The sequence below is a fragment of the Megascapheus bottae genome, chromosome X, assembly GCF_031878675.1.
Source record: "Megascapheus bottae isolate mThoBot1 chromosome X, mThoBot2.hap1, whole genome shotgun sequence".
In the NCBI taxonomy this organism is placed as follows: Eukaryota; Metazoa; Chordata; class Mammalia; order Rodentia; family Geomyidae; genus Megascapheus; species Megascapheus bottae.
In genome coordinates this window covers 47,206,649-47,349,395 of record NC_143547.1, presented here as the reverse complement: position 1 = coordinate 47,349,395, position 142,747 = coordinate 47,206,649, and the positions used below count along the sequence as shown (strand labels likewise).

Genomic DNA, 142,747 nt, shown 5'->3' with positions numbered 1-142,747 from the left:
TAGCCTAGGCAAAAGTGTGAGGCTGTACTTGCCAAGAAACTAAATCAGGTTTCTTGACCTCTTAGGGCCAGCAAGTCAGAACAGAAACTCCTGGAAGTGCCACATCCAAAAGATGTTACCAGATATCTCTTCATGGTAACTGTGCCGGAAAATCATGCAGAAGACAGAGACATCCACAGATCAGAACAAAGTTTACTCATTCCTGCAGAGGAACTCAGTGTTAACACTGAGAAGGGTCAGAGAAACTGGGAGCAGGAAAGTGGGGTTTTAGGGTTTTTAAGTGTAATAGGGAAATGAGAGTTTTTTGGAATGTCCTTGCATCTGGTGCACGTTCAGATAAGGTCAAGGGGTGATTTTTTGCTGAGAATAACTTAAGGACAAGGATTAGCTATTCCTAGTTACTGAGGAGGCTGAAATCTGAGGATTGTCATTCAAAGGTACCCTAAGAAGAAAGTCTGTGAAATTCTAATCTCCAGTGAATCACCAGAAAACCAGAAGTGGAACTGTGGTTCAAAGTGGTACAGTGTTAGCTTTGGGCAAAAGAGCTCAGGGGCAGCATTCAGGCCCTGAAACCCTATGACAGATTTAAAAAAAAAAAAGATTCTGGAGAGGAGATTTTTCAGGAGGTCCTCAGGGGAGCGTGTTCATTGGGCCATAGGAGCAAAACTGAGTTAAGAGAACAAAGCAGAGTCCCATCATTAACCAGCTTGTTATCAGAGCCTCTGACCACAAAATTTGATTCTCAGTTCAAAATCTTACCTAAAATAAAAAAAATGTCAGAACATACAGGAAAGAGAAAAAATAAATTTATGTCTGGATTTGGCCCACACTGAGGAGAGAAAATTTGGGGTCTTTGTATTTCCTAGCAGTAGCACAACTGATGAACAAGACGAAGCAAAAAGCAGGAAATAGCAGGTAGCTCATCTCCATACCCAGCATGGAATTTTTCGCAGAGTAATGCTAATTCCTGGTTGCCCGACTTACATAAATTTTTAAAATAACTTCCACCTAAAGTTAATAGAATCTGTAGATGCGGAACCTGCAGATAGAGTGAACTAACACCAATTGTTAGAATGCAGGAATGCCTGTATAACATATTGGTAAATGAAGATGTGATTTCAAAATACCACTCAGAGCCAGGTAAAAAATTATTTTTCTGGACAAAAAAAAACCCCTATGTGCTATTTTTGATTCATCCATACTGCCATCATATTCAGATGAGGGTCTGTGAAGTTTCTCAGTAAAAGTAGGGACTCTACTTAGCAAAATAAGAACTTCTGGTCAAGTCACAATGATAAGAAAACTTAGCAGAGACTTATTGAATAAATAAGCAAGCCGGTAAGTAGGAAAGTAGACAAAAAGCAAGCAGAAAAGCAGAGCTACCCGCTAACAGAGTATGGGAACTCAAAAGTGGTATTTATTGGGCTGGGAGCATGCCCTAGTGGTAAGAGTGCTCAGCTAGCATGCACAAGCCCTGGGTTTGATTCCTCAGTACAATATACTAACAAAAAGACAGAAATGGCGCTGTGGCTCAAGTGGCACAGGACTAGCCTTGAGCAAAAAGTGTCCAAGGACAGTGCCCAGGCTCTGAGTTCAAGCCCCAGGACTGGCAAAACAAAGTGGTATTTATAGGACAAAGGCAGGTTGTATATCTTTGCTTTTTTGTTTCCAGTCTTGGGGCTTGAACTCAGAGCCTGGGGTGCTGTCCCTGACTTTGTGCTCAGGACTACCATTTGAGTCACAGCCCCATTTCCATCTTTCTAGGAATAGCTCATTGGAGATGAGAGTCTCACAGATTTTTTATACCTGAGCGGGCTTTGAACTTCAATCCTCAGATCTCAGCCTCCTGAGTAGCTAGGATTGCAGGCATGATCCACCAGAGCCTGGCTTATCTTTGTTCTTAATCACTCTTGGTACTACATTTTTATCACTTGGGCTCAGGGGCTCTGAGACTAAATAGTACTTTAAATATATAACCATTATGTTTGGGCATGCCTTTTAGAAAAGAACGCATTCTGTCACAGATTGTAAATGTGGTGCTTATCCTTATACGAGTTTTATGGACTTTGCTGCTTGTGTTGAATTCAAACCAAGATCCTGAGCTGGGAATGTGGCTTAGTGGTAGAGTGCTTACTTAGCATGCATGAAGCCCTGTCTTTGATTTCTCAGTAAACAGAAAAAGCAGGAAGTGGTGCTGTGTGGTTCAATGGAGTTGTAGCCTTGAGCAAAAGAAGCTCAGAGATAGTGCGTAGGCCCAGAGTTCAAGCCCCAATACTGGCAAAAAAAGGATATATCCTGTCTCAAGTATTTATTCTTTAAGACAAGCACTTTGTGTCAGGAGGAGCCATTTTTCCAAGTATTTGTTTCTTCAGAATACATATCTTTTTCTGATGTTTGTAGAGCATACTAATTAGAGCCAGCAGGCAAGGTTAGACGGAGAATGCTGTTCATGCTGGTTTTTTTCTCTTGTGTTCATACAGCAGCTTATGAAGGAGAGCAAGAGTTAATACAAAAAAGATAGTGCTTCTATGTTTCTAAATACATTGCTTCTAAATTCCTAGATGCTGTTCAACATGTCTAATTTTCCCCTAAAATGACTGCAATCCTTTAAGGAAAGTTAATGGGTGAAAAATCAATCTTCTATATTTGCTTTAAGCTGAGTTTTTGTATTCCTGACTGATATTTACCATTTCTCATATTTCCTAATCTAACCTGCCTCAAGAATAATTTCTAATTTTCTGATAACCTCTTAGACTCACGAGTTACTTAAAAATATCTTGCTTAATTTTTACCTACATGATGATATCTAAGTGTTACTTCAGTTTATGACTTCCCATTCCATTCAAATATGGTACAATAATATATTCTGTAAGATATCAATCTTTCTATATCCATTGGGTTTTGTTGTTGTTGTTAAGGCCTATTATATGTCTTTATATTTTTGCCTTTCTTGGGGTTTTGAAGTCAGGGCCTAGGCACTGTCCTTGAGCTTTCTCTAGAATGCTCTACCACTTGAACCACAGCACCACTTCTGGCTTTTTCTGTGTAGGTGGTACTTGAACCCAGGGCTTCATGCCTGCTAGGCAAGCACTCTACCACTAGGCCACACTCCCAGAAGGCCCGCTATGTCTTATGGAAACTACTCTATACTTGCTCCTGTATAGGGAAGGGTTCTATAGTATTTGCTGCCTAGTTGCTTGAACTGTTCAAATAATCTTGATGATTTTCTATCATAGGGCTTGAACTCTGGGCCTAGGTGTTGTCCCTGAACTCTTCAGCTCAAGGCTATATTACCCTACTCTTGGAGCCACAGCCCCACTTCCCATTTTCTAGAGATTAATTGGAGATAAGAGTCTCATGTTCTTTAGTGCCTGGGCTGTCTTTGAACCTCAATGCTCAGATCTCAGCTTCCTGAGCAGCTAGAATTATGGGCCCCCTGATAGTATATTTCTATCACTGTAAATATTTCTGTCTTGCTGGAAAATTTTGTGTCCTAAGTTCAATCCTTATCATTTTAGAATTGTCATTTAAGCACTCCATCGACCCTATTATTTCCTTAGTATATCTCATTTTCTTTAAAAAATTTTAAAATACCTTATGAGTGTCGATTAGTTGTATAAGGGTTTTATTTGTTTCTTTGTTTGTTCAAGGCCTGAGCACTGTCTCTGATCTTATTTTGCTCAAGGCTAGTACTCTATCAACTCAAGTCATAGTGCCACTTCTGGCTTTTTCTGAGCCGTAGATTACTAGCTTCAGACATGCTAGGCAAACACTCTGCTAGTAAGCCACATTCCCAGCCCAAAGGGTGCTCATTTTTACATTTATTATATGAATATAATAAACCCTGATCAAACGTACCCTTTTTATCCACGCTCCCCAAGGCCTCCCCTTTCCAAACCAATCTCACCAAGTTTCATTGCTTCATTTTCACACATATACCTAAAGTATCTTGACCATAACCACCCCTACCTTTTCCTTTCATCCTTACTCTCCCACTAATACCCACCCTTTGGACACAGCCTGTTTTCCAATCTTGTCATTCATGATCTAGTTAAGTACATACTAATTTGTTCAAAAAGGTTTCAACGTATTTTACACATGTACATACAGTAGCTTTCCTCCCCATGACCCTTTCACAAACTCTCATCTCCCCATTTCCAAGTGTATCATTTTCTGCCATTTTACATTCTACCTTTTGGTGTCTATGAAACTAGAGTATATCTCCTATAAACCTCAACTGTTTTATATTTTGAGCCAGTCTGTCAATTTCTATCTTTTCTATTAGAGTATTTTAGTCATCCTTAACTAATTCTACTGACTTCATTGCTTCTAAATGCTATATATTGTATCATTTTTGTGTGTGCCAGTCTTGGATGCTGAATTCAGGGCCTGGGCACTGTCTCTGAGCTTCTTTTGCTTAGGGCTAGCAGTGTACCACTTGAGCCACAGCACTACTTCTGGCTTTTTCTGTGTATGTAGTACTGAGGAACTGAACCCAGGGCTTCATGCATGCTAGGCAAGCACTCTCCAACTAAGCCACATTCCAAGCCCCAGTACTGTATTATTTTGAGAACAAGAGTAAGAATGTAGATAGGCAATCAGAGCAAAGGCATCCTTCCCATAGAGCTTCTTCATCCTTCTCCATACCTTGAGCAATCTCATATGCATCATATTAGTCATCATATTACCCTGGCCTCGAGAAGTCTGGCATGAGGGCCCCTGGGCATCATGTCCTGGCCCTTGCCCATCCCCCCAAAGACTTGCATGTGAACAGTGTACTGAGCATACCCTAAAGGTGCGTTCCGGAACAGGCACCCAGTCAGAGAAGCTAAAGCAAGTATGAAGAGCTGGTGCAAACAGTGTGAAGTCTCTAATTGAGTCTAAGGACTGGTATGGCCACAGGCTGTTCAGTGATCTCGAGAGTTGTCACGTAGCTCTCTCCAAAAGACATCTAATTCATATCTGTACAGTGCAACCCAGGATGTGCCTTCTCTTGGAACCCCTCTGGGCCAGAAGGAGCTTTGCTTATCTTTTCTTCAATAACTATTTGCCTTTTTTCCCTCCTCCTTTCCTGTGGACTTATTCTTTTGTGCTAAGGAGACAAAGAATCCAATTCAAATGTTTCTATTTTCTAGTCTGTTTCATTCCAAGGTTTCCACATTTAAAATTTCAGGGCCAGCTGGGCACAGTGGCTCACGTTTGTAGTCCTACCTACTCAGGAGGCTGAAATCTGAGGATCAAGGTTCAAAGCTAGCCCGGACACAAAAGGACCTGAGACTCTTATCTCCAGTTAACCTCTAGAAAATGGGAAGTAGGGCTTGACTCAAGGGTAGGGCAGTAGCCTTGAGCTGAAGAGCTCAGGGACAGCGTCCATGCCTAGTTCAAGCCCCATGGCCCACAAAAATCAATCAAACAAAACACAAACAACAAAAAAAAAACAACCAATATGAAGCTGGCTGTCTGGGGCCCGCAATTTATTTTTGTCGGTTGTGGGTCTTGTACTCTGTTCCTGGGCACTCTCCCTGAGCTCTTTAGCTCAAGGCTACTGCTCTACCACTTGAGCCACTGTGTCTCTTCCAAAGGGACTCACAGTTTTAATCCTAGTGCAGGGACAGTGCCTGGGCCCTGAGTTCAAACTCCAGGACAGGCAGACATACACAAAAATGTTATATCTTTACTGAACACATGAAATCATTTTTCTAGCCACTATGCTCTACACAATACAGTATAACAACTGCTTACATCTAGTACCTAGTAATATTAGCTATCATAAGTAATGAGATGCAATATTAGGTATCCTAATTAAAGAGATGATTTAGTTGATGGGAGGAGGATGTAGATTGTAACCAGTACTGCAGTATTCTACCTAAAAGACCCAAGCATCCAAGCCAGGTGCTGGTGGCTCACATCTGCAATCCTAGCTACCCAGGAGGCTGACATCTGAGGATCAAGGTTCAAAGTTAGCATGGGTCAGAAAGTCTGTGAGACTTATCTCCAATTAACCACCAGAAAACCGTGTTACTGTAGCTCAAACAGGTAGAGCACTAGCCTTGAGCATATAGAGGCTCAGAGACAGCAGGCAGGCTCTGAGTTCAAGCCCCATGACCAACCAAAAACAAAACCCCAAAAAGACCCAAGCATCTCTAGATTTTGGTTCTGTGAGAAGGAGTAGTAATCCACGTGGATTCTAAGGCAGACTATATTTGGTATTTCATATTGCATTAATATAACAATGTAATGTAACAATTAATACTTGGGCTATTTTCAATTTAATTTCAGCTTCTATTTTTCTTTTTTTTTCTATTGTCACATGTTAATTATACAAAGAACTTTCTTTGTAATATGTCTGCACAGATCTTTAAGGTTTTTCTATGAAGATTTTCGTAAAGATTACTTTTTTTTCTCACGCTTTTAATGATTTCCTATATATTCTACTTCATAAAGGGCCCGATAGTTTACATATAAGGAAAACAGAGCGTAGTTCGCAGAAAAGTACATCCTAATGACTAAATAACTTGCTTACATTACTATATAAACAATGTGATTACTCCAGGTGCTGGTGGTTCATATTTGTAACTTTGTATTGTAGATATAGTCATGAGAACACAGAAGCCACCACTTAAAAGGCTGAAGTTGGAGTGTTTATTGATTGGAGTGCTAGTGGGTGCAGCAGAGGAGCTCCTGTCACAAAGTTCTACTGCCCTAAATGCAGTCAACAAATGGCTTATACAGCCCCAAGCCCACATACAGTATATGGAATTAGTCTTAATAAAGTAGCAAAAGAAATCAAGTATGAACATAAACAAAGCAAACAAAAAAAACAGTGAACACTCAAACCTAACAATGATGTTAAACATAAGCCAAAAGAAATCAAATATGGATACAACACAAAAGGAAATCAAGAACCGATCATCTAAAGAGAGTAAGACTTCAGGACTTACCAACTCAAAACACGTTTGTGAATCAAAGAATAACCTCTGCTATTAAGGCCTATTGTTTAGACCCAGTCTCCTTATTTCAATAATCCTAGTTCTTCAAGAGGCTGAGATCTGGGAATCTAGGTTAGAAGCCATCCAGGAATTGACTCAGTTGTCTTAGATCACCCAATTTTCTATGGTTGTTCACATTAGTTTCTTATATTCCTTTGTGTTTGGCTGGAATATATTCTAAAGTATCTTCTGTTATTGTGAACTTATCTATTGGAAGCTTCTGTTTTTCTACTTAGGCCATTGAAGAGTGTATCTTTTCAAAAACAAGTCTTAATCTGTACTCGAAGCTTACATCTGTAATCCTAGGTAGTCAAGAGGCTGAGATCTGAGGATCATGGTTCAAAGCCAGCCTGGGCAGCCAAGTTCATGAGACTTTATCTCCAATAAACTACTCAGAAACAGCTGGAAGTGGTGATGTGGCTCAAGTGGTAGAGTGCTAGTCTTGATCACAAAGAGTCTCAGGGACAGCATCCAGGCCCAGAATTCAAGTCCCAGGACTAGCAAAAAGAAAAAAAAGTGTGGTGAGTCATTAAGTTAAGCTTATATAGCTTAAGCTTTTCTTGGTTTATCACACATCTTTCCCCTTCTTAAGTGCCTACTTCTTGTGCCATATGTTATGATTTTTGCAGATTAGATCTACTAATCAAGAATTAGCAACTACTTCAGACTTACTGAAACAACAAATTTGCATAGCATTGTGACAAATAAGTACAGAATTTCTGGGGCCTTATGTTACAATGAAATTTCTAGGGGGTGAGGTGGGAGTGTGGCCTTGTAGTAGGGTGCTTGCCTAGCATGCATGAAGCCCTGGGTTCCATTTCTTGGTACCACATCCACAGAAAAAAACTAGTAAGTGATGCTGTGGCTCAACTGGTAGAGCACTAGCCTTGAGAAATCCCAAGGACAGTGCCCAGGCCCTGAGTTCAAGCCCCAAGGTTGGCAAAAAATGGAATTTTTAGGGGCCATGGGACATAAAAAAATATCTCTTCTATGGGGGGGGGTTAAGATATGTCATCAGGCCTTTCCTACAGTCAGTAAATATCATGATTCATAGTTAATTGTGATTGCTAAATTTTGAAAGTAATGAATTCCTCATTTGTAGGCACGGAATGGTGGTTTCGTGGTAGAGTGCTTGCCTAGCATGCATGAAGACCTACCTTTGATTACTCAGTACCACAAAAAGCCAGAATTAGCACTGTAGCTCAAGTGGTAGAGCATTAGCCTTGAGCAAAAGAGGCTTAGGGACAGTTCCCAGGCTGTAAGTTCAAGCCCTAGGACTGGTAAACAACAGCAACAACAACAACAAAACTCATTTGCATGTGTTTTTCCAGCCCCCCTCAAAGCTGTGACTTTTGAACAGAGGTAAGAATAAGAAAAGGCTCTGAAATAGATCCAGGTTATGATGCAAGCTACTTTAAGCTGCTTTTCCATATGATTAGGTAAATCCTATGGTAATTGAAATTTCAAGTGGGGATCAGAGCCTTTGGCAGGTCCCTATAGTAAATCACAGTGCAGGCTCTTAGGATTTTGAAGAAAAGTTTGTTATCTTCTGTAATTATTGTCCCTTTGAGAAATAGTTCTTGGCCTACTCTTAGGCCCCGGTGAAGACTGAAAGTCATCCACTAGTTTCGACGTGACCCGAGCTTCTATTATAAGCTAAATATTGTATGACTCAGAAAGTCAGAAAGACTTTATGCCCAATAATATTTCATTATCAAATGGAAGTGCTATATATGTGATTTATTCCCAGCAGTTCCTGAAGGCACATGGACCGATGACCCAACTACATAGTGAACCCCATTCCTGCTACACAAATCCTCACTCAGCTCACTGCCATGTCCTCAGGGAAGAATTGGCTCTCCATTCACAGAAGATCAGAGAACTCAGGCCTGGTTTTCAGATGGTTCTGTGCAATACAGGAAATAACAGTTGTAAGCAGACAGATACAGCACTTTAATTCCTATTTTTGAGACACTCTCAAAGAACAGTAGCAAAGGAAGCTCATCTGATTGGTCAAAATATTGAACAATGTGCCTGACAATTCTCTTTTCTTGTGGTTAATAATTTGGTTAGGTGGTCAAAAACTTGATGTGAATGTGATTGAAAAAAAATGAGTGTTGGACTCTGGTGGATCATACCTGTAATCCTAGCTACTCAAGAGGCTGAGATCTGAGGATTGTGGTTCAACGCCAGCCCAGGCATGAAAGTCTGTGAGACTCTTATCTCCAAATAAAGAATTTAACATCAAAAGGGAAAATCTGTTCTTGCTACCTGCCTAATGTTACAGTTGGAATATAGCTGCTGGTTTCATACTGTCCCTTGCACTTTGGACACTGAGTGCAATTTAGGCCTTTAGATTTGGATTGAAAGTACATTAGTTTTCTGAGTCTGTGGCTTACATATGTCATCAGACTTCTAGACCTGTATGAGCCAATCACTTATACTAAATAAATCAAATTATTTGTATTTGTCTGGGGAATCCTAACTAATACAAATGGGCGTTACTATGTTAAATAAGTTTGTATGTATATGTTTGCCTATTTTGAGGCCTAAACTCAGGGCTTGAACACTGTCCCTTTGAATTTTTGCTCAAGGTTAGTGCTCTATTATTTTGAGCCATAGTTCATTCATTTGTGTGTTTGTGTGTGTGTGTGTGTGTGTGTGTGTGCGCGCGTGCGCACCGCACGTGTGTGTGTGTGTGTGTGCGTGTGTGTGCATGGGTACATGCTGGTATGTTGGTAATGGGGCTTGCACTCACACTTGGCATTTTCCCCTCAAGGCTAGCATGTCATCACTGTCTTCCTTCTAGTTATTTGGAGATAAGAGTCTCTCAGACTTTTCTGCATGAGCTGACTTTGAACCTCTGTCTTTAAATCTCAGCTTTCTGAGTAGCTAGGATTACAGACATGAGACATCAATGGCTTGACCCAAACAAGCCCTTTAAGCAGAGACTAAACAAGAAAGCAACCAGATGGATTACCAAATCATCAGTGACTCTGTTTTTTTTTTCCCTTTCATAGTTTAAGAGGGTAGCCTTTATGTGTCAAAAGTGCAGAAATCTCTCTGGACTTTTTTTAAAATTATTTTTACCAAACTTGAGTGACTTACCTCTTTTTCTGATCTGAGATTGCCCCTCTGACAGAGCGCGGTTCTCATTGTTCGCAGGGAATTTCCCAATAACCGGTGGGTGAATCAGAGTTCAAAAACGAAATCAAGAGGAGAAATGTGACATCAGCAGGGAAAGGCTGGGTGGCAGGTGGTCTATCTGGTGAGCAGTGGCCATATGCTTGATGGCTGTGTTTCCTCTGCATGGAGATGAAGACAACCCCCAAATACTTGGCAGTCTTCTTATCCCATTTGAGGACCTAAAAGCAAGTAACAATGCACATCAACATAAGAAGTTAGAAACAGTACAAGTGCTTTCGGCTTATGTTGGTAAACAAGCTACTCAGGAGGCTGACATCTGAGGATCAAAGTTCAAAGGCAGCCCAAGCAGGTAAGTTTCTGAGATTTTAATCTCAAGTTAACCAGCAAAAGTCTGAAGTGAAGATGTGGCTCCAGTGAAAGTTAGCCTTGAGCAAAAAGAAAAAAACAAAAAGATCAAAGTCAGGGCCCAGGTTCTCAGGACCCAGGACTGGAAAACACACACACACACACACACACACACACACACACACACACACACACACACACCCATGCACAGAGACACACAGACAAGAAATTTGAAACTTAGAAATGGAAGAATGCTAACTAAAGGGACAGAAACCTATATATCCAGCAGAGGCAATGATATTTATATGTTGATTCCATATCCAGCAAATTCCTGAAATTGTTAATCGGATTGAAAGACCTTACAGTGATAAACACTTTCAGAAAACTAGGTGGAGACAGATTATTATATAAAAATGATGCAACTTCCCATAACTATACATAAGATAAATCACCACGGGGGGAGGGAAATGGGCACCAAGACATGTGAAAGGATATCAATGTATATGAATTAATGCACCTTCTATCTGGCAAATATCATGTAACCCTTTTACTAATTACAATAAAAAATATTGGAAAAAAAAGATAAATCATCACGACAGGGATGGAGTTCAGTAGCAAAGCACTTGCCTAGTGAGTACAAGGTCTCAGGTTCGAAGTTCAATATGAACAAAGAAAACACATTCAAAAAAAAAATCTCGGCTGGGAATTTTGGCTTAGCATGCATGAAGACCTGGGTTCGGTTTCTTGGTACCACATACATAGAAAAGCCAGAAGTGGTTCTGTGGCTCAAGGGGTAGAGCCTTGAGGAAAGCCCAAGGTCAGTGCTCAGGCCCTGAGTTCAAGCCCTAGGACTGGCAAAGAAAAGAAAAAGATCAACTCTCAGACCAGAATACTCCAAGACACAATGGACTTCGGAGCTCTTTGACAGCTCTTTTCTTTCTTTCTTTCTTTCTTTCTTTCTTTCTTTCTTTCTTTCTTTCTTTCTTTCTTTCTTTCTTTCTCTCTTTCTTTCTTTCTTTCTTTCCTTGTTTCTTTCAAGTCAATTGTGGGGGCTTGAACTCTGGGCCTCCGTGTTGTCCCTGAGCTCTTCAGCTCAAGGTTAGTGTTCTATCACTTGAGCTACAGCACCACTTCTGGTTTTCTGGTGGTTAATTGGAGATAAGAATATCACAGATTTGGGCCAGGAATTTGGCCTAATGGTTAAGGTGCTTGCCTAGCATGCACGAAGACCCTGGTTCGATTCCTTGGTACCACATATATAGAAAAAGCCGGAAGTGGTGCTGAGGCTCAAGTGGTAGAGGTCTAGTCTTGAGAAAGTCCAAGGACAGTGCTCAGGCCCTGAGCTCAAGCCCAGGACTGGCAAAAAAAAAAGAAAGGAGAAAGAATCTCACAGATTTGCATGCTCAGGCTGCTTTATTTTCTTATATTTTTATTGTAACTATTAGAAGGGTTACATTATATTCACCAGATAAAAGGTGCATTACTTCACAAACATTGATACCCTTTCTCATGTCTTGGTCCCCATTTCCCTCCCCCACCTCCGCCTTCAGGCTGCTTTTGAACCGTGATCCTCAGATCTCAGCCTCTTCAGTAGCTAGGACTACAGGTGTGAGTCACTGGCCCCTGTCCTGTCATGCTTTTTCTGTAATGTTCTTGGGATGGCTCTGAACTGTGATTCTCAGATCTCAGCTTCCAGGTATGCCACCAGCAAGCTCCCTAAGCTCTTGATTTTTTGCCAGTCCTGGGACTTGAACTCAGGACCTGAGCACTGTCCTTGGGCTTTCTCAAGGCTAAAACTCTACCACTTGAACCAAAGCACCACTTCCAGCTTTTTCTACATATGTGATTCTGAGGAATCGAACCCAGGTCTTTGTGCATGCTAGGCAAGCACTCTACCACTAGGCCAAACTCCTGGCCCCCTTGGCATCAATTTTGCAGTCAGGTTCTATGCTATACTGCACTTTTCATTTTTGGACTCTCCTTTTGTGTCTCATAAATCTGTAAGGGATAAGACCAGATTTAAGCAGGCATTTCAAGACTTGTGGGCCTAAATAGAGAGGGAGGGAAACATCATGTCTCTGAACGGAGGGTACATTACCCTCTGACCTCCTAATGGGCTGTGATGATTGGAATTCCCTTTAGTGGACAAAATATTGGGGTACTGTCAAAGAATAAGATACTATATTCATGGTTGCTTACTTTTTTACTTAAACATTTTCTAGTTATTCTGCTTGTAAATTGGATTATTTTCCCAATTTTTCTGCCAGTATAGTTTGATTTTAGTATATAGAAATGAAATATTGCTGGGCCGGGAGTTTGGCCTAGTGGTTAAAGTGCTTGCCTAGCATGCACGAAGACCCGGGTTCGATTCCTTGGTACCACATACATAGACAAATGCCGGAAATAGTGCTGAGGCTCAAGTGGTAGAGTGCTAGCCTTGAGAAAGTCCAAGGACAGTGCTCAGGCCCTGAGCTCAAGCCCAGGACTGGCAAAAAAAAAAAGAAATGAAATATTGCTAGTGGGTTTCTCTCTGTCTCTCTCTGTGAGTGAGCGAGCGAGTGTGTGTGTGTGTGTGTGTGTGTGTGTGTGTGTGTGTGTGTGTGTGTGTTTGTGTGTGAGTTCTGGGTCTCGAGCTCAGGGCCTAGACCCAGGCTCCTCTGTTTTTGTGTGTGTGTTTCATCACCTGAGGCATACTTCTATGTGTTTAGTATTTAATTGGAAATAAAGCTCTTATAGACACTCTTGACTGCATTGGTATTTAACCACAATCTTCAGATTCCAGTCTCTTCAATTGCTGGGATTATGGGGATGAACCAAAAGGACTTTCACGGGTACTGTGGATTCATGTTTGTCATCTGAGCTAATGAGGAAGCTGAGATCTGGGGGTTACACTTAAAAAACAGCAAGGAATTGATTCCTTTCTCCTAGATCACTTAGGTTTATACGATTGTTTAGAGTAGTATCATTTATTCCTTTGTGTATTTCTGGCATACTTTCTAAAGTATCTTCTGTCATTGGGAGTTTATCTATTGGAAAGCTCTGTGCTTCTATATATAAGCTCTTTAAATGTTTATCTTTTCAAAAAATCCAAGTGTTAAATCGGGCTCTTGGCTCATGCTTTTAGTGACAGTTACTCAGAAGGCTGAGATCCAAGGATCATGGTAAAAAATCCAGCTCATGCAGGAAAGACCATTTCACACTTGTCTTCAATTAAACAGCAGGTAGCCACAAGAGCAACTTTAGCCAAATGCAGAGTACTTAGCCTTGAGCAAAAACATGACAGTGCTCAGGCCCTAATTTCAAGTGTCAATATAGGCACAACCAGAAACACACAAACATGCACACACACATGCACACACAGACATACAGGCACACCAACACGCACACACTCTGACTCACGTAAGAAAATTGAAACCTGGATTTATAAGAGAGAAAGTATATGTCTAGCAACATTATGAATTGTTATTTTAATTTTTTTCCTAGTCCTAGATATTGAAATCTGGGGCTTGTTGCTGTCTCTGGGCTTCTGTGGCCGAGGGCTAGATCTCTACCAATTGAATGACAGCATCAATTCTGGTGGTTTCTGTAGTCAATTGTATGTGAGTCTCCTGGAATTTACAATGTGGATTTTGAATTGTGATCCTCTGATCTCAGCTTCCCGAGAAGCAAGGATTCCAGATGTGTGCCACCATTGGCTTGCTAAGCTTTTGAATTTTTTTTTTTTACCAGTCCTGGGGTTGTGTTCAGGGCCTGAGCACTGTCCTTGGAATTTTCTCAAGGCTGGAGCTCTACCACTTGAGCCAAAGCACCACTTTCGGCTTTTTTCTATGTATGTGGTCCCGAGGAATCAAACCCGGGTCTTTGTGCATGCTAGGCAAGCACTCTACCACTAGGCCAAACTCCCAGCCAGCTTTTGTAGTTTTTTTGTTTTGTTTTGTTTTGTTTTTGTGGGTCATAGAGCTTGAACTCAGACTGGGTGCTGTTCCTGAGCTCTTCAGCTCAAGGCTACCACCCTACCCTTGAGCCAAGCTCCACTTCCCATTTTCCAGAGGTTAATTAGAGATAAGAGTCTCAAGTCCTTTTGTGCCCGGGCTGGCTTTGAACCTTGATTCTCAAATCTCAGTCTCCTCAGCAGGTAGGATTACAGGCCTGAGCCAGCGTCTGGCCCAGCTTCTGAAGTTTTTATGTTGATTTGGTAGCCAGTTACTTTCTTGAAAATGTTGATCAGATCTAAAGACTCAACACATTTAGGGAAGCGAATGGAATGTGAACATCCTATGAAATGGCATAAAACAACTGCTAGCCATAAATGAGATAAATCCTCAGATGAGAAAACCCCAAATTACCATTGCCCTTCAGAGCTCTTTGACCCCAAATTTGTCTGTCATGCTTCTAAATCTTCTCTACTCAGATGAGTCCTCTCTCTCATTATCTTGTCTGCCTGGAGTTCCTTTACCCTCTTTTTTTCTACTTGGCTCCATTCACTTTTTATAATCATAGTTCCCGGATGGTCTCATGCTATGAGACAGTTCTTCTCCTGGCCCTTGCAGTCTGTCCACTCCTGAGTAAAATATGTCAATGTTGGTTAAATACAGCTCATTCGTGAGACTGCCACCTTGTGGCACGTTTTCCCTCCTTCAATTAGCTCTGAACTAGTTGCAACAATGAAGAGGAAAAAGAGGCTTGGGGATGGATACAGGATATATTTACCCAGCCAGCAGGAAAACCACTAGGCCCAAAGATCCTGGCAGGCCTCACATGATTGGACCCAACATTTGTTCCTGGAGTCTTAGCTGGTCAGGAGGCTGAGATCTAAGTGGAAGAGTTAATTACTAGCTGGGGCCCAACAGCCAGGGAGACTCTTAGCTACAATGAATCATGAAGAAGTCACAATTGGGCCATAACTCAAAGGGGAAGGACACCAGCCTTGAGTGAAGAAGCTCAAGAGCAGCAGCCATTCCCTGAGTTCAAGCCTCAAGACAAAACCTTTTGGAATAGCTTGGCATCAGTTTGACAATCAGGTTCTAGGCTGTAGTGCCGTATATGTTTTTGAAGTCTCCTGTTGTGTCTCAAGTTAACCTGAAAGGGGTTACACCAGATTCAAGCAGGCCTTGTGAGACTTGCGGGCCTATATAGAAAGGACACAAAGATCATGCCTCTGAACCGACGGTAAGTTACCCTCTAACCTCATAATGGGCTATGATGATTGGAATTTCCTGCAATGGGCCAAATATTGGGGTACCATCAAAAAACAGGATATTCTATTTCAGTTTTGTTTAATTTCACACTTAAACTAAAATCAAACTATATTGGCACTAAAATTCAGAAAAAAAATGCTTAAGTGTGAAATTCTAAACTTAAGCATTCTGAAGGTATTCTTCTTGTAAACTGGATGGTTTTCTTCATTTCAGTACCAGTATAGTTTGATTTTAGTATATAGAAATGTTGCTAGTGAGTTTCAGTGTGTGTGTGTGTGTGTGTGTGTGTGTGTGTGTGTGCACCCTGGGTCTTGAACTCTCAGGGTCTGGCTCCAGTCTCAGTCATTTTTTTTGTGCTAGGCAGTATTCCATAGCTTCAGACACATTTCTATCTATTTAGTACCTAATTGCAAAGAAGAATTTCACAGACAGGGGCCAGAAGTTTGGCCTAGTGGTAGAGTGCTTGCCTAGCATGCACGAAGACCCAGGTTTAATTCCTCGGTACCACATACATAGAAAAGCTGGAAGTGGTGCTGTGGCTCAAGTGGTAGAGCTCTGCCTTGAGAAAGTCCAAGGACAGTGCCCAGACCCTGAGTTCAAACCCTAGCACTGGCAAAAAAAAGAGGAAGAAAGCCATGCATTGTTTCCATTTCCCTAGATCACCAAATTATCTGATTGTTCTCAGTTGTTTTGTATATTCCTTTGTGTATATCTGGCAAACTTTCTAAAGTATCTTCTTTCCTTGGGAACTTATCTATTGGAAACCTCTGTGCTTCTATATAGGCTCTTTAAATGTTTATTTTATATTTTCAAAACCCCAGGAGGCTGAGATCTAAGGATTATGGTAAAAAAAAGCCAGCCCAAGCAGGAAAGACCATTTGACACTTGTCTTTAATTAAACAGCAAGTAGCCAGAAGAGGAACTTTAGCTAAGTGCAGAGTACTTAAGCAAAAAGATTACACTTCTAGGCCCTAATTTCAGGGTCCAAGATGGGCATAAACAGGAACACACACACACACACACACACACACACACACACACAGCACACTCAGACTCACACAAGAAAGTTAAAACTTGGACCTGTAAGTATATTAAGTAAAGGAAAGAGATAGTATATTTCCAGCAACATAATGAATTTTTAATTTTTTTTCCTGGTCTTAGGTATTGAAATCTGGGGGCTGGAGCTGTCCCTGAGGTTCTGTTGCTGAGTGATGAAACTCTACCAGTTGAACAACAGTGCTAATTCTGGTGGCTTTTGCAATCAAATGTAGAGAAGAATTGCCTGGACTTTATAGTCCGGGCTAGCTGTGAACTGTGATTCTCAGATCTCAGATTCCTGAGTAGCTTGGATTCTAGGTGTGTGCCAAAAATAGACTAGTAAGCTAAAGATTTTTGCGGGGCAGGGGGGAGGGGAGGAGGCAGTCATGGGGCTTGAACTCTGGGCCTGGGCACTGTCCCTGAGCTCTTCAACTCAAGGCTAGTGCTCTATCACTCGAGTCACAGTGCAACTTCCAGTTTTCTGGCAGTTAATTAAGAGATAAGAGTATCATAGACTTTTTGTGCCTGGGCTGGCTTTGAACCTCGACCCTCAGATCTCAGACTCCTTGAGTAGCCAGAATTACAGGCATGAGCCATGGGTACATGGTTAAGCTAAGTATTTTTATATGGAGATTTTGTAGCCTGCTACTTTCCTGAAATCGTTGATCAGATCTAAATCCTCTTGGAATCTGATTAACACTTTCAAGGAAATAGGTGTTGTTTTTATATCCTGTGAAATGGCATGGAACACTTTCTAGTCATGAATGAGATATATCCTCAGACTAAAAGACCGCAAGCTACCTCAAACTCTTTGCCCTCAAGCTTTTTTTTTTTTTTTTTTGGCCATGCTTCTAAATATTCCGTACTCAGATGAGTTCCCCCCCCCACCTCTCTCATTGTCATCTTTGCCTGGAGTTCCTTCGCCCTCTTCTGTTTGTACTAGGTTCCTGTCACTCCGTACATTCATGCTCCCTGGATGGTATCATGCTATGAGACAATTTCTCTGTTGGTCCTACAATGTGCCAACTCCTCAGTGAAACCTGACAGTGTTGGCTAATACCACTCATTCTGTGAGACTGCCACCTGGTGGTCATTTGATTTCCTTACGTACCTCTGAACTTAAACTCAACCAAGGAAAAAGAAAGATGTTTTGGGTACTGATAAAGGGCCAACCATCCCGTCAGCAGGACAACATTAGGTCCAAAGATGCTGGGAAGCCTCACAGGGTTAGGGACCATTAACATTTTTTCCTGGAATCCTAGCTACTCAGGAGGCTGAGATCTCAGTGAAACAGTTAATAACCAGCTGGGGGCAGGACAGCCCTGGATATTCTTAGCTCCAATAATCATGAAAAAGTCACAACTGGGTTCTTAGCTCAAAAGGAAAAGACACTAGCCTTGAGTAAAGAAGCTCAGGGACAGTAGCCACTCCCTGAGTTCAAGCCCCAAGACTAACACTCACACAAAACCTTTTGGAATGTGTTGGGGACCGACTGTGGGGTCAGTGACCGTGACTGTGGGGTCAGTGACCTTGGACCCACACAACTGTGTACACAAAGAAGTAGCTCTTATCATGATAACTTTAAGCAATGTCAATCACTTCTTATCATGATAACTTTAAGCAATGTCAATCAGTTCTTATCAAGATGATTTTGGGCAATGTTAATCGTTTCTCATTTATTCTATTTGTGACTTGATTACTATTTTGTATGAATGTAGTCTCTGGCAGTTCCCTAGTTTTAAGAAGAGTATTTAAGGTCGGAACTTGAAATAAACTGGGCTGCAGTCTTTACCTGGGCTGCAGACCTCCCGGACCCCATCTGTTTGTCTCTCCTATTTTTTCCTAGTCCCTGACCCCTATTTCAGGAATCCCAATTTGCTGGCGGCTGGCTCCGGCAGAAATGCATTAGCATCAGTTTTGCAGTCAGGTTCTATGCTATAGGGCACTTTATGTTTTTTGGAATCTTCTTTTGTGCTTCATTAATCTGCAAGGGATAATGCCAGATATGAAAATATTGTAAGACCTGTGGGCATACTAGAAAGGGAAGGAAAAAGCATGCCTCTGAATGGAAGGTCAGTTACCCCCTGACCTCATAATGAGCCACAATGAGAGGAATTCCCCACATTGGGGTGAATATTGGAATACTCTTAAATGATTGGACATTTTGTCTCATGGTTAGTTGTTCTTACTAATAGGATTGTTTTCTTAATTTTAGTATATACATATTGTTTTCTTGATTTTAGTATATACATATGGTTTGTGTGTGTGGGCACGCCAGACCTGGGTCTTGAGCTCAGGGCCTGGTCCAGTATCTGATCTTTTTGTACCAGGCTTTAGGCACTGTTCCATCTACTTGGTGCTTAATTGTAAATATGACTCTTACATTCCTGACTGGGCTGTTTTCTAAAAAATGATCCTCAGATCTCAGTCTCCTCAGCTGCTGGGATTACAGGCATGAGCCAAAAGCAGTCTTTCAGGGTATTAGGGGCTCATGCCTGTCATCGGTTAGGGACTCAAAATTTGCACTTCAAATCCTAGCTACTCAGGGGCTGAGGTCTGAGCAGAATGATTAAAGCCAGCGGAGGCAGGACAGCCTGTGACACTCTTAGCTCCAACTAATTAATGGCTCAGTGGGGACAAATGCCAGCCTTCAGTGAAGAAGCTCCCGGGCAGCAGCCACTCCTTGAGTTCAGGCCAACAGGAAATTCTTGCTTTGAGCTGAAAATTGTAGTGCTGTGAGTTGATTTGCCATTCTATTTTGTGCTTATTTAATTCTACATCCAAGTATCTTTGTTGTGATTGTTCTGGCAAATGGGACTTTTTCTTAATTTTCTTTGGGTTTAGTTTGGTTTTAATATATGGACTAGTTACTGATTTTTTGAGTGTGTTATCCAGTCCTGTGGCTTTTACTCAGGGCCTGGACCTTATCATTCAACTTTTTCACTCAAGGCTGGTGCTCTACCTCTTTGTCAATAGCTCTACTCCAGCTTTTATTTTTGGTGGTCCATTGGATATAAGATTCTCGTAGTGTTTTCTGCCCCAGCTGTCTCTGAACTGGTATCCTCAGTACCAAGATTACAGGTGTGAGATCTCATCCCCTGGCAGTTTTTTCCCCCTCAGTCATGGGGCTCGAACTCTGGACCTGGGCACTGTCCCTGAGCTATTCATCTCAAGGCTACCGCCCTACCACTTAAGCCACAGCACCACTTCTGGTTTTCTGGTGGTTAATTGCAGATAAGAGTCTCACGGACTTTAGTGCTGAGTTTGGCTTTGAACCTCGATCCTCAGATCTCAGCCTCCTGAATAGCAGGATTACAGGCCCGAGCCACTGGTGCCTGGTCCCTGTTTTTTTTTTTTAATGTACACAATCTCCCTGAGTATCTTGTAACTTTACTAAATGTTAGGAGAAAGGTTTTCTATTTATTTATTTATTTATTTATTTTTTTTTGCCAGTCCTGTGCTTGAGCTCAGGGCCCGAGCACTGTCCTTAGACTTTCTCAAGGCTAGAGCTCTACCACTTGAGCCTCAGCACCACTTCCAGCTTTTTTCTATGTATGTGGTACCTAGGAATCGAACCCGGGTCTTTGTGCATGCTAGGCAAGCACTTTAACCGCTACCCAGGTTTTTTTTTAATAGAAATTTATTTTGTCACTAAAAAACAATCATTTTACTTCTTGCTTTCCTATTATAGTACTTTTCTTTCCTAATTTATCTGACTAGGACTTTTAGTGATATATTTAGTAGATCAGACTTCTTCAGTTTGCTTCTGATTGTAGAGAAGCTTTTACTTTTTCACAGTTTAGTATGATAGTTGCCATGAATTTATTCATACATAGTTTTTCTTTCATTGAAATATATTCCCCCTATTCCTTATCGGCTGAGAATTTTTATCTTGAAAGAGGGTTGAACTTTGTCAAATTGTTTTTCTTTCTTTCTTTCCTTCTTTCTTTCTTTCTTTCTTTCTTTCTTTCTTTCTCTCTCTCTCTCTCTCTCTCTCTCTCTCTCTCTCTTTCTTCCTTCCTTCCTTTCTTTCTTTCTTTCTTTCTCCCTTTCTTTCCTTTTTGGTAGTCCTGGGGCATGAACTCAGGGCCTGAGCACTGTCCTTGGGCTTTTCCCTCAAGGTTAGTTCTCTACCACTTGAGCCATGTCACCACTTCCAGCTTTTTTCTGTGTATGTGGTACTGAGGAATTGAACCCCAGTCTCATGCATGCTAGGCAAGCACTCTACCACTAGGCCAAACTCCCAGCCCTCAAATTGCTTTTCTACAACTACGGAGCTAATATAATTTTTATCCTTTATTTTGTTTTGTCTTGTTCCATATTTGCTGATTTGAGTATGTTGAATTGACCTTTTACACCAGGATAAATCTTACTTGATCAGGGTGAATGATTTATTCATGGGATATTAAAATTTTCTTCATGAAAATATTCTTTTTTTAATCTGTGTTCATCAAGTATATTGGCACACAATTTTCTCTCTCTCTCTCTCTCTCTTTCTCTCTCTCTCTCTCTTTCTCTCTCTCTTTCTTGGTGGGGGGGTTGAACTTAGGGCACTGTCCTTGAACTCTTTTGCTCAATGCTAGCACTCTAACACTTTGAGCCACAGCGACACTTTCATTTTTTGAGTGTTTAATTGGAGATAAGAATCTCTCAGACTTTTCCTGCCTGGGCTAGGTTTTAACCGGGATCTTCAGATCTCAGCCTTCTCAGAAGGTAGGATAATGGGCATGAGCAAAAAGCAGTCATACCAAGTACCAGTGACTCATGTCTGTATTTATTGCTATAAATATATTTCTTAGAACTGCTTCTGTTCAATGCTGTACGTTTTGATATGTTGGGATTCCATTTTCATTTATCTCAAAGCATTTTTATTTCCTTTCTGATGTTCTTAGTTGTTCAACTGATTGTTTAGAAGTATGCTATTGAATTTCTATACCTTTCTGTGATTTTCAAGTTTTTTCTATTACTAATTTCTCACTTTATTCTTTTGTGATTTGAATACATATTTAATATGACTTCATTCTTAAAATTTAAGATGTTTTTTATGGTCTAATTTACTCATCTATCCATTTCTGTGTGTGCTTAACAAGAATGTTCATTATCATCCTGCAGGTTGGAATATTTTGTGTAGGTCTGTCAGGTTTATTAAAGTTCAATTTTCCTCCTAATATCTGTCTGGATAGTCTGTCCATGAGTAAAACTATATTGAAATTCTATATACTTATTATATTGTAGTTTATTCTCCCACCAGAACATTTAGCATTTGCTGTATGTATTTACATATTCCAAAGTTGAGTGTATAATACACATGTGAGCTCATATGTGCACGTGTGTTTGTGTGTGTTTACAATTGTTATGTATTCTTGTGAAGTGACCATCTTATCACTATATAATGACCTTATTTGTCTCTTTCATAGTTTTTTTTGTTGCTCAAAGTCTGCTTTGTCTGACGTATTAATTGCCTCTGTTCCCTTTGGTTTCAATTTATAGGGAAAATCCTTTTGCATCTCTTTGCTTTTAAAATAGATGTGCTCTGACTAGTAAAGCATTAGAGGCAATATATGGTTGAATCTCATGCTTTTATCCATCCACCATTTACATTCAATTTTACTATTAATATGTATGGGTTTAAGTATTATGCAAATTATTTTCTGAGCCAGGTACCAGTGGCTCATACCTATAATCCTAGCTACTCAGGAGGCTGACATATGAGGATCATGGTTCAAAGTCAGCCAGGGCGGGAAAGTCCTTCAGACTCTTATTTTGGGGGTAGGGATGCTGTCAGGGGGCTTAGAACTCAGGGCTTGAACACTGTCCGGAAGCTTTTGTTCTCCATGCCAGTGCTCTACCGCTTTGAACCACAGCTTCCCTTTCGGTTGGGGGTGGTTAATTGGTGATTAAGTGGAGGTGGCTAATTGAGCTGTGCCTTAAGGGGTAGAGCGCAAGCCTGAGTGAAAGAAGCTCAGGGACAGCTGGCCCAGGACTGGCAAAAACAAAACCAAAAAATATTTTGTTTTGCAGTTTTATTCCATTAGTACTTTGAATGTATATCATTTCAATCTCTCTTAGTGTGCAAGATTTATGCTGAGAAATCTGCTGGAATCCATATAAGGATATTCCATGAATGCTTTGTTTTTCTTGTGTCTGGCTATTGTCAGTATGCTTTGACTATGAGTTTTGATAATTTGATTATGATGTTGAATTATTCCTTGGGTTGAAATTGATTGATACCTTTAAGCTTCCTGTACTTACATGTTTTCGTCCTCCTCACCCCCCCCCCCAGATTTGGGACATTTCAGCCATTAGTTTCTTAAATATATTTTATTTTTTGCCTCCTCTTTTAGGAACCCCTATTATGTAAAGGCTACTTCTTATGGTGATGCTCTATAGTTTCTGTATGCTTTCTTCCTTTTTCCTTGTATTCCCTTTTGCTTTTGCTTTTCTGTCTTTGTAATTCCAAATGCTCTATCTTCGAGCTTATAGTCTTCTTTTTCTGTAGGCTATCTCTCCTTTTATCTCTCACTTCCTTCCCCTCTTTCTTGCCCTATTTAATGGTTCTAGGATTTGAACTCAGGGTTTCCCTCTTGCCAGGCAGGTACTCTATTATTTGAGCATTTTTACTCTGGCTAATTTTGAGATAGATTATTTTTTCCTTGTGCTAGCCTTGTGCTACATGCTTCCCATGTAGTTAGGTATGTATTACTTACTACATCTAGTCTTTTCTGTTAAGATGGAGTCTCATGAGCTTTCTTCTTGGGCTGGCCTCAAATTTTGGTCCTCTCAATTTCCATTGTCAGAGTAGTAGGATTACAGGTATGAATCACTTGCAGCTAGGTAGGGTTTTTTCCTTACTGCTTTTTTTTGTTGTGGTGGTGGTCAAATTTTTTGCTTTGTTGATGAATTGTTTTCCAAATTTCATTTAATTTTCTTCTTATATTTTATTTTCATTTCCTAAGCTTCATTAGTAGTATTATGAATTTCTTGTCATATATATATCATATGTCTTCATTTCTTCAGGGTTTATTACTGGTACTTTGTATCTTTTGGTGGTGTGCTATTTCCTTGATATTTCAGTACCTTTATATTTTCGTGTTAGTGTCTGTTCATTTGAAGCTATTGCCATTTCTTAGCCTTTGACACTATTCTGTGGTGGTAGTAGATCCTTATTCTTTAATCTTTCTGAGACTCTAGATGGGAACACATGGGCCTTGGGTTCTGTATTTCAGCAAGGATATTGTCTGTGCTTTGAGACTGAATGGAGATTCTACCTGTGCCCTACAATACTGTGAAACCATTGGCTGAATGGTGGGTGGGCTCCATGATCGCCTCTGATTTGACAAAATTGCAACAGTTAAATCCTCTCTGGTTGTATGGTATAGTTTCTTGGAGTTGGAATTTATAGCTATAGTGCTATGGGCTGAACTCTGAAGCAAGGCAAGGTTTCTACGATAAGGCATGTATGTGTTTCCTTGAGTCACCCTCCTGGCCTACGGTACCATTAAGCAGAGCACTGAAACTCTGCAGGGTCCAATGATTGTTCATGGATCATCAGTAGCATGCACATGTCTCCTGGTCTGGTAAATACTTCGGAAAAGCACTGGAGCTTGTTTGGCTGCTGATATTAAGCAAGCCAGTTGCTTTATCTTTGGGTAACTGCTGAGCTAAGCTTGCTTCCGAGACTGAGGACTGCTTAAGAAGAATGGGGTGGTTCATGCCTGTAATCCTAGCTACTCAGGAGACTGAGATCTCAGGATGTTGGTTCAAAGCTATCCTGGGTTAGAAAAGTCTATGAGACTCCTGTCTCCAATAAACTACTGAGAAATAGCCAGAAGTGACACTGTGGCTCAAGTGGTAGGGTGCTAGCCTTGAGCACAAATATGCTCAGTGCTCTAACCCAGAGTTGAAACCTCAGGGCTAGCAAAAAAGAGAGGGGGGGGAGGGAGAGGGAGAGAATTACTGAGGGAAGGGCCGCTGGAGGCGTGGCTCAATTGGTATAACGCTAGCCAGTGGACTAAGGCATCAGGCAAGGAGCTGGATACAGGAGCTGACTATGGAGTTGAGCCTGGTAGGCTTGAGACTGTGCAGTCTGGAGAGCAATACCATTGGTGAATCTCTCTAGTGTAGTGTCCCCCACTGGCATGGAGACAGAGTCATTATCACAACCTTTGTGTTCATCCCTGTGAGCACTAGCTACTTTCTTTCATTCTTTGTTACCAAGCCCAGGTGGCCCATTGCTGATGAGATCTCCATTGTGCTTTGTGTGAGGCCTGATTGGTCTGAAATGGTAAAGCTGAATGCCCACCTCTAACTCCGTTTTTCCACTGGGGGGAAAAAACATGGGTCCAAGAAAATTCTTTGTGCACAGTGCTATGCCGCAGTTTGGGAGAAGGGAAACATAGTACAAGAGAAATTGCTCCTTTAAATTCTGTGATATAACCTTTCAGAGTTTTATTGTCCAAGACTGTGTCTCAGCTGTACTTCCAAGCATCCAGATACAGAGATATGTGGGAATAGTTGCTGATTGGATTTCTTGAGGAGAAATAGGGCCACAACTCCTGTTCCACTTTGAGTTGACAATACCATGCTTATTTAAATGGTAATTGTTTGAGTAGTTAATTGGAGATAAGAATCTCACAGAGACTTTTCTGTCTGGGCTGGCTTTGAACTGCGATTCTCATATCCGCAGCCTCCTGGGTAGCTAGGATTACAGGTGTGAGCCACTGACTCCTGGCTATAAATATGTTTTTTCAGGGGCCTGGAGTTTGGCCTAGTGGTAGAGTGCTTGCCTAGCATGCACGAAGACCCGGGTTCGATTCCTTGGTGCCACATATTGATTTTTTTTTTAAAAATCAATAATATGGTGCTTGGAATGTGGCTTGATGGTAGAGGGCCTGCCTAGCATGCATGAAGCCGTGGGTTTGATTTGTCAGTACTACATACATAAACAGAAAAAACCAGAAGTGGCATTGTAGTTCAAGTGGTAGAGTGCTAGCCTTGAGCAAAAGAAGCTTGGGGACAGTGCCCAAGCCCTGAGTTCAGGCTTCAGGATCAATAATGGGGATGTGGATCTGTAGCTCAAGTGGAAGAGTATTAGCCTTGAACACAAAAGCTCAGAGACAGTACTTAGGCTCGGAAGTCCTAAGAGTGGCACACACACACACACACACACACACAATCACACATGCACGATATTTGCTGGGTACCTATGGCTCACGCCTGTAATCTCAGCTACTAAGGAGGCTGAGATCTAAGTGGAACAGTTAATAGCCAGGTGGAGCAGGGTAGCCCCAGAGTCTCTTAGCTCCAATGAATCAACAAGAAATCACAATTGGGGCCATAGCTCAAATGGAAAGGAAGTCAACCTTGAGTGAAGAAGCTCGGGGACAGCAGTCACTCCCTGAGTTCAAGTCCCAAGACTAGCACTCACACAAAATCTTGTTATGTCTTTGCATCAGTTTCACAGACAGGTTCTATACGATAGTGCACTTTTTGTTTTGGAATCTCCCTTTGTGCCTCACTAACCTGCATCACCTACCACATTTAGGTAGACATTGCAAGACTTGTGGGCTTAAATAGAGAGGGAGGAAAAAATCATGCCTCTGAATCAAGGGTAAGTTACCTCTGACCTCATAATGGGCTATGGTGGATTGCAATACCCTCAAATGATAGGACATTTATTTCATGCTTATGTAATTTCATACTTAAGCATCTTCTTGTTTTTGTTCTTGCAAATTGGATTGCTTTCTTATTTTTCTTGGAGGTATAGTTTGGTTTTAGTTCATAGAAATAGTACTGATTTTTTTTGGGGGGGTACATGTTCTGGGACATGAACTTGTGGCCTCATGCCCTTGATTGGTGTTTTCAGTCAAGGTTGCTGCTCTACCATTTGAACCACATCTCCATTTCCAGCTTTTGTCAATGTGAGTCTCATGAATTTTTATACCTGGGCTGGCTTCAAACTTTTTTTTGGTTGGTCATGGGGCTTGAACTCTGGGCCTGGGCGTTGTTTCTTAGCTCTTCAGCTCAAGGTTACCACTCTACCCCTTGAGCTACATCACCACTTCCAATTTTCTGGTGGTTAACTGGAGATAAGAGTCTCATGGACTTTAGTGTCTGGGCTGGCACTTCATCTCAGCCTCCCGAGTAGCTAGGTGTAAGCCACCATGTGAACTTTTATCTGAAGATCTCAGCCACCTAGGATCACAAGCATGAGCCACTAGTGCCTAGTTCACAAAATATGATTTTCTTTCAGTCCTGGGGCTTGAATTCAGGGCCTAGGCACTGCTCTTGGGATTTCTCAAGGCTAGAGTTCTACCACTCGAGGCACAGCACTACTTCTGGCTTTTTCTACATATGTGGTACAGAGGAATCGAACCTGGGTCTTCGTGCATGCTTAGGCAAGCACTCTACCACTAGGCCAAACTCCCAGCCCCCAAAATTTAATTTGTAAAACACTTTTTATTATCATCAATTCTTTTTACAATGGCATTTCATTTTAACATATCTATATGTTAATACAATGATTCTTCATTAGATTCACCACTTCTGTCACTATCCTTCACCACCCTCTTCCCAAAACAATCACAAGCTTCATTGCTCCATCTCACATATGTAAGTAAAGTACTTTGACCACATTTGCTCTCCTTCAACCTCATCCCTGCCGCTAGTACCCTCCCCCCTTCCATGCAGAACTTGTTTTACATTCCCATCCTTCCCTTTTTTGTTGATCATGGGGCTTGAACTCAGGGCCCTGGCTGCTATCCCAGAGCTTTTGTGCTCAAAGCTAGTGCTGTACGATTTTGAACCATAGCTCTACTTCCAGTTTTGATAAGAGATAAAAGTCTCTTGCACTTTCCTGCTCAGACTGGCTTTGAACCACAATCCTCAATTTCAGCCTCTTGAGTAGCTAGATAGGATCTATCAGTGCCCAGCTGTCTTTCATTTTCTTTAGTGTGTGTTATTAATACGCTCTCCAAGAATCCGTGGATTCACAACAATAGATATGAAAATGAAGAATTGCCTCAGCAAGTCAAAACTTACTTTTGCACAGAAGGATGTTCCATCAGCCAAAAATCTGGCAAGCAAGCACACAGGGCAGTCAGGATGCTCTCATATTTATCCCTAGTGCAGCAAGCCCTGCTCCTCTGTTCAGATTCATTGAGTTCAGATTCCTAATCTGTTCAAGGTTGGCTAGTTTGAATAAGGTAAAATGCATTGGGCCAGGTGTTTGGCCTAGTGGTTGAGTGCTTGCCTAGCATGCACGAAGACTGGGGTTCAATTCCTCGGTACCACATACATAGAAAAAAGCCAAAAGTGGTGCTGTGGCTCAAGTGGTAGAGCTCTAGCCTTGAGAAAGCCCAAGGACAGTGCCCAGGCCCTATACTGTACCCAGTACTAGCAAAAAAACCCCCCATATTTACATGAGGTGATTTTGAAGTAAGAATAACAGTTCTCGAGTAATCTCAAAATATACCCACACTATTTCTTCAACACCTGGGGCTTGTAGTTCCACCTGGAAAAGAAACCAGTTAGCCAAGCATTGTGACTCATGCCTGTAAATCCTAGCTACTCAGGAGACTGAGATCTCAGGATCACCGTTCAAAGCCAGCCCAGACACGAAGGTCTGTGAGACTCTTAACTTTAATTAACCACCAGAAAAAAAAGTGGTGCTGTGGCTCAAATGGTAGAGCACTGGAGTTGAGCTGAAATGTTCAGGGACAATACCCAGGCCCAGAGTTCAAGCCCTACCACAGACAAAAAAAAAGTCTCCTGGATTGTCCTGCCTGGGCTGGCTTTGAACTTCAGTTCTCATATTTCAGTTTCCTGAGCAGCTAGGATTATAGTCTTGAGCCACCGTTGCCTGGTGTCAGTGGACTTTTAAACAAACACAATTTAGAGAACACGGAGGAAAGTAATCCCTCAAGTGGTCAAAATATTGCCCACAGTTCTAATTGCATAAAATTTATTCCCCCGTGGCATAACTACAGCATACTGAACTTCACAACAAATGAGACCACCCACAGAGCTATGAACTCTACTAGTGTCTATACTCAGGCCAGCTGAGCAAACTATTCACCACTATTTGGAGAGAGGGCACAGTCTCCTAACCTGCTACTCACATAATTTAATTTGCTCACGACACTAGAGATAGACCTTGACTTGCTCCCAACACCCAATCTCAGACAAGATAACACCATTACAACAATAACTAAGGACCAATCAGATGTCCTAATGCTAGATGCATGCTACTTTGTGTGTGTGTGTGTGTGTGTGTGTGTGTGTGTGTGAGAGAGAGAGAGAGAGAGAGAGAGAGAGAGAGAGAGAGAGAGAGAGAAAAGAGGAGAGGGGGAGAGAGGGAGGGAGGGAAGAGAGAAAGAGAGAGGGAGAGAGAGAGAGAGAAAAGAGGAGAGGGGGAGAGAGGGAGGGAGGGAAGAGAGAAAGAGAGAGGGAGAGAGTGTCCTGGTAGTTGAACTCAGGGTCCAGGCACAGTCCCTGAACATTTGTGCTCAAGTAGTGCTCTACCGCTTTAACACACCTTCATTTCCAGCCTTTTGCTGGTTAATTAGAGCTAAGAGTGTCATGAACTTTTCTACCTTGGCTAGTTTCGAACCATGATCCTCAGACCTCAGCTTCCTGAGTAGTTAGGGTTCCAGGCATGAACCACAGGTGCCTGGCGAAACTCCATTCCTATTGTAATCAGGTGGTTAGAGTTGTCATCCCATGAGCTTCGTCCTTGGCAATCAATATAAACAAGTAAAAGAATGTATACTGAATAATATTACCAGATAAAGGCATGTCTGAAACATCAGGGACCACAAGTAGCCTGGAAGTTCTTCCATAGCCTAATCATTCACAATACCAGCTGTAAGTATTACATAATCCTCAGTGGAAGCTGGCTGTAGCAACAATCACAGGGCGGGCTGCCAAAATAAATCATCTTAGATCTTGGGTGCAACAAGCAAAGACAATCCCTACAAAAATACATTTGAATGTTATTTATTTCAAGGGCTTTGAAATCCTAGTTTGTACTAACTTTGTATAACTGTAACTCCTCTGTTTTTAGCCTTTTCAAACAAAAATAATTTTTTCAAAATCCTAGTTTGGGGCTGGGAGTGTGGCCTAGTGGTAAAGTACCTGCCTAGTATGTGTGAAGCCCTGAGTTCAATTCTTGGTACCATTTACACAGAAAAAGCCTTGAGCATTAAAGCTCAGGGACAGCACCCAGACCATGAGTATACACTCAGAATGGGCACAAAGGAGAGCAAAGCAAAACAAACAAAAACCCCCAAACAAACAAAAACCCAAACCTGTTTTGGAAATATCACCTTATCTGGAACTTATGAGATCAAGTGATCCTCCCACCATAACTTTCCAAGTAGCTGGGATTACAAACTTGAGTCACCACATCTGGGTAAATGTCTTTATTGTTCATTTACTTATGATGGGCAATTAGAGTCACTTTTGAATTACAAATTGTCAACTTGCAAATCATTACATTCCTTAGGTGACAAATTGCATTCAGTGTAAGACTCGGTGCTTTGGTCTTTTCGCCTGAGACTGACCTTTTCAGATTCCACTACTTGGTGATTCAGCTTGCATTCTTGGTACCTTCACTGTCTTTCTCCAAAATTTTAAGTTGATTTTTTATGAGCTTTTTAAAAATCAAGTACAAATTAGAAATGAAATACTTCAGCATCATTATAACCACAAATTGGCATATAATTTTTTCACATCACAATTTATTTAAATAGCCTCTATTATGCATCCTTAGATTTTCATCTTTTATCTTAGAAAAGATTGTGTAGTAAAAACTCTTTTAGCTAAATCGTTGCAATAGTATACCCTATGGACCTTCAGGGTCCATTTCTAGATGTAAAATTGCTAGCTTAGGGCCTGGAGTGTGGCCTACTGGTAGAGTGCTTTCCTAGCATACATGAAGCCCTGGGTTTGATTCCTCAGTACCACACATACAGAAAAAGTTAGAAGTGGTGATGTGGCTCAAGGATAGAGAGCTAGACTTGAGAAAGCTCAAGGACAGGCCTCAAGTTCAAGCCCCAGGGCTGGCAAAAAACTTGCTGGCTTAAAAGGCTTTAACAAATTCAGTGTCTTTATAAATCACTGGACCTGTGGCTGTGAGCGTGGCATAGTGGTAGAGTGCTTGCCTAGCATGCATGAAGCCCTGTGTTTGATTGTTTGATACCACATACACAGAAAAAGCCAGAAGTGGTGCTATGGGTCATGTAGTAGAGTGCTAGCCTTTGAAAAACCCAAGGAGAGTGCCTAGGTCCTGAGTTCAAGCCCCAGGACTGGCACAAAAAAAATCACTGGATTCATTAGGTTAGGAATACTTCTTTAAAAAAATTTTTTTTCAGTCATGGGGTTTGAATTCAGGGCCTTGGTACTGTTCCTGGGCTTTCTCAAGGCTATCATTCTACCACTTGAGCAATAGCTTCCACTTCCATTTTGTGTGTGTTTGTGTGTGTGTCTGTGTGTGTTGGTGGTTTATTAGAGACAAGAGTCTCACAGAAAGCCAGATGTGGTGGCTACTCAGGAGACTGTGATTTAAGGAACTGCTGTTCAAACCCAGCCCGGGAAGGGAGGGAAAGTGGTAGAAAAACATGGGAGGGAGTAACAATGTTCAACAAGAAATGTACTACTTTATATATGTGATTGTAACCCCGCTGTACATCACCCTGACAAGAAAAATTTTAAAAAGTAAACAGTAAAATCTTTGTCAGCACTTCATGATTTTCTTCCTGCTTTTATGCTGCTTTCAATTGAAATGTTTTTTTTTATCAACCTTATCCTTTAGCTAAATACTCATTAATTCATCTTTTGGGGTGCCCATACGGCAGTACTGGGGCTTGAATTCAGAACCTGGGTACTATCGCTTACCATTTTTACTCAAGGATGACATTTTACCATTGAAGCCCCAGCCCCATTTCTGGTTTTTTGTTTTGTTTGTTCTGTTAATTTGAGGTAAGAGTCTTGTGGATTTTTGTGTCCAGGCTGGCTTTGCATTGCAATCCTCAGAGGACAGCCTCTTGAATAGCTAGGATCATAGGCATGAGTTACTAACTCCCAGCTGTCACTCATCTTAATTATTTTTGTTATCTCTATGTAGTTGTACAAAGGAGTTACCATTCAAAAATGAGTTTATAAGTACAATGTATGTTGGTGGATGTTACCTTTTTATCATTCCCTCCTTGATTCCCAACTCATCCCCTTACCTCAATGTTCTTACTGTCATAGGATATACATTTTTTTGCCAGTCCTGGTGCTTGAACTCAGGGCCTAGACACTGTCCTTGGGCTTTCTCAAGGATAGCACTCTACCACTTGAGCCACAGCACCACTTCCACTTCCAGCTTTTTCTGTGAATATGGTATCAAGGTATTGAACCCAGGGCTTTGTGCATACTCGGCAAGCACTCTACCACTAGGCCACACTCTCAGCCTTCAGATATATAATGAATATTTTGTCAATATATATACATTGAATATTATATCTCTCTCCTACCTGTCTTTATTTGTCTAGCTTTTTGTCCCTGATGATTTCCCTTCACACACCTTTTAAGTGCATTTGATGTTGTAAAAGATGATTTAGAACAATGAGTATCAGTGCCAGGTTCTGAAGTGCTAGTTTCTTCGTATTCGTTTTTCTTTTAAAACACCAAATCTTCTAGGTAGTGTTACAGGTAGAACTAACCCTGCTGTTTTCAGTATACTCTATATAAATTTGCAGAAAACCTTACTTTATTTTGTTTGTTTGACTCCACTTTTAAATTATTAGCTCCTTGGAGACAAAGAGTTAAGTCTGTACTCTTGGACAGGGAATCAGGGTTTGTTGTTTGGATCTGCTCAAACAGAATAATAGCTGACTGAAGCAGCACAGATAACAATCCTTAACAGTCAGTATCTTGTTTAACTCTTACAGTAGCTTTATTAAATGGGTGAGACTGGAGAGCGAGAAGATTAAGGAAGTGTTCCAGTGTTAGTGCGTTTTCCAAGGCAGCTTGTTTTCCTGTGTATTGGTAAGGGTGGGGGGACTGGGCATGGTAAAAATTTCAAGCTTGCTGTAGGACTTCTAATTAAGAGTAAATACCAGGCCTCGTACAGAAGTTTTTTTTCCTAGCTGAGAGGAGAAGAGTTATTAAAGTTCTAAATGGAAAAAGTGATAGAGGAGACAGGACTGGAAATGGCTGTATTTTTTCTGAGACCGTTTCTATTATTCCTGGAACAGTTCCTAGGAAAAAGCAAATTCAAGAATATGAGCTACTAAATCTGAGAATTTTATTTTATTTTATTTTTTTTTGGTACCTGTGGAAGCCTTCTAATAGGTACTCTGAGAAGCCAGTATTCTTTCCTCTTTGTTCTCTACGCATCTGCTGCAAGCTGCTTGTCTCCCCATACCACCGTCTCCCTCCAGCCAGTGCACAGCTCTTGGTGCAGAATCACCACGTCCACTTTTGAACACCCACGGGAGGGGCTGGGCTGGGGCGGGGTCGCCTTGTCGCAGAGCTTGAGTGCGCACGCGCAGACTGCGGCAGAAGGCGGGGTGTGAGATGGGAGTATACTGACACTAGGCTTTCGCTGTTGGCCAGTACGCACCTTCCTTCTTCCCCATCACCTCTCACTTTGGCTCCCGTTAGTTGCTTAGAGCTTTGTTTCTGTCAGTTAACGGCAGTTCAGTGCCGGGCCACCTCCACCTCTGGTTCCGCTAGATCGCCGGCCTGTTGGTGTCTGCTGCTGCGCGCCGGTCGACTGGACCATGTCGTTGGTAAGCCAGAATTCGCGCCGCCGCCGCCGCCGCCGCTGTGCAAAGGTCACGGCCCAGAATGGCAGGTGGGATGAAATGCAGGCCCCTAACGTCCCTGATCTTCCTGCTGCCGTGTCGGGCCCAGACGTTCCCCAGGATCCCAACGAGCCTGGGATCCTCCAGGGCTTCAACTCCTCTGAGGGCCCCGGCACCTCGTTGCCGCCCACCTCGGGGGAGGGCCGGAGCACCTCCGTGCCGCTCGCTGCTACTGGGGACTCAAGCGCATCTGGGCAACTCACCATCTCCAAGGGGTCGAATCCCTCCGAGCCGCCCAGCCCTCGTGAGTACCCCAGCATCTGTGGGCCTCCTACGGTCTCTGAGGGATTGAGTGGCGCCATATCAATCACCGCCTCCCCAGGCCCAAGCTCGTCGGTGCCGCCCACTGCCTGTGAGGGCGCCAGCGCCTCTGAGCATCTCGCTGTCTGTGAGGGGCTGCACAACTCTGAGCGGTCCGTGTGTGACGGGGGCCTGAGCACCTCCGTCCCGCCTCCCTCTGGTGAAGGTCCCAGCATCTCCGTGGCGCCCACCGATTCGGAGGGATCAGGTATCAGCGTGCCTCCTCCCTCTGCTGATGGCCTGAACTTCTCCGCGCCTCCCACCCTTGACCTGGGCCTGAGCGTTTCTAAGCCATTCACCGATGTGGAGGGTCCTGGCATCAACGTGCCACCTTCCTCCCAAGAGGGCCCCTCCTCCTCCATACCTCCCACCCCTGGTGAAGGCCTGAGCATCTCGGTACTGTCCACCGAGGGATCTGGCATCAATATGCCGCTCCCTTCCGGTGAGGACCCTAGCACTGCCTCCAAGGGATCCAGCGCCTCTGGACAGCCCCCCATTGGAGAGGGTCGGAGCACTTCCATGCCAGCCACTGGTAGTGAGGGACTGAGCACTTGCACAATGCCTTCTGGCTGTGAAAATCGGGGCATCTGTGTGCTGCGCCTCCCCAATGAAGGCCTGATCTCGTCCGTGCCATCCCCCTTGGGTGAGGGTCCCAGCGCTTTCTTACTACCCGCGGATTGTGAAGCGCTGGACACATGTACACTGCCCCCCTGTGGTGAAAGCCGGCATAACTATGCGTGTCACATCCCTGAGGAGGTCCCATGTACCTCCCGGATGCCCACTGCTGCCGAGGACCCCAGCATTTCCGGGATGCCCACTGCCAGTGAAAATCCTGATGCATTGTTGAGCTTGAGTGCTATGGGCCCGAACTCCTCCAAAGCAAGCCCTCGTATGAGCAGGATGTCCAACGGTGCAGAAGGCCCTCTGGGATTCCAGGTCCTGAGAGACCGTGAGAATTCCAACTGCATCACCATTATGGGGCTTGGTACCGGCCAGGTCGTCCTTACTTTAAAGCCCCAGGATCCGATGGAACACAATGTAGCTGAGTTGTTGCAGTTTCTGATGGTTAAGGATCAGAGCAAGTATCCAATCAGGGAATCTGAAATGAGGGACGTTATTGATAAAGAATATCGCAGTCAGTTCCCTGAGATCCTCAGACGAGCAGCAGCCCACCTGGAGTGCATTTTTAGATTTGAACTGAAGGAACTTGACCCCGAAGAGCGCACCTACATCTTGCTCAATAAACTAGGACCTGTACCTTTTGATGGGTTAGAGGATCGCCCAAATGGGCCAAAGATGGGCCTCCTGATGATGATCTTAGGACAAATACTCCTAAATGGCAACCAGGCCAAGGAGGCTGACATTTGGGAAATGCTCTGGCGACTAGGGGTGCAGCGTGAGAGGAGGCTTTCCATTTTTGGGAACCCAAAGAGACTTCTGTCTGTAGAATTTGTATGGCAGCGTTACTTGGACTACAGGCCCATCACCGAGTGTTCACCAGTTGAGTATGAATTTTTCTGGGGCCCACGATCCCATGTAGAGACCACGAAGATGAAAATTCTGAAGTTCATGGCTAAGATCTATAACAAAGATCCTACAGATTGGCCAGAGCAATACCATGAGGCTCTGGAAGAAGAAGCAATCAGAGCTGCTGCTGGGAATTGGCCAGCTGTCCATCACTATAGGAGGCCCTATTTTGAGGAAGTGGCTGAGATAGCAATTCATGATGGAGATAGTTCTGGCTATTCCTCAAAATATGCCCCACATTCCTGGCCAGAGTCAAGATTGGAGAGCAAGTCAAGGAAGCTGGTGCAGCTCTTTCTTCTTATGGATGCAACGAAATTGCCCATACCAAAAAAAGGAATTCTGTACTATATCGGCCGGGAATGCAGCAAAGTGTTTCCAGATCTTCTGAATCGTGCTGCTCGCACCCTGAACCATGTGTACGGGACAGAGCTAGTGGTCCTCGATCCCAGGAATCACTCCTATACTCTGTACAACCGGAGGGAAATGGAAGATACAGAAGAGATCATGGACAGTCCAAACAGGCCTGGCAACAACTTCTTGATGCAAGTTCTAAGCTTCATCTTCATCATGGGCAACCATGCAAGAGAGTCTGCAGTGTGGGCCTTCCTGAGGGGGTTAGGGGTTCAAAGTGGAAGAAAGCATGCAATTACCTGTAGGTATTTGAGTCAGCGCTACATAGACAGTTTACGGGTTCCTGACAGCGATCCAGTGCAGTATGATTTTGTATGGGGCCCTAGAGCGCGCTTGGAAACCTCCAAGATGAAAGCCCTGAGGTATGTGGCTAGAATCCATCGAAAGGATCCACAGGAGTGGCCAGAACAGTACAGAGAGGCAATGGAAGATGAGGCCAACAGAGCTGATGCAGAGCATCGGCAATTTCTGGTTCACCCCTTACGATAGAGCCATGTGTGGCAGTCAGAGAGGCCTTGGAAGTTGGGCCTAGAGCCCTGGGTCTTGTGTATTAGGGCGTGTGTCTGAGGAGGTATATATTGTGTTTGATATTTGTGTTCCAGTTTCACTTATGTCTTTTCATATTTAATTGTTCAGTATCTTGAAAAAAAGTTTCAATTGTTTTACTATATTGTCCAGTAAGGTAAATGTGATTGACCACTTGCTGTCTCTGTTGTATTTTGGTATGAATTTTGATCGTGTTATACAATGTTTTGGTAATCTTTCCATCTTGTTGCATTACCTGGAAGAGAATATATAGCATACAGCTATAGATATAGGCTTTTCTGTGAAAGCTTGAAAAAAAAAACTTCATCAGTAAAGTGATCTATCTAGCTTCAGATGTTAAACAAGAAAATATAACAACAATCCAAAAAGCACTGTAAGTTGTTGTGGCTGGCTTCCCTTTTTGTCTGCTATTGTGTAAAGAATACTGATGTTTACCTGTATTTGCTTTGCTGTACTCAAATGTGATGAAAAATAAAAGTCTAATAAATCAAGCAGAATAGCAGTTGAATTTCTTTTGTGCAATTAGAATACATTCTGGTTATATAGGTATTATAATATATAGCAATTACTCTAGAATTCAGGGACTAAGGAAGGTGTAGGGGAGATTATTTAAAGTAGCAATTTTATTATGTTGTATTCAGTGTTATAATACATCAAGCAGGGCATTTCCCTAGGAGCTTAGTGTAGACATCTGATTCCTGGAGTATTCAAAGTGGAGAAGATGATAGGTGTATGAGTGTCTGTCTGGCCCTTTAATACAAGCATGAGGTAAACTGATTTCATCTGGATTTCAGTCTTTATGAGTGCTTGTAGGAAATGAAATCAAAGGTTGAAGGTTGCATGCCATAAACTATCCAATTAAATGATGTAAGTCAACTTTTTTTTTGGCCATGCCTGGGGCTTGAACTTAGGGCCTGGACACTCTCCTTGTGCTTTCTCAAGAGAGTGCTCTACCATTTGAGCCACAGCACCACTTCTGGCTTTTTCTGTGCCTGTGGTACTGAGGAATCGAACCCAGGGCATCATGCATGCTAGTCAAGCACTCTACCACTAGGCCCAACTCCCGGCCCCTAAACCAGCTTTTTCTAAGTTATACTGTGATTTAAATGTAACTCCCCAAATTCAGTGAGTACAACAAAATGTTTAGTTCATTTTATGTTTTTCATGATTTTTGTATGATTCTGTTTATATTGTGTTCATTAGGTAACCAGTCTAAAGGGAAAGCACATATCAGGAAATCCGTTGGATCAGAGGTAAAAGTATTATAGTGGAATTAAAGCCTTTGCTCAGACATATTGTAGTCATAATCCATTGTCAAAAGCAAGTCATGTAACCAGGCTTTCTATCAGTGTGGTGGTAGATATAAGATTCCCACAGGGAGGGAATGTAGGGATGGGCCTAGTACAGGAAGAGCATAGATTTTGGACCAAAAATTCGATCTACTATACGAGCATTTTGCTTTATGAGTCAGATGGGCCATGAGGGATTTTAAACTAAGGGCATGGAAAGATATGACTCAGGATGTGTGTGTGTGTGTGTGTGTGTGTGTGTGTGTGTGTGTGTGTGCATGTGCGTGTGTGTACACGCGCACGCACATGTGCCTTTCGGGGCTTGAACTAAAGGCCTGAGCATTGTTCCTGAGTTTTTGCACTCAATGCTGGTGCTCTACCACTTGAGTCACAGCTCTTCCACCTTTGTTTGGTGGTTAATTGGGGATAAGAGTCTCATGGACTTTCCTGTCTGGTTGGCTTGGGACTGTGATCCTCAGATCTCAGCCTCCTGAGTAGCTAGGAGTGTAGACGTGAGCTACAGGCACCCGGGTATGATTTAGTTGATGAGCTTACTTTAAATTTTCATTATTTTGGGGCCGGGAGTTTGGCCTAGTGGTTAAAGTGCTTACCTAGCATGCATGAAGACCCGGGTTCGATTCCTCGGTACCACATACCACATATATAGAAAAAAGCCAGAAGTGGTGCTGAGGCTCAAGTGGTAGAGCTCTAGCCTTGAGAAAGTCCAAGGACAGTGCTCAGGCCCTGAGCTCAAGCCCAGGACTGGCAAAAAAAAATTTTCATTATTTTGCTGGGGCTTAAACTCTTGGTCTAGGCACTGTCTTGAGCTTTTGTGCTCGACAATTTCCACAGCTCCACTTCTGGCATTTTTGCTGCCCATGCTCACTTTGGACCCAGATCCTTATATATCAGTCTCTTCATGCCAGGCATGAATACTAGCACCTGGCTACTTTAATTCTTGTACTAAAAATCAAAGGGAATAAGAGTGGGAAGAAAGTCTAATTTTAACAGAATATTTATTGATATTCTTATAAAAAAAGAAAGGTTATTTTCAAATTAAATTAAATTGAGCCAAGCAGTCTGTTACCTAAAAAACAACATCAACAAAACAACCCCCGGGTTGGAGGTATGGTTCTATGGATAGAGAGTATCTGCCTAGTAAGCACACACATGCGCACGTGCATGCATATGCGCGCGCATGCGTGTGTGCGCGCGCGCGCACACACACACACACACACACTCATACTCACACACCCTTCGAAAACCAAACTTGGAATCAAGCTTTAAAGCCATTCCAGATTAGTGGTTAGCAGAATGTTGCCTAGATCTGTATGGCCTCATACAAATCCTGTCTCTCACTGACATAATTTGTAAGACTTCATACAAGTTCCTTATCTCTTTCGCATTTCAACTCCTCATCTGTAAAATTGAGCACTATCTATTGTGAGGAGTAAATTTTACCATGTAGTAGAATACAACAGGACTTGACATATAGTTGACAATACATAGGTTATGTTTCCAGTTGATTTTTTCCAAGAATGGAACTATGAAGTGGAGATATTCCTGAAAATGTTTATTGTGGAATGGGTTAGGCTCAATATCTTTGGAGAAACAAAAGACGTAGAAATAGAGGAAGATGTTCAGAAATAATGCAGTCAGGGCCTGAGTTCAAACTAATGATTGAAAAACTAAAAATTAAAAAAATAGGGGTTGGGAGTGTGGCCTAGTAGTAGAGTGCTCGCCTAGCACTCATGAAGCCCTGGATTGATTCCTCAGTACCACATACACAGAAAAAGCCTGAAGTGGTGTTGTGGCTCAAGTGGTAGCATGCTAGCCTTGAGAAAGCTCAAGAACAGTGCCCAGGCTCTGAGTTTAAGCCCCAGACTGACAAAACAAAGCTAGAAATGATGCAGTCACAACAAATAATTTAGTGACTCTACAAGGGATTAAGTTTGAGGTATCACAGACTAGGAGAAAAGGGGCAGAAATGTTATGGTCCTATACTAAACAGTCACTGAATACAAGCTGCCTTCTGGTAACGGAATGCACTTGAGGTTAGCCAGCTCTTTTCAGCCAAGAGTAATTTGTAAGAAAGAAATGCAGCTATAAACACAGTTGTCAATATCCTCAAGAGACGGAGGAATGAACCCTTCAGTCCTGAACGTAGGGTTAAATGTGCTCTCATTGTATCTTCATTCCCCTTCCATCCCCTGTAGCCTGTCATTTTTCTTAGTGTGATTCGAACTATTGTTATCATCTTAAGGGATGAAATAGCTCCTCATTGTTCTGACATAATTACCACATCATTGAATCATTTTACTTTTACCTCTTATGTCTATGTCAGTTTTTAATCCATTTTTACTTTATTTTGTTTTTATTTTCTTATTTTTATTTTATTTGACATTTCTGAGGCTTGAACTCAGGGCCTGGGCACTGTCCTTGAACCTTCTCAAGGCTAGTGCTCTACCATTTGAGCCACAGAACCACTTCTGGCTTTTTCTGTGTGGGTAGGACTGAGAAATCCAACTCAGGGCTTTGTTCATGCTAGGCGAGCACTCTACCACTAGGCAACACTCCCAACCCCTATTTTTTTAATTTTTAGTTTTTCAATCATTAGTTTGAACTCAGGGCCTGGATGTTGTCCCTGAACTTTTGCTGGTGTTCTACCACTTTGAGCTGCAGCACCACTTCCAGTTGGAGATAAGAATCTCAAGTGCAGGGGCTGGCTTTGAACTGAGATCCTCAGATCTCAGCCTCCTGAGTGGCTAGGATTTCAGGCATGAGCCACCAGAGCCTGGTTCTTTCAATGTAGCTTAGATTGAATCTTTATCAAGTTGTTTCCAAAATGGTACATAAGCAAATCTCTAGTGCTCTACGACTTAAGTCACAGAACCACTTCAGGCTTTCTCTATGTATATGGGACTGAGAAATTGAACCCAGGTCTTGCATGCTAGACAAGCACTCTACTACTAGGCCAAATACTCGGCCCAGAAAAGAATTTTTTTTTTTGCCAGTCCTGGGCTTGGGCTCAGGGCCTGAGCACTGTCCTTGGACTTTCTCAAGGCTAGCACTCTACCACTTGAGCCTCAGCACCACTTCTGTTTTTTTTTCTATGTATGTGGTACCGAGGAATCGAACCCGGGTCTTCATGCATGCTAGGCAAGCACTCTACCACTAGGCCAAACTCCTGACCTCAGAAAATAATTTTTTTGATGCCACTCCTGGGTCTTGAACTCAATGCCTGGACACTGTCTCTGAGTTTCTTAGGCTAGCAGTCTATCCCTTGAGCCACAGTGCCACTTAGGGCTTTTTCTGTTTATGTGGTTCTGAAGAATTGAACCCTGGGCTTCATGCCTGCTAGGCAAACACTTTACCACTAAACCATATTCCCAGCTTACCATTTTAGTTTATATTCTCCAGGTAATCACATTTTCCCCCTGAAGTTGAATTTGGATACAGCTTGAAAAATATAAAATAGAAAATAGGATGAGAGCCCTGTGCGGTGATTCCTACCTGTAATCTTAGCTACTCAGGAGTCTGACATCTGAGAATCGAGGTTCAAAGCCAGCCTGGGCACTAAAGACAGTGAGAATCTTATCTCCAATTAATCATTAGAAAACGGGAAGTGGCACTATGGCTCAAGGGGTAGGGTGGTAGCCTTGAGCTGAAGAGCTCAGGGATAGTGCCCTCCCCCAAAGTTCAAGCCCCATGACCCACAAAAAAATGGAAAAAAAGTAGGATGATAGGGATTTAGAACTTTCATTCTTTTTCTCTTTTAGGTGCCAGTCCAAGGGCTTGACTCAGGATGTGGCAATGTCTCTTTGCTTCTTTTTGCTCAAGACTAATGCCACAGCTTCACACTTCAGGCTTTTTTGATGGTTTTTCTAAATTGTTGGGGTGATGTACAGAGGGGTTACAGTTACATTTATCAGGTAGTGGGTACATTATTTCTTGAAGATCGTTACCCCTTCCCATGTTGTTCTCACATTTTCCCTCCCCTTTTTTGGTAGTTTATTGTCAATAATAGTCTCATGGACTTTGCTGTCCCGGCTGGCTTTGAACCTCCATCCTCAGATCTCAGCCTCCTGAGTAGCTAGGATTACAGGCGTGAGCCACCACCTGGCTTCTCTCAATATTTTTGTGCCTTCTAAATTAACAAATCCACTCATCACCTCTCCAACAGTGTCTTTTGAATGACTTTTTGACATAGTTAATATTTTTTCCTTTTTCAAATTTTATTCTTTTACTTTCTATTTTTTCTTTTGTTATTATAAAGGTGATGTACAGGAGGGTTACACTTACATAAATCAGGCAAGAAGGACATTTCTTTTTGGACAATGTCACCCCTTCCCTCCCTCGCTCCCAGTTTTCAAATTTTATTATCTTTGAATAGTTGTGTAAAAGAGTTGCCATTTACTAAATCAGTTTATGAATACAATGCGAGTTGAGCAATGTCACATCTTTCAACCTTCTCACCTATCTCTCCCAACCGTGCATTTTCTTTTTTTGAAATATTTTGCACACATGAAATCAATTGCACTCTCCCAATATTTTTCCTGTTTCTTTGCCAATTGTTCTTGGTCTCCTTCACAGGTTCCTCTCCTCTTGTAATTCTAAGAATGCTTCAAGGTTGGTCCTTCAATCCGTTCTATTTTCTAGTTTCTCTCCAGTTTTTCTTACCAATTGCAAGATTTATAAGTAATTTGATGGACTTGAGGGTCCAAAATTTTTACTTCAAATGTCAAAATATATGCCCTACACTGAAATCCTCTCCTATTCCACTGATTTTTTCAATGGTTCATTTGTATGTGTAGTATGCATTAATCTGAGCACCTGGCATATTCACTTTCAAATATGTTCCCTGTATGTATCTATATATTTTTTTACATATCCTTATCTTAATAAAATTTTACGGATGTTCATTATGAAAGCTAATTCATACATGACTGCTCTTTCATTTCAAGGTTATTTAGGAAATTAAATACATCAACATATTCGAATGCTCTACCATGAAATGTAAATCCAGAATCTGATAACTTTTCATCAACTTCAGCATTACTATTGTGATTTTATCTCCCATCTATTATTGTTAAAGGCTTAGAGTTTGTTTGTTTCCCTGAACCTGACTTTGTTGTACTGGATTTATCATCAGTATAATAGCCATATGGATATTGTAAGAATGTATATAATATCTAGATATCACTTCAGTCCCCCTTAAAGTGTTATTTTGACACTTTAGGCATATAATCCAGCCCATAATCCCTTTTCTAACTTCATCTTTTATTGCAATCTTATCTCTTATATTTTTATTTTGTCTGCTTCATGAGCAAGTCAGACAGGTATTTCGCTGTTTTTGTGAATATTGTTTCTATCTCTGCTAAAAATACCCTTCTTACTTAGGATTGTCTATCTGAAATTATATCCTTTCTCTTTGATTTTTTTAAATAAATTTTTTTGCCAGTTGTGGGGCTTGAACTCAGGGCCTGAGAACTATCCTTGGACTTTTCTCAAGACCAGAACTCTATCCTTGAGCCATAGCACCACTTCCAGCTTTTTTCCATGTATGTGGTGCTGAGAAATCGAACCCGAGTCTTCGTGCATGCTAGGCAAGCACTCTACCACTAGGCCAAACTCCCCGTCCCTTTTAAATAATTTTTATTGTAATTAATAGAAGGGTTACATTATGTTCACCAGATAGAAGGTGCATTACTTCACAAACATTGATACCCTTTCTCATGACATGGTTCTCTTTGATTTTTTAAACACATATTGCTATGATATCTATATCTGTATCTATATCTATATATTTTTTGTCAGTCTGGGACTTGAACTCTGGGGCTGGGCATTATCCCTGAGCTCTTCAGCTCAAAGCTACCACCCTACCCCTTGAGCCACAGTGTCACTTCCAGTTTTCTGGTTAAAAATTTCAGAGACTTTTCAGTGCCCAGGCTGGCTTTGAACAGTGATCCTCGGGTCTCAGCCTCCTGAGTAGCTAGGATTATAGGCATGAGTCACTGCACCCAGCTGTTAATATATATATATATTTTTTTTTTTTCTTTTTTTTTGCCAGTCCTGATCCTGGTCCTGGTCCTGGAACTCAGGACCTGGGCACTGTCCTTAGCCTTTCTCAAGGCTAGAGCTCTATCACTTGAGCCACAGCACCAGTTCTGTCTTTTTGCTATGTATGTGGTACTGAGGAATCAAACCCCGGTCTTAGTGCATGCTAGGCAAGCACTCTTCCACTAGACCACACTCCAGGCCCTGTTATGATATATTTTAAAGAACTAATATTTGGCTTTGTTGATGTTCTCTATAGTTTGTTATCTATTTCATTCATGTCTGCTATTTATTATTTCCATTTTTCTTTTTTTATTTGGTTTTAATTTACCTTTTTCCACTTTTTTGGATTAAGGCTTATGCCACTGATTTGTAAAAATTTTTTATTATCATTAATAGAGGGGTTATAGATATATTCGCCAGATAGAGAGTGCATTACTTCACACACATTGATACCCCTTCTCATTTTTTTCTTTTTATAATATTATTCTATTATAGCACAGGATCCATCTCCTTTTCAAAGGAAAATACATCAGAGAATAGATCAACCAGAAAAGAATTTCAAAAGACTATTCACATGTAAATTTCCCAGAATGCACCTCTTGCATAAAGCAAGCTTATGGGTTACTTTACTCAGAGAGGAAATTTTGTAATTTAATGACAATGCTGAAATCACCAATAATCTGCTAATTTATGTAACAGTGTTTATATGGCCTTTGAAATAACAGGCGCCCTTAGAAGATGTATCTTCTTAAACTATTAACATTCTATAGACTTTTAGTAGGCTTTACCTTCAAGAATAGAGCATCCATGTCTATTTTCATAGTATTAATATTAGCCACTGGTGCTGAGTTTATAATCTGTACAATTTCATGTAGACCTATTAGATTCAGTGATCTTGATGATTATACAATTTTGTAAAATGGATTAAAACTGTCTTTAAAAAACACCCATTAAAAGGCAAAGACTATTTTATTAGATAACAAAATTTAATTTAAATTTGGACTACAAAGCTTAAGATGTTAGAAAATCTCTGGCTTAATGCCAGCTGTAGTAGTACATCCCTGTAACCACAGCACTGAGGAAGGGAGGCTGAGGCAAGAAGATCATGAGTTTAAATCTAGCTTGGGCTATTATAGTGACATCTAGGCTAGTCTGGGCTGTATACATAGCTAAGATCCTGCTTAAAAGACAGAGAGAAAGAGACAGAGAGTAAGAGACAGAACCTCTGGCTTAAAAAAATGGATGCAATTTTAAAACAATATTTATTCTGTTATAAAAATCTTTCAGCAATTTAGAAATACTGACAGTTACTAAAAATTTAAGGGATGCTAGAACTGTAAAGAGCAATTTTATTTTTCTTCCTATTGGGTGAGTGTTAATGCTCAAAAGTTACTTACATAGAAATATTTTCTTCAGTTATGTAATGCATTGCATCACAGAACTGGAATGGTATAAGGAAAATACTCAGCTTATTCCTAGTTTGATAAATAAGTGAAAAAGATATGACACAAAATCCTAGGCAGGGCCCCACCTTCCCAAGCACAGGCTTGTCAATTCTAACAGGGCAATGCAAATGAACAAGGCTAGATGAAAGAAGAGATAAATAATTATTTTTAATCTTTTCTTTCTTTTTCTTTTTTCAGTTGGTTCTGGGTTTGAAGTCAGGGCCCGGGCAGGTACTGTCCCTGAGCTTTTTCACTCAAGGCTAGCACTCCATCACTTTAAGTCACAGCTGTACTTTGCGTTTTCTGGTGGTGAATTGGAGATAAGAGCTTCCCGCTAGGCCAGGGCTGGCTTCAAACCACAATCCTCAGATCTCAGCCCCCTGAGTAGCTAGGATTACAGCCATGAGTCACTAACACCAGGCTCTTTTCTTTTCTTTAACTGATCAGGTCTTAGATACCTGCCCTGAGCCTGACTCCAAACCTTGCTGGAACTATGCAATCTCTGAAACCAAGTACAATTCAAAAGTTGCATAGAAAAATAAAAGAGAAAGAAAGCCAAAAGGGAAAGAGAGAGAGAAATGGAGCAAAGGCAGGCAGGCAGGAAAGCAAACAGGTAAAGCCTTATCAACTCAATACACAAAACCAAACAGTGTCCTTTAACAGAAAAATAATAGTGCAAAGCTATCTTGGGCTCCTTTAAAACACTACATACTGATTTTTAAAAAACAAAGAAAAAATCAAATGAAACAAACACCACAGTTCTTAGAGGAAAGCTTAGCCTGTTAAGAAGAAGGCTTATTATCATACCACACTGGAAGCCTGCCTAGATCCTGAGATAAACTGTCTGGCAAAAGCCAAGATAACACACATTTTGCTTTTCCATTTCAAAAAAAAATTTTAAAAAGATTAACAGTAGGGCTGGGATGTAGCTCAGTGGCAAAGCGCTTGACTAGCAAGTACAACATCCTGGGTTCGATCCCCACTATCAAAAAAGGAAAGACAAAAAAGTAGTTTTTTTTTTTAAAAAAAACTCAAACAAACAAAAAGATTAACAACAAATCATCTCATCTTTCGCAGAAGTGTTTGTGTGAAGGGCCTAGCCAAGTCTGAACTTATTTTATTTTATTTATGTTTTGGCTAGTCCTGGGGCTTGAACTCAGGGCAGGCCTTGGACATTTTTTTCTCAAGGCTAGTGCTCTGCTACCTGAGCCACAGCACCACTTCTGCCTTTTTCTATATATGTGGTACTGAGGAATCAAATCCAGGGCTTCGTGCATGCAAGGCAAGTACTCTACAGCTAGGCTGTGCTCCCTGTCCTCCAAACTTCTGAGGGCAGAGGTAATGGACTCTTTTCCTCCTTGTCTAGCTGCAAATGACTCAGTGCTTCTGCTGTCTGTTGCTACAGGTGCTGCCCTTAGACAGGGCACCAATACAGATCCTGGTCATCTATCCAGAGTGGCACACAAGCACCTTCCTCCCCATCCTCCTGCCACAGTGTGCTACTCAAGTGTTCACTGCAGGCAATACTTGGTGAAAAGGACCACTTTGTGATAGTGATTCTTACATAGTAATAAAAAAAAAGTGCAAGAAGAAAACGAAGTATCTACTAAACTCCCGGTTCCTAAGCAGCTTTTACCATTGGCCAGACATGGTACAGTGGGAGTGAAATACTGTTCATGCAGTTTTGCTCTGCACAATTGTATGTAGTCTTTAAAAAAAAGAATGACTATAAGCTATGGAATGATGAAAGCTTAAGTGCCTTATACCCATAAAAATAGTAATTTTGAATCAGAAAAATATTTGGTCCTCAAAATGTTCAAATTATTCTTCTGAAACTTTTTTTCCATATAATTTTTATTGTAATTAATAGAAGGGTTACATTATATTCGCCAGATGGAAGATGCATTACCTCACATACATTGATACCCTTTCTCATGTCTTGGTCCCTATTTCCCTCCCCCCCACCCCCACATCTGAAACTTTTTTTTTTACAATTATCTTTTTCTACCCTCCCCAAAGACTCATAATAAGCCATTCAGCAAGACATTAAAATCTGGTATTAGTAGAAAGTAGAAATGTTTCAAAATATAAAATATCACCTAATACCAATTGTACAATTTGAAACTGATAATAGCTTACATTAGGAAAATAATGAATATAGCTAAAGAAATTATTTTCAGTCTTTTTCCCTTCTACCCAGGAAACTTTCATATCAGATGTCACCAATGCCTGGTGATCTTCTGGGGGCTTCCCAAGATTACATGTTGGCAGACTCACTGTCAGTCTCCTTCAACTCTCTTCTTACGTACTAAGTCATTGCTTTTTGTTTTAGCATTAGCTGCCCTGGTTCAAGGCCCCTGCTGTGTAAACTCATATCCAAATTTCAGGATATTGGGCTGGGAGTTTGGCCTAGTGGTAGAGTCCTTGCCTAGCATGCACGAAGACCCGGGTTCGATTCCTCAGTACCACATACATAGAAAAAAGCCAAAAGTGATGGTGAGACTCAAGTGGTAGAGAAAGCCTTGAGAAAGTCCACGGACAGTGCTCAGGATTTGATCTCAAGCCCCGGATTGTCAAAAAAAAAACTGCCCAAATTTCAGGATATTTGTATTTTCTTCCAGCATCTTGGCCATCTCCAACTCTACAGCTGTTCCCAACTGCTGCCTCTGATTGTCAATCTTCAGCTCCGCCAGGGTCTCATTTTCCTTTAAAGCATTGATCAGTGCCAGAACTCCAGCTGCTGTAATGAAGTTGAACTCCATATTAAAGCTCTTCAAAGTTTTGTTCACTTTCAACATCTCTTCAAAAGCCACAGCAATGGGGTCATTGCTCCAAGTGGATGCAAGACTGAAATGCTCCACCTGCGTGTTGTTTTCCAAAGACTGCAAAATCTTTCAGGGGTGGAATTGGAATATTCTTTGTATTATTCAAATTAACTTCAACAAGACGGGCATCATTTTCTTTAATTCTCTTCAAGCTCTCTTCAACATTGGTTGGATTTAGTGGCTCATCAAACACTGGAACAATCATTTCCCTTTTTACCATATTTGAAAAATGTGGTTGGTTGACTCCATTACTACTGCCCACTATATTACAGAACTGGGGATTTGTTATCAGATTGTGCATCCCAAGAATAGCTGCGAGATCCGATAATTCTGGATCAGTAGCACTTATCAAAGCTTCTTCTAATTCTGGATCAAGAGATACATTTTCTTCTGCCAAAGTCTGTATAGGCTTTTGTTTGGGGACAAATATTTTCTCTTTCTTTTCTCCTGTATAGGGCACATAGTGTTCCTGGTCCTTCTGCTCCAGGGCTTCCTTCTCCAGATACGAAAGCAGATGTTCTCGATCAAATGGCCCAGTGGCTGATTTCCATGTCTGGTTCTTCTGGCGGAAACCCGCAGACAGGAGGGCGTTCTCAGGGTCAAGATCATCCAGAACAGTTTCCAGTTGTTTCAGCTCCATTTCTGACAGGTTCTCAAGAATCTCATCTTCATCCAGGTCCTTGTACTACTTTGCTAAGTCCTTCTGAAATGGGAGGGCCATGATATGCTATGGAGAAGTCACCTGCTATGCAAGACAGGCAGAAGTGATTTCTATAATTTCTTAAGGTTGACTGACGCCTGCCCGCCGGGGCCGCAGCCGACTTCCTTCACCGACCCACGGGACTGGGGGCCCCACGCGCTGCTACTCCTTTCCCAGCAGCCCTAGCCGGTCCATGGAGCCAGCTTCTGAGGGAGTTCCCAGACCCACCTGCCAGCGGCGCCCCGGGCTTGGCGGCTGGTCAGCGCCATCTGACCCCTTCTCATGTTTTTGTCCCATTCCCCTCCTCCCACCCCCTCCCCTTGTGCCACGAATTTTAAGATATAGGCATTGAAAGATAATTTTCTCTATGTCATTGACTTTTTAATGGTTCAAACACTTTAATATTTGATTAATACATTTTGTCATTGATTTTTTTTTTTTACCAGTTCTGGGGCTTGAACTCAGGGCCTGGGTGGGCACTGTCCCTGAGCTTCTTTTGCTCAAGGCTAATGCCCTACCATTTCAACCACAGCAGTACTTGCAGCTTTTTCTGTGTATGTGGTACTGAGGAATAGAACCCAGGGCTTCATGCATGCTAGGCAAGCACTCCACCACTAGGCCACATTCCCAGCCCTCTGTCGCTATTACTTTGCAGTGTTCTATGAGGTCATGTGTTGCTTCTTCCTTTTTTTTTTCTTTATTAACGTTGATTTTTATATCATATTTTAAATGACAGGTTTAACAAACGAGTGTTCAAGAAGGGAATCTCTATTTACAATCACTGGGACTTAGTATTGAGAACTTAATCAAAATTAGGCTAAAGGTTTGTATGTCATAGAAACATTAATTTTAGAAAATAAAACATTATGTCTATAGAGTCATAGGTTTTTATGTTTATATAGTTATGTTTATATTTCCAATACCATGTCCATAGCATTGCATATGCAGATATTGAGTCCTAGCTCTTGTACTCTTTGGATTTAATAGCCACATATTAAGGATACCATGCGCCTTTTGTTCCTTAGGTCTTGACTTATCTCACTCAACATGATTCGCTCTAGATTCATCCACTTCCATGCGAATGCCATTATTTTATCTTGTCTGTTGGCTATGTAGAATTCCATTGTATATATATATACACCACATTTTCTGTATCCATTCATCTGCAGTAGGGCATCTGGATTGTTTCCATCGCCTGGCTATTGTGAATAGTGCAGAGATGAACATAGCTGAGCAGGTGTCCTTATCATATCTTGGGTTATGATGTTCAAGGTAGATGCCCAGAAATGTTCTTCCTTTTTTTAAGCTTCAAACTTGTTCTCAGTAACGGAAATTGAAACTATACATACACATAAACTGACATGTTGAAATGAAACTCTTGTGTACAACTATTTGAAGATAATAAGAAAGAAGAAAATACAAGCAGTTATGAATATATAACATTTTCTATGTACACATGTTACGTCCATATGGGATGTGTTTAAGTATTTAATAAGAAAAGTATGTCTCTCATACTGAATTGAAACAGCACCTATTCACTTGTTAGCATATGTTAATTGTACAAAGTGAAAGGTTTCATAATACTAATATTCCTATATACCCAAGCATTTCATACACTTGGGTTATATTTACCCTCTACATTTTTGTTTCTTTTTCTTCCTCCACAACTTCAACACTGTTTTTTTGCAGTTCTTTTTTCTTTCTTTTTATTTTTTGCCAGACCTGGGGCTTCAGCTCAGCGCCTGGGCACTCTGCCTGAACATCTTTGTGCTCAAGGCTAGTGTTCTACCACTTGAAGCCACAGCGCTGCTTCTGGCTTTTTTGAGTAGTTTATTGGAGGTAAGGAAACTTTCCTGCCCAGGCTGGCTTTGAACCATATCCTCAGATCTCAGCCTCTTGAGTAGCTAGGATGCTAGATGTCAGCCGCCAGCACTTGGCTCTTTTTTTGCAATTTCAAACATGGGTTTATTATGACCTTTCAAAACAGGCATACAAACCTTTCATATTCTCCATTCTCCCTCTTTATTTCCCTCACACCTCCTGCTGGCTCCAATTCCTCCTCCCCAAATTGCTCCCTTTTATGTTATGATTCTTTTCTCAGATCTATATTCTGCACATGAGAAAATGTGCAGTATATATATGGATGGGCCTGGCTTATTTCACTTTACCTGAGGATCTTTTGTTTCATCCATTTTCCTGAAAATGATGTAATTCCATTCTTCCTTGTGACTGAATAATACGCAATATTTTGTTTAGCTATTTACCTGCTGATAGGCACCTAGGCAGATTCTTTTACTTAGTTATTGTGACTAGTGCTTCAGTAAACACAGATGCAAGGCCTCTGTTCTTTCAATTTTATTATTTTATTTTCAAGTAGTATACATTTCTATTATAAGATGTTTCCCTGTAATATTTCCATACATGCAAACAATATATTTTGAACCATTTTACTTCCTCCACCTCATAAATTAGGTAAAAAGAAAAAATTAAATTGTCAAGTAAGCCTTATATGTATTGTGGTACATTAAAAGATGTTTGGATATACATTGTGGAGTGGCTGAATCAAACTATTGAACATATTTTCTGTTCCCTAAAGTTCATATGCTGAAAACTTAATCCCCTAGTTTTTACATGGATGGTATTTGGAGGTTGGCTCTTTAGGCAGTATTTAGGATTATAGAAGTTATTATGGTGGAGCTCCCATGATAGGATTAATGGTTTCATAAGAAGGACTTGAGCTCTCATGCTCCCTTCCTCTCATTGTGTTATGGTACAGCAAGAAGGCCCTCACCAAATGCCAACATCTTAGTCTTGAATTTCGCAGCCTAAGCCAGAAAATTGATAGCAGAAATTAGAGCTTCTAAGAAATATCTGGCCAGCTGCTAGTGGCCCATGACTATCTACTCAGAAGGCTGAGATCTGAAGATCTCAGTTCAAAGCCACCCTGGGCATGAAAATCTGTGAGACTCTTATCTCCAATTAACCACTAGAAAACTGGAAGTGGCGCTGTGGTTCAAAGTGGTAGAGTGCTGCAATGGAATTCTATGCTGCCATCAAAAAGAATGACATTGCCCCATTTGTAAGGAAATGGAAAGATTTGGAAAAAAAAATCATATTAAGTGAAGTAAGCTAGACCCAAAGGAATATAGGCTCAATGGTTTCCCTCATTTGTCATAATTAGTACACCTCTAGGACTCTCCTAGCAGAGCATTACAATAGCTCAAAACCTAGATACATAAGGCCTTATAGGATGAGACTAAAGGAAAGGATCTCTGAGATATGGAAACAAGAGCTTTATCTTGTGTGATTGTTGTTCTTAATGTACTATGTTATTTCTCTTCTCTTTTGTTGCCCTTTGGTTAATCTCATATTGTTACTGTATCTGACTTTGTTACCTGGTATATTGTATATACATTTATTTGTTCATTTGAAATAGGAAAGGGAATGGGGGAAAAAGATGATTGGGAGGGGTGGGGGAGGGAAATGGGGACAAAAACATAAGAAGGGATATCAACATGTGAGAAGTAATGCACCTACTATCTGGCAAATGTAACTGTAACCCCTCTACATATTACCCTGACAATAAAAATAAAAATTAAAAAAGTATATTCACCTAAAAAAAACTGGTAGTGTGCAAGCCTTGAGCTGGAGAACTCAGGGACAGCACCTAGGCCCAGAGTTCAAGCCCCAGGACTGAAAAAAAAAGAAAGAGTGAGAGTGAGAGTGAGAGTGAGAGAGAAGAGGAGAGGAGAGGAGAGGAGAGGAGAGGAGAGGAGAGGAGAAGAGAAGAGAAGAGAAGAGAAGAGAAGAGAAGAGAAGAGAAGAGAAGGCTGGGCACAGTAGCTCATGACTATTATCCTAGCTACTCAGGACGCTGAGTTCTGAGGATCAAGGTTCAAAGCCAGCCTAAGCACAAAAGGACCTGAGACTCAGATTTCTATGAGTGGAGCATTGGGAGCCAGGATTCTGAAGAGCTGACTAGAGAAATTCTGGGATTTCTAAGATAGTTGTGGTCAGAATACTGTTACAAATATGCGCAATAGCACACGCTTCTTTGCTTGCTTGTACAGCACATACACTAAAATTGGAATAATACATGATCCCTAGTGAAACATTCCATATTTTTCTGAAGATCATGTTTCAAAAAACAAATACTGCATGTTTTCTTTCATATGTAGAAGCTTAGATCTAAAGAAAAAAGGGGATGTTAACATAAAAAATGACCCTGGAGAAATCCAGCATGAGGTGAGAAGATAATTTGATAGAAATATATATGTATATATATATAAAAGTTATAATAAAATCCATTTAAAATTGTAAAAGAAATAAAGATGAAAAAGGAAAGAAATCCATGCACTAGTAGCTCAGGTTTGTAATCCTAGCTATTCAGGAGGCTGAGATCTGAGGATCACCATTTGAAGCCAGCCTAGGTAGAAAAGTTCAGGAGACTCTTACCTCTGATAAACCACCAAAAAGCTGGATTTGGCACTTTGGCTCAAGTGGTAGAGTGCTAGCATTGAGAAAAACAAAACAAAACAACAACAATTGGGGGACAGTGCCAGGGCCCTGAGTTCAAGCCCTACCAAAAAAATTCAGGCCAGTCTTGAGGATTGAACTTAGGACCTGGGCACTGTCTCTAAGGTGATTTTTGTTTTTTGTTTGTTTGTTTGTTTGCTCAAGGCTAGCATCCTACCACTTGAGCCACAGCACCACTTCCAGGTTTTTCTCTTTATGTGGTACTGAGGACTTGAACCCAGGGCTTCATGCACGCTAGGGAAGCACTCTACCACTAAGCCACATTCCCAGTCTGGCATGAACAATTCTTTTTGCCAGTCCTGGGCTTGAACTCAGGGCCTGAGCACTGTCCTTGAACTTTCTCAAGGCTAGAATTCTACCACTTGAGCGTCAGCTCCACTTCCGGCTTTTTTTTCTATGTATGTGGTACTGAGGAATCGAACCCGGGGTTTTTGTGCATGCTAGGCAAGCACTCTACCATTAGGCCAAACCCCAGCCCACATGAACAATTTTTTTTGTTTTGTTTTTTTAAATTTTTTTATTGTATTTAATAAAAGGGTTACATGATATTTGCCAGACGGAAGGTGCATTAATTCACATACATTGATACCCTTCCACATGTCTTGGTCCTCATTACCCTCCCCCCCACCCCCTCTTGGTTTTCCCCCCTTCCCTGTCCAATTTCAAGTAACCAAATACAAATGTAGCCAATATATCAGATAACAAAGTGAGATATTGTAACAATATGAGATAACAAAGGAACAGCAAAAGAGATGAGAGATAACATAGCACCTTAAGGACAGCAATTATTCATTATATGGCTTTTGTTTCAATATCCTAGAGGTCCATTCAATTAGCTTCATACTATATGGCCTTATGTATCAAGTTTTTGCTCTATTGCAAATCTTTGCTATTAGAGCCCAAGGTTTCTACTGGTTATGATGAATGAGGGAAACCATTGAGCCTAAGTTCCTTTGAGTCTGGCTTACTTCGCTTAATGAACAATTTTTTTTAAGAAAAACAAAAGGGTATGGTAGTAGGAGGGAGATCAAGAAAGCTTAATAGATGGGATAAATATGATCATAGTATATTATATGCATTTTTTTTGCCAGTCCTGGGCTTGAGCTCAGGGCCTGAGCACTGTCCTTGGACTTTCTTAAGGCTAGCGCTCTACCACTTGAACTTCAGCACCACTTCCGGCTTTTTTTCTATATGTGGTACCGAGGAATCGAACCCGGGTCTTCTTGCCTGCTAGGCAAGCACTCTACCGCTAGGCCACACTCCTGGCCCCTATTTATATGCATTTATGGGTATATAAATAAAACTTCCGTGTTATATAATGTCAATTGTTGATGATAATTATGCAATGTAGGGTTTTTCAGTATATACTAATAAAACAGAAATATGGACAGATAAAATCATTCTGATAAGATGTCAGCAGGAAACGAGGAGTAATGTGGCAACAAAGACCGGCCTATCTGTAGCACAGTAGGAAAGACCTTGGCTGAATGGTGTACACGCTCAAGGCCTTGTGTGAGGCAGAACTGGAAAGTGACATGCCGGGGAGGAATATTTGGCAGAAGAAATTCTTATGCAAACGATTAAAAAGAAGTTCATGGCTACTTTTAAACTATTTTCAGTGATATGAGAGGGCAAAGTGGTTATTTAATAGAACTTATAATTAAGAGAGGAACAGAATAGAAAATTTGCAGCCTGGCCCTATAAAGAGTGAAAACATGTGTTTGAAAGAGAACATTAAGAACAAATGTCTGTGGGGAGAAGTGACAAGTTCATAAGGAAAGAGGGGAACCAGTTACTGTTGATCAAGACAACGAGGGAAATTTGAGTGCTGGTGCCTAATGCCTCTAATTCTAGCCACTCAGGAGACTGAGATCTAAGGATCATGGTTTGAAGTCAACCAGCTCAGGAAAATCTTTAGATTCTTCTCTACAATAAACTTCTAAAAACTAAAAAAGCTCAAATGGTAGAGCGCTAGCCTTGAGTAGAAGGAAGCTCAGGGACAGTGCTTAGGCCCTGGGTTCAAGCCTAAGACTGCAACCCCCCCCCACACACACAAAAGAGCTGGGCACTGGTGGCTCATGCCTGTAATACTTGCTATTCAGGAGGCTAAGATCTGAGGTTCAAAGACAGCCCAGGCCGGGAAATCCATGAGGATATTATCTCCAGTTGATCACCAGAAAACTGGAGGTGAAGCTCTGGCTCAAATGGTAGAGCGGTAGCCTTGAGTGAAAAAGCTCAGGGACAATGCCCAAGCCCTGAGGTCAAGCCCCATGACTTTCAGGAAAATAGAAAATGAGAGAAAGATCCTAATCCTGAAATATTTCAAGAAGCTTAGAGGTTCACCTTATACCATAGGTCCAGACCACTTCTGCCTGCTCCCTGGATTCCAGTAAAGTGTTCCTTTTCTACCCCAGCCAAGGTTCAGGAAGTCTTAAATGTGCCTCAGGCTGATACTCTGACCAGGTTGACAGCAAACCTAGGCAACATTACCACGGTGCACCTACTGCAAGCAAGCAGGATGCACCTGCTGCGAGGGTATGATCTACATACCTACATTTCAACTTCCTTTTTCCCTCCCATCTTTTTCTCTTTCTGGCTTTCTTGCTTTTGCTAGTTCTGGGGTTTGAACTCAGGGCCTGAGCACTGTCCTTGGGCTTTCTCAAGGTTAGTGCTCTACCACTTGAGCCACAGCATCACTTCCGGCTTTTTCTATGTATGTGGTACTGAGGAATCAAACCCAGAGCTTCATGCATGCTAGGCAAGTACTCTACTGCTAGACCATACTCCTGGCCCTCTTCACCTACATTTCCCTAGGAGCTCAGGCAGAACTCTCCCACAGGAAGAGCCATTGTAGAATCCCAGCTTGTGCAGTTCCTAGTGGAATCATGTGAATAAACCAGTTCTGGGACTTGAACTTAGGGCCTAGACACTGTCTCTGAGCTTTTATCATTCAAGGCTAGCACTCTACCACTGGAGCCCATAGCTCTACTTGTGGCTTTTTGCTGCTTCATTGGAGATAAGAGTCTCACAGATTTTCCTACCCTGGAATTGATTTCAAATGACAATTCTCAAATCTCAGCCTCCTGAATAGCTAGGATTACAGGTGTGAGTCATTGATGCCTAGCGTGAGTCACTTTGGAGAGTTCTCACTAGTGCAAGGCTTCAGAGAGCCTCGGGGATGCACTCTGATTCTTGAGATGTTGGAACGGCACTTGCCAATGCTCACCTGGAAAAACTGTAAGATTAGGCTGTGAGCTTGTGAGGTGGACTGAAGCCAGACAGGCCACAAAACTGAGGCTGCCTGAAGCGTTGGGGGTCGATCCCATGCTCCAGCGTGCCTCCAAGGCAGGATGTATCATCACAGAATATAATTCTGGAGTCTAAGACTTAATAGTGGCCCAGAGCATGGCCCAGTGGTAGAGTGCCTATCTAGCATACACGAAGTCCTTGGTTTGATTCCATGGTACCACATACACAGGAAAAGCCCCAAGTGGTGCTCTGGCTCAAGTGGTAGAATGCTAGCCTTAAGAAAGCTCAAGGACATTTCCCAGGCCTTGAGTTCAGGCCCAAGGACTGGCAAAAAAAGACTTAATACTGTTCTTCCAATAGGATTTGGAACTTACTTGGTACTCGCCCCCCTTTGCCTGCATCTCGCTTTTCAAATGGAGCTATCTAGCCTATGCCTCTGTGTACATTATAGTTGAGAAGATGCTAATGTTTAATGAATCTGTTTAATTTCACAGGCTCACAGCTGAAGAAAATGTGCTTTTGGTTCTGGGATTGAGTAAATGTATTTTGCATGTGAATAGGACATGAATTCAAAGGGCTTTTGCTGTGCCTCCCTTCCCATCCTCCCCCATTCTCTTGTCTCTCTCTTCCCTGGCTACCATAAAGGGAGCTGTTTTGCTCTAGCACACATTTCTGAGCAAAAGGACCATGGATGGAAATGTCTGAAACTGTGAGCCAAAATAACTCTTTTCTTCCTAAAACTGTTTCTGTCCAATATTTTTCACAACAATGGAAAACTAACACACACACTCTCTTTCAATCTTTGGTAACTACAATCATACTGTTCATATCAGTCTAACTTATCTACACATGACATTTTAGTGAGTATATGTAGTATTTTTCTGTACTTTGTTATTTCACCTAATAAGATATTGTCCAGGTTTATCCATGTTATTGAAATAACAGGATTTCTTCTTTTATTGGTGGTGGGACTGGGCCTTGAATTTAGAGCCTTATGCTTTCTAGGTAGATACTCTGTCACTTGGGCCACTCTGTCAGAACTGATATTGAATTGGCTATTTTCAAAATAGTCTTGTTTTATACCCAAGGCATCCTGGATTGCAATCATCCTATTTGGGCTTCTCCCTATTATTCATTGGGATGACAGATTATACTGCTAGACATTGTCATGCAAGTACAGATGTGCATGCATGTGCATGCAAATCGAAATCCATGTTTAGGTGGGCATCCAGGTTTATTTCATATCTTGTCGGTTGTGTATAATGCTATAATGAACATGAATTGCTGATAACTGACACAATGACTGCAGAAGGTTGGAACACACATTAGTGGAATTGCTAGATCACTTGGTATTTCTATTTTTACATTTTTTGCTTCATTCTATTTGACTTCTTATTCAAAGTTGTGTCTTTAATTGGTACATAAGATGTGATAATCATTAATATTTATCAAGTGTCATGTGTCTTTTTGAATATATGTATATGTTGTATAGTACTTAGCTCAGGCTAAAAATTTTATTTCCTGATACCATTTTTAATGTAAAATCATTTATTCTAGCTTTTTGAAATGTACAATACAGAATCATGATCGTTGACACATGATTTCTGTACATATATGTACAGAAATGGGATTGCTGAATCACATAGTAACTCTATTTTTAAATTTATTTTTGCCAGTTCTGGGGCTTGAACTCAGGACCTGAGCACTGTACTTGGGCTTTCTCAAGGCTTAAGCCACAGCACCACTTCCAGCCTTTTCTGTGTATGTGGTACCGAGGAAGTGAACCCAGGGCTTCATGCATTCTAGATGAGCACTCTACCACTAGGCCAAACTCATGGCCCTATTTTTTCCTTTTGTTGGTCGTGGACTTGAACTCTGGGCCTGGGGGTTGTCCCTGAGTTCTTCAGCCCAAGGCTACTGGCCTACCCCATAGAGCCACAGCACCACTTCCAGTTTTCTGGTGGTTAAAGTCTCACGGACGTTACTGCCCAGGCTGGCTTTGGACCTCAATTCTCAAATCTCAGCCTCCTGAATAGCTAGGATTATAGGTGTGAGCCACCGTCCCCAGCCCTATTTTTAATTTTTTGTGCAGCGAATATACCATTTTCAATAATAAATCTACTGATAAACATTCCCAGAAAAAGTATGCAAGGTTTTGCTTTTCACCACATCCTTGCCGGTACTTATTATATCTTTAGTCATTTTCATTCTTTCTAGTCTTTTTGAGGTAGCATCTCACTGTGTCTTTTCTTTTTCTTTCTTCCACCTCCTCCTCCTCCTCCTCCTCCTCCTCCTCCTCCTCCTCCTCCTCCTCCTCCTCCTCCTCCTCCTCCTTTCTCAAGGCTAGAGCTCTAACGCTTGAACCATAGCACCACTTCCGGCTTTTTCTATGTATGTGGTACCAAGGAATCAAACCAGGGTCTTTGTATATGCTAGGCAAGCACTCTACCACTAGGCCAAATCCCCAGCCCAAGTATTTTTTTTTTAAATAGAGTTTCACTTTTTGCTCAGGCTAACCTGAACCACATAAAGCTTCTCATGTAGCTTCGAATGGCAAGCACATGCCATGACACTCAGCTTTTTGTTGCTTGAGATAGGGTCTTCCTGATTTTTCTGTCCAGGCTGGCTTCAAAATGTAATCCTTCTAATATCAGCCTTCTAAAGTGCTAGGATTATAGGCATATGCCACCATGCCTGGATCTTCGGTGTTTTATAATTGTTTTTGTACTACTCCTGGGGCTTGAATTCAGGGCCTGGGCATTGACCTTGAGGTTTTTTTTCTCTCTCCCAAGGCTAGCCTTCTACCACTTGAACCTCTTTTGGCTTTTCCAGTGCTTCATTGGAGATAAGAGTCTCAAGGGGGGCTGGGAGCATCCTAATATAGAGTGCTCGTCTAGCATGCACGAAGCCCTGAGTTCAATTTCTCTACATCACAGACACAGAAAAATGCCGAAAGTGGTACTGTGGCTCAAGTGATAGAGCTGTAGCCTTGAGAAAGCCCAAGGACAGTGCCCAAGCCCCAGGACTGGCAAAGAAAGAGTCTCATGGACTTTTCTACCTGGGCTGTCTTTGAACCTCGATTCTCAGCTCTCAGCCTCCTGGGTAGCTAGGATTGCATGTGAGTCATTAGCACCTGTTAAATGTTTTATAATTTTAATTGCAAGATTTTTTAAATGTATTTGACTAGACATTCCTATTAACTGTATTTTTGTTCTTTAGGCATTATAGAAGGGATTTCTGTCTTGATTTCAATTTCAGATAATGGAATATTGGCATATAGCAATGCTACTACTTTGGTATATTGATTTTATATCCTGAAAATTGGTTGAATATCTTTACCATTTCTAATTGTTTCTGATAGATTCTTTATGGGTTTTCTATCTATATGATCATGTTATCTGCAAAAAGTGATCATTTGACTTCCTCTTCTGCAATTTTGATGTCCCTTATTTCATTCCTTTGCCTACTTGCTCTGATGGGGATGTGCAGAACCATATTTGGTAAGAGGGGTAAAAGTGAATTTCTATGTCTTTTGCTGGATCTGAGAAAGCTTTCAGTTCTTCCTCAATCAGTAGTATTAGGTTAGTGGTTGGGTTATATATTGTCTTTATCATGTTGTCATATGTTCCTTATATGCTTTCAGTGTTGGGTGGGGGGAGTGAATCTACTGCTTGAATTCAAGGCCTGGGTGCTGGCCCTGAGCTTTTGTTCTCAAGGCTAGTGCTCTACCACTTGAGCCACAACTCCATTTCCAGCTCTTTAGTGGCTAATTGGAGGTAAGAGTGTCACAGACTTTCCTGTTCAGGTTGGCTTCAAACTGAAATAGTCAGATCTCATTATCCTGAGTAGTTAGGCCTTCAGGAATGAGTCACCTACTCCAGGCTTCCTTCTATGCTTTATTTGCTCAGAGTTTAAAAATGATCAAATGAAGCCAAGTGCCAGTGTCTCATACCTGTAATCCTAACTACTCAGGAGACTGAGATCTGAGAATCGTGGTTCAAAGCTAGCCCAGGCAGGAAAGTCCATTAGATTTTAATCTCCAATTTAGCATAGAAAAAGCCCGACAGACTGAGAGATAGCACCCAGGCCCTGACTTCAAGCCCCAGGGCTGGCAAAAATAAAATAAAAATTAAATTATAAAATGATGTTAAGGGAAGTGGGGATGTGGCTTTAGAGGCAGGGCGATAGCCTTGAACTGAAGAGCTCAGGAACAAAACCCAGGCCCAGGGGTAGGGCAGTAGACTTGAGCTGAAGAGCTTAGGGACAGCACCCAGGCCCAGAGTTCAAGCCCCATGACCCACAAAAAAAATGATGTTTGATGTTAAATTTTAATCAACTCCCCCCACCACCACTTTTTGTGTCTGTTGTGGGAGCTCAGGGCCTGGGTGCCATCCCTGAGTGTCTTTGTGCTCAAAGCTACTACTCTGCTACTTAAGCCACAGCACCGCTTCCAGTTTTTGAGTGGAGACAAAAGTCTCACCGGAACTTTTCTACTCTGGCTGCTTTTGCACCATAATCCTCAGATCTCAGTAGCTAGGATTACAAATGTGAGTCCCCGGCACCTGGCTCCAATTTCCTTTCTGATTCTATGGATTCATGTTTATCTATTTGCTTATTTTGAGTCATCTTTGTATCTTGGTTTGAATTCCAAGTGGTAATGGTGACTCATCTTTTCACTGTGTTCCTGGATTCAGTTTCCTAATATTTTCTTGAGAATTCTTTTCTCTGTGTTACTCAAGGATATTGACTTATGGCTCTGTTTTTGTTCTCTCTTTGTCTGCCTTTGTTACCTGGGTTAATGCAAATGTCTTAGTTTATGTTTAGAGATATTTCTGGCCTGGAACATAGCCTTGTGGTAGAGTGCTCACCTAGGATGCACTAAGTTCTGGATTGGATTCCTCTGTACCACATACACAGAAAAAGCTGGAAGCAGTGCTGTGGCTCAAGTGGCAGAGTACTAGCCTTGAGCAAAGCTGTCCAAGGACAGTGGCCAGGCCCTGAGTTCAAGGCCCTGCAATGGCAAAAAGAAAGAAAAAAGAAATATCTTCCTTTTTTGTTGATTGTGAGATTTGAACTGTGGGCCTGGGCATTGTCTCTGAGCTCTTCAGCTCAAGACTACCACCCTACCCCTTGATTCACAGTGTCACTTCTAGTTTTCTAGTGGTTAATTGGAGATAAGAATTTCATGGACTTTAGTCCCCAGGCTAGCTTTGAACCATGATCCTCAAGTCTTAGCCTCCTGAGTAGCTAGGATTGCAGGTGTGAGCCACCGTGCCCAGCTTGGTTTCTTTTGTTCTTTTTATTTTATTTTTTGCCAGTCCGGGGCTTGACCTCAGGGCCTGAGCACTGTCCTTGGACTTTCTCAAGGCTAGAGCTTTACCACTTGAGCCAGAGCACCACTTCTGGCCTTTTCTGTGTATGTGGTACTGAGGAATCGAAGCCTGGTCTTCATGCATTCGAGGCAAGCACTCTACCACTATGCCAAACTTCCGGCTAAGCATTTTTTTTTAAATGTAAGTGCTGAATGCTATGAATGCCCCTATGATTAATTGGGACCACCAGTTCAAGCAAAGTCTGGATAACACAGCAAGATTCTTGTGTCAAGAAAGAAGGAAAAGAAAATGAAAAAGAAAGAAGTAAGTGATTTATTTGGCATGAATTTATATACTTTTAAATGTCTTTCTTGTCACTATTTTCTAGTTTTATTGCAGTATCTTTACAAAAGATCCTTGCTATACTTTTATTTTAGATCCTTCGGGTTTTTTTTCGCCATTCCTGGCTTGAGCTCAGTGCCTGAACACTGTCCTTGAGCTTTCTCAAGGCTAGCACTCTACCATTTGTGCCACAAAACCACTCCTGTCTTTTTCTGTGTATGTGATACCCAGAAATCAAACACAGGGCTTTATACATGCTAGGCAAGCATTCTACCACTAGGCCATGCTCCCAGGCTTTTATAATTCTTTTTAAAATAATCATTTTATTGTTACTATTAGGGGGTTGTGCAGATAGGCTACCATTTCACAATCAGGTAATGAGTACATTTCTCTTCTTTTGGACACTGACACTCCTTCCTTCATTTCCCCCCAATTCCCTCGGAAAATATTTTCAAAAGAGTGTTTAGACTGTTTTGTAGCGTATCATATATATGCTGGAAAATTTCTCATGTGCTGAGAGAGATGTACTCGTCACCTGTTCGAATTAAATCTATTTAGTTGAGGGTGCAATTTAATCATTTCCTTATTGATTTTCTGTTCAGATGATCTATCAATTGTTGAAAGTGGGATGGTAAGTAGTCTCCAACTATTTTTTTTTTGCCAGTCCTGGGCTTGAGCTCAGGGCCTGAGCACTGTCCTTGGACTTTCTCAAGGCTAGAGCTCTACCACTTGAGCCTCAGCACCACTTCCGGCTTTTTTCTATATGTGGTACCGAGGAATCAAACCCGGGTCTTCATGCATGCTAGGCAAGCACTTTAACCACTAGGCCAAACTCCCGGCCCTAGTCTCCAACTATTATATTGGAGTATCTCATTCTTTGGCTTTATTAATATTTTATTTTGATATTTTTATGAGCTGCCATTGGGTGAATATTTAGAATTGTTTGTCCTTGCACATTACTTCTTTCTTTCAATTGAAAGTCTATACAGGCTAATATAAGTATGGCTATTCCAGCTTTCTTTTGGATTCTGTTTGCATGTATTATGTAATTTATTTCCCACATTTTGTCTTTGTCTTTAGGATACAGTGAGTATCTTGTGATATATAGTTGGGTTCGTTTTATTTGCCTATTTAGGTACTAAATATCTTCAAGACTTTTAATCCATTTAAGCCAATTCATCTCTTTTGTTACTTGCTTTCAAGTTGCTTCTTTTCTCCCTCTCACATACAGTTCTTTTATGCTTAAATGATTTACTCTAGCAGCATGTGTTTGTTCCTTTACAAGGATTTATCTATTATATCTATTCTTTCGTGCTTATCCTGGCGCTTACGAAAACATGTTTCAGGAAGTGGTGCTGTGGCTCATCGTGGTAGATGGGTAATCTTGAGCTGAAGAGCTCAGGGACAGCCTCCAAGCCCAGAGTTCAAGCTCCACAACTGACAAAAAGAATCATATTTCATTATAAATGCATTGATTTCCCTTAAAATAATTACTTTAAATTCTTCATGAGTATTTACTCATATTATTGTTTGGTCAGTTTCTGGCATCTTATTTTGATTATTAAAGAAAGTTGCCATTCCCTCTGAAAGAGTTTGATGTTTGTTGGGGTATGGCATTACCTAAGTACCAAACGATCAGGCACTTATTCTTCCTAGTTTTATTGCTATATCTTTGTGCTGTAGTCACTTTCTCTACTCTAGCACTAGATGGCGCTAAAGTCAACTGTGGATATGTTGCTGCTCTTTTAGTACTACTGGAAGCAATCTAAACCCACAAATATCCCGAACCTACAGTATATGGATTTCTTAGCATTGGTTCAAGGGGGAACGTAAAAACTGTAGTCCATGAACATCAGTCTTTCCTTGGGGCTATAGTCTACAGTCACCAGAACTGCAGAAATATGCATAATCCCGGGGAAAATGACCACAGTGAGACCAATTTGAGGCCATCCTTTGGACTTATACATCCTTGGGTCCTATTCTGTGCCCACAGCATTACTAAGGGTAATGAAATACTTAGTGGATCAAGGCCCACACTACTGTGGGTTGCCTACTGCTTAGGAGTATCTACAGTTCGAGGCTGATGCAACTAGCCCAAAGTGGTGCTTGTATGCACAGAAGTCTGATTACACATAGCCATATGGTTTTGCCAGACGGACAGCGCTTTCAGAGGTTCATCCATGGGCATGGATTAGAGTAAGGCTGTTAGGATCTGTCCAATGCTAAGTTTCACCAGTTGTGTGCTAAAGAAAACGTGTGAGTGTAATCTACATTTTGCTCACACTGAGTTACAACTGAATCACACAACTGCAAGTCTTGGGGATACATACAAGCTTACAGCATAGTGATAATGCAAGCCCAAGTATGAGTCCATCTCGCAAGGTATCAAGCTCTTTGCCTGCTTCCAGGGTAGTTCTAGATCACTGGGCTGGATTTGGCTAAACGGACTAAGGTTGGGAAAGGACCAATAAAGACAATTTCTTGGCTGCAAAGGTTCATGTTGATCTGGATTGAAGTAGATTTTCATAGCCATAGGAATTTCTCAGCTTTTTTTTTTTTGGCTGATCGTGAGGCTTAAACTCGGCCTGGAGGGAGTTATCCCTGAGCTCTTTAGCTCAAAGCTAGCCTTCTACCACTTGAGCCACAGTGCCACTTCCTCACTTCCAGTTAATTGGAGCTAAGAGTCTCATGAATGCTTTGTGCCACGACAGTTTTTGAGCCATGGTCCTCATATCTCAGCCTCCTGAGGAGCTAGGATTACTGGTGTGAGTTACTGGCACCCAGCCTAAATCTCTCAGTTTTGAAGAAGTGCCCCAGGTTCTTTCAAAGGCTGACCATGGTGCAGGCCAAAATTTGATCCTGTGGCATCAGCATGCACAACTCTGCCTGATGGTAGAGCATTTTTAGAGCTTTGTGAGCTATGGAAGCTTGTGCTTCTTTCTAGTCCTCACCTTTGTGGTCCCAGGATTGAGGTCCAAATTGGGCTAATTTTGATACCCTGTTACTCAGTAGGAGAAGTCTTGCTTTCCAGACTCCTCCCCACATTTGGAAGAGGAATGGTGTCGGCAGCCTTTTGGCTGACAATCTCACACAGTATCTTATAGCTCAGCATGCAGGTACAGGCTGGGGTAGGGGACATTATTTCCTTTACTCTGAGGGCTTTTTAGTTTAATGAAATCTTATTTTTACTCTGATTTCTTGAACTTTTAGTTTCACATCTGAGAACTTTTGGCTCAGACCAATTAGCTTCGAGATCCTATAACAAAATGCCAAGAACAATACACATATGAAGGAAAAAGCACATTTAGCTCGTTGTTCTAAAAGTTCCACTCCACGATCCAGTAGCCTTAGTGATGTTTGTTTAAGGAAACCACTTTCATTATGGGCTAGGAAGTAGAAAGAGAAAAACAGCAGGGTCTCATAACTCCTTTCTTGGTTATTCCACTGACCAATTAGGTCTTCTTTTTGTAGGTCGTGGGACTTATCTCTGGGCCTCAGTGTTGTCCCTGAGCTCTTCAGCTCAAGGCTACAGCCCTACCCCTTGAGCCACTGTGCCACTTCCAGTTTTCCGGTGGTTAATTGGAGATAAGAGTCTCATGGACTTTTTAGTGCCCAGGTTGGCTTTGAACCATGATCCCCAGATCTCAGCCTCTTGAGTAGCTTGGATTACAGGCGTGAACCACCGTGCCCAACTCTCAGTTAGGTCTTTAATCAATTAACCAAGTTTGAACTGATTTTCATAAATGGTGCTATTTGAAAGCATGATTCTATTCTTTTTTCATATATTTTTATTGTAAGTAAGAGAAGGGTTACATTGTATTCATCAGATAGTAGGTGTATTACTTCACAAACATTGATACCCTTTCTCATGTCTTAGTGATTTTATTCTTCTATATACACTTTTTCTCAGAAGCAGGTTTTTTTGTTTGTTTTTGTTTTGTCAGTCATAGTGCTTGAAGTCAAGGCCTGGGCACTGTCCCTGAAATTTTTTGCTCAAGGCTAGTGCTCTAACACTTTGAACTATACGTTCACTTTTGGATTTCTGGTGGTTAACTGGAGATAAGAGTCTCTCGGATTTTAGTGCCTGGGCTAGCTTGATATCTCGATCCTCAGATGTCAGCCTCCTAAGTATCTAGGATGACAGGCGTGAGCCACCAGCGCCTGGCACAGAACCATTTTTGAAAATAACTGTTCTTTCACTATTGTGTTACTTGGCACTTTTGTTAAAAGTTTATTGAGTATACATATGTGGATTTGTTTGTGGGTTTTCTATCTTGTTCTCTTAGTCTCTTTTTTTTTTTTGCCAGTCCCGGGCTTGCTTTCAGGGCCTGAGCACTGTCCTTGGACTTTCTCAAGGCTAGAGCTCTACCACTTGAGCCTCAGCACCACTTCTGGCTTTTTTCTATGTATGTGGTACCAAGGAATCGAACCCGGGTCTTCATGCATGCTAGGCAAGCCCTTTAACCACTAGGCCAAACTCCCAGCCCTCTTAGTCTCTTTTTATTCCATTAGCATATCCTTTTTTTTTTCCTACAAGAAAACCTTTTAAATTTGAACCACAATAGTCAACATCTGGCCACAATTATCCATGTTCCATTAAAATCACATAAAACTTTTAGGCACCTGTGGCTCACACCCATAATCCTATCTACTTAGGATGCTGAGACATGGGAATCATGGTTTAAAGCCAGCTCAGGGAAAAAAAGTCTATGAGACTCTTTTCTCCAATTTCCCACCCAAAACCCAGAAATGGAGCTGAGGTAGAGCACTAGCCTTGAACACAGAAGCTCAGGGAGTGTGCCCAGGCACTAAGTTCCAGCCCCAGGACTGGCACGTGCGCAAACATCCACACACACACACACACACACACACACACACACACACACGTAAGCATGTACACATACATGCATGCACTCACCTCATAAAACCTAGGTACAAAACTAGCACTAATTTTGCTCAAGAAAATCTAGATGAAAAATCAAGTACAAATAGTAGAAATGCTACAATATGTAAATGAGCAATTGATTATCAAAACTATCGTACACCCAGCTTTCAATATTCAATATTAGTATTTATTTTATTTAACGGTTATAAGAATTTCCAAAAAGCATGCCTCTGAAGGGGTACATGCATCCTATCACATTCCAACATATAGAATTCTAAACAAATTAGCATTTATTAAATATTGAGTTTAAATTATTTGTGTGGGTATATTTGTGTATGCGGGTTCTAGGGCTTTTACTCTGGGCCTAGGTGCTGTCCCTGAGCTTTTGTGCTCAAAGCTAGTGCTTCACCATGTGAACAATATTTTTGGGGGGTGTTATCTCCAATGAATCACCAGAAAACCAGAAGTGGTGCTGTGGTTCAAGTGGTAGAGTTCTAGCTTTGAACTGAAGAACTCAGGGACAGTGCCCAGGCCCAGAGTTCAAGCTCCATGACCAACCAAAAAAAAGTTTGACTTATACCAGGTATGTATTCTGGGTACTGAATTTCATCTGTATTCATTACTGACTCATACCTCTAGAGTGATATAGTGAAGAGTTATCTTTCTGAACAATTTATACTAGGTAGAGAAAGCTTTGAAATTTATAAATTGATATATTTATGTATGGGCATGAATGAATTCCTATATTTTTCTAAGTTCTCAGAGTAAAAATTGATAGCAAATTAAAATAATACAATTAGTTATATGCCTGTTTCTTAAAAATTTCAAATATGTTCCCATTTATCTTCAGAAAATTAATAAATATACTCAACTAGTAGTAAAAAGTAAAAACAACTATAACTATATATGTATATCTATCTATCACTTGCTCCTTTCTAAATAAACTTTGTACCTTAAAGGTTGAGTTTTATTATTTTGCATACTTGTATTGGGGATTGAACTCAGGGCCTTGCATTCTTGCATGTTTTTTTTTCCACTCAGAGTTGGTGCTGAACCACTTGTGGCTTTTTGATGGTTGGTTGGAGATAAGAGTCTCTTGGATTTATCTGCCCAGATTGCATTTGAGCCATAATCTTCAGATCTCAACGTCTTTATTAGCTAAGATTACAAGCACTAGCCATTATCAGTACCCAGTGAAGGGTTGAGATTTTTGAAAGGTCTAATCCTGTGGATATGTGAATTACAGTACAACTGAATCCAATTCAACTGCAGAAAGCAGTCTGTGATCCTACCCAACTTAGCAATCCTTACAGAACAGGCAACCAAGTCAGTAGTCTTAGGTGGGAAACCAAACCAATGTCCTCACATAAAGACATGACATAGCCTGTGGCTCTGATCTCAGAACCCAGCCTACAGCCTCACATGATTGTTAAGAGCACCTCAAGGCCTCATATGATCACTGGGCCCCTTTAGAAATTGAAATCCAAGGAATAGCACTGCCCAGTCAGGAAATATAATATGTAACCTTCAGATATGGAATATAAACTGTGGCTGCCACCTTGCTACAGCCCAGCTAGCAGACCAGAGTGATGGAGAAACATGGCCTGTGGCTCTTCCCCAATACAGAACCCAGACAGAATCCTAGACTGACTGTAAAGTCCAGGTAGTATCTCAAAGCACAGATAACACTCCTGTCCAAATACAGAATCCAACAGCAAGCTTCATGTGACCATGGAAGAACATAGCAGCTGAGTTCTTCAGAGCCTCAGGATACACTGACTGGTAAAAGTCTGTCACTACTGAAGTGGAGCTGTAAAGGTCAGAAAAAGATACTCCCTTACAGACACCAATATAAGGTTACAGAATTATGAAGAATCAAGGAACCATGACACCAACACATGAAATTAACAAAGCTGTAATAATAGACCCCAAGAAATGGAGATCTATGAAATGATTAACAAAGAATTCTGAACAATCCACCTAAAGATGCCCAGTTAACTATAAGAAAGCCCAGAGGGACAACTAAATGAAATAAGGAAAAAATGTTCAACAACGAAATTTAAAATATTTTTTAATTAAAGAATTTATTAACATTGATTTTTACATCATATTTCAAATGACCTGTTTAACAAACAGGTATGCAAGAAGGGAATCTCCATATACAATCACTGACACTTAGATTTTAGAACATAATTAAAATTAGGCTGAGGGTTTATGTCATAGATTTAAAATAATTTTAAAAACTCAGATGAAAATGTCATAGAAAGCTAGATGAAAGAAATCAAAAGAAACAAAACCATAAAGTAAAATGCAAGAAAGTATTCAGATTCAAAAAGAAGAAAATGTAAGAGATTTGTGACATTTAAATATAAAAGAGATTTGTGATACCTGTGAGATTTGAGATACCATCACGTGAAGCATTATGCATGCTGCTGTAGTTTGAATGTGTTCCTCCAGGGTTTGTATACTGGAAGTTTGTGTTAATGTTATAAGACGGTGGAACATGGCCAGGAGTTTGGTCTAGTGGTAGAGTGCTTGCCTAGCATGCACAAAGACCCAGGATCCATTCCTTGGTATCACATACGTAGAAAAAGCCAGAAGTGGTGCTGTGGCTCAAGTGATAGGGCTCTAGCCTTAAGAAAGCCCAAGGACAGTGCTCAGGCTCTGAGCTCAAGCCCAGTCCTGGCCAAAAAATAAATAAGTAAAAGATGGTAGGACGTTTAAGAGATAGAGCCTTGTGGGAAGTGATTAGGTCATTGAAAGCATCATCCTCTATAAGGATTATTGCTGATCTTTTGAGGTGAACTAGTTCATGTGAAAATGGGCTGTTATAAAAGAGTTGCATTCCTAAATCAAAACAACTCTAAGATTCCACCTCACTCCAGTTAGAATGGCCAGGATCAAGAAAACTAATAACAACAGATGCTGGAGGGGATGTGGCCAGGACGGATCACTACTACACTGTTGGTGGGAGTGCAAACTCGTTCAACCACTATGGAAAGCAGTATGGCAGTTCCTCAAAAGACTAAACATAGAGCTCCCCTATGACCCAGCAATTCCACTTCTTGGCATTTACCCAATTGTCCAGAAACAAGAACATACTAAATCCACTAGCACAATGATGTTCATTGCAGCACTATTTACCATAGCAAAGATATGGAACCAACCCAGATGTCCCTCAGTTGATGAGTGGATCAACAAGATGTGGTATTTGTACACAATGTAATTCTACCCTTCTGTCAGAAAGAATGACATCGCCCCATTTGTTAGGAAATGGAAAGACTTAGAAAAAATCATATTAAGTGAAGTAAGCCAGACTCAAAGGAACATAGGCTCAATGGTTTCCCTCATTTGTCACAATCAGTAGAAACCTTGGGCTCTCATATCAGAGATTTGCAATAGAGCAAAACCTAGATATATAAGGCCATATAGTATGACGCTACATGAAAGGACCTCTAGGATATAGAAACAAAAGCCATATAATGAGTGATTGTTGTCCTTAATGTACTATGTTATCTCTCATCTCTTTTGCTGTCCCTTGATTATCTTGTATTGTTACAGTACCTCACTTTATCTGATATATTGGATATATTTGTATTTGGTTATTTGAAATTGGATAGGGAAGGGGGAAAACAAGATGAGGGGTGGGCTTGGGGGGGGAGGGAAATGGGGACTAAGACATGAGAAAGGGTATCAATGTATGTGAACTAATGCACCTTCTATCTGGCGAATATAATGTAACCCTTCTATTAATTACAATAAAAATACATGAAAAAAAGATTTGCATTCCTGAACGTCTCTGGCTTCCTATCTCATCATATTTCTCTTTCTCACAGATGCTCCCACTGTAACACCATTCATAATTTTATGACATGGTTTAGGGGGAACTCTAGAAGCTGAACACATAAAAGCACCCAATCTTGGACTACTAGCCTCTAAAATTGTGAGCTAAAGAAATCCATTTTTAAGTAAAGTATCCAGCCCCTTGTATGTTATTATGACAGAAACCAGACAAATACAAAGAAAAAAGTATCATGCACTAAAGTTCTTGCTATAACTATACCTAAAAATGTGAACACTGCTTTGAGAATGGGGAACAGGCAGAGATTAGAAGAGTTTGGAGAAGCAAACCTATAATGCTTTCAGCACGGTATTATGGGGAATTTAAGATGAAAGTGGGAATCTTATTAAAATATGAGTAAAGACCCCCTCTGTCACCATTGCAGCAAATTTTGCTGAGTTGCAGCCAGGCCTTACAGCTTTATGGAAAACTGATTTAAAAGTGATATGGGTTATCTGTCAAAAGAAATTCTTTAAAAAATTATAGAAGGGGCTTCATGGTTGCTTTTGGCTTCTTTCCACATGATACAATGGCAAAAGAAAACAGCAGGAGATTCAGAATTCTTATCCTGTCCATACACTATACTTGGGATATAGTTTGACTCCTATGATTTAATGGAGATTTAATTTCAGTATCTTTTATACTGGGATTTGTTCTTGCTTTTGTCTGGTTATTACTTTTTACAACATCGTTTCTTCCTTTCCCTGTCCTACCAATGCATCTTAGAAGCTGATCTGATAACTTTTTCATTTGAAGAAATTTGCCTTAATTCCTACATGAGATTCTGTACTTGTTCTTTTGGGACAAGTTGAGGTTTTGGGAGGATGGGAGAGGGAGTGCTTCTATTTTATATTACATTACATATAACACATAATAGATATTTGCGATAACATTTAGGGGCTAAGAGTGGAAAACTGTAATGTGCATGTGGTTTATAGTTCTTAAAGGTTCATGTACTGAATTCTTGAACTCTTGTGTAGAACTATATGAAATGGTGGAACCTTTAAGAGGTAGAGACCACTCAAGGAACAGTGGCTCATAACTATAATCCAAACTACTTAGGAGGCAGAGATTAGAAGGAACAGGGTTTGAGGCTAGATCAAGCAAAAATAAGACTCTACCACAATTTAAAAAAACCTAGCCATAGTAGTATGTGCCTGTAATCTTGATTAGTTGAGATGTATAAAGAAGGAAGGTCACAGTCCAGACTATCTTGAACAAGAAAGCAAATCCCTAGATGAAAATAAAAAAGGGATTTTTGCTTAAAAAACAAACTTAAAATCAGTCTAGGAAAGTGGAGTTACTACCTTTGTTATCATTTAGGAGACTAATTGATTTTTCTGTTGCATCTCAATGTTGCTGCAAATTTGTTATGACCTCTTAATTCCAGGTTTGTTGGCTATCACCAGTTACTTTGAATATTGAACTTTATTTTTATTCTTCCAAAGCTTGCAATGGTATTTATTTTTATCTTTTTTACTGATTCGTCTCTGTTAAAGAGATCCAAAATTATGTGTTCTTTACTATCTCAAACTACTTTTATGATTTAATATATTCCACAAGATTTCATTTTCATGTAAGAGAAGTTCCTTACTTATGTTTGTTAGTATTATATTTTATCAAATTTAAATTTAAAATGTTTTAATTATATTTTCTTTATTATTAGACCAACAAATTCATGGAATAAGTTGAGCTTGATTTCCATTTAATATTTTTAGTTTTCAGTTATTAATTTTCTTGGAGTTTTTCATTGAGATTGAGGTCATATGTTAATAACTATTATTTCTTTAGCTCTTTTATTAACTCATTTTACCATTCTTGTAAGATTTTGAAATAATGTATTCATGTATTTCTTAAAGATTTAAGTATAAATTATCTGAGAATAACCTTTGACGACAATTTGCTGTGCAGAAATTTTTAATTTACAGACTTGGTATTTTTTAGTAAATAAGAGTTCTAATTTTTTCAAAAAAGAAGAAAGAAAATGGAGTTACATATTGTTAGAAAAATAGAGAAACAACAAGCCGGACTCCATCTCAACATTTATTGAGGCACAAAGAGAGGTAACAATCTTCCCATGGGATTAGAGGGGCTGTTACATTGGGTCCAGCCAAGAGTGGTATGTGATCAACGGGAGCAGGTCCTGAAACAAAAGAGCCAGTGGCTTATCAATAACAGGACATGATTTTTCTCAAAACTGATGGAGATACTGTGTGGTTAGGCCTGGAATGTCTCACTCAGGATGTTCAACCTCCAGAATGAAATGCTTTACCCAGAGGCAGGTATTTCCTGATGTACCTGGGGTTATTAGGTGAACTAGGGGGGGGAAAGTCCAGGAGAGAGTAGCTGGGAATAGGGTTGATGATTGTCTTTCTTAAACTACTTCCTGCTAATAAGGGGCGGCGATGCTTGGATACTGGATTTGTTAAAGACTTGTGTTAGTTAGCCAAGTATCCTCAGTCACTTGTTGAGATGTGAATGTTCTTGCGTGTTCCTAGTGGAAATCAGAAAGACATTAAACAAGGCAGGGTCATACTGCTAGCCGGCTCAGGATAATTGGGTCCAATTGAGAAGAGTAGGAATGGGATGTCCCATACTGGCTTTTTATATTTTCCACAAACTGTTTTCTGCAACAGTGCACAGTTGGTTAACATAAAAACATCCTTCTTCCCCCAGGAAGGCACAGATTTCCCCTTTTCTGCTGTCATGAGGTTGAATCCTCTCCTATTTTGGAGGACCATTTCTGCTAGTGAGTCTAGTTGATTTTGTAGGATATCAAGGTTTTGTTGGATTAATGAAAGGTCCCTTTTCATTTGGGCTGACAATTGGCTGTGTTGGATGTGTTGTAAGTGTACGGCTGTGCTGCCCATGGCTATAGTGCCAGCTAGGGCCATTGCCTAGGAATAAAGGTAAGAAGATAAAGTTTCTTTTTTGTCCTTGGTAATGAGTGAGATAATGGTTGATCTTGCGGCCAGGGAGAATGTCTAGGTTAGGGGTCAAGAATGCCATTTTACAATAGCCCTCAGGGTAATAGGTATGGACCCCACTGGGACAGGTAGGTACGATTAGGAGTCCTAGGGGTTATGATAGTACAGTTAGGAAGGGTCCCCATGCATTGGGGTTCACCAGTTGTCTGTACCAGAGGTCCTAAAGTGCATAACTCACTTGTAGTAATATTAGACAGTATTAGCTGGGAGAGTCCCACCCCAACATAATAGCTATCTAGCCTTGGATAGGTCAGGGTTGGATTGTTTTCAGAACTCATGGCTAGGGTTTGCTAAGGCCAAGATCTGAAACAGGGGAGGATCAGGTAGTGAGGAGGGCTGGCTGGGGTCCACGTCAGGAAATTTTGGTTGGGGGTCCCAATGGTAAACCATTGGGTGGTTGGCCTTGGTTACAGGGATTGAGATGTTGGTGGGGGATAATGACTCATTGAAAGACCAGGGCAATATTTTGTCTTGCCAACACAGAACTGAGGAAAGCCACCAGCCTATCCCAAAGTCTCTTTTTTCTCCAGATTGTTACAAAGGAAATAGAGTGTACAATATGCTTCCTTCTGTCCCTTCCCCCTCCCCTGATTGTTCTTTCAGGGAAGAGATTACCTGTCCTGATGTTGGGGAATCTGCCCATCTTCCTGAGAAGCAAAGTCTACAATGGACCAGTATTTGAGAAATGCTCAGGATGGACCTCCATAGTTGTGCGAGTTTTGGGGCACACATCGGTATGGTTCGAGGCATGTGGGTTTGTAGTGGTAGTTGGTGCACTGGATTGTTTTGCCATGGAACACCACATGACTGGGAAGTTGTCCTAGTGCCAGATGTAGTAGAAAAATCAAGTTGGAAAGAAAAGAAGCAGGATCCATGAGGAGGGCATTCGGTTTGATTAAGGGTGGTAAATACCCAGGCCAGAGTACCTGACCACACCAGTTCTTGTTGGCATTTGGCTACGAGAAGACTATAAGACCCAAAGAGTAGGAGGAGCAAGAGAGGAGACATGGTGACAGAGATTTTGGGGGGGGGGGAGTGAAAGGACAGGGAGGCAGCAAGGAAAGAGAAGTGTGATCAGGAAGATTTACAGGAGAAGGGCGAGGGTTGCCTGTTTCCCACAGGACCAGTCCATGGGAGTTGTTGAACTTAGCCCAATTGTAAGGAGAATGGTAAGGAGAATAGTTGGGATAAGGAACAGGGGATGACAGAGCATCTGTCAGAAATGTAGAGGTAAAGAACCAAAGTGTAAAAGCTAATTTGTTCAGGGGAAAATGTTATAAAGGTTCCCTGTAGCCAGAGTTGAGATATGGCCTCAATGAGGTCATCCAAGGTATTAAGAGGTCTGGGCACTAGCCAGGTGTTCTCCAAGAAGTCCTTGAGGAATTCTTCGAAGTCGAGCAGTGTCAGGTTCATCTGTAGGACCTGGAAGAGGTAATGTGGGATCAGTTATTGTGTCATCTTCCAGAACTGGAGGAAGTATAGTAAGCTTGAATTGTGTGAGTACCAGAATTGTGGAGGTGTACTGGGGGGGGGTGATTTTTTTTTGAAGTGGATCCATGGTGTGATATCCTGCAGTTTGGCAGCAGTAGGAGTAAGAACAATAACTTTATGAGGCTCTTTCAATTTAGGTTATGAGGAGAAGGATGGGTATTAGGAATAGATGGATGGGCTAGGAGCATAGCCCAGTGGTAGAGTGCTTACCTAGAATGCATGAAGCCCTGGGTTCAGTTCCTTCGTACCACATACATAGCAAAAGCCAGAAGTGGTGCTGTGGCTCAAGTGGTAGAACACTAGCCTTGAGAAAGTTCAAGGAAGGTGTCCAGGCCCTGAGTTCATGCACCACGACTGACAAAAAAGGAAGGAATAGAGGAATGTTGAGAGATATACACAAGATCTATGATTTGGAGAAAGAGGATATGTCAGGAATCTGTGTATTTCCAGAATTCAGAGCAAAAAAAGGAAAGGATATCACTAGACAGGAATGGTAGGAGGGGTGAAGGGCCCTGAGGAAGAGCTGAGAGCTAGAAGGGGGTTACCATACATAAGTTCAAAGGTACTTATTTGACATTTTATGTAGAAGGGCATGAATCTAAAGGAGTGCCCCGAAGTAATGCTAAGGGTAGAAGTTTAATCCAATCTCATTTATGTTCTAGAGTTACTTTGGTTAAGATTTTCTTAAGGGTTTTGTTTGTTCTCCCCACCTTTCCAGATGACTGTGGATGGTAGGTGATATGAAACTTCCAGGGGATATGTAGAGAGGAGGCTATCTGTTGGATTATGGCAGAAATAAATTCAGGCCCATTGTCAGATTGTAAGGAAGTGGGTAGGTCAAAGTGTGGAAGTAGTTCCGTAAGAATTAGTGGAGTTATGGTGGAGGCCCTCTTATTGGTAGGAAATGCCTCTTCTCGTCTTGAGAATGTGTCAACAATTAGAAGGAGTTAACTTTATCATCTAATGGTGGGTAAAGTCCTCCTGCCAATCCATGGCCAGTTATGATCACCTCATCTGCTGTGTGGGGAACTGGTGTGGGTGGAGGTTTGAGTTGGGATTTTTTTCGGCGGAAGTTCAAAGAGGCCGTCAATTTTTCTAGATATTGTCTGTTATGGGGAGTTAAAGACTAAGTGGTCTGCAGAATTCAGAGAAAGCCTTGATGAGAGGGATGGAAAAGATGATGTAGGTAAGATTTTGGGGGCAGGTAATAGGATGTTGGGTATCAAGAAGAAACAGTTTAGTTGGGGCCTCAGTAAGAGGTGGGGGTTTGTAGAAATTTCATGGGCTAGGGAGTCTGAAAGTTTATTAAGGGAGATATAGCTTTTCCCTCCTGATTCCCTCAGCTGCCTGCTTTGGGATCAGTGCTGAATTTAGGAGTTTCTGGATAAAGGTGGCATTAATTATAGGAGACCCTTTTTGGATTAAGAATCCCCTCTCTCAAAATTAGGATGTTAGAGTGAATAATGTTACATGCATAATTGGAATTGGTATAAATCTTAACCTGTTGGTTAGCGGTGTGATGGAGGGCATGTGTTAAGGAGACTAGGTCTGCCTGTTGTGAGTTGGTGTGGGGTGGTGGACACTTTACTTCTATGTAAATAGCGTGGTCTGATCTATCTAAGTCACCCTGAATAATAGTATATCCTGCTGTATGGGCTGATTTTTAAGAGAGCTTCCATTAATAAACCAGTCAAGGACCCCACAGATGGGCAGATTCAAAATGTGAGAGAAGGGGTTTAGGGAGAGGTCTAATGTCTAAGGTTTTGGAGCAAGAATGTATTAGAGTTACCATCTGGGGCTGGGATGGGAACAAGGGTGGCACGGAGGGAGGGACTGTTCAATAGATAGGATAGAAGCCATATAACGAGTGATTGTTGTCCTTAATGTACTATGTTATCTCTCATCTCTTTTGCTGTCCCTTGGTTATCTCATATTGTTACAGTATTTCACCTTGTTATCTGATATACTGCATATATATATATATATATATTTGGTTATTTGAAATCGGATAGGGAAGGGGGGGAAACAAGATGAGGGGTGGTGGGGGAAGGAAATGGGGACCAAGACATGAGAAAGGGTATCAATGTATATGAAGTAATGCACCCTCTATCTGGTGAATATAATGTAACCTTTCTATTAATTACAATAAAATATATGGAAAAAAGATAGGGTAGTAGATACATAAGGCCATATAGAATGACACTAAATGAAAGGACCTCCAGGATATAGAAACAAAAGCCATATAATGAGTGATTGTTGTCCTTAATGTACTATGTTATCTCTCATCTTTTTTTGCTGTTCCTTGGTTATCTGATATACTGTATATATGCGTATTTGGTTATTTGAAGTCCGATTGGGAAGGGAGGAAAAGAAGATGAGGGCTGGGGGTGGAGGAGGGAAATGGGGACCAAGACATGAGAAAGGGTATCAATGTATGTGAAGTAATGCACGTTCTATCTGGTGAATATAATGCAACCCTTATAAAAATATATGAAAAAAAGATAGGGTAGGATCAATACAGATTCCTTTCTTGAATACTAGTTTGTTAAACATGACATTTGAAATATGATGTAAAACTCAGTGTTAATAACGTCTTTTAATTAAAAAAAAGAAGGTATGCATAGGGTCCCTGGACTCCGGAGGGAGGCAAGGAAAGGAAGGCCTAGTGACTTACAAGATACTTGAGAGAGTGGGATGTGAGGATGTGGAGATGGCTATGGAGGGAGATTTTATGGGCCTCTGGGACCATAAGTGAAATGGCTGCCAGGGTCTGGAGACAGGAGCATCATCCTGTGTCACCATGTCTAGTTGTTTGAATAGGTACACTCGCGGGTAAAAGGTTACTCCTCCTTTTTGGCAAGGAATAGATAATGCCTATCTTCTTTTTGTATGTAAGAAGAACAAAAAGGGTTTGTTGATGTCAGGGAGGGATAGGGTTAGACAGGGAGTGTTTAGGCTGATGTATTGGGGAAGAGAGTGACGAGGAGACAGAGTTTGTCAAGGGATCCACTTGGTAGCTGTGCATAGAGAGTTTGCTATGAGGGAGAAATTGGGAATCCAGATGCAGAAGTTAAAGAGGCCACTGAGGGCCAAGAGTTCTCACTTGGATTAAAGCAGAGGATAATTTAGGAATTCATGGATTCTATGGAAAGGTATTGTTTGACCCTGTTGTAAAATAGTTAAGTCCCTGGTAGTTGACTAGCTTTTGGCATACCTGAGTCCTGTCTTTAGAGGCCCTATATCCCCAGGCATTGAGGGAGTTAAGGAGAGCTCAATGTTTGAGGTTTAGATCAGCTGAGAGGCTGCAGAGGAGGAAGTCATCTACATACTGGAGAAGCAAGCTGGGAGATAGGTCTAGGGAGGCTAAAGTCTTGTAATGCTTTGCCAAAATCCTTAACTGTTGGGCCTATAGGATATCTGGGTCCTCCCAGGTAAAGGCAAAGAGTGACCCTGAAGTGGGGTGTATGGTAAAGAAGCCATCTTTTAGGTCAAAGTCAGAGAAGAACAGTGAATTAGAGGGTATGTGGGAGAGGAATGTGAAATATTGTGTTATTGGGAAGGTAGGGTTTACTGCTTGATTGACTTTATGGAGGTCCTGAACCAGGTGATAGGATCCATTAAGATTTTTAGCTCCTGAATTGGGGTGTGGTAAGGTGAGTGAATGGAGGTTATAAGAGAGATGAAGAGAAGGCAGAAGATAATGGGCTTTAGCCCTTATTGGGTAGTAAGACAGAGAGGGTACTAGCTTTGGATTATGAAGGTCAGGGGGTCCTTGAGAGAGATTAGAAGGTGGGGGACTCCCGAAGTCCCTGAATCCATGTTGGGGTTTCTCTACCACAGATCTGAAGCCATTACTTGTCCTGAAGGCTTGAGGGTATGTGTATGTGATTGGTTAAAATACAAAGGGCCTCCTGCCTGGGGATCAAGTGAGGGTAAGAGATTAGGAGAGGAGAAGGGTCAACTCTAGAATTTATGCAGATAACCAATAATACCTCAAGCCATGCTGGGTAGCCATCCATGAGGCATCACTGCTTATGTAGGCAAAGGCCATGAGAACTCACAGAGTTTCACTTTGGGACCGGTGGCTGTTTAGCATCAAACAGTAAACATGGTTGGCTCTGTGCTCTTGGCAGAGAGAGATCTCAAAGGAGAGGCCAAGACTGAAGATTGGGGAGAGGTAGCCAGGAGGTGGACCAGTCCCTGATGGAAGTGGGGGGAGGTCCATTGACTCTGGACACTAACTTCTCCCACTAATTTCTACATATGATCTTGGCACCATATATACGGAAGATGGAGGAGAAAAAGCAGGCCAGATTCAGTCTCAACAGGTGAGGACCAATAAGGGGCACAACCTTCCCATGGGACTGGAGGTTGTATGAAGAGGTGAAGCTGGGGCTGAGGTTATATCAAGCCAGGAGTAAATAGTATATGACTCAAGGAAGCAGGTGCTGACACAAGGGGGCAGGTGGCATATTGATAACAGAAATGTTTCTTCTCAAAACTGGGGGAAGTGGGGACCCGTTCGTTCTGGAATGTCTTACCTGGAGATATTGAACCTCTGAAAGAGAATGCTTTACTCAGAGACAGGAACTTCCTGATGCACCTATGGTTAGGAGGTGAGGGTGAGTCCTTCACATATCATGTAGAAAAATTAGTCCACAATTTGGGTATATTTCAAATCAATAATACAGCAAGTGATTTTTTGATAATTCACATATTTTTTGAAAACTTCATGTAGTTATTTAAAGGGCCTAGAATAGTAGCACCAATATTACAGAAAAAGAAACTGGGAAAAGCACTTGTGGCTCATATCTAAAATCCTAGCTACTGAGGAGACTGACAGCTGGAAGACTGAGTTTTGAAGCCTCTTAAGGCAGAAAAGTCTGCGAGATTCCGTCTCCAGTTAACCATAAAAATGCCTGTGGGCATGGCTCAAGTGGTATACTGCTACCCATGAGCAAGCAAGTTAAAGTCCTTAGTTCAAATCTCAGTATCAAAAAAAGAAAGAAGGAAAGAGAAAAAGAAAAAAGGAAGGAAGGGTAAGAAGGAGGGAGGGAAGGAAGGAGGAAAGGAAGGTGGGAAGGAGGGAAGGAAGGAGAAAGGGAGGGAAGGACGGAGGGAGGGAGGGAAGGCGGGAGGGATGGAAAGACAGAGGGAAAAAGGAATGGAATTCAGAAGCATGTCCACAGGCATACTACTGCTTTTTATGGTTTATGGTTGCTGGTTGTGGGGCTTGGGTACTGTCCTTGAGCTCTTTTGCTCAAGGCACATGCACCACCACTTTGAGCCACAATGTTACTTGCAGTTTTCTGGTGGTTCACTGGAGATGAGTCTCATGGAATTTCCTGCCAGGCTGGCTTTGAACCATGATCCTCAGATCACAGTCTGGGTATCTAGGATTCTAGGATTAGGTGAGAGCCACCAGAAAAAATTTTTTATTGGCACACACATTGTGTGTGTGTGTGTGTGTGTGTGTGTGTGTGTGTGTGTGTGTGTGTGTGTGTACCAGGGTACCATGGATTGTGTTGTCTTAATCTTGACTCATTTTTTTTCAGAACTGTGCGAATGAAGAGTTGAGAGGTGATGATGTTGGTGATGTAATATGGAATGATTTGTAAAATTTGATGTAAATGAAACAAACAGAAAATATTAACAGTTGTTATATCAGTAGTCATCAAGTGTACATTTAACTGATTTTTAACGAAAGATATATTTGAAAAAGTAAGAAATAAAATATGAATAACCTTATCATTTTGCTTCAATTAAAAGAATTGAAGCTGATCATGGTGGCTCAGTCCTGTAATCCTAGCTACTGAGGAGGCTGAGATCTGCGGATCAAGGTTCAAAGCCAGCCCTGGCACAAAAGTCCATGAGACTTATCTCCAATTAACCTCTAGAAAACAGGAATCAGTGCTGTGGCTTGTGAGTAGGGCGGTAGCCTTGAGTTGAAGTGCTCAGGGATAGTGTCCAGGCTGAGTTCAAGCCCTGTGACCCACAAAAGGAAGAAAGAAAGGAAGAGAGAGAGAGAGAGAGAGAGAGAGAGAGAGAGAGAGAGAGAGAGAGAGAGAGAGAGAGAGAGAGAGAGAGGGAGAGAGGGAGGGAGAGAGGGGGAGGGAGGGAGGGAGGGAGGGAGGGAGGGAGGGAGAGAGAGAGAGAGAGAGAGAGAGAGAGAGAGAGAGAGAGAGAGAGAGAGAGAGAGAGAGAGAGAGAGAGAAAGAGAGAGAAAGAGAGAATTGAGAAAATCTATTGTATTTCCCCTGGCTCGCTTGTGTGTGTGTGTTTGTGTGTGTGTGTCCTGAGGGTTGAACTCAGGGCTTGGGGGCTGTCCCTTAGTTTGTTGATGGTGAAGCAGAGTCTGGTTGGTTGGAGCAAACTTCAGGAAGGCAGGTGAAGGAAATGTCCCTTTAAAGGGAACTTCTTGTAGTTTCCTTCCAAGGGACCAACCTCTTTTCCCACTCTGCTCACCTTCGGAAAGATTCTCCTCAGGAGACACATCTCTACCATGCCTTGCCCACCTTCCTTTAGTTCCCTCTGAGGGGACACCCTCCCCCACTCTACCCACCTTCCATTAGTTGCAATACACTCCCATCCCCACCTTGCCCTGCTCACCTTCCATTAGTTTCCTGTGAGGGAAAAACCTCCCCCCCCCCACCTTCCCTTAGCTTTATCTGAGGGGAACAGTGCCTTCCCCATCCCACCCACCTTCGGTTAGTTCCCTCTGAGTGGATAGTCCCCCACTCCACCCACCCTCCTATTAAGTTTCCTTTGAGGGGACACAGCCCCCTCTACCCTGTCCACTTTCCATTAGCTCTCCTTTCCAGAAGTTCCCGCTGAGGCGTCACGTCCCTGCCCCTGCACACCTTCCCTTAGTTCCCTCTGAGACACACCCTGCCCCGCCTACCTTCTCTTAGTTCCCTCTGAGGGGACACAGCCCAGCCCCACCCACCTTACCTTAGCTCCCTCTGAGGAGACACACCCTACCCCGCCCACCTGTTAGCTTTCTCTGAGGAGACACACCCAGGCACCGCCCACCTGTTAGTTTGCTCTGAGGGGAGACACCCTCCCCCTGCCCACCTTATGTTAGTTTTCTCTTTGGGGACACATCCCCTGCCCCACCCACCTTACAGAAGCTCCCTGTGAGGAGACACACTCTGCCCCGCCCATCTTCTGTAAGCTTCCTCTGAGACACGGGCCCCGCCCACCTTCCATTAGTTCAGTCTGAGGAGACACACCCCGCCCCGACCACCTTCCCTTAGTTCCCTCTGAGAAGACACACCCCACCCCTCCCACCTTCCATTAGTTCCCTTGGAGACACACTCTGCCCCGCCCACCTCCCATTAGCTCCCTTTGAGGAGATGCACTCTGCCCCGCCCATCTTCTGTTAGCTTCCTCTAGAGACATAGGCCCCGCCCACCTTCCCTTAGTTCCCTCTGAGGAGACACACCCCGCCCCGCCCACTTTCCCTTAGCTCCCTCTGAGGAGACACACCCCGCCCCGCCCACTTTCCCTTAGCTCCCTCTGAGGAGACACACCCCGCCCCGCCCACCTTCCCTTACCTCCCTGTGAGGAGACACCCCCCCCGCCCCACCCACCTTCCCTTAGCTCTCTCTGAGGAGACACGCCCCGCCCACCTTCCCTTAGCTCCCTCTGAGGAGACACGCCCCGCCCACCTTTTCTTAGCTCCCTCTGAGGAGACACCCGGCCCCGCCCACCTTCCCTTAGCTCCCTCTGAGGAGACACACCCCCCCCCCCGCCCACCTTCCCTTAGCTCCCTCTGAGGAGACACGCCCCGCCCACCTTTTCTTAGCTCCCTCTGAGGAGACACGCCCCGCCCACCTTCCCTTAGCTCCCTCTGAGGAGACACGCCCCCGCCCCGCCCACCTTCCCTTAGTTCCCTCTGATAGCTCAGCCCCACACCCACCCTGCCCTGCCCTGCCCTGCCCACCTTCCATCAGTTCTCTCAGGGAACTCCCCCCACCTTCTTTTAGCTTCTTCTGAGGGGACCAAAGCTTCCCCCACCCTTCCACCTTCTGTTAGTTTCCTCTGTGGGACACCATTCCCTCCCATGCCTTCTGGAAGTTCTCTTCAACCAGACCCTGCTTGTGAGCACTATGACGTAGTGGGCTCTGGCTCTTCCCGAGGTTCCCTCTGAAGGGACACCTCCCTCACCCCACTGCCTGCCTTCTGGAAGTTCCATCCAGACGATACGACCCCCACACACCTTCCAGAAGGTTTCTCGAAAGAGCAATTCTGACTATTCACCCACCATCGACCATCTTTCCTAAGTTCTCTCCACTATCACTACAATGTGGCAGAGTTGGCACCTTCTAGAAATTTCCCTCTGTGGGGACCACCTCCCCTGCAATTTCTAGACGTTCCTTCCGAGGGAACAACGCCAAGATTTTCTGGAAGGTCCCTTTGAGGGGACATTACCCTCACCGCTGCCCCCCTTCTAGAAGTGCTCTCAAACAGACCTTGCCTGTGACTACTAGGGTTGTGGCGAACTCCGCACCTTCCAGAAGTTTCCTCACAGGAGGATTCACCTTTCACCCCGTAACGCCTTCAGGAAGCTCCCTTCGAGGGGACCTCCCCTCCTCCGACTACCACAAGAAGTTCTCTCCAACCAGACCCTGCTTCTGAGCACTATGACGTGGTGGGCTCCACCCTTTATGAAAATTCCCTTGAAGGGACCCATCCCTTCCCCCCACTTCCTGCCTACTGGAAGTTTCCTCCAAGGGTACACTCCCCTCTACACCTTCTGGAAGTTTTCTCCAATCAGAACCTTCCTCTAAGCACTATGCTGTGGTGGACTCTATGCTTTCTGCAACTTCCCTCAGAGGGAACATCCTCCCAGAAGTTCTGTCCAACCAGCAGTAGGCTTAAAAGCCTGGAGCCCCTTCCAGAAGTTTCCAATGAGAGAGATTCACCCTTTCCCACCCAGTACTTTCTGGAAGTTCTAGCTCAATAGAACACCCATCCCCCATCACGTTCCGGAATTTCTTTTTGGAAAACATTCTCCCTTTAACACCTTCCAGAAGTTCTCTGAGAACTCCCTCCCCCCATTCTTGTTCAGTTTTGAGAAATTGGTTTCAAACTAAGGACCCTCTTTTTATGTTACCACCACAGAAATGTTTGTGGCATTCTCTCTTTATCCCCAAAATGATAATTTGATTATACACGTTATCTTCTGATTTGTTTCTCCTTTATTTTCAAAATAAATGAATTTTAACTTTTCTGTTTTGATAGTTTCCATCCACTTTTAAATCCATTTTTAAAAAAAAAAGCATATGAAACCTTCCCTGTAAGTCCATTGCCTAGACAACACTCCAGGAGACAGGACCAACAATGCAAGGAACATTTCTGAAAAAAGAAAAAAACAGTTAATTTGCACGATACAATGTCAGAAGAACCTATTGGTAGCTGTCCAGTGTGGCCATAATGGTTACAAGTCTCTCTTATGGGATGGAAATAAGGATTATGATAACTGTTTGCTTCTCTCCCTCACATCCACTTGGCTTTCCTTTCTGTCCTGTCCTTCCTCTTTTCTCTCCACCACACTGTAGGAAGTTGGGGGTCTTTCAGCTAAGTACATGTACATGCATGAACAATGGGCTCCACCTGGCTACATGCAATGACACTCTGGGCTGTCGTGAAGTCCTCAAGTCTGCCTTCATCTTCACTCTCAGTAAAGGAAGTACACAGTACAAATGCTAGAAGTTTCTGAGTATAATAGCTGTGTGTGTGTGGGGGGGGGGCAATCCTGGGGCTTGAACTCAGGGCCTGAGTGCTGTCCCTGAGCTTATTTTGCTCAAGGATAGCACCCTGCCATTTGAGCTACAGCTACACTTTTGGTTTTATGGTCGTTAATTTGAAAATAAAGTCTCACAGGCTTTCCTGCCTGGCTATCTTTAAACTGCAATCCTCAGATCTCAGCCTCCTCTTACCTAGGATTATAGTCGTGAGCCATGGATGCCTTGGAAAGGATACTCTTTTTTTGAATATAGGCAAGTATCTAGGTAATTTCAACTTGAACAGGTAACTTCTCAGTTGTCTCTATGTTATTTCATAGTATCTTCCTCTCTCACCACTTAACTTCCAGAATCTGGTTAAGGAAAATACTTGCATAGTATTTCCTTATCTTTATAAGAAAAATATTAATCAGTATACACTGAATATTTACATCCATAGTTGATTAAATATGGTGATGGAGCACTTTTATAAAGGACCCTCATGCATCTAGCCAGGAATGTAAGATTCTCTTATAACCTGCTTTAAAGAAAAACCAACGAAAATGTGAAACCCAAATTATACTTTTTTCTGGTTCATTCAAATGACATTAACAATATGAATTCTTCATTTCTCAGAACCAGGAAACCAATTCCAAATTAGAAACAAATGAGCATTATATATTTAGTGGCAGACATGCAATCAACACGAGACAAAACATACACGTGGAAATTGAAGTCAAGAAGGTTGACATGATATATCAAAGGACACATTGTGATAATGCAAGTACCAGAAATCAAGTCTGGTAAATTGTGTTGGAGAAGCTTTTTCCAAGAAACAAGATACAATATTGTTTCCATTTCTCCACCTTATATGTTAATTAATATCTCTGAAAATGGGTAAAATAATTTAAAAATGACCTAAGGGATTATTTTGATAAAATGTACATGAGTCAATCAATACCTTTAATACTTGAATTCTATTTGTGTCTCCGAAATTCCTTCTAGTTCCTTTCCCTTGTCCCACTCCATACCATCCTTTTTTCCTCATACAATATTTTAAGATTACAAGCATATCTATTCCACAAGAAATAACATTACTTCCAAGTTCCTAGACTTCCCCCCAAATGGTCATTTCTTCTTCTCTAACTCAGTTGCACGTTTCTAAGGTAGTATTTTAATCTTGACATCATATATAATTTAAAAATAATGAATTCATCTGGCACCAGTGATTCATGACTGTAATCCTAGCTACTCAGGAGGCTGAGATCTGAAGACTGTGGTACAAAGCCAGCCCAGGCAAGAAAGTGCCTATGAGATTCTTATTTACAATTAATCACCAAGAAACCTAAAAATGGAGCTGTTGCTCAAGTGGTAGAACACTATCTTTGAGTTAAAAAAAAAAGCTACTCAGGGAGGGGCAGAGAGTGTGGCCTAGTGGTAGAGTGCTCGCCTAGCATATCTGAAGCCCTGGGTTTGATTCCTTGGTACCACAAACCCAGAAAAAGCCAGAAGTGGTGCTATGGCTCAAGTGGCAGAGTGCTGGCCACAAGGAAGCCCAAGGATAGTGCCCAGGCCTTGAGGTCAAACCCCAGGACAGGTAAAAAATAAAATAATGTTTTAAAAAAGCTCAGGGACAGTGCCCAAGCCTAGCACACACACACAAAAATTCAAGCTCAAGGACTGGTACAAAAAAATAGCTCAAACATATCTATCTTTACAACTTCATTCCTTTCCACTTCATTTGTGCAACTATTATAAGTGCAATCTTCAATTCCAGATGTACATGTACACCATTGGTTCAGTTCTCATCTCTCAATTCATTAAATGTTTTCCTTATTCACATCTCTTTGTCTACTTTATATTCCATAGTCTACAATCTCAATAATGGAATTGCTGATGCTCCTGGCCTCCTGCTTCTCAAACTGATATGGCTAAACCCAATAAGCTCACTTTTCACACTTTTCAATTTCTCTCTCTCTCTCTCTCTCTCTCTCTCTCTCTCTCTCTCTCTCTCTCTCTCTCTCTCTCTCTCTCTCTCTCTCTCATATTGTTTGGATCTAATATCCACATATCAAGGAGACCATGTGCCTATTGTTCCTTTGTTCTTGGCTTATCTCACTCAATGTTATTTGCTCTAGTTTCATCCAGTGAATGCCATAATTTTATCTTGTCTGATTGGCTATGTAGAATTCCATTGTACCGCATTTTTGTATCCATTCATCTGTAACAGAGCATCTGGGTTGTTTCCACCACTTGGCTATTGTGAATAGCACAGTGATGAACCTGGCTGAGCAGGTGTCCTTATCATATCCTGAGTTATGATGTTCAGGATAGATGCCCAGGAGTGGTTATGACTGGGCCATAGGGAAGGTCTATTTTCAGTTTTTCAGGAATCTCCAAACTGTCTTCCAGAGAAGTTGTACTAGTTTACATTCCCATCAGCATTTCAGTAGGGTTCCTCTTTCTCCACATCCCCACCAGCATTTTTTGTCTGAGTTCAGAATATTGGCCATTCTGATTGGGGTAAGATGGTATCTTAGGGTTGTTTTTATTTGAGTTTCCTTTATGACCATGGATAATGAGCATTTTCTCATATGTTTATTTGCCATTTTAACCTCTTCCTCTGATAAGTCTTTCTTTAGTTCCCTGTTAGCCCTGTTAGCGATTGGTTTGTTGGGTTTGGGAGGAATTTGTTTCTTATGTTCCCTGTAAATATAGGATATTAAGCATTTGTCTCATGTATTGTTGGTAAATATCTTTTCACTCTTGGTTCCTTTTGGGGTTTGCATGGGACCTTGATTATTTATAAATTTCATGATTTGTCTTTGTGATTTCCGCATGGGGCTTCAGGGCTTGCTATTAGTTCTGTCTGTTGATGGTTATTAGGTGGCGGTCTTTAAATGGTTTTGGGCTAGTGGTTCTCCTTGGCTATCTGTGCATAGCATGGTTCTCAGCTCAATAGTGAAATTGTTATTGTTTCCCTAGCTGGTAGCAAGATCCAGTTGTGGATGTGCACTTTTGGTATTTCTGGAGTCAGGTGGAGTGTACAGCTTGTTTCCAACATGGGCACACTGCCTTTCGCTGGCACACCCACTGGTCCCCAGCAGTGGCACAGTTGTCTGTGTGTACATCTGGGTTTCAACTAGATAGCACAGCTGTTGCTGGCTTGTTCACCAGGCTCCCAGGAGCAGGGCCCACCTGTGGATGTGCTTCATGCATGTCACCAGCACTCTACCACCAGGCCATGCTCCCAGCCCCCGAGATATTCATTTTTCTTTTGCCAATCTTGGGCTTAGGCTCAGGGCCTTAGCACTGTCATTGGACTTTTTCAAGTCTAGAGCTCTACTACTTGAGCCTCAGCACCACTTTCAGCTTTTTTTCTATGTATGTGGTACAGAGAACTCGAACTTGGGTCTTCCTGCATGCTAGGCAAGCACTCTACCACTAGGCCAAACTCCCGGCTCAGGGGTTATTCATTTTGATATATCCAAACATACATATGATATACTTTGATCAGACTTATCTCATAAATCCCTCTCCCTCATCCAGCCTCTTCTTTACCCAAGATTATCTCAATAATTTTCATTATTTTATTTATATATGTACAGAAAGTAAGTTTATAGTTTTTAGCCTCTTGTGAAGTTTTATGGATTTTTAAATTAATTTTGTGATTCATATTTCCTATTTCTTTGGCAACTGTTATTCGAATCATGGGATTGTATTGTGTGTATACATTGCTTTCAATAATGTAGCCATTTAGCAATGTTAAGTCAACTGAGCAATGAACCTGTGAGATCTCTAACTTTTAATGACTTTCTCAATTTCCTTGTGTTTTATAATTTTATAAAACTATAAAGGCATTTTGTGGTTTTCATTAAACAGATCTGTTAAGTCACAGGTAAGGATTGTCAGCAGTTCATTCTTCTTTACAGGTTTTGTAAATGGAATCATTTCCTGATTTCTTTTTAGCAAGTTAACGAGATGTATTTGTAAGCTGCTTGAATTCTTATGTTACCTTTACACCAACACATTTTGCCAAGGAAATTCAGGTTATCTTTCTATTTGGAAGACAGTAGCTATTGCAGAGCTAGTGGTAAAAGTGGGTAGAATTGGAGATTATTTTTGTACTGTTTCCATAATTGTTATTGGAAAATTTTATGGGAATTTCATTCAGTGTGGATATTGCACTCAGTACTACAGCCATTTCTGCAATACTAAGTCAGTTGATCCATAAACATTGGAAGTCTCTCCATCTTCTAACAACATCCTCACTTTCTTTGTGTGGAGAAAATGATTCCCCCCCCTCCTACATAGGTTTATTTGTCAGGATTTCACTCTTCCTTGAAGGCTTTTGTGAGTGAGATTGTCTTTTTCAGCAAATTAATTCTTTGTTGGTTATCTGTTAAGAGTTGTATGCTAGATTTGCACTCTGATGTATTGCTGACATTTGTGTTTTTAAGTGAGGACTAAAAATGGGGAGGGGATGGGTCTTTTATACATAGAATCACGCCATCTGAAGACAGGCCTAACATGATTTCTTCCTTTCCTGTCGTATAACTTTCAACTCTTTCTCCTGCAAGTTGATCTTAGGTCAGTATCCCCCAAGCCAAAGCCGCTCCTTCTATGTCTATTCGTCCTACTCCTTGGTGACATCATCAGCCATTGTCTAGCAGGATTGTGGGCTAAGGAGAGACGGCATGTCCTCCTTGGTAAGGGCACTAGCTGTTGCCAGGCGTGGTTGAAGTGGGTGTGGTTGGGGACTGTCATAGCTTGCCCTCTGGGCGTGGTGGTGTCACCAGCCATTGTCCAGCAATGTGACGTGGAGCGGCCATGGCTCGGCTCACAGTCGCCCCCTGATGACGTAGACGAAGATTCAAGCTGTTCCCATCAGCCCCCGGGGCTGCCCTTTGGCCCCGGAAGCCAGTTCGGGCAAGGGAGCCACGAAAGTGAGTGCGTCGTGCTCACGTCCCTGAGAGAGGAGCTATGGGCGCGCTGGGCAGCCGAATCCGGTGGCTTTGGGCGCGTAACGCGCCAGATGAACCCGGGGCCCCGAGAGAAGAACAGGCGGCAGAAGCGGCAGTGGTACAAGAGGAGAGAGAAAGTGAAGCGGGCCCCGTCGCCACCAGTCATGGCGGCCGCAAGCGGAAGGCCTGTCCCGGAAGCCCGAGCGGAAGATCGCCTCGCCGGAAGTATGCGAAGGCCAAAGGCGAGACCGTTTACAACGCGCTGTTCCTGAGAGGTGAGGGCAGTGACATACAGATCAGGGCACTTGGACTGGAGTGGAACTTGCACAGGGCCTATCTGTGCCAGTCAGGGTACTTTGCTAGCATGTTCAGCGGTGCCTGGCGGGAGTCCAGCATGGACACTATAGACATGCAGATGCCGGACGAGAACATTAATCCCGAGTCCCTGCAGGACGTTTTGGGCTCCTTGTACCAGGGTGTCGCAGTCATCCCGCCTAACCGCGTCATTTCCATCTTGGCCACGGCCAGCATGCTGCAGTTGGATGATCTAATTCATCAGTGTGAAGAGGTCATGAGGGAGACACTCGGCGCCACGACTGTGTGCAGCTACTACTACTCTGCTGAGAACTACGGTCTCCAGAATCTCAGGGCCATTTGCCGTCAGTGGCTGTTGGATAACCTGTTGATCCAGCGTAGTACTGAACTATTGCTAGAAATCCCTGTGGAGCTGATGGTAGAGCTCATTTCCTGTTCGGAGCTCTTGGTGATTGGAGTGGAGATAGACGTATACAATATGCTGAAAAGGTGGATGTTCTTACAGCTGCATCCCACATGGGTGGGTCCCCAAAGATCATTGCAGACTGATGTTGACTTGTGGGTCGCTACGTGGAGGACAGAGTCTTCAGGAGCCTCCTGTTTCCTAGACACCGAGGAAGGCAGAACCTTCGTGCCAGTGTTCCAGCAGCTTCGGCTTGCCTACATAATCTCTGAGCTGTCTTCTGCACAAGTCATTGAGCAGGATGCACTGATCCCCGCCACATGGGTGGCCCACATGTACAAAGAGCAGTGGCTGATACTCCTCCAGGCTCAGCAGACCAGGGATCCTAGGACTGGTGAAATCCGATTACCCGAAATAGAGGGGCACAGCATGCGATGTGGAAGCCTGCTCCGCAGAGATGAGCAATGCGTCTGGAGGTGGGCTGGTTTTGGCTTTGCCTGGGACCTGGTGGTGTGCTACACCAACCGGCGCATTGTATTTCGTCGCAGTGCATTAAACGATAGCGGTGGATTTGGGGTCAGCCTACTCTGGCAGAGAAAAGTTGCATTCCGTCTGCGCCTTGTCTGCTTGGACAGGGCTGGAAGAGTCATTTTCAGAAAGAACACAGGATATAGAGTGCTTTGCCTGAAAACGAATGAAGAACTAGAGGTAGTGAACCTAGAAAACCAAGATTTGGTCTTCCCCATATATGTGTCATGTAACTTCTTGTACATCCCTGGAGAGAGCGGCCCTGCCCAGAGGGAAGACTCCTGAAACAGAACAGGGAACTGAGCAGGTCTTTCCTGGATTCCTGGGCTTTCAAGTATGTTCAAGACTCTACCTGCCTCTTTGAGACCAGCTGCATTTATCCACCTTTGATGATCCACTCTGTCTGAAGCTTTGTTGCAATATAGCCTGTACAGTTCAAGAGTGTCTACAGAGGTGGAGGGACCAGAAGCATAGTTTTAAAGCTCACCAGACACCTCCAAAATGCAATTGAGCTGTTAATGATTTCCACCTATCAACCTGTGTATCACCGCTTAGAAGACAGACACTAACTGATGAAAGATAAATTGTGAGCTTATGTTAAAGGTTCTACTACTCTTACTGAAAATACTTTTTAAAAAAACTTCATGCATTTCCTGTAGTATTTCGAAGTGAATGTTGATGGTATAATTTGATTTTGTGCATTTTGATTTTTCAGTTGACCTTTTCCTTAATTTCTCATTTTAATGTCTCCCTGCCTCATGCATTCCCACTACCATCCTTACCACCATGTATCCACCATTTCTCCATTTTTCCTCATTTTCTGCCACTGAGTACAGTACTTAATTTTCTTCTAAACCAAATAGGTAATATTTACATTTATGGGTCTTTTTGCCCAATATTATTTTTGTTGTAACTTTGTTTCATTTGTATTTAACTCCCAGGTAGGTGGTATAGTGGTTGAAAATAGTTTTATTTTATGAGTTTTTTTTCCTCTCAGGCATTTAGTCATGAGTTATCTATGTAAAATGAAGCCAACTGATGCTCTTTTTCTCTGTAGATATATTTGATGTTCAATTGTATATAGGGGATAGGATTGCAACTTAGTGTAGAAGATTGGCCTAGTATATGCAATGCCATGGGTTTCCTTTACATTACTGAAAAAATATTTTTTTCATATATTTTTATTGTAATTAATAGAAGGGTTACATGATATTTGCCAGATAGATGGTGCATTAATTCCCATACATTGATACCCTTTCACATGTCTTGGTCCCCATTTCCCTTCCCCCCAAAAAATATTTTTTTGAATACAGTTTTAAGTAGATTATATTTGCTCCTCCTGTTTATTTATATTTTAATGTAATATTTTTGTCAGGGTGATGTACAGAGGGGTTAGTTACATACTTATGGCAATGAGTACATTTCTTTTTGGACATTGTTATTAAAGAACAGAACTGGCACCCTTCCCTTTGGAATATAATGGCTTTCTCAGGGATTACAGTATGAAGTACTTCACATTGTTGTGTTGGAGAGATGTTTCAGTCTGGTAATCCACAATGTAAATTGGAAGATGTTTAATTCCAAAATGGAGAGACACACTAGTCAGGATTAGAATAGGTTAGTTTGAAATTACTTGTATCCCAGATGATGCACTTGTTTTTATTTCATTGACTATTGTGGCTATGGAATGTTAAATGACTGACAACTCTGTTTAGAGTGCTACAAATCTGAAATATATACTTTGGAAAAATGTAAAAATCTTTTATGTTAGTTGAAAATAATACACTTTATGAACATTTCCTTAGGTGAAACTGTTACTTTTCTTACATGTTCATACTTATTTTCCCAATTAAATGGCACCCTTTGATGTTCAGCAAATTATATTTTGAGTTTTCATGTATTTTTTTCCTCCTTACACAATTTGAAAGTCTTTTCTACAAAGTGAAAAGCAGATGTATGGTTTCTACCATCCCTTTCTGTTTTGCTCATTGTTGGTTATTTTTACTGTGCATAATTTTTGATGCAATGCTGTTAAATATTGCGAACTCTTTTGTAAATGAAATGTGTTATGTTGAAAGTTGCAAACAGCTGTTGTTGTAATTGTTGCAAACAAAAATGTGTTGTTGCAAACAAAAATGTGTTTTTTCTGGTTCCCATGCCGGGGTAGACATAGGATGAGGTAGCTTTGAGGAGAGTGTGGAGGCAGTGTCTGTGGCATCCATATCCGGCAGAGCAGTCATCCAGAGCGGTTTTTCAGGATAGGTTGGTGTCCTGGGCCATACTGGTGAGGTCACAAAGGTGGAGGCAGGAATCAGGTTAGCTGGCTGCGACTGGCTGCGGTGTCGCCGAGAGGCCATTTTGTGGTAGCAGGAACTTATAGATTGCCTGCTCTTGAAACTTGAGAGTTAGCAGTTATGCAAAGAAGGGGAATCATGTGCTGTCCTAGAGGGTGGAAGGGTTCGGGGCTTATCCCAGAGGTGGCCTTACTTTATGTCACAAACCACAACCATGCTTTCCAATCAAGCAGCAGGCACCATCTCAGCCAGGTGTGGTCCTAAGACCAGGAGGTGAGCACTGGGCCACGAGTTAGGCCTCCTTTTCTACAGCATAGGTTTCCATTTTCCTGATGTGACGTGCTCACATCTCCCCCTTATTTAGCAGGTGCTTGCCTTACTTGAGAATGTGCCTGTCTTAGGTTGTCCCCCTCTGGGGATCTTACCCGTCACTGACTGTCACCCTAGATCTTCAGGCAATTCACCTGCAGGGTTGGCAGACCCAAATGGAGATTTTAAGTAGGGGAGATGGCTAATGTCCACAAAGGAAACCCTTCTATCCTCTGGTCTACACCTGTACATCCTGGTGAGGGCTGGGGCCAACCTCATAGGGTTCCCAGTCCATGTCTCATTATAATGGCACACATGAATCAAACCCTCGCCCCATTGTTAACAGAGGGGCTGGCTCTTGCCAGGTGTTCAGACAAGGGGCAGGGGGGTTGGGTGAGGTAGCATGGTACCCTAATGCTTATAAGCAGGGGAAAATCCTTTAGATTTGAAATTTAAAAGTTCAATGTAAATAAAGCATCAACAAGCTTACCTTGAGGCCTAATGCCTTAGGTACCTGTATCCCCCCATTTTAATTTGTTTTTTAAGGGGGCCTATGGCCAAGAGTAGGCTAGCTAAAGTCCCAGGAGTGGAATCTGGGCAAAGATCCATTTTCTGTAACTTCTTCAAGCTGACTCAGGGGCATTGTCTCTATACTTGGCCAGGGATTCTAAAAGATTAGCCTATTTTACAGATTGATAGGCACACAGCGTGAGGTTCACAAGCTTCTTTCCTGAATTTGTGGCTGGTGTCAACCCAAAAGCTGCTCAGTTAGGGCTTAGAGCAAAATTAGGATTGTAAACTACCCATAATTTTTGACAACCTTAGGTTTTAACTACCCACTATTACACTGACAAGTTCCTGCCCAGTAACACAGGCATTAGTAAGGGATACTTACAAACTATACTCTAAGCATAATCTTACCTGGAACTTGGTAAGGGCCACATTTACATCTGAAAAGGATCTGCTGTTCTTTTCTGTGTGCCCACTGAAAACTTACAAACAATCTTACAAGGGCTAGCTGCTAGAGACTGTTAAAAACAACGTTTTGTTAGCCCTAATTTTCCTTTTTGCTCTTTCAAAAACGCTTTATGCCAATTTAATACATTTTAGGGGGCAAGTTTAAGAAATACTAATCACATTATCCACTTTACCATCAGATTTCCAGTCTGCAAGGGAGAGGCAGGATGAAGCCCTGTCCTTTCTAAAAAACAGATAGGCAAGGTTTTTGAAACTGATAAATTCGCATTTAAATTTCTGATACTTATTTTCAAATTTAAACTCAAGGAAATAAATTCCAAGTTCCCTGATGCCTTTTTGCTAAACAGAATGGAATGTTTACAATGTAAACAGTTCTATGCATTACAATACTAGATTTTAAAGTAGTTTCTCTTTAAAACAATATAATAATCCCATGAGTTATTTGACTTTGCTTGGAGTTTAGACTTAGATTTAACCAACTACCCCTTTTTTGTATGTTAGTTTCAAGTATAAACTTGTATACGTGTATACAAGTATAATCTCTAACATGTTCACTCACACGCATTCACATATTCACACTCAAACATCTAAAAGTGCGCAAAATTAATATTGGCCATTCATTTTCTGAAGTTTTCAAGAGATTCAAATAGATAACAAAAATGCACGCGCGTGCGCGCGCGCGCGCGCGCACACACACACACACACACACACACACACACACACACCACAAAGATCCATATTTAGGACTGGTACCCAATTTCAAAGACAAAACAGGACAAGAGAAAAAACCCAAGGAAAAACATAACATGGACAAGACAGAGAAGCAGAGACTTTTAAGTAACCCCCAAACTTTTGATGGCATGCCTGGCTTTAAACTATCAGAGTGACAGAAAAGATCATGGGGCCCTGAACTCAGGGGGCGCCTCCCCAGTGGAGATCTCCATTCCCTGGTAGCCGACCAGCAGAGGCCATTCTCAAGCAAGAGGGAAAATAAAACAACAAGAAAATTGGGCTGGGTAAGATACACAACACAAAAACATGAACTCAGATGAATATTCTCACAGAACAGCTTATTTAGATTTAGACATGTCTTGCCGGTGGGACTTGAACCCACAGGTCCTCTCAGACTGTGCCCTGTTATCGACAAGAACCCTAGAAGGGGTCAAGGCATCCCTTGACCGTCCTCTGTTTTAGGCCCCAGTGCACTTTTTGAGCTTGAAATCAATCAGAGATGGATAAATTTGCTGGCCCATGCCTTTATCTACAGGGGCGGGTTGGCAAGTGTCAGTGGTCCGTCCCTTATCTACGGGTGCCACAGCCATCGTGGGTGAGGCCGTGCCTTTATTTACTAGGGCAGCGCAGCATTCTTCCAAGGGGGGCCCTGGTTTTGGAGACCGGCGCCAGAGCCCAAGGTGGCTGAACTCCGGAGGCAACTCAGAATGGCGGCCATGATGGGGAAGAAATTCTGACCCTGCTGGGCTACCCTTTCCCATGTGGACTCATCCCGTATCCTTCCTGCAATCCCCCACAGGCAGAGAGACAGAACAGTTCCATTAAATTGCTCAAGCTTTCGATCAGAAAAGTGAAGGTGCCTGCTCTCCAAGATCCCTTTCCACATAATTGCTTGAAGAGGTCCACTTACCGCTAGTCGTGCCCCACATCTGGGCGCTGGTTGCTGGGGTCCTTCTAGGATGTCCAGGAGGTGGGTAAGATGGTGGCAGAGCCCACGAATAATCCTGGGAACACAGACTCCAGAGACCAGACTCTCAGTGCAGATCTAACTTTATTTTACAAAACGTGCTCGCTAAATACAGATTGAGCGGCCGCCGCCATGTCATCAAATAGGGATGTCCCTGAATGCAACCATCAGCCAATGGTGTCCTGAGACACGCCCCACTTGCTCCAGGCGGGAGGGGCCAGGTGCCCTCTGGGTCCTGACTGCTTGCATCACTGAGTGTGTACATGCTAAAGCACAGGTGGCAAGCAGCAGGGATCCTATAGCTATCCCACAAGCACCTGTTTGAACGTAATCTTTCTGATTTCTTTTTTTTAGCATAGCCCCTCAGTTCTATGAGACAATCTCCTTGTTAATCTTTTGTTAACATAAAGGCTTGCTAAGGAAGTGATGAAAGTATAAAGCAGGAAGATGTTGGAGTCAGTTGGCAAGACTAGGGGCACATGTTTTTGGACTGGGCCTGAGAGGACTCTGGCTTGCTGGTTGTTTCTGCTCCTGCCTTTCCACAGCCACACCTGTGGAAAGTCAGTGCTCCTACAGCAGGTGGCGCCTGGTTCACTGGGAATCTGATGTCCTGTGTCACAGGCAGAAAAAGAATGGATGGAAAATGGACTCTAAAAAAACCCCAAATTACTTGACATGTTTGAATCAGTGCTAGAGGGAAGAGATTGTGAATTACGTTTACAGATTCCAATATTTGCATTTTTTTGTTTTTTGAATAAAAAGTTATTTTTTTTCTTTTAAAAAAGTTCTTGCTGGGGGCCGGGAATTTGGCCTAGTGGTTAAAGTGCTTGCCTAGAATGCATGAAGACCCGGGTTTGATTCCTTGGTACCACATACATAGAAAAAAGGCGGAAGTGGTGCTGAGGCTCAAGTGGTAGAGCTCTAGCCTTGAGAAAGTCCAAGGACAGTGCTCAGGCCCTGAGCTCAAACCCAGGACTGGCAAAAAAAAAAGTTCTTGCTGGGTGTAGTGGCTCACGCCTGTAATCCTAGCTACTCAGGAGGCTCAGATCTGAGGATCACAGTTCAAAACACCCTGGGCACTAAAGATTGTGAGACTCATATCTCCAATCAATCACTAGACAATGGGAAATGGGGTTGTGGCTCAAGGGGTAGGGCAGTAGCCTTGCCTTGAGCTGAAGATCTCAGGGACAGCACCCAGGCCCAGAGTTCACGCCCCATAACCCCCCCCCCCCCCCCACACACACATAAAAGTCTTTTCCAAGACTTTGCAAAAATCATTTTAAATGAAGTAAGCCAGACCCAAAGGGGTTAAAGTTATGTTCATTAGGTAGTGGATACATTACTTCTCAAAAATTGATACCCCATCTCATGTTTTTGTCTCCCTTTCCCTCTCCCCACCCCTCCCAATCATCTTATTTTCCCCCTTCCCTTCCCTATTTCAAATAAATAAATAAATATATACAGTGTATGAGGTAACAAAATCAGATACGGTAACCACATGAGTTTAACCATAAGGGAAAAAAAAGAGAAAAGAAATAACTTCACATAGTACATTAAGAACATCAATCACAAAGATAAAGCTCTTGTTTCCATATCCTAGAGTTTATTTTGCTAGTCTCATCCTATATGGCCATATGTGATCCTCTCCTAGGAGAATCCTAGATGTGTACTAATTATTACAAAATGAGGGAATCCATGGAGCCTATGTTCCTTTGGATCTGAATTACTTCAGTATGACTTTTTCCAAGCTTTTCCATTTCCTTACAGATGGGGTGATATCATTCTTCCTGATAGCAGCATAGAATTCCATTGTGTGTAAGTACCCCTTGTTCTTTAGCCATTCATCTACTGAGAAAATCTGGGTTGGTCCCATGTCTTAGCTATGGTAAATAATGCTGTAATGAACATCGTTTTGCTCATAGCTTTAGTATGCCCTTGTTTCTGGACATTTGGGTAAATGCTAAGGAGTGGGATTGCTGGGTCATAGGGGAGCTCTATGTTTAGTCTCTTGAGAATTGCCATACTGAGAAGCAAGGCTTTTTATCTATATTATTTCTATCAGGAAGAGAAGGTAATCCACTAATCCAGCATCTCAAAGAACCTTTTATCCTCGAGGAGTAAGATTACAAGGAGACTAAGTCTGTAATTATTAAAAGCCAGTCAGCTAACCAACAAACTGAGCAACTAACTACCACCAATAACAACAAAAACTAGCAGTCATTTATGGTAGTTACTGAAGAGCTATATTGTAAATTGCAGAGTGATCTAGCATTTGTCTCTGGTTTGGAAAAGTTACAAATGTTCCTTCTTTTTATCTCATATTATTTTGCTGTCAAAACAATTGCCTAAAATTTGTGTTTGATGAGAGTATCATTTCTTAGTGTACAGTGAAAATACCATGTTACAGCTGTGAGGGTAGTTTTTTTTTTCTTTTGTTTGGACGATCCTGGGGCTTGAACTCAAGTCCTGTGGGCTATCCCTGAGACTTTCTGTTCTCAAGGTTAACACTCTACCACTTCAGCCACAGCATCACTTCTTGCCTTTTCTGTTTATGTGGTACTGAGTAATTGAACCCAGGGCTTCATGCATACTAAGCAAGTACTCTACCACCAAGGCATACTCCCAGCCCAGCTGTGAGTTTATGAACACTTTAAACAATACTGAGACTTTACAATGAATAGAAGGCCAGTTTCTGGATTAATTGAAAATTAATTAACAAAACAACTCTTGATACAGAAATATTTACCCATGATATGATAAATTTTTACTATTGCTGAGGTTTTCCTGATGAGGAACTTAGAGAATATATTCTGTCATTGAGCATGGATCAATCTTTCCTACTCCTTTTTGTTGTAGGATGCATTATTAAATGCTCTGATATAACATTGTCTGGGCAATAGCATTTAAGACTGATGAAGGCACAGTGACTAACTGAAATATAAGTCATTTAAAAAAGTAGAATACAGGGGCCTGGAGTTTGGCCTAGTGGTAGAGTGCTTGCCTAGCATACACTGGCAAGACCTGGGTTCGATTCCTCGGTACCACATACATAGAAACGCTGGAAGTGGTGCTGTGGCTCAAGTGGTAGAGCACTAGCCTTGAAGAAAGCCCAAGGACAGTGCTTAGGCTCTGAGTTCATATAGGATGGGCAAAAAAAGAAGGCATAGTCAGTTCCATCATGTCAGTAAATCTAGATACTCGAAAGGCTGAGATCTGAGGATCAGGGTTCCAAGTCAGCGCAGGCAGGAAAAGTTCCAATTAATCACCAAAAGGCCAGAAGGGGAGCTGTGGCTCAAGTGGCAGGGCAGTGGCCTTGAGAAAAAAAACACTCAGGGATAGTGCATAACACACACACACACACACACACACACACACACACACACACATACACACACACATGCACATAAGCAAGCAGAATAATTATCTTAAAGTTAAGGGCTCTGATTATAGAGCTAAGTCAATAAAACCCACCAGGTCAGTTTTAATGAGCTAGGTGACTTTTGCTACATTGATAAATTTGGGTCTTCCTTGTCTGTTTTGATTACCCTTTATGTGGAAATTGCAAATCACATAGCATTTTTGTATATGAATTTTGGCAGTATGGCCATTTTCACTGTGTGGCTTTTTTTCTACCCATGAGCACGGGATGTCTTCCCATTTCCTGTGATCCACTTTATAGTTTTATAGTTTTCATCAAATAATTCCTTTACATCTTTGGTTAATTCCTAAATTTTTTATTCTTTTAGGGGCTATTGCAGATGGGATCATTTTCTTAATTTCACCTTCTGTTTGTGTATTGTTGGCGTACAAGAAGGCTATTGACTTTTGCAGGTTAATTTTGTATCTTGCCACTTTGCTAAAGTGGTTTATTAATTCTAGGAGTTTGGGAGTGGAGTTTATTGTGTTGTTCAAGTATAAGATCATGTCATCTGTGAATAGGGATAGTTTAATTTCTTCTTTCCCTATGTGGATCCCTTTGATGTCTTTCTCTTGCCTTATTGCTCTGGCTAAGGATTCCAGCACTATATTAAAGAGAAGTGGAGAGAAGGGGCATCCCTGTCTAGTTCCTGATTTTAAGGTAAATGGTTCTAGTCTTTCTCCATTTAGTATGATACTGCCTGTAGATTTGTCATACATGGCTTTAATTATTTATTTTTTTAAAAGAATTCATTAACATTGATTTTTACATCATATTTTAAATGACAAGTTTAACATACAAGTGTTCAAGGAGGGAATCTCTATTTACAATCACTGGGACTTAGTATTTAGAACTTAATCACAATTAGGCTAAGGGTTTGTATGTCATAGAAGCATATTAATTTATGAAATAAAACATTATGGGCTTTAATAGTATGATGCTAAATGAAAGGACCTCTGGGATATAGAAACAAAAGCCATATAATGAGTGATTGTTGTCCTTAACGTACTATGTTATCTCTCATCTCTTTTGCTATCCCTTGATTATCTCATATTGTTACAGTATCTTACTTTGTTATCTGATATATTGGATATATTTGTATTTGGTTATTTGAAATTGGATAGGGAAGGGCGGAAAACAGGATGAGGGGTGGCGGGAGGGAAATGGGGACAAGACATGAGAAAGGGTATCAATGTATGTGAATTAATGTACCTTCTATCTGGCAAATATAATGTAACTCTTCTATTAAGTACAATACAAAATATATGGAAAAAAATAAAATGTCAAAAAAAGTTAAAAAACATTATGGGCTTTAATTACTTTAAGGAATGTACCTCCTATTCCCATTTTTACTAGTGCTTTCAACATGAATGGATGTTGTATTTTGTCAAATGCCTTCTCCGCATCCAGAGAAATTATCATATGATTCTTATCCTTAGCTCTATTGATATGATGTATTACATTAATTGATTTGCGAATGTTAAACCAGTCTCGCATCTGTGTTATGCAGCCTACTTGACTGTAGTGTATAATTTTTAAAATTTATTTCTCGATTCTGTTGGCTAATATTTTCTCTGATTTGGGGATGAGTGTGATATTAGCTTTATAAAATGAGTTTTGTATGGCTCCTTCTGCTTCTATTTCTTGGAAGGGTTTCAAGAGTATAGGTATTAATTCACCCTTAAAAGTCTTGTAGAATTCCACAGTGAAACCATCTGGACCTGGGCTCTTTTTGATTGGCACTTCCCTGATTACTTCTGCTATCTCATTGTATGAAATTGTTTTTGTTTTTTTTTTTTCAGTTGGCTTATCTTTTCTTGGTTCAATGTGGGTAGCCTATATGTATTTAAGAAATCATCCATTTCTTCTAAATTTTCCTGTTTCTTTGAATATAGGCCCTGAAAGTATTTATTCATAATGGATTGAATTTCTTGAATATCAGTTGTGATTTTTCCTGTAGGATCTTTGATCTTGTTTGTTTGAGTCTTTCCTCTCCTTTTTTTGATTAATCTTGCCAGGGGTCTGTCAATTTTGTTGACTCTTTCAAAGACCAACTTTTTGATTTATTAATTTTATGTATGGTAGATCTTGTTTCAATGTCTGATACTTCCAGTTTCATTTTTGTTATTTCTGTCCTTCTAGTTGTTTTAAAATTAACTTTTCCTTGCTCCTCTAGGTGCTTCAATATCTTCTTTAGGTTATTTTAATATGGGCTCCTAGTGCAATAAATTTGCCCCTTAAAACTGCTTTTGCTGTATCTCATAAGTTCCTTTTTGATATATCTTAATTGCCATTACATTCAAGAAAGTTTTGAATTTCTTTGATTTGTTCCGTAACTCAGGGGTTATTCAGAAGTGTTTTGTTCAGCTTCCAAGTATTTGAATGCTTTTTTACCCTTTACTATGTTGTTCAAAACTAGTCTGATTCCACTGTGATCAGAATGCAGGGGATTATATCAGTCCTTTTGTATCTGCTTAAGTTTTCTGTGTGAACAATTATATGATCTATTTTGGAGTATGTTCCATGTGGTGCTGAGAAAAATGTGTAAAGTTTTGCTGTTGGGTGGAAAACTCTGTATATCTGTTAAGCCCAGCTGAGCTATGGTGTCCTTTTAGTCATAGGTGTCTTTGCTTCTGTTGAGCTGATCTACCTTTTGGTGAGAGTGGCATATTGAAGTCTCCCAGTATGACTGCATTTGAGTCTATCTTGTTCTGTAACTCTGAGTTTGCTCAACATACTTAGGTGCTCCCGTGTTGGGGGAGTAAATGTTTATAGCTGTAATATTCTGGTTATGAGTTGTCCCCTTTACTAATATGTAGTGGCCACCTTTATCTTTATGTACTGATTTTACTGAGAAGTTAATTTTGTCAGAGATTTAAGATTGCTAGTCCTGCTTTTTTGCACAGTGCTTTGGAGTGGAAAATTCGTGTCCATCCCTTCACTTGGAGTTTGTGTCTGTCTTTGGAAGTGAGGTGGGTCTCTTGGAGACAGCATATTGATGGGTCTTGTTTCTTAATCCGATCTGCTGTTCTTTTGATTGTATTGTTCAGCCCGTTCACATTTAGGGAAATTATGGAGAAGTGGTTAGTGTCCTTTGTCATTATTTACTTTTCCTTCTGTGTTTCTCTCTCCCTCTGTTTTTCCCCCTTTGTGTTTACTGATTTATAGGTGATAGCTTCTTGGTGGGAGTTCTTGCTGTTCTGCACTTTATTCTTGATTAATATTTTTGTGATGCTGGTTTAGTGTGCATATATTCATATAGCTTCACTTTGGAGTGAAATATTCTTGTTTCTTCCTCTAATGTAAATGCTAGTTTTGCTGGATATATCAGTCTGGGTTGGCAGTTGTTGGTCTTTAGAGAATGAATGATATTTTTCCAAACTTTTCTTGTATTCAGTGTTTGCATGGAGAGGTCTTCAGTGATTCTAATATTTTCCCATTGTAGTATAGCTCTTTGTTTTTGTGGCATTTAAGATCAGGTCCTTAGTATTCAGGTCTAATTCAGTTCCTTCTGGGATCCTGTTTGTTTGGGGTCCTGAAGGCTTCTCTAATGAAAGCAAAATTTTCCCTTTTGAGGTTAGGGAAGTTCTCTGATACAGTCTTGGAGAAGTGTTGCATTCCCTTTGTTTGAAACTCCTCCCCTTCATCAATTCCTATTATATGGAGATTAGATTTCTTGTCTGCATCTGCCAATTCTTGGACATCTCTTTGGTGAATTCTGACAGGTTTCTCCATACTGATGACTCTGTTCCACCTCTTGTGTTTTATCTTCCGTTCCTGATATCCTATTCTCCATCTCAGTCAATCTGTTGCTTAGCGCTTCCATTTTAGTTTGCATTGTGGACATTGAGCCCATCATGTCTGCTCTGAGGGTATTCATCTTTCCATCTAGGGAAGTGTAAGGTTTGACTATTTTTGGCTCCACTTCTCTTTTGAAATCAAGGAACTCTTTGGTGATTTCCTGCTTATATTCCTGGAATTGTTTTTGGAGTTCTGCTTTAATCCTTTTAATCATGTCTGCATTCAGCTCCTTGAACAGAGTCATGTCTTGAGTCTCTTCAGGTGTCATTTCTTTGGATGGTGACTTCTCTCTCATCCCTTCACTCTTGTTTCCTTTGGGATTTGTATGGGACTTTGATTATGTATTTCGTGATTTGTCGCTGTGATTTCTGCATTGGGGGAGTTTGCTCTGTGGTCAGTAGGTGGTCTTTACTTGGTTTGGGGCTGGTTGTTCTGAGTATTTGTGTATACGTGTGGTTCTCAGCCCAATTAGTTCCATTGCTGACTTTGTCTGAGCTTTCAGATTTTGCTGATGTGTCCACAAGTTCCCAAAGGCTGTGTGCAGTTGTGCACCTAGGTCTCAGCCCAACTGCAACTTGGCTGGCCTTGTTCCCAGGGGCGGAGCCCAGCTGAGGGAGTTTCTGCAGTAGGGCGGACCTTTGCACCAAGGTCTCAGCTAGCCAAACTGCTAGTTTTCCAGCCCTGTTCCCAAGGGCAGTGCCCAGCTGAGGACCTGCGCTCTGGGAGTTTCCACAGTAGGGCAGAGCCACGCATTTCTGGTTCTCAGAGTGTGAGCTCAGCACTCCCTGGTCTGCCCTCCAGTTCCCGGCTGTTTCCAGGTTGCTATCCGCGTTCTTTTTTATTTTCTGTACTAGGGCGGAGTGCACCCCTGATTTCGGCCAGAAGTACAGGGCTGCATTTGGCTTTGAATCTTTCTGTGACTCCGTGGGGAGGCCCCACTGGTGCTGGCTTACCAGAGGCTCCCAGCAGGAAGGCACCCCACTGAGTTTTGGCTCACTTAAATGCAGACACATGCACACACCCCCACCCGCTGTTGGAAGGCGGGTCTTAGCGCCCCTCAGTCTCCAGTTTCAGTGGCCTGGGGGAGGAGGCTGTTGGGCAGTTGCGAGCAGGAACTTCTCCACACTCATTGTTGGGGTGCTGGGTCTTACTGCCCGCCTGCCTGTCAGCCTCCATCCAATGGCTTGGGGGAGGGGGCTGTTGGGGGAAGGAGAAAGATACTGAATTCCTTGCCCCCCCCAACACTTGCCAAGCTTTTTTGGGCAGGGTGAGAGGGGTTTGGGTAAGTTCTGTAGCTCACCACTATCTCTGCTTTCCCGATGGGTTTGGGGGAACCCGCTGGGTTACTTACTCATCAGGGTTTGGCTGTGAGCTGCTCCGTGGTGTTGGAGGGTTGTTTGCCTCCCTTCTGGTCTCTGCCGTGGTCTGTGCTGTCCACCACATGCCTGTGTGGGTTCCTGCATCTGGATTCCTGCTTGCTGGAATTCCAGGCTCCTGGGCCCAGTGTCCTCTGCCGAAGCTTTGGTGGCTCAGAGTCAGTGCCGAGAGGGGGGAAGGGGTCCTCGCTTTTCAGATTCTTTGAGAGCTTTGGATATAAGCTTTATCTGTGTTTCTTTTCCGGTTTTTATACTTTTCCATTGCTTCTTAACTTTGTAGTTGTTGATTTCTTACGATAATTGGCTCCTGGGATTCCCTGATTCTTTTTGTGGGAGAGACCTAGCCTGGGTCCCTTTTATTTCAGTTCCATCTTGCTTCCACATACCATTCTTGAAGCATGCATAAGCCAGTTGCTGGTGGCTCACTGTTCTAATCATGGCTATTCAGGAGGCTGAGACCTCTCTGAATCACAGTTCCAAGCTAACCAAGGCAGAAACATGTTAGACTTTTATCTCCAAGTAATCACAATAAAACCCAAGGTGCAGCTGTGGCTCAAATGATAGTCTGCTAATCCTTGAGCAAAAACATGAGAGGGCTGAGCATTGTCCTGAATTCAGCCCTAGTATCAACACATACAAAAAGAGTAAAGCAGTTATTATTCTTTGGAATTTTCAAAAGATCTTGATTTGAAAATATCTGCATATTTCTTTCCCTCTACCACACCCCAGGGATATAAGAGGCACAGGAGTTTTAGTTTTAAATGTTTGACTGTCTCTCAATAAGAATCCTCAATACAGAGGATATGTTGCTGCATGCTGTATGGTGCTTGAGTGGGAAGTTTATAAAAGATATTAGGTAAGAAATGTGATGTATCAGAAGTTTACCTGTCATTCATCACCAGAAAAAGCCAATTTTGTATTGCTCGAGATCGACAATGTGTTTAGCAGTGTTAATGAACATTTTGACCTCCATGAGTAAACTGAATACCATAAAGAAAGTGATGGTAAGAACCAAGACTTCCCCATGTTGTTGGTTATTTCTGACAGACAAAGTTCTAAGGATAGGATCATAGTGGATGCTAACTGATGTATTTTTCTGGAGTTATGAACATGATTCAGTTCTTATAACACAAAAGTGAATTGGAGTTAAAGCATTAAGGGAAATACATGCATTAAAATGAGATACAAAAGGAATCTTTGTTTCTAGAGTATCGTAAAGGAAAGTTTTTGTTGTCTTCATCAGCAGGGTCAAATGGAGGTTTGTTTCACTGATCCAGCGTTTGTTTACACTTAGATATGAGGAGACCATAAGTTGTAAAAAAATAATAGGTTGAAGATAACAGATTTTTATATTAATGAGCTTGAAGAGATTTCATGTTAAAGAAATGGTCAGGCTATTTCTATTTTATCTGATTTTGCATTGACCCTAAGTTCTTCAGCTCAAAGCTACTGCCCTACACCTTGAACCACAGCACCACTGCCTGTTTTCTGGTGGTTACTTTGTGATAAGAGTCTCACGGACTTTAGTAGTTATCACATTGTTTTCACCTTATTTTGCAACATTTCATATTCATCTTTGTCCTTGCTTTGGTTTGACTATAAGTACATTGTGTTTGCTTCCTGGCATCCCAATCTTGCCCCTAAAAATCTTGTTTTCCACATTTTATGATTAGCAAATGACTACTAATATAACCAAATATGATATTTGGAACTACTATGTAGTTCTCCTTGGTGATTTTCCTACCTCTAAAATGAATCATCCTACTTAACATTATAAATGCTTAATGACACAACAAGTGATGCATATGGAATTTGGTGAAGGTAAAGAAATTTGGATTCTTTCCACATTCAAAAATTGTAACTGGGCACTAGGGACTGAGAGCTCTACTTCTGGCTATGCAGGAAGATGAGATCTGAAAATCACAATTTGAAGCCAGTGAGACAGGAAGCTCCATTAAATCTTACCTTCAATTAATCCACAAAGATCTGGAAGTAGAGATGTGGCTCATTTGTTGAGTGCAAGCCTTGAAGGAAAAAATCCAAAGGGAAGTATGAGGCCTTGCTTTCAATGTCCAGTACTGGCAAACACACAAAAGACACACACACACACACACACACACACACACACACACACACACACACACAGATATGTGTCAGGCAGTCAGTCAACTAACATAACCTTCCATTTGTTTGTAGGAAGATTATTTCAAAGTAGAGTACAATAGGCATGCCATTATTACATTCCTTATTTGAGTTGTTCAAATAGAATAAAGAAAATAATCATTAAACATATATATATATATATATATATATATACTAATTTAGTACTTAGTCTCTGTTTTCTTTTCTTGATCACCCCTTAACATTAGGATTTCTGCAGGTAAGTCCTAATCTAAAGCGTCTGGTTTCTACACTGCCATTTTCTTTAAATTTAATCAGTAAATATTAATTCTTTTCACAATACTCCTCATTGATTCTAAAATTATTAAATTACAAATTTCTGTGTAAATTGCCCCAGAAATCACCCAGCTAGGATGCTCTGCATTACCATTTGTTGGGGTCCTTTTCAGACATCTACAAGTGAGGGTAGAATGGCAACAGAGCCCATGAATATTCCCGGGAACACAGACTCTCAGTGCAGATCTAACTTTATTTTATAAAATGTGCTCTCTAAATACAGATCTGAGTGGTTGCCACAAATAGGGACCTCCCTGAATGCAACCATCAGCCAGTGGTGTCCTGAGACACGCCCCACTGAGGTAGGAAGGGCCAGGCGCCCTCTGGCTCCAGACTGCTTGTGTCACTGAGTGTGCCCAGGAGTGTATGTGCCTCTTGGCACAGAGTCACAGATAGCAACCTGGGCTTCTACACCGCTAGCTAGGAGTCCCTACAGTTCTCCCTTTTTCTTCATTTATGGACACTCATAACGGACTGCAGGATGGGGCCCAAATGGTGCACAAAGACATTAGCTGGATGGCATCCAGGCAAGCCTGGATACACTCAACCAACTGAGCTAAAGCAAGCATGGGCCCTGCTGCTGTGGAAATGAGCTTGGTGGGCCAAAGAGGACTAGGGCTAGGTGGGTTTCAGATGGGATTGGGGTAAACAGGAATCACAGCCCCCATGTCCTCCCAGCATGCTTTGAGGGAAGGTAATAGGGTTGCAGTTCACAGTCCCATACTTGGGAATCAAGTTTATTACTCCAGGCCTCCATAGTTCCTGTTTCTTCTGGTTCCCATGCCAGGGTAGACATAGGATAAGGTAGCTTTGAGGAGAGTGTGGAGGCAGCATCTGTGGCATCCATATCCTGCAGAGCAGTCATCCAGGATGGTTTTTCTGGATAGGTTAGGGTCCTGGGCTGTACTGGTGAGGTCACAAAGGTGGAGGCAGGACTCAGGTCAGCTGGCTGCGGCTGGCAGTGGTGTCGCTGAGAGGCCATTTTGTGGTGGCAGGAACTTGTAGATTGCCTGCTCCTGAAACTTGAGAATTAACAGTTATGTAAAGAAGGGGCCTATCCCAGAGGTGGCCTTACTTTATGTCACAAACCATAGCCACGCCCTCCAATTGGGCGGCAGGGGCCACCTCAGCCAGGTGCGGTCCCGAGACCAGGAAGTGAGCACTGGGCCACAAGTTAGACCTCCTTTTCTACAGCATAGGTTTCCATTTCCCTGATGTGACATGCCCCACAGGTATTTAACACTTTCCCCATCTCATTCAACAAAATACACTGAAATTCCAGAGTTCTAAAAATATTAATGTTTATTCTGACTTCTTATCCCTCCAGGAGGTAGAATCACTTACCGTCTGACAGATACCATGTCGTATCTGCTGTACATACCAGTACATATCTGCTGTACTGAAATCTCCCAGTATCTCAAAGAAAATGAAAAGACACATAGACCAATAGGGCATAATAGATAGAACACAAATAAGATCTTACCAGATCACAAAAAAGGTATTTCAAGTCTTACTATTAAATGAGTGATATAACAAAATGATGGCATTTATAGATAGTAGTTTTAACTTCCCGTCGCCTTCAGATGGAGATCTAAATGCCTAACAGTAGTCCACATGACTGTACAAAGTTCTGGCACATAACTCAGTATCCCTTCCCATCTCCCTGTCTCATCTTGGCTCATATCAGCCTCTGACAAGGCACTTTCAACCTCAAGGCATCAGGAACATGATGTATTTTCTCACTTTATTCAGGTTTCTATTCAAATAATGGCTGCTCTGAAGCCTTCTCTATCTATATAAAGTAGCACACCCCAAGATCCAATTTGTCATCTCAGTTTACTTGCTTTTTAGTAATCCAATTATCACAACCTAGTGTAGACATATACAATGTGCTGGGAAGAAAAATAGTCTGCTTTCACCTATCATAAGTTTCACTATTATCAGAATGAGAACTGTTTCTTTTTCCCCTGCTAAAAATACTTTCAGAAATACTGTAAAGCTTCCCATTGGCTCATTGCCTATATATGAGATAATTATAAATCACCTTGCAAACATGTATGATCTGACTGGGCAAATGTGAAGAAGTGATTAATATCCTCTTCTAATAAGCTAAAGCTGGGAGCCAGTGGCTCACACTTGTAATCCTACTTACTCAGGGGACTGAGATCTGAGGATTGTGGTTGAAAGCCAGCAGGAAAGCCTTTGAGATTCTTATCTCCAAAAAGCTACCAAAAAACCAGAAATGGATCTGTGGCTCAAGTGGTAGAGTGCTAGCCTTGAGCAAAAACCTGCTCAAAGACAGCATGCAGGCTATTAGTTCAAGCCCCTGGACTGGCACACACACACACACACACACACACACACACACACACACACACACACACACACCACACACACACACACACGCACACACACAAACGCACACACACAAAGGGAAGTTTGGTCTGATGCCTTTTGAAGTTTGTACTTCCCTCTGATGCAAAGGAAGTTGATGAGATGTGTGTGTGTATTTATACACATATATACACACATATATGCATTTATTTTATTAAAATGGAATAATATGAGATTTAGTTCTAGTCCATGAGCCAAGAAAGCTACGAGTAGAGGCCTAGCCTGTGAACACAGTATTCTACATTTTTATATAGTCTTCCTGTTAGCACACAATTATACCCTTGATCATTAAACCAGAATTAGAACAAGAATTAAAACTTGCTCTGGCTGGACTTGGTGGCTCATCCCTGTAATCCTAACTACTCAGAACCCTAAGATCTGAGGATCATGGTTCATCACCAACTCTGACAAAAATGTCTATGAGAATGTTATTTCCAATTAACCAGTAAAAAGCCAGAACTGGAAGTATAGTTCAAGTGCTGGAGTGCTAGTTTAAGCAAATTGCCATGGAAAACCATCATGCCCAGAGTTCAAGCCCCAGTGCCAGAATAAAAAGACTTGCTCTTGCTTTTGGTATATCCCCAAATCTCTGACACAAAAAAAGTTAATAGACCAAAGGCATAAGTGTGCTGCCGGGCGCAGTGGCTCGTGCTGGTATCCTAGCTACTCAGGAGGCTGAGATCTGAGAATCGAGGTTCAAAGCCAGCCTGAGCCCTAAAAAGTCCGTGAGATTTTTATCTCAAAGTAACCACCAGAAAACTGGAAGTGGTGCTGTGGCTCAAGATATAGAGCTCTAGCCTTGAGGAAGTTCAAGGACACGCTCTGACCTTGTGCCCCAGGACTAGCAGCAACAACAACAACAAAGTTGTTATCCCAGGCAGGGATTTTTTTTTGTGCACTACTATATCCCAAACGTTTAAAATAGATCTAGGAATCTAGATTTAGAGCTAGCATCCCTCTGGATGTCAGAATGTTTAACAATTCTAATATAAAAGTATAATGTTTATGTCCTATTTAGACTTTGGAGGAAAGTGGGTATATATATATATATATATATATATATATATATATATATGTACCTCCTTATAGCCAGAAGGAAAATTTTATAAGAATTGAGATAATTGTCTTTTTTATTTAGTCCCTAGGGCTAGGGTTTGGCACAGCCAAAGTATCAGGAGTATCAGATATGAATAACAATTACTATTTAATTGTTCATGTTGGGTGGGAGGAATAGATATGGAGAACCAAAGGGTGAACAAAGACATCAACTATACTCACTGGACACTTTGTTGAAAATACAACTTGTGGGCAGTGACATGAAGGAAAAACTGGGAGAGCAGGAAGGAAGGAGTGACATTGCTTAAAAGAAATGTACTCATTACCTCACTTATGAAACAGTAACTCCTCTGTACATAATCCTTATAATAATAAAAATAATTAATAAAAATAATGGTATTCTTATTGAATCCATTTTCCAAGTGAAAAATAGCCATACAACAAAAACTAAAATAAATTCCACATATCTTGAAGTTGATTTCCTAGAAAAGCTGAAGGAGGATCACAAATCCAATAGGCTGGATTACATAGTATATTTTAAAGCCAGTATGAACTACATAATGAGAACTTGTCTCAGTAAAAGAAAATAAAACTACCAAATAAATACATAAAAATAATTTAATAAGTCATGTGGAAAGTTCATTAAAACAAAAATCAATACTAGTAGGTATAGATTCATGTATTAAACATTTGTAAGCTTCATTTTTATTTTTTGCCAGTCCTGGGGCTTGAACCCAGGGCCTAGGCACTGTCCTTGGGCACTTTTGCTCAAGGCGAGTGCTCTGCCACTTGAGCCACAGAGCCACAGAGCCACAGCTTTTTCTGAGTACATGGTACCAAGGAATGGAACCTAGGGCTTCATGCATGCTTAGGCAAACACTCTGTCACTAACCTTTGGGAAGATTCCTATACCAAATGCATGACAGCTTGTATTTCTATACAAGTGACATTTGTCAGTTTGGTGTGGTGGTAAATAGATGGCATATCGCTGATAATTTCTTATATTTTGGTTTAATTTGAATTTAATAAATACAAACAAACTTTAAAATATTATAGCTAATAATTTTATTAAAGCATTTTTAGAAATGGCCAGTTTTCATTTTATAAAATACACATGGACATAAAGCATCCAAATAAAACAATAAGCTAGATGATAGAGACAAATTTGAAGTTTGTATTTGACACAATACATATTTTTTAAAACAAAAGCCTGAATTAACCAATTTCCACTGAAAAATAAATCAGAAAAGTGATTAAAAATCCAAAATCCAAAGTGTCATCAGGAACAAGTGGCACACACCTATAATGCTAACTACTCAGGAAGGTGAGATCCTGAAGATCAGGGTCTAAAGCCAACTTAATGCAGAAAAGTCCACAAGATTCCATCTCCAATTAAGCAGCAAAAAATGTAGGACTAGAAGCGTGGCTCGGGTGGTAGAGTACCAGCCATGAGACAGAAAAGCAAATAAAAGTATGAGACACTGAGTTCACGCCACATAACACACACACATACACACACACACACACACACACACACACACACACACACACACACACACACCACTACCACCAATACTACCACCACCAGATTTAGTGGAATTACTGTTTGACAATTTAGTACTAGCTAATTTTTATTAACATTTCTAATGCTATTTGAAACATTTTACAACAGTGGAAAATAATGAACTCTACCAAATAATACATATATTAAAGCTAGTACAATTTTAATAACAAAAATTGATCAAGACAGCATAAACAAAAAACACAATTTCACCTGGGAGTGCAAATAAAACAATTCTAAATGAAATGTAAGTAAATTAAATCCAGCAATGTAGCAAAAGATTTTCTCGTATGGATTTACTGCAGAAATGTGTGAAACATCAAACAGGTAATATTCTAATTCATTGCATCAAGAACCTAAGGAAAATATCCTAAGATGTTAGCAGTACACCATGAGAAGTTATTTGATAAAAAAAATATAGGAGCCAATTGTAGTAATAACACTGCAAAATAGGAATATGAGAAACTCCTAAGGGCTAGGATGTAGCTCAGTGGCAAAGCGCTTGCCTACCAAGTGCAATGTCCTGGGTTCGATCCCCAGTACCAAAAAAAAAGACAAAAAAATACAGTTAAAAAAACCAACAAAAAGAAACTCCTAAATGTATTAACTATGAATAACAACAAATATGACACATGAAATACTAGAAGTCATGTCCATGTAAATTTAAAAAATAGGATAAGCATGTATGCCATCTTCATTATATAGTGCTGTTCTGGCAAAAATCATCTATTATCATGTAATAATAATCAGTATTAACATTAGAAAAAAGTGACTTTATTTACACTTAAATGACTGTGTATCTAAAAAGTCCAAAATATTGTATTTTTAAACTCATTGTAATTTAAATAAACACATTGGGTAAAAGATAAAAATATAAAATTCTATAGATTGCCTTCATTGCCAAAAATAACAATTTACAAATGAAAAGAAAAACATATCCAATTGATAGATGTCAGGATATGAAAAGTGTTATAATATTTAAAAATAAATTTGATCACATATGATAAATATATAGGAAATGTATGAATACAAGACTGAAAGCTTTCAGTCATGTATTAAAACTCTTGAATGTTCAGGATTATTAAGTGCTAAAGATTAATATTACTAAGTAATCCTCTAGAGAGGACTGCAAAGTTTTAACGTAATTGTAATTACGGCGTTAGACTACTTTTCAATGTCAAAAAATGCTCTCAATTTTCATGAAAAGAACACAGATCAAAAACTATATGAAAAAAAAACCTAAAAAGGAACTTGCTTTACCAAAGTCTGAAATTTATGATCATCTACTATATTTAAAAGTAGGTAATACTGGCTCAGAAATTTGAAATTGGGCAATTAAAAATAATAAAACACATTCCTTAGAAAAAATGAACTCACAGTCCAATAAAATGAATACCAGAAAAGAGGTACTTGAAAATTGTAGGGAGGAGATAAAGAGGAAGGGTAGAGGAATGAAGAGAGGAAAGAGAGAGAAAATGTAATCATAGTGTTCAATGCATATGTTACAAAATTAAGATGGGGGAGAAGTTAGGTTGGGAGGGATGGGGGAGAATGATGGGAGAAGTGACACCAATGAAGATGCCTTGTATTAATAAACTTACTTGTTGTATGTTAACTCCTTTGTACAGCCACTTAAAGATCATAAAAATATAACCAAGAACAAAAAATGCAATAAAATTATACAATTGGCTATCCAATGTATATGGCATATCGAGTTGAATTTCTATGCTTCATTATGTACAAAATAAGTTTCATAGGGATTGGTCCCTTAAGTGATTCAACACTTAAACTTTAAAAGTAATAAAAAAAATTAGGAAAAGATGCAGTTAAATAATGGTGTAAATAGCTTAGAGAGCATCCATTTGAAATAGATATGAGAGCTAATGTTATGTAAGAGTTAATGATCTGCCTAATTTTTTAATTATAAAAGGAACTATATCATCACTGCAGTGAAAAGTAATGATATAACAGAAAAAATTTATCACATGAGCTACGAAAGATTTCATACTAAGAATTTCCCCAAATTTCTTAGAAAAATTAGGTAAACAAATAGGAGTTGGCAAAGCACTGAAGAGTGCAAGTACAAAAAAGAAATCTTCATTGAAGTCAGGTAATGACAAAGTTACAAGCAAAACCGTGTAATTCTTTCTTTCAAGTTTTCAAGCATTAAAGACGCTGAAGAGGATGCTATCAACTTGTAATATTCCTGAAAAGTAAACAGAGACTGACTTAGCATTTTTGAGAATCCAGTCTAGAGAAATAAAAGCACTGTTCACAGTGAGAAAATAAAAAGGAAATACACTGCAATCCATAGCAGAATATTCGAACACTGTTTTGGCAAGTCTCTATGTACTGTGCTGCAGCTGTCATAAGAACGAATGTGAGTGAGAGTGACTGAAAGAGAGAAAGTGATCAGCTATGGCTACTGGTGAGAAATAGTGTCATCTGCCATGTCAATTTTATCGAAACGACAACAGTCCATATGTGGATAGAGAAAACATGGAGACATGCATTATGTTCTCAAATGTGTTACCTGGGAAGAAGGCAGAAGACAAAATGTGGAGAAGGACATAATATGGAGTTAACCTACTTAAGCATTGTTCCCATGATCGCGAACAGTTCTTAATTTTCTATTAGCACCCACATTTAAAGTTCCAATTACAGAACAAAGCACTATCAAAGTACCGATTGCATATCTGGAGCAAAAGTGCGGAATTAGTCCGTGAAGATTTGGAGGCACAGTAGGATTTACTCACATGCATACCTTTCCAGAGCCAAAATGATTCTCGAGCTTCCCAATTAGAACAGGACATATTTCCTATCTAATTGTTCCACAACTTTCTTTGCAAAGAAACAACCATCAACTTACGGGGTTTTCACCAAACCATAAACATAAATGTGAATATCATCATCAAACTTAATGAAATAGACAGACGGCTTGGCGACGACTTGGTGGATGAAAATGCCAGTTCTCTTGGATCCATCATCTTTGGCGTGCTCAACTTGCTTGCCCACGAGGCTGTCGACCACTTCTCCTGGCTCCTGTTCTGCTGTAGGGAAGTAGTAGTTGGAGTCTGGAATGATGCGGAGATCCCCATCTTTGTAGTCATCCAGCAGGGTGTACATATAAAGGACCGGATCTTTCTCGTAGGTGATGTAAAACCAAGTATCCATCACCGGGGCTCGCGCTAGCACCATGCCCTTCCATTCATCCTTCGTCCCGTGCTCACCTTCAAACACATGCTCCACTGCCTTCCCAATCAGAGAATCGGCTAGACGCGAATCGATGCGAGGCGATGGCACTCTCTCAGGGAGGATTTCCAGCGCTAAAACTCTCTTGTCACGGTGCAGTTCCAGTCCATACACACTGTCTTTGCCATCATACTTAATAATGTACAGAGTGGGCTTCACGGAAACCTGCTCCAGCACAGTGCCCTTCCACTGCTCCACTGGCTCATTACCTTCTTTCCAGCCGTGTTGAATGCGACAGCCCACGATGTTCCTGCGAGTGAGGAAAGTGGGCTTGCGCCGCTGCTTTCGGTGAGTGTGCCTTTTCTTCATCAGGTAGGCGGACACACCGTCCACGCCGGTTGGAGGCACAGTCGGAGGAGCCATGGCTCTTCTGAAGGTTTAGGCAAAAAGCGCCGCTGGTTGGATGAGGCTGAGAAAAAGTCACCACTTTTTTTTGTTTGTTTGTTTGCGAATGTGGACTCTTTTTCGTGATTTTCGGGGATCTGATCGCTCCTCGGTCCTCCGATCTTAACCGCTTGGCACAAACGCGCTTGATTGGCACCGGGCAGCTTTTGCCTCCCGGATACCGTCCTCCGCCCAGGGGAGAGACTGCAGCAAAGGGATAGAGCTGGAGAGAGATGGCGGGCTTGCCGTCCGCGCCTGGCGCCTTTCCCAGACTCCCGAATTCCAAGTCCCCTTCAATCGGCCACTTAGCTGTATGTTGTCGATGTCGCTGCGGTGGCGGCAGTGGTAAGGTGACGGAGAAGGAGCCGATCGGGAAGGGAAGCGGCAGAGAAGAGACCTGACTAGAAAAGCAAAGGTGCCGGCAGCCGCACGTCTCGGAGCAGTCAGCGCGGCCTGGCCTTCGCAGTGCTAGCCTGTTTGGCCCATCTGGGGAACCGCGGTTTTTGCAGCTTTGGGAACCCGCCTCCTCTGAGCCCGCCTGCACCTCGGCCCCGCCTCTACCATCTCGCCTTCCGCTCCGCGGGCCGCTGCAGGGACACAGGCGCTCTCTTTTATTTCTTCTCGGTGAGACTGCTTCTTTCAAAGCCCAGCCAGTCGGCCAGACTCCTTTCCTCTCAATCTCTGCCTGCCTGCTGCCCCAACAGCCTCATCGACAGCAGTTCCATCTGCTTTCTATCTTCCAAGAATTCCTCACAAGCTTTCAAAAAAAAATTCAAAGAGAGTAGAAAAGATTCAAAGGAAAGAGAAAAAAGGGGGAGAGGAAAAAGTACAAATGATTTTCTTGCAGAAAAGGAAAAGCTTATGCACAGTCCACCATCTTGATGGAAACACTATATTTTATCCCTAAAGATTCCAGCTAATGTTTTTCCCCCTAATGTAAAGGAAATGCACTAATATTATAACCATACTCCAAATTCACAAAAATAAAACATAAAACTAGCCGTAGTCTGACCATCTGCACATACACCAAAATGTTAAACATGCCGGTTTCTCTCATTAATATTACCGTATTTTATATTACATGTTAGAAACAATATGCCATGCTTTCAGGGCTTGATTTTTCATGTGTAAGTAGAGCCTTTTCTATAGTTACTCAATGCTCTCAAAACATCAGTTTTAGTGTTTCCATGTTACATCGTTGTAATGTTCCACCGTAGTCCATTAATTTTCCTATCTCTGACAAAATAATAGTCAAAACTATTTTATTTTTATGTATGGATTTATTAATCATGTGTAGTCCACATTTTAACAAATATTTAATGACATAAAGGTGAAAATATGCAATTACAAGTGTTAAGAAAACTGGCCCTAATTTTATAAAGGAGAAAAATATTCTCTGTCTCTCTCTGTCCCTGTGTGTGTATGGGGGGGGGGGTGTTTTTATCTGGCTGTGAAAGTACTCTGTGTTTATATGGGAAATCTACAAAATGCCTTTAATGTCATTGAATTCCACTTACAGGGCTGGTTTGATAATTAAATTAAGAATATTTGTAAGTGGAAATGAAAAGCAGATGAATGTGTACTATCATTCTCATTCTTTTTTCGAATAAAAAGAAAAGAGTAAAATTATCCCAAGAAAAAAGTCAGTCGATTCACCTGGAACAAAAAAAAATCAAGAAAGAGCTGCAAGACACAAATATTGACTGCCACCATATTTCGGGTACCTTCCAAACCACTGATAGAAGAACCTGGTCTTATTATTTAATACCTGGTTAGGCAAAATATATGAAGATTCTCCAATTCTCCATGTTTCCCAGGATAAGGACTTTGGAGATGGGTAATTCTACAATATCTATCACGAAAGTATTTAAATAAAGAAAACTTGGGTACTGGTCATCCATACCTGTTATTCAGGAGATCTGAGGATCCAGGTTCAAAGCCATCACTGCCAAGAAACCCTAAGGCATTATTACCTCATTAACCAGAGAATAAAGGCAGAAGTGGAAGTGGAAGTATGGCTCAAATGGTAGAGTGCCATCCTTGAGTGAAAAAGGCAAATGAGAGTATGAGAACCTGAATTCAAACTCCAGTACAGGCACACACCAAAAAAGAAAGAGAGAAAGAAAGAAAGAAAGAAAGAAAGAAAGAAAGAAAGAAAGAAAGAAAGAAAGAAAGAAAGAAAGGAGAAAAGAAAAGAGAAAGCTATATGCATGAGAAGGTATTTCCAAAACTCTGTAGAACCATAGTGGTGCATATATATATATATATATATATATATATATATATATATATATTTTGCAGATGATACTCAAAATCAGAAGGTGAGGCCAGGAGTTTGGTCTAGTGGTAGAGTGCTTGCCTAGCATGCACGAAGACCCAGGTTCCATTCCTTGAAACAGAAAAACCCAGAAGTAGTGCTGCTGTGGATCAAGTGGTAGAGCTCTACCCCTGAGAAAGCCGAAGGACAGTGCTCAGGCCCTAAGTTCAAGCCCCAGGACTGGCAAAAAAAGGTCAGGAGATGACTATGTTTAAATATCATGCTACTGTGTCTCACAAATAATGTCCCTTAAAAGAATCTCCCAGACATATTTATGTATATATACATATGCATGTATATACATGTGCATGCTCATCTTGCTTAGAAGACCAGTTGGTTGACTAAAGAAGACCACACACAGGGCATAGAGCAAACAATTTCTTAGTCCCCTTGATTTTGTCCTTCAAAGAATTCTGGCTTACAATTCTGTATCCTGTGGAGACAAAAGAATTTCTAATACCTATTCTTCTCTAAAATTATTCTGATATTTACATCATTAGCTAGCATTAAGGATTCCAAAAGCCTTGTTTATTTTCTATATATTCCATCAGGCACTGAATTTCTTCAAGGTCGTTTCTATCTTGTATCTAAAGGACATTTAATGCAGAGTCAAGACTCAAGAAATGTTTGTTAAATGAATAAATAAGTGCTTTCAGCTGCCATGCTCTAATCCAAAGAAATACTCCTCAATGAAAAAAGAATTCTTACATAAGCCTCTGGACAACTGTAGTTCTGGTGACTCAGAAACTCCCACAAGAACTTTTTCTTTTTCTTCCTGACATCTGGACTCACATATTTATTATAGCACTATTCAAAAAAGCCAAAAGATAGAATCAATAGAGGTGCCAATTAACAGATGAATGGATTACAAATATTGTATACACACAATGGAATGCATCCAACCTCAAAACCATGATGAAATATCATCATTTGTGGCAACATGAAAGAAAATGGAGAACATCATACATGCTAATGAAATAAACCAGGCACAAAAGACAAACACCACATGTCCCCATTCGTATAGGGAAGCCAAAATTGGTCTAACAAAAGTACAGAGTAGAATAATGATTAACAGAGGTAAAGAAAGGTAGAAGAGAGAAAAAAATAAAGGGTTTCACAATGACTTTCAAAATGTATGTCTGCTTTGTTCTACAGAACAATAAGTTTACGTGCTAATATTTTACTATGTATTCCAAAATAGCATAAAGAATTTTGAATATCAATACAAAGAAATAATAAATGTTTGTGATTATAGATATGCTGATTCCACTAATATGATAATACATATAATATATTGAAATATCACAGTGTATCACATGAATATGTACAATCATTATGTTCTACTTGAGCACCAAACACATGCTCTACTATGTGAATATATTCACCTACAAGTCTAATAGTGCTTATAACATATTGAAACATGTAAGAAAAATTACAACTATGTTGATTGAGGGCAAACTGACAAGTCCACTTTAAAGCCTCCATACAAAGATAGGTAATTCAGAACTGCAAAAAGCTAATTAGTTGCTCATAAGATTTGTAAAGCTAGTTAATTGTTCAAATAATGCAAATCTTGTAATATTTTGACAGGGTTGAATGTAGTAAGTGGTGAAAAGAGTAAATCTCTGTAAATTTTGTCAGTTGAGTATAACTTGAATAAAGGCTTCACTTTCCTAATGAGAATATGTCTGAAGCCTTGACAATGAATTACATACCTGCGGAATATCATTCAGATAGCAAAAATTGCTTTTAAAGTAGGCCACAGTGGCTCACACCTGTCATCCAAGCTACTCAGGAGGCTGAGATCTGAGGATCATGGTTCAAATCCAGTCCGGGCGCTAAAGTCTATGAGACTCTTATCTCCAATTAACCATGAGAAAATCAGAAGTGACACTGAGTCTCAAGGGGTAGGGCGGTAGCCTTGAGCTGAAGAGCTCAGAAACAGTGCCCAGGCCCAGAGTTCAAATCGCATGACTGACAAAAAAATAAAAGATAACGTATATAATTATCAACTTTTTCTGCTATTATTGGAGCTTGCACTCAGGGCTTTACACACTTGTTTGGCTTTTTCAGCTTATGCCTTGTACTCTACTACTTGAGCCACATCTCCACTTCTGTTTTTTTGCTAGTTAATTGGAGATGATGCTCTCATGAATTTGTCTGTCCCAGCTGTCTTCGAACCTCTGTTCTCAGATCTCAGCCTTCTAAGTAGCTAGAATTGTAGCCATAATCTACCTGTGCCCAGCTTCTAAAAATTCTTCTTGAGTCATATGTGCTATCATATAGTTAAAAACATTCACACAATGTTTCTGTGTTTTGTCACAATCATTCACAGCAAGGTTTTCTATTCATCTGTCCAAAAGCACATTATGGAATATTTATATATTAATTTGCATGTACTTTCTAATTTCAAGTCATTTTTGCTGTTGCAAATGTTACCAATGACTAAAGACAAATTTAATATCATTGTTTGGACTTTTAAAAAATAATAATTGATATTGTTGAAGGGCCAAAGATAGGGAGGTAATGCTTTAAACTTGATGCCATTAATCCTTTGTTTAAATAAGGACATGAAATATGAAGACAAAGATATATAGAAGTTTTGCCTTAAATAACAAACTGTCAGTGGTATGGACACACAGAGTGAATCTGGTTATTATATTAGGTTTGCTATATTAAAATATCAATTTTACATAAGAAATATTAATTAGGTAACATGACAGTAACGATTGACATTTCTAAAAGAAGAAGCTAGGAGAGGATGAATTAGAAAAATAATTTCCTTTTATTCTCCCTTATTTTTTTGCCAGTCCTGGGGGTTGAACTCAGAGCTGGATTACTGTCCTTGGGCTTCCTCAAGGCTAGCGCTCTACCACTTGAGCCATAGCACCACTTCTGGCCTTTTCTGTGTATGTGATGCCAAGGAATCAAACCCAGGGCTTTGTGCGTGCTAGGCAAGCACTCTACCACTAGGCCAAACTCCCGCCCCTATTTCTCATGGTTAGTGTACATAAACGCTTGGCATTTAAGGTGATTCTATCATATCATGAGCAAAAAATAATGCTCAATTTGTAGTGCTCTTTGCCTGTCATTGCTGTAGGTAAGACTTTGGTAATGAAATAGTAGGGACATTCTAAATATACGGGAAACATAAAACACTGTTACATTAAATGATTGTTACATGGGGAATCAGAGTATTAAGTAGCTCAGGGAGAATATACTGGATCACAAAAGCTATTACAGTTAAAAACATAGAAAATGGTTTCAACTAATTTGTTCAAACTAAGTTTCAGGGGAGAAGGGTTAATCAAACAAACATATTTCTCCAGTCTGTTGGAGATGTTTTCTGAGAGATTAGAAGAGAAATATTCTTATTTTACAAGTTTCCCAGCAATTTCTCATGAGTATTGAAAGTTAGAAAGCTACTGCCTTAAAATGAAATCTTTGCTTCCAACCCAGGTTGATCCAAAGCCAGATTTTTTCAACGTGCATTCAAGGACTTTGCAATACTTATTTGAGAATTAAAAATATCTCTTCTGTGGAAGGCTGTGAACTCCAGTAATTTTGAAGATATAGACCTACTTACATGTCACAAATACCAATTTATTTTACTTTATTAGCCTTTCTTAGGTTGTTTATAACAGAGTGATTTGCATTCCAGTGAAGAAATATAAAACTGTTCGTTTCCTTTTTAGGACTCCCTGTTCCAAATAGTACAGATGTTATAATTTTGTTTCTACTTAAGATAATATAATATAGAGTTCTAATAAGACAGGAATGTGGATAGATTGCTTTGCTTCCTGGAAACCTTATGCATGAGTGATGAAGTTTGGAGTCATTACAAATTTTTTCTTCACCTTTGCGCGCGCATACACACACACACACACACACACACACACACACACACACACACACCTCTTTATTTGTTAACTGAGCTCAGATCCCCCTTTCTTCTAATACCCTAAAGTTCTTACCTCAGCTATGAGAATGGGAAACAACTTTTTTTTTTTTTTGCCAGTCCTGGGCTTGAGCTCAGGGCCTGAGCACTGTCCTTGGACTTTCTCAAGGCTAGAGCTCTACCACTTGAGCCACAGCACCACTTCTGGCCTTTTTTTTATGTATGTGGTACCGAGGAATCGAACCCGGGTCTTCGTGCATGCTAGGCAAGCACTCTACCACTAGGCCAAACTCCCGGCCCGGGAAACAACTTTTCAGTGAACATTTTGGAAGTCTTTATATTACATATAATTTTCTCTAGTTTGTATCTGCATTGTCTCAGAAATTACTTCATTATTTTAGAAAATATTATGTCTCCAATTAAAAGACTATAGTGAAGTTCCACTGTTTTATGATAGAAAATTCATGCTTTAAGGAAAGAAAAAAGATTCCATGACTAGTCTCTAAGATAATTTTTATTTGGCCTAGAATCTGTAATCTGCTATGCAACTTGATATTGAAACAGATCCTTTTTTTGCCAGTCCTGGAGCTTGAACTCAGGGCCTGGTCATTGTCCTTGGGCTTTCTCAAGACTAGCACTCTACCACTTGAGCCACAACACCACTTCCAGCTATTTCTGTGTGTGCTGAGGAATCAAACCCAGGGCTTTGTGCATGTTAGCACTCTATCACACTCCCAGCCCCAAATAGAAGTCTTTTGAAGCTAGTTTATCATCCTTCCTGGGATATCAGCTTCCCTTTCTTCATACTGATGCTATGTATTCTTTTATACTTTTATAAACCTGTTTTTGCCAAATAAAAACATAAAGTTGAAGCTGAGCTCCTTTTTGCTCACACCAATAATCCTAACCCTCTCGGAGGCTAAGATCTGAGGATAAAGGTTCAAATCCAGCCCAAGCAAACAAATAAAACTCCTCCAATTAGCCAGAAAAAAGCCAAAACTAAAAGTGTATTTCATGTGGCAGAGCAAAAAAGCCAAGAGTGAACACAAGGCCCTGAGTTCAAGCAACATTATTAGTATAGAGGAAGAAGAGCCTTCAAATGGGGCCAACATGGATAACATTCCTAAAATTCAGTAAATTGAATTGCTTCCTAAACATTCATTTCCACAAACTATTTCTCTGTCTCACAGAAGACACACACAGCTGATAATACTAGCAAAATGTGATATTGTATGTTAGGGAGGTTCCATTGTCATTCTCTTCAATCATTCTTATGTAATTTTCTCAATTATGAACAAAAAAGTCTTCTAAGAACAGGCCAGCTACCTTTACTACATTTTGGTTTCAACTACTTTTTTTTATAATTTTTTAAATTTCAATGTATAGAGGGGTTAGAGTTATATTCACCAGATAGAGGGTACATTACTTCTCACAGATTGATATCCCTTCTTATGTTTTTGTCCCCCTTTTCCTCCCCTCACACCTCCTCATTTTTCCCCTTCTATTTCAAATAATCAAGTAAACATCTATATGATATACAAGGTAACAATGTGCGATACAGTAACAATATGAGATTAACCAAAGGACAACACAAGAGAAGAGAGAAAAACATAATACATAAAGAATAACTGTCACTTATAATTAATTTAGAACCCCAAACAGACCTGATCAACTACTTTTACTGCCCTTTGTTTTCTTGTAGATGTAGTACTTGTTAAATGACCTGAGAGGGCAGTCACAAATTTGGGCCTTGTCTCTAGTGAAGACTTGAGCCTCTGATTCCAAATGAGAGCTGGCAATTGGCTACAGAAAAATTTGGTGCTGCTAATGTCATATCCTTGGAGGTGATTCTTCCAATGTGGCAGTTAATAAGGTCTCATTACTTTTGCATATAATTATTTAGCAAGTAGCACTTGCTGTATTATGTGTAACTCTGATTGTTCTTATCAGACTAAGACAATGCAAATGCCCTATCTTGTTTGCCTTCCAAAGGAACATAAGTCACATCAATTCCCAAATAAAAAGTCATAGGACATCCTCTTTTTCTGTCACATGTAGGACTTGAACTCAGGGCTTGGGCACTATACATGAGCTCTTTTTCCTTGAGGCTAGACCTTTACCACTTTAAGCAACAGCTCCACTTCTAGTTTTCTAGTGGTTAATTGGAGATAAGAGTTTCACACAAGCTACTCAGAAGGCTGAGATCTGAGGATCATGATTCAAAGCCAGCCAGGGCACCAAAGTTCATGAGACTCTTATCTCCAATTAGCCACCAGAAAACTGGAAGTGGCGCTGTGACTCAAGGGGTATGGCAGTAGCCTCGAGATGAAGAGCTCAAGTCCTGTGACCAACAAAGGAAAAAAAAAAGTCTTACAGAATTTTCCTGCCCAGTCTGAATTTGAACTGCATCCTCAGGTCTCTACTCCTGTGCAGCTAGGATTATAGGAATGATTCACCAGCTCCTGACTGGCTTTTTTTCTAATACCATATAAAAATGATGTTTACTTATTCTAGTTGGGAAAGTAAACCAATGGAACTACTAAGAAAGAGCTATTGTAAATATTGAGGGAAGAAGGTATAAAAAGTGTAACCTCAATTGGATGTTTAGTGTAAACACTAATGCTTTTGAGTTTTTAATGTATATATCATGAATATGAAGGGACAACATTTTTCTGACAATACTTTAGCAATGTAATTAATACAAATTTAGAGTGATTGGTATATTACTAATAACAAAACGAGTATGCTTATTTGCAAATAGGCCACATATTGCAATTTCACAGGACAAATCAGGGGATGTTACCCAGATAGCCAAAGGGATAAAATGGGTATTCACTACATTCTGTGTAAGCCATGCTTTTCATTTATCCAAGGAGTCTAAAAATGTACTGTCTAAAATCTAACATCAAGAGTATTGAAAAGATGGGGCCAATGGCTCATGCTTGTAATCCAAGCTACTCAGGACCTGGAAGATAGAGGCCTAAAGCCAGATTAGGCAGAAAAATCCACAAGACTCCACTGTTAGGTTCAAAAGATATGAAAATAGGCTAAGGGAGAGCTCAACATCAGCATAGATTTATTTGGAAGTAACCTATGGTGGGGAGCTCGCAGACAAAGCTAAAGACTCACTCCCATGTACAAGATAGGACATTTTAAAAATGGGTCTGCGGGATAGCTAGAGATATCTGGTGGGAACTGGTATGAAAGTATCTAATGGCAGCACATAGATAACTTGTAAAATGGGTCACAACTGGAGGAAGGGAGGAAAGAATGTTGGGACACAGATAGCTTGGAAAATGGGTCACATCCCAAGAAAGGGAGGTAACAAGCCCAGAATGTAAGTTCAAAGACCTGATCTGTTGCCAGCCAAATGGTTACAGCCAGCTAAGGAGAGAGGCACAGATTGTGTGTGTGTGTGTGTGTGTGTGTGTGTGTGTGTGTGTGTGTGTGTGTATCATGAGGTGTGAACTCGGCCTGGGTGCTGTCTCTGAGATCTTCAGCTCAAAGCCACAGCCCTACCCTTGAGCCAAGCCCCACTTCCCGTTTCCTAGAGTTAATTGGAGATAAGAGTCTCAGATCCTTTTGTGCCTGGGCTGGCTTTGAACCTTTATCCTCAGATCTCAACCTCCTGAGTAGCTAGAATTACCGGCGTGAGCCACTACGCCCGTCTTGGAATAGGCACAGATTAAGGCACTGGACTAATTCACAGGATAGGACATCTGCCTATTCAAAACTAGCATCTTATTTCCAATTAACCAGCAGAATGCTAAACTAGAGGTATGGTTCAAGTAATAGAGCACCAACCACGATCAAACAAGCCGAGAGGGTGTGAAAGACATGAGTTCAATCCCTGTTCTCAGCAAAAAGAAAAAGAAAAGAAGAAACCAGGTGACAGCAATTCATGCTTGTAATTCCAGCTAATCCAGAAGCTGAGATATGGTGATGGAAGATTCAGACCATGCTCTCAACCCCTCTGTGAGACTCTTATCTCCAATTAACCACCAAAAAATACCAGAAGTGGAGCTGTAGCTCAAGTGACAGAGCACTAACCTTTCATAAAAAGGGTAGGGCCTTGCAATATGAAGGAAACGTCAAGAGGATTTTGAGCTGCAAGCATTAGCAGAAATATCCTAGGCATGAAAATGTGTTACATCGTAATTTAACGCCACTTTGATAGTGCCACTGGGTGAAAATTTGGGAAAATGCATTATAGCTACACTTAAGGCAATGTAGTATGTATATAATTTTGAAAATGTTCTTTTGACACTGTTAGAGACAATGTGTTGGGGGCTGAGAGTTTGGCCTAGTGGTAGAGTGCTTGCCTAGCATGCACGACGTTCTGGGTTTGATTCCTCAGTACCACATACACTTAAAAAAGCTGTGGCTCAAGTGGTAGAGCCCTAGCATTGATGGAAGCCCAACGACAGTGCTCAGGCCCTGAATTCAAGCCCCAGGAATGGCAAAAAAAAGTGTGCTGAGAAAATAAATTTCTTGTCATACACTTAAATAACAGGAAAAGAGAAAATTACAAAAGGTAAAAGGTTTTTACAGTTGAACCTTTTTTTATCTGTTGCATAAGCCAACCTTGAATGCTATTATTGATTTCAAACAGCGTGTTCCATCTTTTTTTCTACCCTGTTAAAGAAGGCCGAATGTTAAAAATCATAGGAGCAGCAAATCCAAGAAAAGTACACAAAAATTTCCTCAGTGTCTTTAAAGATTTAAACATGTGGCTTAATTGTAGAGTGCTTGCCTAGCATGCATGAAGCCTTGGGTTCGATTCCTCAATACCACACAAACAGAAAAGGCTGGAGTGGTGCTGTGGCTAAAGTGATAGAGTGCTAGCCTTGAGCTCAGGACAGTGCCCAGGCTCTGAGTCCAAGGGACAGGACTGGCCAAAAAAATTGTCACAATGCTACAAAAATCCTGAAATTAGTTCAAGACCATTAAAAATAATTTCTGTGGCATTGGGATTTAGCTGAGTCTAAATCCTGAATTGGGTTCTCAGCTCTGAAAAAAAGAATAATTTTGTGCCATTCTAGGACTTGAACTCGTGTCCTCAGGCTTTGCTTTTCACTTAAAGTTAGCACTCTACCACTTGAGCCACATCTCCACTTCCTGGGTTTGCTGATTAATTAGAGATAAGTGCCCTGAGCTTATATGTCCCAGCTAGGTTCAGGCCATGATCCTCAAATCTCAGCTTCCTGAGTAGCTAGGATTACAGGTAAAATCACAAGCACCAGGATTAAAAAGAATTTTTTTTAACCCAAGAACAACTTCTTCAGAAACAATTTCAGTATCTAAAATAAAAAATAGGTTAAACTAAGAAACTATGAGGGGAAAACTGGAGGTGTGACTTAAGTGGTAGAACACCAGCTGAGCAATTAAATGTGAGGCCCAGAGTTCAACACCCAGTACCACAGAAAAGACAGGTAGAAAGGAAGGAAGAAAGGAACAAATGAACGGACGAATGAACTAACAAAAGTTTGAGGGGAATTATTATTTTTTTCTATATATAGGTAGGGTTTTTATTTTTTTAGAGGAATTATTTTTGCATTCTTTAAATGTATTCGTTTTTTTTCCTAAGACACTATTTTGAGGTTTTTTTTGTTTTGCCAGTTGTGGGGTTTGAACTCAGGGCCTGAGCACTGTACTTGGACTTTTCTCAAGGCTAGTGCTCTACCACCTGAGACACAGCACCACTTTCAGCTTTATTTCTAGGTATGTGGTACCGAGGAATTGAACCCGGGTCTTCATGCATGCTAGGCAAGCAATCTACCACTAGGTCAAACTCCTGGCCCGTGAGACACTATTTTGAAAGCAACCTAGAACAAGCAGGAGGGGACTGAGTTAAAAAGGATGACAAATAGGGGCCGGGAGTTGGGCCTACTGGTAGAGTGCTTGCCTAACATGCATGAAGCCCTAGGTTCAATTCCTTGGTTACCACATACATAGAAAAGGCCAGAAGTGGTGCTGTTGCTCAAGTGGTAGAGTTTTAGCCTTGAGAAAGTCCAAGGACAGGGCTCGGGCCCTGAGTTCAATCCAGGACTGGCAAAAAAAAAAGGATGAAAAAAATAAATTAAATAATAAATAAATAAATAAATAACTATACATTAAAAATTGAAGCAGGCCATACACGGTGGCTTACACCTGTAATCCTAGCTACTAAGGAGCCCGAGATCTGAGGTTCAAGGTTTAAAGCCATCCAGAGCACTAGAGACCTGGAGACTCATCTCCAATTAACCACTAGAAAATTGTAAGTGGTGCTGTGGCTCAGGGGCAGGGCTGTAGCCTTGAGCTGAAGAGCTCAGGTCCAGCACCCAGGCCCCATGACTAGGGGAAAAATAAAAATAAAAATAAATAAATAGGGAAGCAGAAGGATGGAAGAAGATGAATATAGTCAAGATAGATGGTTTCCATTTATGAAAACAGAACAATGAAACCCATTGAAAGTGTATCAGAAGGACAGAAGAGAGACAGGGAAAATATAGAGGAAGTATAATTGCCTTGGAATATGCTGTAACATGCAGGGACATATCACAATGAAAGCCTTTCTTTTTTTTTAATTTTATTTTTTTATTGTAATTAGTAAAAGGGTTACATGATATTTGCCAGATAGAAGGTGCATTAATTCACATACATTGATACCCTTTCACATGTCTTGGTACCCATTACCCTCCCCCCCACACCCCCCAACAATGAAAGCCTTTCATCATAGAGTTAATACATATTATTTTTTAAAGTAACTAATATACAAGCAGTGTAACATTAACTCAAACAAGGGAAAAATAAGTTTGCTTATAAGGTTGGTTCTTTTTACTATAGCACCAAAACCTAGAAAGCTTATAATATGACTTTTATATTATTTTGGCAAAACATTAATACGAAAGCCAATGTTCTTCTTCAGTTTTCCTTCTCAACAATAATAGAAATAACATTTCCTAAAAGACGCAACTTCTGTTTTCTGCTATCAGTGATAAACAATGTAATGAGGAAAGATTTGAACTAGTAATATAAGGATACACTAGAGAAAACTTAAATTTATACGGAAGCAATTGCATGTCTACACAAAAAAAGCTAAATACTACTTAAAGTGGTTAGAGCAAGGAGTTTTTAATCAGTATTGTGCAATTTAAACTTTTAAAATGATATTTAGTTATATGTTTTGATTAAACATATCAGTTTCTGAGTACAGTGCATCTTGATCAGTGTCACCCCTTCCACTGATCTCATTACAACAGTACACTGTAGAATTAAGAAAAAACAACTAGCATCAACTGATCTTAGCTCAACTCATGCAAATGTGACTGGTTATTCTGTTTACTTATTTATGTGGTGCTGGGAATACAACCTAAAACTTTTCACATGGTAGGCAGGTACCCTACCACTAAGCCTATCCCTACTGGCACTTTAAAAAAGGGACTATAGCCAGGCGTGGTGTCTCAGTCCTGTAATCCTAGCTACAAAGGAGACTGAGATCTGAGGGTCATGGTTCAAAGCCAGCCTGGACACTAAAGTCTTTGAGACTCTTATCTCCAATTAACCATAGAAAATCAGAAGTGGGGCTGTGACTCACGAGTGGGGCAATAGCCTTGAGCTGAAGAGCTCAGGAACAGCACTCAGGCCTAGAGTCCAAGTCCAACGATTGGGGCGGGGGAGGGATATACTGGGTATGGTTGCTCACGCCTATAATTTCAAGCACTCTAGGAGTGGAGATTGTTAAGAGTTGTAATTTAAAGCCAGTCCAGGGAGGAATTAGTGAAACTCCATTTCAACAAACAAACCAGGAATGGTGGCACATGTTTATAACCCCAGTTAGGTAGGAGGATTCTAGTCAGAGACTACTATAGGCTGAAAGTGAGACAGTATAGTAAAAAAATAAAGCAAAAAGGTCTGGGGGCATGACTCAATGGTAGGGTGCTTACCTAGCAACCACAAAACTCTGGATTCAAAATCCAGCACCGCCAAAAATAGGGAACAATAAAGTAATAAGGGGGAAACGCAGTGTGGAAGAACTTGGTATCCTGGAAATAAAATATCATAAAAAGTATGTGAAACCCATCTGGGTTTCTAACTGGAACTCATCCAAATTAGATCCTTTTGTTCCCACACAGAGTAAGTGATTAGAGGCCTTTCTTCGGATGGTAGCTGAAATAAATAATGAATTGTTGTGGTGGCCTTGAATTCTCCCAGACCAATGCTTAATGGAAGATTAGGGTCATCCTAAGAATGTGGCTTTAAGCTATTAGAAACTTTGCATTTGTCCAAGTGCTTACAGGTCATGTTTGAGGTCAAATGAAAGAAAGGGCTCGTAAGAGCCTTGATGGAATTTACTCCAAGAGAGCATCTTTTGAAAGGACTTGTGGATAAGTATATGTTTCATACAAACTCAGAATGCCCAAGTACTTCAGTTTGCTAAGCTACTCAAATAAATAACATTGCTTTGTTTTATAGCTCTTCTGAGAACTGAGTAGTGAACGAAACCAGAGCTTGTACTCTCCAAGAATTTATCTTATGGTAATGGTACAAATGAATAAATATAATGAAATATATTAATATTGTACCCTTTTTGTAAAAAAAAAGAATAAAAGAATGAAGGAAAGGAGAAAGATCTCATATGAGGTGGTCAATATTCTACAGCAGAGATAAATGACATTTGAAGATGATCTGGTAGAAATGTATCCCATGCAAATGGAAATAACAAATACAAAACCATCGAGGCAGTTACGAGCTTGAAATTTTATGACATACAATCAGCAGACAACAAAGAGTCAGCGCCTTTAGGCTCTGTAAAACAAAGCTAATCCTACTATCTGGTTAATACAACCAGGAACTATTATCTGAGATAAGGTATATAAGGCAGTTCATGCTTCCACAGGGTTGCTTGATGTGAAACTTTGGGCTGCATTGCGATCACAGAGAAACCACCACCCTCTTATACATGTGTTGTGGATAATAATGAGTTACTATGTGACCTGCACTCGGAAGCTAGCTCAGGGTAAATAGATGACTTACAAAATGGTTTCCCTGGCTACCTCCCTCAGTTTGCTGTATAACTTAATGATATATTCTCCACACTGAACATATTCTGGAAAAAGCCTAGGTACACTACACTTTTAAAATGGTGTAATATAGCATGAATTCTGTGGGGGTTTCTTTGTCCTTCATCCTTTGTCCTTTCTGTGTGTACTTTTCTCTTACTGAATAAGGATAAAAATAACTGGCTCAAAGATTGTTAGTTACTTTATGTTTGCTTAGCAAACACCAGTGCTTTGGTTAGCCAATTGCAGAAATCTGGCAGAAAAGAGGTCTAGGAAAGCAAGGATATTTATAAGTCCTGTGTGTAACAAAGTAGACTATAAATAAACAAACTAGTAAGTACTTGATTGCCTTAGAAGTCTCTACAGATAATGACTATAAAATGAGTGAAGTAAAGTTAGAATTGGCATGAAACAAGTTTATTTTTAACATCAATTATTTGTACCAGGGGGGTTCATTTTAACATGTCCATTTATGGATACAATGCATCTTGATTAGCATCATACCTTAATTGTTCTCCCTCCTTCCCTTCCCTTTCCCAAACCAGTTTCATCAAGTTTCCTTGTTCCATTTTCACCTATCCTCAGAGTATTTTCATCATAGTCACATTCTTCCCTTTTATTATTGCCCAAACTCCCATCATGCATGTACGTACTAGTGTTCACATTTTTAAAGAGCTTTTCCCCGCACATTTCCCTTCATATTATTAGCACATATTCCTTGTACAAAGTAGTTTATTTTGATGTTCACCTATATATATATATATTTAATTTATCTTCCCTTCATTATCTTCTCCATCTCCTTGGAATAATTTCCATGGGTGTGGTTGTTCTATTTTCATACAGGTGTATATAATTGTTTGACTTTAGTGACACTTCACACCCTCTACTTTTGCTTTTTTCCCTTCCTGCTAGTACCCATCTATTTTACATTTCCATCCTCCATTTTGTGTGTGTTTGTATTACAATAATAGAGATTGAACTTGGGGCTTGGGTGAAGTCCCTTACCTTTTGCTCTCAAACCTGATGCACTATGAATTGAACCACAGCCCACTTTCAGATGTTTTGCTGATTAATTGGACATAAGAGTCTCATAAATTTTCCTCACCAGGTTGGATTCCAACATCCATCCTGTCTCAACCCCCTGAGTTGCTAGGTTTACAGGTATGAGTCACCAATGTCCAATGTTGTTTTTCATTTTCAAAGGGTACATTCCACATATAAGAGGGAGCATGTAATTTTTCTTTCAGTCTGGCTATTTTTGCTTAACATGATGACCTCTAGTTCCTTATGGCTGAATAATACTCTATTATGTATAGCACATTTTCTTTATCCATTTTTCAATTGATGAACACCTAGGTGTTTTGATTATTGTGAATAGTCTTGCTACAAACATAGTAGGTTGACTGCATGTAAACTTAAAAAAGAGATGGAGTGGAAGAGACTGCAGAAGAAATAACTTATAATTTAATAGTAAAGTTAGAATATACCCTTGTAAGTCATTATATTTGTATCTTATTACATATCTTTGAAGTTTTGTTACCAATCTATAAACTGCAGTGGATGTTCACATATTGCAAATCTGTGCACTTTTGTGCCTGGGTAGGCTTTGAACCATGATGTTTAGATCTCAGCCTCCTGAGTATCTAGGATTACAGGCATGAGCTACCAGCACTTGGCCCTACAAAAGGCTTTTTATGTTAAGCTATCCTAGGTTATTTTCCATAAATTGTACTCAAGCTTTTTCCTTTTTTTTTTACTAACTTAGGCACTGATAATTTATTTGAAAACATAGCTATCTCATGAAATTGATATTTCCACAAAATATTTTATTTAAATTGCTATGATAGCTCATATTTTTAATTAAAAGATTTTATTAGCACTGATTTTTTACATTATATTTCAAATGTCAAGTTTAACAAACAAGTATTCAAGAATGGAATCTCGGCAGGGAGTTTAGCTTAGTGGTAGAGTGCTTACCTAGCATGCACAAAGACCTCAGTTCGATTCCTCAGTATCATATACATAGAAAAAAAAGCTGGAAGTGGTGCTGAGGCTCAAGTGGTAGAACTCTAGTCTTAAGAAAGTCCAAGTACAGTGCTCAGGCCCTGAGCTCAAGCCCAGGACTGGCAAAAAATGGTATCTCTATAAGCAATCACTGGCAAATAAATTTAAGAACAAAATTTAAATTAAGCTGAGGGTTTGTATGCCATAAATACGTATCGATTTATATAATATGTTAATATGTCTATATTCAGAATATATATCCCATCATAGATTTGTATGTCTATATAGTTAGATTTATATCTCCAAGTTCATGTCAAAGACCTTGAGTAACTGAGTCATAGCTCTTGTACTGTTTGGATCTAATATCCACATATCAAGGAGACCATGCGTCTTTTGTTGCTTTGGACTTGGCTTATCTCACTCAACATGATTTGCTGTAATTTCATCCACTTTCCAGCAAATGCCATTGTTTTATTTTGTCTGGCGGCTATGTAGAATTCCATTGTACATATGTACCACAATTTTTGTATCCATTCATCTGTAACGGAGCATCTGGGTTGTTTCCATTGCTTGACTATTGTGAATAGTGCAGAGACGAACATAGCTGAGCAGGTGTCCTTATCATATCCTGGGTTATGATGCTCAGGGTAGATGTCCAGGAGTGGTATGGCTGGCTGGTAGGGAAGGTCTATTTTTAGTGTGTTTTTTTTTTCAGGAACTTCCAAACTGCCTTCCAGAGTGGCTGAACTAGTTTACCCCCCCCCCCCCAGCAGTGCAGTAGGGTTCCTCTTTCTCCACATCCCCACCAGCATTTGTTGTTGTCTGAGTTCAGAATATTGGCCATTCTAATTGGGCAAAGGTGGTATCTTAGGGTTGTTTTTATTTGAGTTTCCTTTATGACCATGGATGATGAGCATTTTCTCATAAGTTTGTCATTTTAACATCTTCCTTTGGTAAGTCTTTCTTTAGTTCCCTTGCCCTTTTAGCAATTGGTTTGTTGGGTGTGGGGGGATATTGGATATTAAACATTTGTATAAGGCATTACTGGTACATATCTTTCCCCAAATGGTTGGCTGTCTTTCTTTGTTAGTAACTATGTCTTTTTGCAGAAACTTTTTATTTTTAGGTAGTCCCATTTGTTAAGTCTCTCTTCAGTCTGTTGTGACCCTGGGACTCTGTTCAGGAACGTTCTGCCTATGCCTTTGAGTTCCAGTGTCTCTTCTACTCTATCCTGTAGCAGTTTCAGAATTTCAGGTCTTTGATCCTTTTTGAGTTAATGTTCATGCATGGCGACAGGCTGGGATCAATTTTTAGTTTTCTGCCTGTGGCTGCCCAGTTTTACCAGCAACAATAATTAAAGAGGCTGTGTTTATTTCACTGCAAATTTCTGTCTTCTTTGTTGAATATAAGTTGACTATAGGTATTTGGTTTTATTTCTGAATCTTCTATTCTGTTCCATTGATCTTCTGGTCTATTTTTGTGCCAAGACCAGGTTGTTTTTGTTGTTATGGCTCTATTGTAGAGTTTGAAGTCTGGTATTGCAATATTACTTGCATTGCTCTTTCTGCCTAGAATTACTTTGAATATTCTAGGTCTTTTGTTGCTCCATATGTGACATATCACATTTTAATGTAAGCTATTTATATTTGCTCATCCAAGATAAGAAAAGAATTTTTCCTAAATATATTGCAAGAATTAGCAAAAAATAAAATTTTAGTTTTCAATTTCCCTTTACTCACAGCTGTCAAATCACATAAAGAAAATGAAAATAAATATATGACCAAAGTGTTTTTTCATATTTTAGTGGGAAGTGTTTATTGAATTTGATGAGGTTGCTTTCATTTAAATCTGTTTCAGGCATATAGAAAGAGACAATCTGGGGCCGGGAGTTTGGCCTAGTGGTTAAAGTGCTTGCCTAGCATGCGAGAAGACCTGGGTTTGATTCCTTGGTACCACATACATACAAAAAAGCTGGAAGTGGTGCTGAGGCTCAAGTGGTAGAGCTCTAGCCTTGAGAAAGTCCAAGGACAGTGCTCAGGCCCTGAGCTCATGCCCAGGACTGGCAAAAAAAAAAAAAAAAAGAAAGAGACAATCTATCAACTTGAAGCTACTACTGATGTGAGGAAAGGAATAGAAAATAATTAACTAGAGGGCTAATGCTCAGAACCACTTGTCTGAATAAAAATTAAATAAGAGTTTAAATTAAATGAGCCAATGATTTGTGATTGTCAAATCGGATACATATATTCTTACCAAATTTCATTGTAAAAAATTTGGAGATTAAGATCTAAGGATCACAGTTCGAAGCCTGCTGAGGCAGAAAAGTCTGTAAGATCCTTATCTCCAGTTAACCAGTAAAAAGCTGGAAGTGATATGTGGCTCCACTACCACCAGCCTTGAATGCAAAAGTGAAAAAGTTAGGCAAGAGAGGTCCTAAGTTCAAGACCTAGTACCAGCACATACAAGAGGATTTTCTACATGATTACAAACATAACACATAGTTTATAAATCTTTTGGAGTAAACTGTACATTATCAATTTTTGGAGATTTATTATTTAATTATTAAATATTCTGGGTGATCAGTAGAAAATGAGGGAGGGGGTGACATTTCCTCAAAAAGAAAGGTACTCAATACCTGACTTAATGAAACTCCTCTGTACATCATGTTTACAATAAAAACTTTAAAAAGATTAAATATTCTATGTGCAAATATATATTTTTTAACATGGAATTTTTTGCCAGTCTTGGGGTGTGAACTCAGGGCCTGGGCACTGTCCTTGGGCTTTCTCAAGGCTAGAGCTCTACCACTTGAGCCACAAAACCACTTCTGGGTGTTTCTGTGTATGTGGTACAGAGGAATCGAACCAGGGTCTTCGTGCATGCTAGGCAAGCACTCTAACGCTAGGCCAAATTCCTGGCCTAGCATGGAATGCTTTTGTTTGTTTGTTTTCCTTGCCGGTTCTGGGGCTTGAACTCAGGGCCTGAGCACTGTCCTTGGGTTTTTTTCAAGGCTAGAGTTCTATCACTTGAGCCTCAGCACCACTTCCAGCTTTTTTCTATGTATTTGGTACCGAGGAATCGAATCCGGGTCTTCGTGTATGCTAGGCAAGCACTCTACCACTAGGCTAAACTCCCGGCCTGACATGGAATGCTTTCTGTCTCAAATATTTTTATATCTCTCTCATGGTTAATTTTTTCCATACAGTGGTGCATTTTCTAAAATTCTTCTTGTTATTTTCTAATTTCAAACCATTAATGGTCAAGAGATACTAATACGATTTAATCTTAATGTTGTAAAGCTACTTGTATACCCTAATAAATGATTGATCTTGATGAATGCTATGTAAATGTTGAACAGAATTTGAATTACTCTTGTTAGTTATAATATTCTATATATGTCTGTGAATTCCATTTAGTTTAAATGTAGTACAAAACCAGTTTGTTCTCTTCTATTTTCCATTCTATTTATCTTTCATTTCTTTTTTTTTTGCCAGTCCTGGGCTTGAGCTCAGGGCTTGAGCACTGTCCTTGGACTTTCTCAAGGCTAGAGCTCTACCACTTGAGCCACAGCACCACTTCCGGCTTTTTTCTATGTATGTGGTACCAAGGAATTGAACCCGGCTCTTTGTGCATGCTAGGCAGGCACTTTAACCACTAGGCCAAACTCCCGGCCCCTTATCTTTCATTTCAAGTAGGGTGTTGAAGTTTCTATGATTATCTTGTTACACTGCATTGTAACTAATATTGTCTTTATATATCATTGAGCTCTGTTGGCTGCAATATGTGTGTACAATTGTATTATTTTCATGAATTCACCCTTTTTCATATCAATAACCTTCTTGGTTTCACTTTATAGTTTTTTCCTAATGTCTATTTTTTTATAAGTAGATGCACTTTCTCTTTGACAATTTTCTTTGGCACCAATATCTTTTACATTGCTCACTTTCAATTTCTCCATATATGTATATATATATATATATAAAATTATGTAATTCCTAGGAGTCAGAATCTTGTTGTGTATTGCTGTCTTTTTCATTCAGCACTCCATACATTTTGACTTGCAAATTTGACCCATTTATATTCAAGGTAATAATTGATGAAGACAATACTGTCATTTGTTACAGAGTGTACATGTTGTTTTGTAGATCCTTTGTTTCTTATTTTCTCCCTTGCTCTCTTCTTTTGTGATTTTATTGCTTTTACAGCACTATTCTTTACTTACTATGCCTTTATCTTTTGTATACGTGGGATTTTGTTTTGTGTCTACCATAGAGTCAGATAAAACATCTTTAGCATGGCTATATTTATATCAGGTTTCAATACTGGCACCTTTATTATCCTTGTTGACAAGAGCTGTCAAAAATCTGCAATGGGAACTGGGTGAGGAAGGGAAACAGGGACAAAAACATGAGAAAGGGTATCAATGTGTGAGAAGTAATGCGCCTACTACCTGACAAATGTAACTGTAACCCCTCTATACATTCTCCTGACAATAAAAAAAAACTGCAGTGGTTGTGGGGGTCATCAAGGGTATCATCTGTACCCCTGGGTTTAGTATCTAGGACTCATAGGCAGCAATGTACATATGCTCCACTGCAGAGGTTATTTGTAATTATGTGGGGAGGGAAATGAAGACAGGAAATAGGATACATGCCCAGGAGCTACAAAAGTACTTGCTGAGGTCTTAGATCAGAACAACTACTGCAGCAAACTTATGGTTCTGGTGGTTCCAGAGATGCAGAAGTTGGGGTTTGTTAAGGCATCCAGAGATTGTGCTGGATAAAATAGTACAGAACCCTGACTGGCAAAACCTAAAGGGAGCTGACTGCTGATGATTTCTTCAGTGTTATGAGGCTTATCCGAAGAATAACAGATGAGGGTATGTGACTGAGATTACTGAGGGTTTTTCAGCACTGAAAATTGCTGGGGCCTAGAGAAAGGTCAGACCAGGAGGAATTTTGGGACCTTTTGTTAAAAAAAAAAATCTGTTGTGATCCTGTACTGAGCAGGCCACTAGAGGTTGCTGTGAATCCCATTGCATGGCTGATGCTTAACAGAAACTTGGTTTTCTGCTTTCTCTAGGAGTCTGAGCTAATTTCCACAGCAATCTGAGTGTAATGACACTGAAGCTGGCTTGCAGAGTGTACTTAAAGCCTAGGGTTCTTGACGTTTTTAACATACAGAAAACCCAGATATCCTTAATACACAATTATTCTTCAAAGAAGTGTGAATACAATACAATCTCAGTAAATATACTCAAAGTTATAGAAAGTGGGTTCTCTCACTTCTACTTCCCAAATAAAATCTCTACTACTCCCCTGACAAGTTGTTAATGGCAAGGACAATGAGTTGAAGGTTGAAATATGCAAAATAATGCCCTATCTATGAAGCACTTAAAAAGATAACATTGCATAATGAATTAAGATTGTACATGGAATTAATGTTATTAATCACATAGCTTAACACAAGGAAGATTATCCTGGATTACCTGAGTAGGCCCAATGTCATCAAAAGGGTCCATAAAGTAGAAGAGAGAGGCAGAGAAGGAGGATAATGGGAAATTTGAGGTAGATTCAATCAAATAATACTGACTTTAAAGATGGAGGAAGAGAGCCGGGTGGGCGCGGTGGCTCAGGCCTGTAATCCTAGCTACTCAGGAGGCTGAGATCTGAGGATCAAGGTTCAAAGCCAACCTGGGCACAAAAGGACCCGAGACTCTTATCTCCAATTAACCTCTAGAAAATGGGAAGTGGAGCTTGGCTCAAGGGTAGGGGAGTAGCCTTGAGCTGAAGAGCTCAGGGACAGCGACCAGGCCAAGTTCAAGACCCATGACCTACCAAAAAAACCCCACAACTACTGGGAGCCAGGAGGTTGGCCTGTGCTTGCCTAGCATGCATCAAGACCGGAATTCAATTCCTTCATACCACATACATAGAAAAAAGAAGCTGGAAGTGGTGCTGTGGATCAAGTGGCTGAGCTCTAGCCTTGAGAATTCCCCAGGACAGGGCTCAGGCCCTGAATTCATGCCCCAAGACTGGTAACCCACGCCCCCACACACATCTACTATTTCACAATTTTAACAGAAGCTTAAAATGTCTTTTTGGCTAGTATCAAGGTGTCATCAGTAATATATTCTCCTGGAGGCTCTATGAAATAATTTTGAGATGGGGTTTAAGATCCTTTTCCAAGTTCTACAGATTTCAATTATTGGCTAATGGCCTTCTTTCTCCCTCTTTTTTCTTTTGTGGGTCACGGGGCTTGAACTCGGCCTGGGCATTGTCCCTGAGCTCTTCAGCTTAAGGGTAGGTCTCAGCCTCCTGAGGAGCTAGGGTTACCGGCATGAGCCACCGGCACCTGGCAGTAGATGTGTTTTTAGGCAGCTGATTTTCTTTTTGCTACTTTGTGAATGTAGCAATAGCAAAATAATATCAGAATCAAGAGCTTTAAGACCTGCAATTGCCATTACTATCAGAGTCATAATGGACAGGTTTCTGAAGTCTGTGGTAAAATGGGAGTATAAAAACTTTGCGGGGAGTTTGGCCTAGTGGTTAAAGTGCTTGCCTAGCATGCATGAAGAACCGGGTTTGATTCCTCAGTACCACATACATAGAAAAAAAGCCGGAAGTGGTGCTGAGGCTCAAGTGGTAGAGCTCTAGCCTTGAGAAAGTCCAAGGACAGTGCTCAGGCCCTGAGCTCAAGCCCAGGACTGGCAAAAAAAAAAAAAACTTTGCTTGCTAGCATCACAGAGTACTGAAGGTAGCTGGAGGAAAAGTATCCAATTCAAGGAGGAAGAGTAGTTTAGAAATAGAAAATCAACAAAAAAAATAAGTAAAATGGAAATGGGAATAACAGAAAGAGTAAATACCTGCCATATGAGCAACAGATAAGCCATTACTAACAAGAACATTTATGATAAAGTCAATTCAAGCCAAGTGCTTGTGGTTCATGCCTGTAATCCTAACTACTCAGAGGATCATGTTCAAAGCCAGCCTTGATAGGAAAATTCATGAGATTCTTATTTCCAATAAACTACTCAGAAAAAGTCAGAAGTGGTGCTGTGGCTCAAGTGGTAGATTGCTAGTCTTGAAGCATAAAGAGACTCAGGGACAGTGTGCAGGCCCTGAATTCAATTGTCAGGACTAGAAAAAAAGACAATCCCATGGAAATTAGTCAAAGGATAAGAGTAAAAGAAAGCCTAAATGAACAATTAATCCATGGAAAGATGCTTAAACTTAGAAGAAATTAGTAAAATGAAAATTTTGAGTCAAATCAATAAAAGATAGATATATTGTGCCAATCAACTGTATCAGCTAACATTTTTTGTGATGTTTTGTTATTTACTTACTCATTTTTGTATCGTGGATTCCATGCCTCTTGCTTCCTTGATTTGCTTTCTCAACTGAAGACTGGCGCTCTACCACTTGAGCCATGCCTCCAACTTGAGCTTGTGTAGTTAATTGAGAATGTAGTCTCATTGACTTTTCTGCCCATGATGGCTTCAAATTGTGATTCTCCAGAAGTCAACCTCCTGACTAGCTAGGATTATAGGCATGAGCCCCCAGATACTGTTTTATTTGTTCAGTTTTATAAACATTCAGAAATCATTGCAAGTATATGCAAATGTGTAAGAAAAGCAGTTCTCTGAGAATTATAAATTGGTAGAACTACTATAGAGAAGCATATTAATATCTTCTAATATTTAAATAAATATGCTGTGAATAGCACAGTGATTCCTGCTCCTAAATATTCATCCAAATCGACATAAGAATGTACGAGGATGTTCATTGCTGCATTTACTATAATAGTAATAAGCCTTGGAAATAAGCAATGTTATCACCACATTATGGAATACTGTCTAAAAGTTTAAAATCAGGCAAGTTATATTCATGGATGTATGAAGGATTTCCTGCATTTATGGATGTGATGAAGACAGTACCATTAATTTAGTGGTAGAATCTAAGCTGAGGTATATAGATATTCTCTGTAAGATTTTTTTGACAGTCCTGGGCTTGAGCTCAGGGCCTGAGCACTGTCCTTGGACTTTCTCAAAGCTAGAGCTCTACCACTTGAGCCTCAGCACCACCTCCGGCTTTTTTCTATGTATGTGGTACCGAGGAATTGAACCCGGGTCTTCATGCATGCTAGGCAAGCACTTTAACCACTAGGCCAAACTCCCGGCCCCTGTAAGATTTTTTTAAAGGTTGCTCTGTGCTTGACTATTTTCACAATAAAATAATAGAGAAATGGGTGCCAGTGGCTCATGTCTGTAATCCTAACTACACAGGAGGTTGACATTCAGGGGATCAGGGGTTGAAGCTAGCCAAGACAGAAAAGTCCATGAGAGTCCATCTCAAAAATAACTAGCAAAATGTTGGGCTGGAGATATGGCTCACAAAGCAGAGCATCAACTGAGCAAATAAGCTAAGCAAACTCAATATTCTGAGTTCAAACATGGCAGGAAGAAAGAAAGAGAGAGAGAGAGAGAGAGAGAGAGAGAGAGAGAGAGAGAGAGAGAGAGAGAGAGAGAGAGAGAGAGAGAGAGAGAGAGAAAGTGCCGGGGCCAACCGGCAGCAAACCAGGGTTCACAGATTGGGATTCCTGAAATAGGGGGCAAGGACTAGGAAAAAATAGAAGAGAGACAAACAGATGGGGTTCAGGAGGGCTACAGCCCAAATCAGGAGCCACAGCTTAAGAAGCCTGTAGCCCAAGACCGTAGCCCAGTTTATTTCCAGTTCTCAATCTTAAATACACATCTTTAAACTAGGGAACTGCCAGGGGCTACATTCGTACAAACAGTATCAAGTCTGAAATAGGTTGAATGAGAAGCTATCAAGTCCCAAACAGGTTAAATGAGAAGCTATTGACACAGCCCAAAATCATGATAAGAGCTTACTTCCTTGTGTACTCAATTGTGCGGGTCCAAGGTCACTGACCCCACAGTCAGGGTCACTGACCCCACAGTCAGTCCCCAACAAGAAAGGAAGAGAGAGGAAGGAAAGGAAGAAGGTGAAGGAAAGAAAAAGGAAAGAAAGAAAAGAAGGAAGGAAGGAAGAAAGGAAGGAGAAGGAAGGAAGAATATACTGATTCAATGGAGAAAACAATAACAAAATGATTACATAACATTATATGCACTCTGCTTAAATAAAACAAAATATATTCACATAGGGAAAGAAGAAATTAAACTGTCCCTATTTATAGATGACATAATCCTCTACCTGAGTGACCCAATAAGCTCCACTCCCAAACTCCTAGAA

At 40.9% G+C, this 142,747-nt stretch overlaps 3 protein-coding genes, 1 long non-coding RNA gene and 1 pseudogene across 4 annotated transcripts; 2 read left to right on the top strand and 3 right to left on the bottom strand.

The window, feature by feature from the left end:
• Positions 1 to 33,287: 33,287 nt before the first annotated feature.
• Positions 33,288 to 37,284, top strand: Magee1 (MAGE family member E1). Its single transcript, XM_090326396.1, has one exon. It carries the CDS (start codon positions 33,487 to 33,489, stop codon positions 36,295 to 36,297), a length of 2,811 nt encoding a protein of 936 aa, XP_090182522.1. The 5' UTR covers positions 33,288 to 33,486; the 3' UTR covers positions 36,298 to 37,284.
• A 10,143-nt stretch (positions 37,285 to 47,427) lies between these two features.
• LOC150041011 (tropomodulin-3-like) lies at positions 47,428 to 48,694 on the bottom strand (annotated as a pseudogene).
• A 24,179-nt stretch (positions 48,695 to 72,873) lies between these two features.
• On the bottom strand, positions 72,874 to 83,941 carry LOC150041010 (uncharacterized). Its single transcript, XR_016533765.1, has 4 exons — positions 83,829 to 83,941; positions 79,858 to 79,919; positions 74,441 to 75,247; positions 72,874 to 72,981 (listed from the first exon to the last, which is right to left on the bottom strand). It is a non-coding gene; the product is annotated as an uncharacterized LOC150041010 (long non-coding RNA).
• A 6,431-nt stretch (positions 83,942 to 90,372) lies between these two features.
• LOC150041009 (germ cell-less protein-like 1) lies at positions 90,373 to 91,539 on the top strand. The gene has a single exon (XM_090327113.1). The coding sequence runs from the start codon at positions 90,373 to 90,375 to the stop codon at positions 91,537 to 91,539; it is 1,167 nt and encodes a 388-aa protein (XP_090183239.1).
• Positions 91,540 to 112,130: 20,591 nt separating this feature from the next.
• On the bottom strand, positions 112,131 to 116,684 carry Spin4 (spindlin family member 4). The gene has a single exon (XM_090326092.1). The coding sequence runs from the start codon at positions 116,210 to 116,212 to the stop codon at positions 115,463 to 115,465; it is 750 nt and encodes a 249-aa protein (XP_090182218.1). The 5' UTR covers positions 116,213 to 116,684; the 3' UTR covers positions 112,131 to 115,462.
• Between the last annotated feature and the right edge of the window lie 26,063 nt (positions 116,685 to 142,747).

What these genes read in the sequence shown, in the direction of transcription:
- LOC150041009 (XM_090327113.1), top strand. Translation starts at nt 90,373, where the DNA reads ATGTTCAGCGGTGCCTGGCGGGAGTCCAGCATGGACACTATAGACATG.
- Magee1 (XM_090326396.1), top strand. Translation starts at nt 33,487, where the DNA reads ATGTCGTTGGTAAGCCAGAATTCGCGCCGCCGCCGCCGCCGCCGCTGT.
- Spin4 (XM_090326092.1), bottom strand. Translation starts at nt 116,212, where the DNA reads ATGGCTCCTCCGACTGTGCCTCCAACCGGCGTGGACGGTGTGTCCGCC.